The sequence below is a fragment of the Achroia grisella genome, unplaced genomic scaffold (assembly GCF_030625045.1).
Source record: "Achroia grisella isolate CSIRO2021 unplaced genomic scaffold, CSIRO_AGI_Agris_v1 utg26115, whole genome shotgun sequence".
NCBI classification, from domain to species: domain Eukaryota; kingdom Metazoa; phylum Arthropoda; class Insecta; order Lepidoptera; family Pyralidae; genus Achroia; species Achroia grisella.
This window is the reverse complement of record NW_026712751.1, coordinates 1-115,066: the sequence shown is the minus strand read 5'-3', so window position 1 is coordinate 115,066 and position 115,066 is coordinate 1. Positions and strand designations below refer to the sequence as shown.

At 39.8% G+C, this 115,066-nt stretch overlaps 1 protein-coding gene and 1 pseudogene across 1 annotated transcript; one reads left to right on the top strand and one right to left on the bottom strand.

Moving 5' to 3' along the window:
- The first annotated feature begins 22,479 nt into the window (after window positions 1-22,479).
- On the top strand, window positions 22,480-79,131 carry LOC131842875 (cell adhesion molecule Dscam2-like). The gene is made up of 37 exons (XM_059191441.1): window positions 22,480-22,558; window positions 24,589-24,778; window positions 29,339-29,469; window positions 31,754-31,912; window positions 35,481-35,621; window positions 39,175-39,292; window positions 39,998-40,220; window positions 42,808-43,015; window positions 58,174-58,327; window positions 59,708-59,859; window positions 60,057-60,147; window positions 61,174-61,349; window positions 61,579-61,724; window positions 61,808-61,943; window positions 62,022-62,141; window positions 62,220-62,429; window positions 62,765-62,909; window positions 62,986-63,134; window positions 63,228-63,417; window positions 63,487-63,632; window positions 63,712-63,782; window positions 64,225-64,480; window positions 64,867-65,010; window positions 65,411-65,578; window positions 65,975-66,104; window positions 66,190-66,386; window positions 67,290-67,457; window positions 68,101-68,289; window positions 68,708-68,914; window positions 69,132-69,301; window positions 69,702-69,810; window positions 70,488-70,655; window positions 71,183-71,314; window positions 71,707-71,904; window positions 78,339-78,437; window positions 78,635-78,703; window positions 78,803-79,131. The coding sequence occupies exons 1-37, from the start codon at window positions 22,480-22,482 to the stop codon at window positions 78,862-78,864; spliced, it is 5,601 nt and encodes a 1,866-aa protein (XP_059047424.1). The 3' UTR covers window positions 78,865-79,131.
- A 14,674-nt stretch (window positions 79,132-93,805) lies between these two features.
- On the bottom strand, window positions 93,806-98,118 carry LOC131842874 (odorant receptor 4-like; annotated as a pseudogene).
- Window positions 98,119-115,066: the final 16,948 nt, after the last annotated feature.

Below are 115,066 nucleotides of genomic sequence, written 5' to 3'. Positions count from 1 at the left end.
GTTATTTAATTGACAAAATAATTGTAGTAGAAGCATCGTCTTATTTGATAAATAAAATACATAAAATAAGTTAGATGTAAAATAGTACAAAATACTAAATAAAATCAATATTGTGTATTTAGCTCTCAACACCAGAAAAAGGATAGTTCGCTATAACTATCTATAGATATTACATGTGTGTCAAAATAAAGCCATTAAAAACTGTTAAATGCATATATGTAAACATGTTTACTAGCAGAAAAGACAATAGGGCGGCATCCTTTTGTGTTCGTCAAAAGAAGGCCGACAAACACACTATCTACAGATATTACACGTGTGTTAAAAACAAAACTATTAAGAACTGTTAAATATTTTTCTGTAAACATATTTACTAGCAAATAGGACAATAGAACGTCATCCTTTGTGTTTAACAAAAGAAAGCCGACATGCATACATAGGATGTTCCAATTTACTACGTTGTAAGAGATCATGATTTAAATAGATAAATAGAAAACGACTTCTAAGGAATTAATTGTATTGAAACATTAGTTCAGGTTTTGATAATAGAAAGGAATTTATTAGAATTTCATAAAAACACAGTATGTAAAATAATAGTATCAACAGAATGAGCGTTTATATATGAATACTAACGTTTATCTAATTATAATGATTTATTAAGTAAATTATAAATTACATTTTTATTTTTATTACAGACTTTAATATTAATTACATATTATATATGTGTTTGCAATTTATTATAAAGTTATATCAGCATTAAATTAATAAACAAGTAAATATATTATGTAAACTCGGTAAATGGTTATTTATAATTTATATAGGAAAAATATTTGAAAAACAAAATAAAATTTAGGATAAATAAAAGTGTTACAAAATAAATTTAAAAATCATCCTGTATAATTAGTGTGAACTGCATAAGAACGAAGTTCTCATGTTGAGTTATGTTTAGATATATATATATTTGGCAAAACCAAAATTGGTAGAATTGTGAGGAAGGACGAAGAAATCGGAACCAGAGGTAGTCGATGGCGAGCATCCGTAGGTGTAACAAGTGTATATTTAATTCTTTTACTATTCGTAAATAAGGAGATTTTAGTAAGTGATTTTAATACTTTTAATATCCGTTCTTGTCAACATATTGGTAAGTCATTTTAATTCTTTCACTTTATTTATTGTGCTCATAATATACTGTATGTCTGTCATCATTTGACTGTATTATTGGGATATTTTAGATAAACTGCCAAGATAATTAGGAAATGTACATGTGTTTATTTATTTTATGATTTGCGTGGAATTAATATGTTGACGAATACATTGATTTAGTTTAATTACTTATAATATAAAATTTAACGAGCATGGTTTATTTGTGTCTTTCTTATATTACGATAATAGTCTCAATTTGTATCTAAATCTGAGTTATATTGATTTATTTTCTTTAGTTAGGTTGAAAGGTTAGGAGTTTAATATTAAATGTGTATATTTACTCGTTAGATGCTAATGAATTTAATTGTGTCCTTTAACAGTTGTTGATAACTCTAATATTTTATATGAGAATTATATTAATAATAAATTTACTACGACTAAACTAAAAGTAAATTAAGGAAGTTATAATAAAACACTATTGTACTTATAATGATGCCTAATATTAGCTCAGTTACTTTTCAAAAATAAATATTTCATTCACTTATTTCAACTATTTATTACTTATTTCAAATATTTCATTATTCACACTAAATGTCTTGCTGTGTGGTGTTCCTTGTTTGGGATAGTAAATTACGTTTACTATTTCGAATATGTAGATATTGCATGGTTAATATTTAGTACATGTCTATATTACATTACACTGAAGATGTAGTGAGAGGAAGATCCTTGAGTCTTATATATATTTTTGCTGAAGCCTTTATTAGAAGGAGGCAAATGTTTGTATCGATGAATAAACTATTGAAGTAACATTTTCCAATAGTTTATGATGATCAAATGTGAACCGTAAATCTCTATGGAGACTTTAGCAAGTAAGTGAAGTTTATAATAAATAGGTTGTGGAAGTTTTTATCAGGAGGAGAGAGAGGCTCAGATCGATGAATCTATGATGAAGTCACATGTTCCATCATTTGAGGAGAAATGAGTCAAAGCTCGCAATGAAGGTTTTAGACCACGATCCCTGTGGAGATTTCTACAACCAGTAGGGACTTAACTTAGTTGATAACACTGTGGTTATCTAGGACACACACCCTAAGTTTTACCGTATGCATGTTGTATGGCTGGTGTATCAATATAGCGATATGTTGCTACTCTGGATATGCAGCATTGTGTGGGTAAAGTTTAGGACGCATTACATTTATTATATTACAACTTATTATACACTGCACAAATTAAATAGATAATTAATAGACGAATTAACCCATATAAAGATTATATACATTCCACAAAATATGTCGCTTGGGGGGGTTCTGGTTACTGAAGGCTTCACTGGAAGGAGGAAAATACTTGTATCGATGATTGAACTATTGAAGTGACATTTTCCAATAGTTTTTGATGATATATTATGATCCGTAAATCTCTATGGAGGCTTTAGTAAGGAAATATAATTTCTGTAATAGTTGTGTAAGTTTTTATCAGGAGGAGAGAGAGGCTCAGTTCGATGAATCTATGATGAAGTCACATGTTCCATCATTTGAGGAGAGATGAGTCAAAGCTCGCAATGAAGGTTTTAGACCACGATCCCTGTGGAGATTTCTACAACCAATAGGGACTTCTGTTTAGTTGATAACTGAGTGGTTATCTAGGACACACACCCTAAGTTTTACCGTATGCATGTTGTATGGCTGGTGTATCAATATAGAGATATGTTGCTACTCTGGATATGCAGCATTGTGTGGGTAAAGTTTAGGACGCATTACATTTATTATATTACAACTTATTACACACTGCACAAATTAAATAAGTAATTAATAGACGAATTAACTATTGAATATTGTTTATATGAACCAGCTGAAGCAGTAGCAATTCGGTTCAGTATAACTTCCTTATAAATATAGAGATGTCTTTTACATTCTATAAATAGTGGAACTATCAAATTAATACAGAATTATCATATTGAATTTATACGAATACAACTATTAAAATACATCACATTGAAATTAGTAATGTTAAGTGCACTTATCTTTTCTATTGAATATATTCTACATGAGTAATGATTAGGGTTGTAATAAATTACGTTAACTATTAGGTGAAGATATGGATATTAAACAGTTAAGTGAAAATATATGTAATTGTGAATATTGTAGGGATTGGGGGGTTTATTAGTTGGGAATGGGAGGTTACCAGAAGTAGTGAAGGTGAGTGTTAATGCATTCTAAAAGGTACCTTTAAACCTACACCCGTGTCACAAGTCTCGGGCGCTATTTGGGGTGCCTCCCTGAACCATCTGTGACCGGCATCAGGACCTTTGTTGTCATCATAATCAGGAGTAATGATATAACTTTTGAAATTGTGATGAACCTTGCTTAACCTAACCTTCATAAATAGCTGCACTGTCAGATTATATTATAGATTTATGACATTGAAATTATGCGAATTAAAATTCCATTATATTGGAATTATTAATATTACAGGTATTTAATCTTTCCGATCTAGCATATTCTATGTAATCGTATAATCTAGTAGTTAGGTAAGGTAGTGAATAATAGGTGTAGAAATCGTATTACAAATAGTATTTTAGGAATCTAGACCTTTATTTTATTATCAACTCTCATTGGTCTTACGATCTCTATTAACGAATATATTTATTATAATCCACATTGCTACTTAATTAAAATAATCAACTATTTACCTTATATTACAATTATTATTTATACCTTGTACTCTGTATAATAATTTGTATTATTTAGATTGTACTTAATTATGCAAATATTACTCCTTCATATACCAATCAAAGAATCTATAGTTACTACATACACAACGGGTCCACCGATACTAGACGATCACAATAATTTATTTATATGGCCAAATAATTAAAGATTAAGTGTTCCATCGTTATATGATCTATTATATTTAGCTTAGCGATTCCTCTGTTATTTAGAGAGGGTATCGTAGACGTCATTTTCATAGGTAAAGGGGGAACGTTACAACTTCAACCTATAGATTCTAACAACTCTCTCTATTATCTACACTAATATTATTAAGCTGATAAGTTTGTTTATTTGAACTCTCTAATCTCAGGAACTAGGGGAAAGGGGATTGTCAATAATGGGGACTCATGATCCCACCATTGCTAGCAATGTACCATGTTAGGTTGACCTCCTCGCAGTTCTCCCTGGAAACCATCATCAACTCCTAGTGAATTTGTCACGATGGGCTAACTGACCTGACTTCATGCTCATCTTATCATCCTCCACTGGTGCCAGCGTAAACCGTTAGCGCAGACGGGTGCACCATTCCATTAGCATCCATAAACAACATCTAGTGACAATTATGTAAACTAAATTTACAAAAAACTATTAAACACTTAATTTTGAAAAGTGTTACGTTTACAAACGTTAATATAATAGATATTGAAGTTAATAATAATAATAAGTCGCTTCAATTCACACAGCGCCATCTTGTCCTATGCTAAACAGAGCTTGTGTTATGGTAGTAGACAGCTGGTATAAATACTTACATATTTTCAATCATACTCATGAATTAAAGTATTTGTACTGTTAGACCGAGCTGTCAAATTCAAATTCAATTTAAAAATCATTTATTCATGTAGGACATTTTAGTCGCTTATGAACATTATTTTTTTAATATTGTAATTTTTCCCTACTACTGGCGAGAAACTCAATTGAATTACTTTTTTTTAAAGTCAGTTTATTTACAATTTATATAGGTGTCTATGTTTAACATTAAATAAAAATCCCGTGCATGAACAACTATTGCCATGCACGCTCACCATTCAAGTAATTGTTTAGTGAGTAGGCTTTGCTCAGTAAATATGATTTGACAGATATTTTGAATTTATTTAAGGGTAATTCCTTTGGTATCTTATCAAATTAACAAATGCTATCTTAAATGACTCAAACTTCATATATATATATCATTACTACATGTGCATACAACTTTGCTACGGAATATCACTGCAGGTATATTGAGTTTGGAGCTGGTTTTCAGTACTAGTTAACTACTTGCATCTAAGTTCGATGCATAGAACTACTAACTGGATTTGTGCGACAGTTAGTTTAAATTTGCGTTTAATCGTAATTGCCCGAGCGTTAGTAATTTTAACTAACTTTCAAAAAGATGATTCTCAATTCATTCAAAAGGAGACAATTCTCAATTCAACTGCATTTTTTTATATACCCTGAAGTCCCCAAGTATCGTTTAGAAAAAGTGAATAGGTCTTTTATAGGAATAGGTATAAAAATTTACAATAAGATACCAAAGGATATGTTGGAATTACCCTTAAATAAATTCAAAACATCAGTTAAATCATATTTACTGAGCAAAACCTAACTAAACGATTACTTGAATGACCAGCGTGCATGGTAATAGTTGTTCATGTTCGGGATTTTCATTTGATGTTAGACATATATATATATATATATATATATACTTAGATACAGGAAAATTACCCATGTATGAGGCAAAAGAAAAGTTAAATAGAGCGGAAAAGAAAGAGCTAAACAAGGAGAATCAGAAATTTAATTATGATTGCACATTGCGTAGAAAATGATCCCGTAATTTAGCTTTGAAATGAGATTTATTTTTAATAGATTTAATTTTTTCAAATTCAAAATATCTTTATTCATGTAGGTCTATTACAGACTCTTATGATATGTCAAATCTACCGTCAGTTCGGAATGATATCGAGATGAGAAGAACTGACAAGAAACTCAGCTCGTAATTTTTTCAAATAATAGTGGAACATGTTTATGATAAATACAGTTATTAAAATTCAAATTTGGGAGAATAGAGTGACCACCAGCATATGCTATCGCAAAGAACAAAAAATTTAATCAGTGTTCACAACCTGAACAGACCAGTCCCCACAAGCAGCACCCGTTCACGAGTATGACGTATGAGCCAGCCATCATTGTACTCAACCATATTTGAGGGAGCACATCGACCCGGCCCACCACGCCGCCACAAGTTTGAACTTTATAGCGAGCATGACTGTTTCAGGTTACTCCACTACGTCAATTATATTATTTACAGCATAGGCTGTACCGATCACAGTTTTCACCCATTACAATATTAAATTTACATTATTTAATTTACAATATGTCATTACAAAATTTATAATAAGTTTCTTTATTGTTATTACATTATCCATGTCAATGGGAAAAATTATATGCCTCATAACAAAAGTTAAAATTGTAATTAAGTCCACACATTGTAGTCATTTAAGTAGTCGTTTATTTTATAATAAGCTTTAGAGCAAAGTGTTTTTTTTACATGTATCTTAAATTTGGCTTCACTTAAATTTAAAACACTATCTGGCAATTTATTATAAAAACGTATACAATGTCCCATGAAAGATGTACTTACTTTTTTGAGACGATAACTAGGCATATTTAATTTATTTTTATTCCTTGTATTAAAAGCGTGTAAGTGACTATTTTTGGAAATAAATTTAAGTTTTTGCGTACATACATAATATTTTCATATATATATTGAGAGGGAACAGTAAGAATACCTGTTTCTTTAAAGCGTTCTCTAAGAGATTCGCGACACGGTAAATTATATATTGAACGAATTGCTCTTTTTTGTAATATAAAAATTGATTCTACATCAGCCGCTCTTCCCCACAATATAATACCATACGACATTATACTATGGAAGTAACTAAAATACACTAGTTTCGCTGTTGCAGTATCAGTCAATTGTCTAATTTTTCTGATAGCAAAAGCAGCCGAGCTTAGTCTTTTGGCTAGTGTGAATATATGTGGACCCCACTGCAATTTATTATCTATTACAATACCAAGAAACGAAGTCTCATTAACAAAGTCCAAAACATGATGATTCATACTAACAGTTGTCGTTACTTGTTTTACATTTGGTAAAGAGAATTTAACACATTTTGTTTTCATTGAATTAAGCGCTAGATTATTTGATGTAAACCAGTTTAGAACATCCTCAAGAGCAATATTTATATTATTAAAATCCTTTGTATTTCTTTTCACTTTGAAAATAAGTGATGTGTCATCAGCAAATAATACTATGTCAAGTATGTTTTGAAACTGGTATGGTAAGTCATTTATATAAACAAGAAAAAGAAATGGGCCAAGTATAGAACCCTGGGGTACACCCATTTTTATAAATGACCCCTTGGACTTGCTTCCTTTAATGTCTACCACTTGAATTCTATCGCGCAAATATGATCCAATGAGTTCTGAGGATTTTTCTCTAATTCCATAATGCTCTAGTTTGCGTAATAATATCCTATGGTCAACGCAATCAAACGCTTTAGAGAGATCACAGAAGACACCAATGGCATCCTGTGAATCTTCCCAGGCACCGAAAATACTTTGTATTAAGTTAATGCCTGCATCAGTAGTAGACCGTCCACTCGTAAATCCAAATTGCTGTTTATGAAATAAATCATGTGTATTAAAATGAGCTAACATTTGTGTAAGTAGTATCTTTTCAAAAATCTTACTAAATACTGGTAAAATTGAGATAGGTCTAAAATTTGATATATTGTCTTTGTCACCAGATTTAAATAGCGGTATTATTTTACTCACTTTCATTAGATCTGGAAAAATACCTTGATCAATACTCATATTAAATATTTCAGTTAAATGTGAAGCAACTTCACTTATTACAGTTTTCATGACTCTAACTGACATACCCCAGATATCCTCAGTTCCTTTTAGATTGAGAGCGTTGAACGTTTTTATCACACAGGAGCAACTGATATGATGAAAAGTAAAGTCATGAACGCAAGGATTTATGGTATTTTTTAATAATGTTTCAGCTAAACTAGGTGACGAGTTTAAATTTTCCGTAGCTTTGAGAGGTATTGTTGAAAAGAAATTATCAAAAGTTTGAGCAACTAGTTCATTATTATCAATAATAACGCCATTTTCTGCTTTTAACTCATATTCTGACTGGCGCGACTTAATGTTACCTGTTTCTGTATTTATTATATTCCAGGTAGTTTTTATTTTATTTTTAGAAAACTTAATTTTATTCTTTAAATAAAGTGCCTTGGCGGCCTTACATACTTTTTTGAATAACTTTGAATAATTTTTGACATATTCATAGAATATAGGATCACGCAAATATGATCTAATATCATATAATTGATACATATTTTCCCTACTTATATTGATACCTAATGTTGACCATTCAGCGTACTTAGAATTATTGACTTTAAGTTTCTTTACTGTAAAATTTTTATCAAAATGATTTTTTATTATATTGAAAAAACGATTATATGATATATTTGGATCAATATTATCAAATATCAAAAACGGTAAACTTCCATTTAATCTGTTTTTAAAATTCTGTAATTTAAATGCTGTTGTTGGTCTGTAGAACTTATACATAATCTCGTTTTTTTCATTACATGCGAATGTTACTATTTGTCCACAATGGTCTGACGGCAATCTATTTATAATCGATTTATTTAAAATACTAAAATTACAATATATATTATCAATACATGTTGCCGTAGTGGATGTAATCCTAGTAGGTTCAAAGAAAATATGATCCAGATCAAAACTTTTAAAAAGGTTTCTAATTTTATTACTTATAGGACTATCAACAAGAAGATCTATATTGAAATCCCCACATACCAAAATAAATTTGTTACTTTTGAATGCTAACTTCAGTACATCTTCCATGGTAGACTCAAATTTTTCATAGTCTGAGTTAGGAGGCCTATACACACATATAATTATGTGTTTCTCTAGTTCTACACATGATAATTCTATAATGCATTCATTTGAAAGGGCTACAATATCTTTACGTTCTTTCCCTTTAATGTTATTTTTTAATAAAATAATTGAACCACCTCTAATTGAAATTTGCCGAGTAAATGTACTCAATATTTCATAATTTGGTAACTGAAATACCATGTTGGACTGTTTCAACCAATGTTCTGTGAGGCATACAATGTCAATATTAAATTTACTTATAAATAATTCTATCTCTAATTCTTTGCCAAGAAAGCCTTGAATATTTTGATGTACTAAATTTAGTTGTGATGGCTTTCTCTTTGTCTGTAACTTAAGTTTAAAGATTCTTGCACAGAAACATTAGTAAAACTACTAAAAACTGTGCAGTCAGAATAAATACCCGTTATACTACTTACAACAGGATTGTGTATATTATAAGCTAACAAAGTAGCTATATGTCTTTTATCAAAATGTGACAAATACAAAGTATTTTTAGTCAATGTAAATTTTTTTACAAATTTATTTGTATCAAAACAATGAATGTTGTCATTATAACAGCTCATGTTATATATATGAGTGTTAAGTTTAAAGATATAATTATTTCTATTCTTTGATAATGATTTTGAGTATGGAAATGTACATATTACAAATTTTTTAATTCTCATATTTGAGACAGATTCAAATAAGTTAATCAAATCATTTTGAGTGATACCTAAACTATTTCCAATGAATAACACAATAGTTGTGTATTCAGTATAACTATTTTGATTTTTTAACATTCTATCAACTATATAATTAAATGGGGCATTCGGCATACAATTGTTTTGGATATGTTCACTCAAACAGTTATTCATGAGCGATCCTAGATTTATTCCTATACTATCTGAATATATTACAGTGTTATTCTTATATGTGTGGTGACTACTAACAACATTGGGTAGTATATTTGTTTGTTCTGGAGTGACAATGGATGTTGATGAAGGTGATGTGTAGTTGCCCGACATAGTGTTGCAGTCTGCATGTTGCTGTGACAGTTGTTCAGATGTTCCACTTTCACTTTTTGAGTTAAATTCAAGCAATTCCTTCATCACAACATTATGTTTTGATATTTGAAACTGAGCATGTGAGTACTTGTCACTAATAGCATCCAATGATGTTTCCAGTTCTTTTATATGCAATAATAACCTTGTAGTATTTGTATCAAACTGTAATTTATGGGTCCAGAACTGATTTTCATAATATTCTAATTGTTTTTCAAAATTAAATTCTTTTTCTTTTACTAATTTTGATAAGGCAGTTTGATTAAGTTTGAAAGATTTTCTTAATCTTTTAATTTGTCTGCTTATTTTTCTATAGTTCTTACTATTGTAATTAGTTAGAGGGTGCTTTACTCGCTTCTGTTGTACAAAAGGCTTCTGTGTGTCAGAGATGGAGTGGACAGGGTCAGGCTCATCACATACACTTTGTTCGATCAACTCGGCATATAATGTCATAGTCTTTTCTGCTTCTTGGTCTCCCATTTTTGTGGTCAATGTGTTAATTTTATTATATGCTTCTGACAATTCACATTCTAATTCATGGATGCGGTTGAGTGCACAGTCATGAGCATTCCGGCACTGGTCAAAGGAGTCGACAAGAAACTGCAGTTGATCCCGTTCTTTTTGTACATTTTGAAATTTACAGTCTAATTCAGCCAAGTTTTGCTTTAATATAGTATTTTTATGTACTATATTTGATATTTCTACCTCCCCCTCATCCCGTTCCTGAATTAATTTGTCACATAGTTCCTTCTTGTCTTTTAACTCCTGTAAAGCCTTCTTCAATTTCACATCCAAGTCCTTACTGCGAGTGACCATTTTTACTGGAAACATAGTAAAGATAAAACAGATGAGTATTGAAAATATACAATTTAGTAAGGCTGATTAGGGAGTTAATATATAAGATTACTTGACAATTTAATAATTTATAAAACAATTTTGTAGTTGTGTATTATTTTATATTTATGTATTAATTATTAATTAAGAAAATATACTAGAAATTGTCAGGGAGTACAGTAAAGACAAAATAAACGAATCGTTAGTACTATTATGTAGGTAGTTAGGAGTGTATTTTGTAAGTCGCAATTATTGTTAAATATTTCTAATATTACTTTAGGAATAAAATGAGTAAAAAATGGTAAATCTAGATACTTATTTTTCTATAAATAAAACAACATTCAAAGAATTTGTATATAACAAACGATCTATAGCATGTGATGAATTGATGACAATCTAATTATTTAGATTAGCAAGAAAGTATTTATATTAAGAGGTAGTTTATTGATTAAATAGATTACTCAATCAAAGGTAAACATATAAATAAAAACAATACTTCACCGGTTTATCCAAAGTTTATCCAAAGTTTTTCGAATTTTGCTGCCGTTGACCCCGTTTGACAAGATGTCGAACGGGCAAGAATTTCACAAATTAAATCTTGATGAAGTCTTTAACAAACACTGGTACTAATTAATTATCACTTATTATATTAAATTTTATTAAAATACACGATTATTTATTAGTAAAATTAAATTAAAATATCATATAATGTCAAGGAGCAGCGCATTCCAGTGTTTAATTGCCTGAATGGCGAAAGAAGAAGCAAGTAAAGGTATTTACCTCTCTCGTCGTTTCGACTAGGTTGCACTAGCTGACAAGACCCGGTTAATAATTTAAATTATGTATATTAAACACAAAAGCTTAAAAGTAACTTGAAGAAGCAAGGTCCTACAAGGACGAAGGTTACGAGAGGTGTTGTCCTCAGAAATTTAGATTTCAGATATTGAGGAGAATTTCGATCGTATAGTACAGAGTGAAGTACACGAGATACGTGTGATTCGTCGACTATAGTTGTAACTATCGACACGTCTAAATAAAGGTCACCTCGAGGACCACAAACGGACCAATTTGCGTCAACTAAATTCCACGTCGATGTTCAATCGGTAACAATTACCAAAGTTGTGTACTCCCTCTTTGTTTAAACTTCAGTGTTAGTTGTTGTTCCTTTCATCTAAATTTAATTCATCATAGAATTTTAACTTGTACACTAAGTTCCGACGTATATTATTATGCGAAGTTAAGTAATATTAGCAAATTTGTTACGAAGCTTTACTTGAAAATTTGTAATGTTGTATTGAAATTTTACAGTTGAAGTATTAGCTTCCGAAGACTTGTTAGAATTACGAAATATAGGTATTATATATTGATGGCCCAGGAGAATACAGTCAGTTCATTGTTTGCTTAGTTATAGAAATAATCTTTATTCAAATAAACTTAATATAAGCACTTTTGTATAGTCAAGTTTTTTTTATTCTACCGCTCATTCGGAATGCAGACTCATCACAAGAAGATTGAGCAAGAAACTTGTGTATTGCTCTTTTAAATAAATATTGATTTAATTATATTTACATTAACAAGAATTAGCCATACGACAATCAACATAGAAACCGCTACGCGCGTAATCTCTGTTCAATCAGATAGTAGTTACTTCTATAATCTAATATAATAATAATAATATTTATTACCAGAACAAAAGATTCATTTAAATCTATTTACACCTAAACTACTGAACTCACTAATATGTGGTGTGAAAGCAAGACATACAAACAGACAGGCAGATTTTCGCTTTTATAATATTAGTAAGGAATTAGTAACGATTAGGGAGTTCCGATAATTAAAAAAATTTATAAAAAAGGTACACACTTCTGAAAGTAATAACTCGTACAGTCTAAACGGACATCTGTATTAAGCAAAGAAATCTCTTTCAAAACCCATTAAACCTATTTTTAACTTACCGTAGCAAAGTTCTACGAGTTCGTAGTAATATGCTACGCCAGTACAATCTCGTAGCACATCTACAACTGCGCGTAGAAGATACGTAGACTGGTTTTTATAGGGTATATTTTCAAAAGCACGTCATTTACTGGTCATGTCTTTATTCATATATACATACTAGCTGTTCCCGCGTCTTCGTCCGCGTGGAATTTAACTTTTATTTTCTAAAATAAAAGTAGCCTAAAGAACTAAAAATTATTTTGTTCGTCTTAATTTATAACTATTCATTCCATTAGGTACTGATAGATTCAAAATAATAGATTTACATCTTGCATCATCCCTTATTTTATCTCCATGGGGGTTGAATTTATCAAAATCGTATTTAAGCGAATGTCTTCATCATAGTAGCTCTAATCTTTAATTTCAATTCAATCAGTTGAAAATCTAAGAAGATTTATACAAGCTTTCATCCCCTATTTTATTCCCTTGGGGGTAGAACTAATCAAAATCCTTTCTTAGCGGATGCCTACGTCATAACATCTTCGCATGCCAAATTTCAGCCCGATCCGTCCAGTGGTTTAGACTGTGCGTTGATAGATCACTATGTCAGTCAGTCACCTTTCAGTTATATATTATATACTAGAGGGTGCGTGTGTGCGCGGGCCTCAAGAGGCCCGCGAGGCGTTGTCGTTGATTTTTTTTGTGAAGACGGTTTTCTTTTCGAGTAGACTTGGTTGGCAAGTAGAGTTGTCTGTTTTGATACAATTAGGTGACTTCCTATTGTAACAGTGAATTTTTTTTTCACATGTACCATCCTGTGGTGAAACTTTGTATTTGGTCACAATACAAAACCTAACCTAACCTACCTTTCTGTATACTATATTAGTCTGGGGTCAAAGTTTTTAATGTAGAGATCATAATACGAAACCTAACCTAACCTATCTTTCTGTATGCCATTTCGACCTGTGGCTTTAATTTTTATTGCACTGGACACAATACAAAACCTCACATTACCTACCTTTCTGTATACTATATTAATTTGGGTTCACAGTTTCTAATGTAGAGATTTATTTATTTATTTATTTATTTTAGGTAATCAACAGCTTATACAATTTACAGATAATATATAGTATTACTTAGTTAGTAAAGCCAATAACAGATACCTCATGAATTTATCTTTAATATTAAAGTTATATTTAAATTGGTTATATAAAACAATAAAGTTACACACTTAAACATTTAAACAGATCATAATATATAGATAGATCATAATACGAAACCTAACCTAACCCCCGTTTCTGTGTACCTTATTGATCTGTGACCACAATTTCCATATTCTTCTGTCTATAGACCTAACTTCATCTTTCTTTTCAGTATACTAATAGTCTGAAGCAATAATTACTACTGAGTAGCAATACAAAATCTAACCTCTGTATATATATCTTTGACCATAATTTCTATTGTAAAGGAAATAAAGAAAAACAAAACCGTCGAGGTTGCGTGTGGGTCGTTTTAGCTGATTTTTTTATGGTGAAGGTTTTCTTTTCGATCTTGGTTGGCAGAAACATGTTTTGATATGAAACTATACCACAAAGGTCAATTCCTATTGTAAGAGTGAAAAAACGAAACCTAACTCACTGTTTGTATACCGTATTGACTTATGGCGCCACTTTGTATTGTAACAACAATATATTAGTCTGTGATCATAGTTTATAATGTAGAGAACAGAATATGAAATCTAACCTAATTCACTTCTGCATACCGTATTGATCTGTGGCTATAATTTCTATTATAATTGGCCATTATATTAATGCGTAACCGAATACGAAATACAAAATTCTACCGAACCCTACTTTCTATATACTATAGTAGTATGGGGTCGCTATTTCTAATGTAGAGGTCATAAAACTGAACCTAACCTAACCAACCTTTATACCTTATAGAATAGATCTGTGACCAAAATTTCTAGTGTAAAGGACATATAAAACATAACTGTATTTTTTACACGAACGATTATCATTTAGAATAGAAGCAGGAATGAATTCCAAGATAGTCTCCTTAGCTGGTAATAAACCGTGGATATCATACAATGAAAGAAATGTATGATATCCACGGTGGAGTTTTCCAAATAATTTTGATAAAAGCCTTAGGGTTATTATTTATCGTAGGTAAAGGACCTATGATAAATAATAACCACTCATCACTCTTTTAATTAAAATATCATAAATATTAAAATCGGTGAAAGTTTTTAGCGCTGGCAATACTGAGATTCAATACCATCCCATAAAAGCGGACTCACTGCATGGTTACCATGTACCAAAGTAAAAAAATCTTCCAAATTTTGTTCAAAGTCAACCTCGGCGGCCATCTTGGATTTTTCCATTTTGATACTTCTGACATATATATTACATGACGACAGATATATCTATCCTTAGTAAATATTACTTTCTACGAAAACCTATGCATGGTGTTGCCACCTAATTTTACAAAAAAATGCATAAAACTATTTAGATGAGATTTATTATAGATACCCGTCACTTTTATGTTTAAATGTCGAAAAAAAAATTCCCACATATTGGGTTTGCAAAATTACCCAAAAATCGGGGAAAATTTGTAGCCTATATAATACTTCACGTCTTTGCTCCATAGAAGTCAACTTGCTGTAAGGAATAAAATAGTACCCCAAAAATGAGTTTTAAAACGTCCCTAAACTTGTCATCGGGAATAAAGTACCCTAACTCGGCCGCCATCTTGAATGAGTCCTTTTTAAATAGTTTTAACATATACATCTTCAGGTGAGAAACATTTCGTCCATACATTGTACAGAGCCAAGGTAACTCCTTCTAGTAGTTCCTAAGTACTGTTTACAATGGAAATCGATGTATGGTGTTGCCAGCTCATTTTGACAAAAGCCACCTAAGACCCACCAAAAATTACCCCAGAATCGGGGTAAATTTTCATACCATTTTTCCTTTTTCATCCATATATTGTACAGAGACACGATCCTTCTAGTGGGTCCTTAGTAAATATTACTCTTTACGAAAATCGATGCATGGTGTTGCCAACTAATTTTACAAAAAATCGCATAAAACTATTAAGGTGAGATTTATTATAGATCCCCGTCACTCTTATGTTAGAATGTCGAAAAAAAAAGTTCCCACATTTTGGGTTTGCAAAATTACCCAAAAATCGGGGAAAATTTGTGAATAAATATGCCTAGATAATATTTCGAACCGAAATCTACCATGGCTCAATAAAGGTCGACTCGCTGCAGGGAAGCCAGGTACCCCAAAATATATTCCTAAATTTATCATCAGAGATAAAATAGTTAAACTCGGCCACCATCTTGGATTTTTCATTTTTGAATATTTTTAACTTATCCACTTTGGTGACAGAAACATTTTGTCCATACATTGTACAGAGCTAAGGTGACTCCTTCTAGTAGTTCCTTAGTACTGTTTACTATGAAAATTAGTTAATACTTCGCACCGAGAGTTTCCATTCCTCAATACAAGTCAATTCGTTGCAGGGATGATGCCACAAAACTGAATTTTAAAAAGTTCTTAAAATTGTCATCATAGATAAAGTATCCTAATTCGGCCGCCATCTTGGATTTTTCCATCCATATATTATACAGAGCCCAGGTTACATACACCTAGGAGTTCCTTAGTACGGTTTACTATGAAAATCGATGTATGGTGTTGCCAGGAGATTTTGACAAAAACCACCTAGGGCCCTTTGAGGGATAATTTTGGACCAATGCTCATCACTATTTTGTTCAAATTGACGAAAAAAATTCCACGTTTTTTTACTTTTCTTCGAAATTACCTCAAAATCGGGAAATTTTTTGGACCAGGTAATATTTCCCACCGAGAATTTCCATTGCTCTATAGAAGTCAACTCGCTGCAAGGTTCAGTGGTACCCCAAAATTGTCAACATAAATTAAGTACCCCAACTCGGCCGCCATCTTAGATTTTTACTTTTTAATACTTTTGACATATTCACCCTAGTGACAGAAACATTTCGTTCATACATTGTATAGAGCCTCGGTGACTCCTTCTAGTACTATTCTCTAAGAAAACTGATGTAAGGTGTTGCCAGATAATTCTGACAAAAACCACCTAAAATCAATAGGGGGATTGTTTTTGACAGATTTTCATCATTCTTTTGTTTGAAATATCCAAAAATTATTGTCCCACTTTTTAGGACTTATCTCAAAAATTACCCTAAAATTGGGGAAAATTTTTATACCAGGTAATACTTTGTGTTGAGACACATCCTCTCTCCATAGAAGTCGACTGGCTGTGGGGTTGGCAAGTGTCCTAAAACTACATTTAAAAATATCCCAAATTTTCTCCGAAAAGCAAAACTCCCCTATCTCTGCCGCCATTTTGGATTTTTACTTCTTAATACTTTTGACGTATTCACCCTAGTAGCAGAAACATTTCGTCTATACATTATGTAGAGCTTCGGTGACTTCTTCTTGTACTATTCCCTAAGAAAACTGATCTGAGGTGTTGCCAGATAATTCTGACAAAAACCACCAAAAACCCTTAAGGGGATGACTTTTGACAGATTTTCATCATTCTTTTGTTTGAAATGTCGAAAAAAAATTTTCCCACTTTTTAGGACCTGTCTCAAAAAATACCCCAAAATCAGGGAAAATTTTCATACCAGGTAATACTTTGTGTCAACAGACATCATCTCTCCATAGAAGTCGACTCACTGCGGGGTTGCCATGTGTCCTAAAACAACATTTAAAAATGTCCCAAATTTTATCCGAAAAGCAAAACTCCCTTATCGGTGCCGCCATCTTGGATTTCTAAAATTTCATAATTTTCCCTAGAGGCCGGATCCTTCGGCTATCCGACGCCGCACAGTGCGTTGAGCTAGCACACTCGTAGGTACCCTATCAATTTCAGTTTTTGAAGCTAGACCTCAATTTCAAAATTTGTCCCATGATGTATGGGTGTTGCCAGCAAATTCTGACAAAATTCCCCTAAAACCCTTCAGGGGACGATTTTTGGTAGACCAACAAAACTTTTTCATTTAAAATGTCGAAAAAAATTTTTCCCACTTTATGGGACTTTTCTCCAAATTTAACCCAAAATCGGGGAAAATTTTTAGCCCTGGCAAATCTTCTTACTGAGACTTACCCATGTCAGTAGGTGGCGTTTAGCTACGGGGTTGCCATGTGCAGCAAAAACACGATTGAAAATATCCCAAAATTTTTCCAAAAACTTAATCTCCCATAGCTTGGCCGCCATCTTGGATTTCTGAAATTTCATAATTTTCCCTAGAGGCCGGGTCTTTCAGCCTCCCAATGCCCTACAATAGGGATCGGTAGCATCCCCGCAAGTACCCTAGGAATTTCAGTTTTTGGAGAGACACCCCTATTTCTATTTTGGTCAAACCATGTATGGGTGTTGCCAGTAAATTTCAACAAAACCCACCTAAAACTCTTTAGGGGATGTTTTTCAATAGGCCTTGATGCCTCTTTTGTCAAAAATGTCGAAAAAAATTTTTCCCACTTTTTGGACCATTTCTCCCAAATTACCCCAAATTCGGGAATTCTTTTTAGCGCTGGCAATACTTTATACCGAGACCCATCATCGCCCCATAGAAGCCGACTCGCTGCGGGGTTGCCCTGTACCTAAAAAATGACTTTAAAAATAATCCGGATTTTTAGGACCAATTTCACACGCCCCCAACTCGGCGGCCATCTTGGATTTTCGACATTTCATAATTTTCCCTAGAGGCCGGGTCCTTCGACTTTCCTATGCCCCACTACCGGTGTCGCCAGCACCCCCGCAACTACCCTGGGAATTTCGGTTTTTGAAACCCTCGAAAAATTACAGTTTTCATTTTCATTTTTCACGCCGCCATCTTGGATTTTATTTTTTTATTTTAACCTGAAATGCAACCGTTTGCGGCCCGCTACGAACTACCGCTTGAACGAAATCGATCCGACGGAAATTGACAAAGTTCAGCCGCCATCTTGGTCCGCCATCTTGGATTTTCCCAACTTTCGGAATTTTCTCATGGTCACCCTAGCGAGAGGTACACTTCCCCCATACATCGTCACGACCCCCCGGCACTGCTTCTGGGAGAACAACTATGTCAATCAGTCAGTGACCGTAATGCAGCTTTATATATTATAGATTTAGATTTTATTCTTTATGTGTTTTTTTAACACATTTTCATTTATAAAACATATCCTAGAGGTTATCTAGTATCCTAGAGAAGACCTCATTAACTCTAAAATTCGTAACTGCGATTTGATGACATGAAAAAACTATGTATCAATTTGTATTCCTTATCTACTAGTAAATAGAGAAATAATTATGAATATGTGAAGTTCTATGTTAATAATATCAGAGAGATTATAAACTATATTTATTCTATGAAATGAAACTAAACTAAACGAAACGAAATGAAACGATACGAAACGAAACGAAACGAAACGAAACGAAACGATATGAAACGAAATGAAATGAATGATTCTGATGTATAAGCTATATTACTGTAAAGTTTCATAATAACGCGTTCAGTAGTTTTTGCGTGAAAGAGTAACAAACATCTATCCATACATACAAAACTTTGTGGTTTGTTATAATAATAAGATATTATACCCTCAACGCCATCATATCCCCGGATGTAATATTTAAAGAGATTATCAGCTGTCGATATTGTGGTAATCGTTAAGTACATTTTAATCCGGTGGCAGAGAGCGAGCCTACCGTCACCATATTATATAAACGCGAAAGTTTGTGAATAAGGACGTTTATTACTCTTTCACGCAAAAACTACTAAACGGATTTTGATGAAACTTTACATTTATAAAAGCTTATGCATCAGAATAACATATCGGATATATTCTTTAAAACCGCGGGCACGGCTATTATTATATAACATTACCTGTTACCTGCTACTTCAGCCGTTTACAGTGTAACTGTTTTGTTAAAATCTACGTTACTCCGTATAACATTAGCTATCTGCGAGTGAAAGTCCTATCAAAATTGGTCTTGTCGTATCAGTGATTGAAGAAGAGAAGACGTAGAGAGCGGCTCCACCCCTACACTATTGACATCCCAGCTGCTCGAACTAACCGTTTTGCATCATCTTTCCTTATCCGAGCAGCTAAGTAGTGGAACTCTCTACCAGCGTCTATTTTTCTATTTTTCCTGCCTCTTACAACATTGGGTCTTTTAAGTCAAGAGTGAATAGGTATTATTTGAGCTTGCGTGTAACAGCTTAGACCACATCATCACTTAACATCAGGTGAGATTGCGGTCAAACGCGCTCAAATTATGATATAAAAAAAAAAAAATCAAACAGACGGTAGAAAAAAAATATATCATAAAAAATTAACGTCCATAAGCGGCTAAAATGTTCTACATGAATAAATGATTTTTGAATTTGAATTTAGACAAAAAAATTTGATCGATTCACGTGACGTTTAGTGGCAGGTAGCTGATGTAATACCATAGAAGTAGCCATCAGCTACCTGCTTATTTTAGAAAAATTAAATTATATTCCACGCAGACGAAGTCGTGGGTACAGCTAGTATACATATAATTCACTTTCCGATTCTTTTGTTTACTTCAATATAACATAATGTGTTTGTTATAGCGTTGCCTAGTAAACAATAGAGACGGCTGTCGAATACATCTGTTGGTGTGCGACGCGACACCAGTATCACTTATCACGGCACCGGAGTACACTTCTAACACGTCATGTCACGTCAATCACGACCACTAAGCCATTAACGAAAGAGGAGCGTGACAATTGCAAAAAAATCACTAATAATAATCATCTCAGGACAATTCACACAGCGCTATCTAGACCCAAGTTAAGCTAGCTAAAGCTTGTGTTATGGGTACTAGATAACTGGTACAAATATTTAGATAATTTTTTTTTCGTAAATACATACATATTATACATAGAAAACACCCAGACCGGTACAAACAATCATACTCATGAATACAAATGTTTGTGCCGTGCGAGGAATCGAACCCGCGACCATTGGATATAAAGCAGTGTGCTAGACCGCTATACCACCGAGGTCATCAATCACTCGTAATAATGTTAATTGTTTAGTAAAACTCAATTGGAAGATGATATTTTAATAATGTGAGTATCACTTACGGCGTCCACTCAGCACCGGAGTACACCTCTAACACGTCATGTCACGTCAATCACGACCACTAAGCCATTATCGAAAGATGAGCGTGACAATTGTGGAAAAATATCACTCGTAGTATCGCTCCTTGAACCCAGTCAGGACACCAGGAGACTTATGCGCTTTTGGGAGGAGATTGGTTGACTACTTTAGTAGTCTGGCTCTACACGCACAACGGCCCAGATGAGAGGCTAATTGCGTAGAATGGAGTCCAGTCACATCACATCACATCTCATCATATCACATCACATCACATCACATCACATCACACACATCACATCATATCTCATCACTTAATATCACATCACATCACACAGCATCGCATCGCATAGCATCTCAACTCATCTCATCATATCACATCACATCAGATCACTTAATATCACATCACATCACATTATTATTATTAGTTTTGTAATTAAATTGTTTAGCAATACTCATCTATTCAAAAGAGCAACACACAAGTTTCTTGCTCATTCTTCTTGTCAATCTGCGTTCCGAATGAGTGATAGAATCAAAATATGACTATTCAAAAGTGCTTGTATTGAGTTTATTTGAATAAAGATTATTTCTATTTATTTTTTCTACTCAATTGGAAAATGTTATTTTAATAAAGTTACTTAAAAAGATCAGTTCAGAAGACATATAACAAGATATCTGCTAAACAATCTGTACATTTAAAAAATTCAAAATTTTATTGTAATAAAGTAAGTTATTGAAACAATAATCATGATAATCACGTCAAATATGCAACTGAACAAAGATTAGTCAATATTTCATCCGTCATACTCGTGAACGAGTGCTGTTTGTAGAGACTGCTCTGATCTGATCACTACGTCTGATTTACTCCTATTTAGTTTACGTACTTAATTAGTCAACAAGTTGTTTATGTATTCGTTCTTTTGGCTCTTATGAATTAGTGCCAGTTGGTTTTTTTTTTATAACACGGGGGACAAACGTGCATGCGGCCCACCTGATGGTAAGTAATTACCGCCGCCCACGCGCACCCGCAAATCCAGGGGAATTGCAAGTACGTTGTCGGCCTTTTAAAAAGGAATAAACTCTTCTCTTGAAGGTTTCAATATCGTATCGGGTCGGAAATACCACTACTGGAAGGTGATTCCACAATGTGGTTGCGCGAGGCAAAAAGTTTCTAGAAAACCACACTGTGGAGGACCGCCATTCGTCCTGATGATCAGGATGGTATTTTATTTTCTGGCGGGTGGTACTTTGTATTCACACATTTCGACTTAAAAATGTAAAATTGCAACTGTTATTTAAAAGAACAACATCCGTGTTGTTCTTCTCCGTGTTAAACTTCCGAGTTTAGCTCATCTTCTTGTAGTGAGGCAGCTTTCCGAATGTGTGATAAATTAAAAAAATAAGTAATGATTATTCAAAAGTGCTTCAATGAAAGTATATTTGAATAAAGAATTTTTCATTCTTTCTTAATTAGCTATTTATTAAAGATTTCGCGAGAACGTCGTCTGAATATAATAGAGCCGGCGTCGAGTAAATAATAAAATGGCCGAGGCGTAGCTTATTGAACGAACGAATTGTGTGTCACTTACAATAATTTATTTCTTTGTGCGCAGAGCGGTGAGAGGAGAGATGAGCGGCCGGGAGCGGGCGGCGCCGCGCGGCGCACTACTGCCGCTGTTGTTCGCCTGCCTGCTCGCCACCCAACCACGTCAGTACACAATCACAATACGTTTTCCAGAACCTCCCGAGTACCACCTCTCTATCTATTCTGCGACGAACCTTTTCCACCAATTTTTCTTCGAATTCGAGGCGTTCTCCGCCCGCGATCCAATTTCCGAAATTGCTTTTATACGACAAAGAAATCGGGACCGCACCTTCGGCTATTGTAAACTGACTGTAAACAACTTAATCTAATTACGTCGCACGGTCCCATCGGCCTGTCGCGAGCCTGTAATATTGTGAAGGCAGAGTTCGCGACTCGCAATAATTGAAATTTCGTGTACCAATTGACAACGGAGTGGGAGTGGGCCGGCCGGAACGTCGGCGGAGTTTAATTACGAAACAACTCGACGACTCGATAACTCTGTTTCTTTTAATGTCGCTCCCTGTAGAGTTCATTACGAAGGCGAAACAGAAACTAATTCTGTCAAACGAACAACGACAAACTTAACTGAATTACACGTTTGAGGACAATTGTCGAGAATTCTCGCCGTAACTTGGTAACGTAGGCCGGGCGCGGCAGAGGCGCCCGCCGCGCCGTCCGCCCCGCGCCGGCTGCCGACACTTTTTTTGGGTCAAACGGTTTAAACTCAACTTGCGTCGTTACAGTTTTAAGTGGCTTAAACTTACTCTTTGTTTGAAAAAGTATCCGTATAGTAACTTAGACCTGAGCCGGCGGACGATTGTGTGTGGCAAGAGAGAGAATTATTAAAACCGAAAAACTTGAGGCATTTTCTCTGCCGTGCTTTGTAACAAACAAAGGATAGAAATAAAATGTTTTAAAGGGCCACCCAGGAATATTGCTGCGAGACAAATTTATCAGTGAGATAAGATTCCACTTCGACATTTATCTCATGACACGCGCGAATCAAAGAGGAGGAATGAGATGGATGCTGTAGGTGTCCAAATAAGGTTATTTCAAATAATCGTACAAATACGACCATAATTAATTTAAATTATAAGTTTGTACAATTATAAGGTTCAATTTTCAAAGACACAATTTAACAATAAACAAAAGAGCATACTCTCGATTTTTATTTTTAGGCTGTTGATTAAATATTATTAAATTATACATTCAAAGTTTATAAAAATTTTACCCCTAATGGCTTAAAATAAAATTGGGGATGAAAGTGTGTATGCAAAACTTTTGAAGCTAGAACGATGAAACTTTTTTCTTTGCCTTTTTTGGGTTAGATTACTAAATATTTTTTTCTTTATTTGGTCAAGATCACTTTTCCACACGGACGCTCTGGCGGGCACAGCTAGTGAACATTAATTGTCGAAATTTTATACTCCTGCGTCCGTGCAAATTTCGTAGAAGGGTTATAAAGTTTTTGCTTCACGTTTTAATAACACTCGAATAAAAATATATGTTGATTCTCAGAAACAAAAAGAAAGCTCTGAATTTATGATAGGAAATGATGCGGAACCTTCTATTAATTAACTTATAATGCCTTCCTCTCAGCTGACATTGTACTTCTTCTTCTTCCGGCCTTATCCCATTTCATTTGGGGTCGGCTCTCCTAATCTTTCTTCTCCAGTGGTGTCTATTTCGGACTGTTGCTGGCTCTATGTTTCCGTTGTCCTTAAGGTCCTTACGACATCCATGTTAATCGGGGTCATCCACGCTTTTTCGGTCCTGAATTGAGGTCGAGAACTTTTCTCGTCAGGTGGTCTTCCGGTCTCCTCATGTCATGGCCATACCATCTAAGTCGTGCTTCCACTAGCTTATCCAGTATAGGTCTTATTCTGAATGTACCTCTGATATAGTGATTCGGCACTTTGTCCAAGAGGGTAACTGCGTCTGACCACCTGAGCATCCTCATCTCGGCGACATGAATGTATATCCGATTGAGCTTCATTTCAGCTGAATACATACATACACATACATACATACATTACAACTTAATAATAATCATTTATTTATTTTCCCAAATTATTTCATTCAATTATTATTATTTTATTGATTCCTACACTAGACTGGGCCTGTCAGTAACATTTGTTTGGTGAAATGTGTAGTGGTGGTGTGCGAGGTGAGCGGTGATCCTCCGCGGCTGGCGCCGTGGTTCACAGCGGAGCCTCCGCCGCTGGTGCAGTTCGCGGCGTCCAGGGGCGCTCGCGTGCGGTGCGCGGCGCGGGGCACGCCGCCACCGACCGTGCTGTGGCTGAGCGACGACGGCACCCCGCTCACCGACACCCCTGGACTCAGGTCAGTACCGTCACTAGGGTTGCCAACCATACTTTTTAATAACGATACAAATAAAGTATGCAAAAATACTCAAAAAAAATTCAAAATATCTTTCTTCATGTCTCTCTCTCTTCAGATCTATTACAGACTCTTATGATATGTCAAATCTACCGTCAGTTCGCAATGATTTCGAGATGAGAAGAACTGACAAGAAACTCAGCTCGTGTTTTTTTTAAATAAATATTGAGCAGTTATTCTGGCAGGGTTATTATTATTACTTACACTATTGTTGCATTTTCTCAGCTTTTGCTGGTTTTTTACCACACTTGCGTGCTGAAACAAAGCAAGTGCAGTGTGTGAGCGTGTGTGTGTGTGTGAGAGAGTGTGTGTGTGAGTGTACTTTTATTACTTTTTTTAATATCTTTTACATTTTGTATTCTTAAATTTCTGTTTTGTAGTTATTATTATTATTACTTACCTGTATATAAGAGTACGTTTTCACGTATCACTGAACAAGTGACGTTTCATAGAAATCAAAGAGGAATTTTCCAATAAGCAATAAAAAGTAAAAGGAAAATGATTTCATGAATACCGGCGGCGTATTGACAATCTGACGACATGATGCCGCCACCTCGTTCCCGGGAGGCAGTGCTACACTCGCTCGGCCACACCCCCTCATATCAGCAATATTACATTTGGCCTCGGTGGTCCAGCGGTTTAGCACACCGCCTTACTTCCGATGATCGCGGGTTCAATTCCTCGCATGGCACAAACATTTGTATTCACGAGTATGTATGTTTTCTATGCATTTACGAAATAAAATATCTATGTATTTGTATTTCAAAATTGACAATAAAAAATGGAACAATAGAAAAATTTATTTTAAATATATATGTAAAAAATGCAATAAAAGTCTATGAAGGTGCGTCGTGCACAACAGCTTTATGGAGAAGTATGAAAGTAAGTTGGTGAAGCTGTAATATAGTTATTCTTAACATTATTTTATTCTTACAACCTTTTACCGGTTCAATTTTCCTCACTCCCTCAAATCTAAAGTAGCGAAAACAATACAATATTGATTCTGATGGGAAAAGATAACCATTAAGCTCCGTCCTTACTCGCTACCTGCGGATATAAATGACAGGACGGTAACAAATGGTGGCCATCCATCCGATGGTCCCGCGAGGGTCTGCTGCGATATAAGTATAGCGCGATAAAAATTGCAGACATCCGCCTGCTCCAGAACAAACAATACTGATGAACCTCATTTTTAACGTTGTCATGGAAAAATTAATAATTAAGATAAGTGAGAGCGATCATCATTTGTCTGCGCTAATTGTGGTAGACGTCGCCGACAGTTCGTTCGCTTAAAAATGAAAGTTTGCTCAGAAACTGTCTCGCTCGTTTATGACTGGCGCGTACATCGTTTCTCTAATGTGTTAACTCACGATGATTCACATCTTAACTTGGCTTTTTTTTTTTTTGTGGATAATAATGAAATGCTGCTCCCGCCTGCGCTAACGGTTTACGCTGGCGGGACACCAGTAGAGGATGATATGATGAATATGAGGTCAGGTCAGTTAGCACATCGTGACAAATTCACTAGGAATTTATAACGATGATTTGCAGGAGGAACCGTGTGGAGGTCGACCTAACATGGTACATTGCTAGCAATGGGGTTACTAGTTCCCATTACTAACAATCCCCTTCCCCCTCTTAACTTGGCTGACGTGTGCAGGGAATGCTTTACACAATTCAAAAATGCGCGATTTTCCATTGTTTTTTTTTATAACGCAGGGGACAAACGAACATGCGGCTCACCTGATGGTAAGTGATTACCGCCGCCCATGAGCACCCGCAACACCAGGGGAATAGCAAGTACGTTGTCGGCCTTTTAAAAAGGAATAAGCTCTTTTCTTGAAGGTTTCAATATCGTATCGGTTCGGAAATACCATTGCTGGAAGGTGATTCCACAATGTGAGGCAAAAAGTTTCTAGAAAACCGCTGTAGAGGACCGCCATTCATCGATGATGATCAGGATGGTATTTTAGTTTCTGGGTGGTACGATGGTGAAACTCAGCAGCTGGTATTAATCCGAACAATTCCTCAGAACACTCCCCAAGTGATATATGCGGTAGCAAATGCACAGAGATGCAATATCTCGCCGCAGAGCCGATAGGTCGAGTCTGTCACATAGACGTTGATTACCAATGATTCTGGCTCGGTTCTGAATTTACATGCTCGTTCTTTTCTGCGTGAAAGCCTATTATAAATTGCTTATTTATCTTCACTAACTGTCGTAGGCGACAACCGAGCCAGAATTATTGGCAATCAACGTCTATGTGACAGACTCGACCCATCGGCTCGGCGGCGAGATATTGCATTGCATTTTTTACCGCATATATCACGGGGAGTGTTCTGAGGAATCGTTCGGATTAATACCAGCTGCTGAGTTTCACCATCGTACCACCCAGAAACTAAAATACTATCCTGATCATCTGGATGAATGGCGGTCTTCCACAGCTCGATTTTCTAGAAACTTTCTGCCACGCACAACCACATTGTGGAATCACCACTGTCGTAGGCGTCGCCGATGGTTCGTTCGCATAAAACCGAAAGTTTACTGAGACTGTCTCACTCATTTGTGAGTGTACCGTACATCGTTACACTAATGTGTTAACTCACGATGACTCGCATCTTAACTTGGCTGACGTGTGCAGGTAATGCCTTAAGTTGCTTCAATGTGAAATGTTACACAGTTATGAATGTTCATTAGTCATGATTATGCTAAGAAACGGGTAATATGTGTAGGATGACAACGATAATTCAGTTAACACATTGTGTTATACATATTAAATTAATATATAACTTGTATGTTTGTTCATGTTCACGTGCTGTCTGCGAATTTCAGGATATCGCCTTAAAATGATGCTACATTATAAAAGAACACTAGTTGCAAAACTTCCAATTTATTACCCGCGGTCTAGTCTGTTCTTTATTAAATATTTCAGTTTATATATAAAGTTCTTAATTTTTGTCATTTATTCATACTATTGGGATTGCTAAAATATACATTTTTTTTTTATTGGATTGTTTGGGCTATTGTCAGATGTGTAGTACCGGTAGCACTGCGACCTACATAGATCTATTGTGCTCGCCCTTTTCAGAGTTCGCTACCTAGACCCGTCAGGGACAAGAATTGAAGGATATTCTTAGGAGCGATCGTTTTTATCTCCTCGGGAAAGAGTGTAAACTTTCCAAAGGAGATATTTCGTTTATGCATGAGTGAGCTACAACCACATAGGATGTGAAGCGGCGTTTCCTCTTCAGTTTGGCAGAATCTGCAGATACTTGTCGTGCATAGGCCTAGTTTAGCCATATGCTTGTTTAATTTGCAGTGTCCTGTGGGGGGCCTAGTCATCATGCATAAAATATACATTAGTTTCTGTGTTAATAATAATGTAGTAGTCAAATTCAAATTCAAATTCAGAATATCTTTATTCATGTACTATAGATCTATTACAGACTCTTATGATATGTCAAATCTACCGTCAGTTCGGAATGATTTCGAGATGAGCTGACAAGAAACTCAGCTCGTATTCTTTTCAAATAAATTTTGAATAAAATAACTACTAAATTGAAATTGAGAAACCAAAAGGGCGGTAATTAAAGTCATGTTTTCGCTACCATATAGACATCCTACAACGCTGGTATACGAACAGGCTGATGTTTTGTCATTGCGTATAATGTCCATATAACAGTGTCTAAGACGATGTCATCATGTTACCGTCCCGGCAATGACATGTCCGGCAATGTCATGTGTGACAAACCAAATCGCATTATTAGAAATTTTAAATATCCAATCCCGTTTGTGAAAACAACATTTGCAAAGAAGCAATTTAATTATATAGCACCTCGGTTATACAATGCACTTGCTGGCAAGGGTAATGATAAATTAAAGGATAAATCTAATCATGATATAAAAAAGATTATTTTAAAATGGCTAGAACCGCTTGAGTATGAAAACTGTGAAACACTAGTGTCCCCGTATTAATATATAGAGAGAGGTATACTCTCCTTGTCTCTCTCTCACACACACACACACACACACACACATAGACACTCACACTGCAAGTAAATGATGATAAGCTTAAGTTAATACCTTATTTGATTGTCTTTTTATAATTTGTAATTCCAACCATTGTGAATTGTAAGAGGAGGGAACTGGTAGGTACCTAAAATAATAGTAATAATAATAAAATTTGTGGTAAAAACTAGCAAAAGCTGAGAAAATACGACAATAGTGTAAATAATATTTTTTCTTATACTACTATGGTGGCAAACAAGCATACGGCCCATCCGATGGTTCCGAAAATTGGGGTACATTTTGATTTTTACAAAATGTCCCGCAACTCGGTGTGCCTTTTGTCATAAGTCTCCACCAGCTCTCTCCACTGAACTCTGTCTTCCACAATCCTGTTCCAGAACAGTCCCAGAGACAGGTTGATGTCATCCTTCCAGCGTGTTCTTTGGCGACCCTAGTTTCCGATATAACAGTAATATATAAATATTATTCTGTAGGCGCATATACAGCAACGGTACCCTGGAGGTGTTGCCCGCGAGTGGGTCGGCCCCCGCGGCCGCCACGCTGCGGTGCCGCGCCGCCAACGCACACGGCGTCGCGCTCTCCAGGGACCTCACCCTACTACCTGGTATGTACAAATTCAAATTCAACATATTTACTTATGTAGGTCTATTACAGACTCTTATGATATGTCAAATCTACCGTCAGTTCGGAATGATACCAAGATGAGAAGAGCTGACAAGAAACTCAGCTCGTATTCTTTTCAAATAAATGTTGTACAGACACACAAACACTACATTCTTATTCTTCTATATCTTTGCTGGCCTCGGTGTTGGTAACCAACTTTTGTCTCGTCTGGGGTTCAGTTACGAGCACGTTGCAAACATTTGTACAACATGAGTTTGTTTGTCTGTACCTTACACATTTTTTTTATTGATAGGTTTACGAAACTGGATGTCTTACAGATAACATAATTTTACACAGATAAACAAATTATATAAGTAATACATCCTACTAGGTGTAAACACAACACGCATTGCATAATTTTTACACACATAAAATGAGAGTATACAATAATCTATACATATAAATAAAATTGGAGTGTCTGTTTGTAATATGGAAATAACCGTATTTACTACATGCATATGAATTTAAATACGGTACATACACCAAAATAACATTTTTTACAATTTTTGTCTGTCTGTCTGTCGGTCTGTTTGTTCCGGCTAATCTCTGAAATGGCTGGACCGATTTTGACGGGACTTTTTTGGGAGGTAGCTAATTTAATACGGAGTAATTTAGACTATTTTTATTTTAGAAGAATAATCTTAAATTCCACGCGGACGAAGTCGCGGGAACAGCTGGTAATAATAATAATAATTTGAGACGAGAGATGGGTAATTGTATTTTATTACAATTACCCACCTCTCGTCTCAAATTACAATCTAGTGAGCCCTTGGTATCATCTGTTAAAATATTCAACATTCAACCATCTCCCATCTTCTATAAGAACATTGAGTAAGGTTAACCTTTAAATATTTTATAAATAGGCTATGTACATATTTATAAAATATTTAAAGGAAATAATAAACAATATTAAATATTTTAATTTTAACATAACATATGTGTATAATTGTATATAAAAAGTAAATGTAACTGGCAGAATACAAACATGTGTGTTGCCAAAACATAATAAAAAAGAAAGTTGAAAAAATAATAAAATTAAAAAAATAAACAGAGACATTATCTCAACATTGCATTTTTATTTCATAAATATAATTAATATCTATCAACCATCCCTCAAATCCTCGATCAGGTTTAAACAATATGAATTTCATAATATAATAAGTATATGTGTGAATAATATTGAATTATATGTTGTAACTAGCTTTTGCCCGCGGCTTTGCTCGCGTTAATTTATCCCCTTAGGGGTGGAATTCATCAAAATCCTTTCTTAGGGGATACCTACGTCATAGTAGCTTTATGCATGCAAAGTCTCAGCCCGATCGGTTTAAAATTGACAAAGTTTCATACAAACTTCCACCCCCTATTTAATGTCCTTGGTGGTAGAATTAATCAAAATTCTTTCTTAGTGGATGCCTACGTCATAACATCTACTTGCATGCTACATTTCAGCCCGATCCGTCCAGTGGTTTGGGCTGTGCGTTGATAGATCAGTATGTCAGTCACCTTTGAGTTATATATATTTAGATTAGAAGAAATATTAATACTAAATGTTAATCATTTGTAATGATAATAATTTTAGAAGATTTTTAATATTTCAGAGATTAGCCAAGTAGTCTAAGTTACTCATTAGTACATCAGCTACCTGCCTAAAAAATCCCGTCATTTTGACGGGACGGTCTGACGGTCCATTTCAGAGATTAGCCGGAACAAACAGACAGGCAAACAAAAAATGTAAAAAAAAATATTTTGGTGTATGTACCGTATTTAAATTCATATGAATGTAGTAAAAAACGGTTATTTCAATATTACAAACAGACACTCCAATTTTATTTATATGTATAGATTATGATCATATTTTACTGTAAATATGGAATGCAATAAATCTTGAGTATTGGAACAAAGAATTACGCTACAGAAAGTATTATACATATGTACATACACATTAATCTGCCGATCGATCCCCCGTCCAATTCAAACGGGGATCGATATTACGACAGCCTGAGCCGAGGTTCGAACCCCTAGCGGTGCCCTCAGACTAAAGTCGTTTCAATCAGGCGGGAGTTGGCCTTCAGCCGCTCCATAAGTCCTTCCTTGGTTTGGAGTGCCATCTGCACTCGCCCCCTGTCGTCCGGTGAAGCTGTAAAGGCCAGCTGCGGCCAACAGCATTAGAGCAGTTCGAGAAAGTGAAGGTTTCATAACAATATAAGAAATAATGTTTTGGTAAGTGTCGGACGTGAACTGGGAGGCGGTGCTGGTGGCGGCGGCGGCGTGGGCGGGCGGCGTGGCCGCGCTCACGTGCCGCGCCGCAGACAGCTCGCCGCACGTCCGCCCCGCCGTATGGTACCGCGGCGACACAGTACTCGACGTACACGCACCCACTGCAGGTATGATCAATGATACATGTTCACGTGTAATCAGGAGCGCGGGAAAGACTACGCGCGCAACCGTGAAGTATTGCATTTTACAATTTCTTTGTTAACTTTTTCGCGCGTGTTTTATGCGTAATATATATGTCATGTTTCTTATTTATTTATTTATTTATTAAAAGAAAACCAAGGCTATTTAAGTAAACCTAATGGCTAACCAAGGCTATGTAAATAAAATCAATATAGACGTCATACTAATCCACTGACATACTTTCCTTAATAACAACAGACTAATCCTAAAAAAATACTTCACTACGTATAAAAGCAACAACACATAAATATCTCTCTGTTAAAGTTTTAACAGAGAATATGAAATATAATATTCTTTCTTCGATAATTACATTTTTTAATTCAATTATTTTATTTTCTAGAAATACTTTATGATTTATAAACTATCAATAATTCTATAAAAGTAAATTCTACAAGCCAGATGTCCACTATTTTATATAGAAAACAGAAATAATCTTTATTCAAATAAACTCATTACAAGCACTTTTGAATAGTCATATTTTGATTCTACCACTCATTCGGAACGCAGATTCATCACAAGAAGAATGAGCAAGAAACTTGTGTGTTGCTCTATTCAATAGTTGTTTTTCTTTATATACATAATTACAGAATAACAAGTAAGAAAGTTAGAGAAAGGGCTAAGTTGGTTTAAGTTACAACCCTTAATAAACTAACTTGTGTCTTTCTTATTGACAACAACCTGCCGGCCCACATGATCATTAACATTAGCGAAGACATAAACGGTATCACAGAAAAGGACCATAGAAATAGTAGTAAAAAGTATTTTATAGAAATAGAAATAATCAGTTATTATATAAACATGAAAGACTATTCTAGAGTGCTTATATTAAATAAGCACTTAAGAATAGGCTTACACGCAGAAAAGAATGAGTACGTAAATAAGACGGACCGCGCGCACCATCAGCTCGCGTTTTTTTAATTGTGCGCCCTTTAGCGCTTTTTCAAATAATTAATTATTATATATTATTATATATAAAAAAAAATCTATTCAAAAGTGCAACACACAAGTTTCTTGCTCATTCTTCTTGTGATGAATTTGCGTTCCGAATGAGTGGTAGAATCAAAATATGACTATTCAAAAGTGCTTGTAATGAGTTTATTTGAATAAAGATTATTTCTATTTCTGACGATACACAGTTTATGAGAACAGTATTAGAGTTAACGAAATTCAGGTAACTCGAGTTCAACATGATGCCTACGGCCACTTTTTACCATCGCACCGCTCGCTATCGTCAGGGAATTCATTTCCACACGCTGGAACCTAAGTGGTCTCGAACAGAGTGGTTTCAGAGGAGCTTCCTCCCGCATACACTTAGGTTGTGGAATGAACTTCCTGCCGAGGTTTTCTCACGAGACTACAGCATGGGGTTCTTCAAGAAGGGTATATTAAGGTTTCTTAAGGGTCGGTGTAGGTACCCGGTACCCCTGGTGTGTCAGGCGTCCATAGGCTACGGTAACCAATTACCATCAGATGGGCCGAATGCCTGTTTGCCACCATAGTAGTATAAAAAAAACGGTTTGACCGATTTTTATAAAGTTTTATATGCATATTCAGTAGGTCTGAGAATCTCGTAATAAATATAACTCGAGTTACCTGAATTTCCACTCGAGTTAACTCGAGTTATATTTATTAAGAGTTAACATATCTTTAGTTTCGATTACATTCAACTAGCGATACAAAAACATCTGCTACAGGCTACAACTGTGCGTACGCGGTCTAATTAAAGGCACGTCCCGAGCGGACAGCGGCGCGTTTTTACTTAAACCCATATTTATGTCGTGGACGAAGTAATATTAATTAAAGCAATATCTCATTTACACGGCGCGCGGCTGAGGGGCACGCAGGGGGCCGGCTGGGGGCCGGAAGGGGGCGAGGGGCAGCCGTATTTCACGCGGGACGCTGATGAATGGCCCGGATAAGAACTTGTTATGATCTCGCTTAAGACGTACTAAATTAGCTCGTATATATTTTATTGATTACGCCGTATGCCACTTATTATGATTAATTTATTAAAAAACAAAACAAAAATATCTTTATTCATGTAGTTCCATTACAGACTCTTATGATATGTCAAATCTACCGTCAGGTCGGAATGATATCGAGATGAGACGAACTGACAAGAAACTCAGCTCGTATTATTTTCAAAAGAGCTTGTGCATGATTACAACATTACAAATGTAGGTGATAAAGGAAACCAGAGAATTGTCGTAAGATATATGTATATTATAAAACTAGCTGTACCTGCGACTTCGTCCGCGTGAAATTTAACTTTGTTTGTCTAAAATAAAAGTAGCCTAAGTTACTCCTTATTACACCAGCTACCTGCCAATAAAAGTTCCGTCAAAATAGGTCTAGTCATTTCAGAAATTATCCGGAACAAACAGACTAATTCTGACGCTATTAAAAAATAGGGGTTGGTGATAGAAGGCTGAAAATTTAGGGTTGTATGTATTTTTTAAAGACATAATAAAAAATATTGCCCATAAAATAAAAAAATAATGTTAGGGGTAGACAACCCTTATCACTTAGGAGTATGAAAAATAGATAGATAGTATAGTTAGATAGATAGTAGCCGATTCTCAGACCTACTGAATATGCATATAAAACTTTATAAAAATCGGTCAAACCGTTTTTTTTATACTACTATGGTGGCAAACAGGCATTCGGCCCATCTGATGGTAATTGGTTACCGTAGCCTATGGACGCCTGACACACCAGGGGTACCGGGTACCTACACCGACCCTTAAGAAACCTTAATATACCCTTCTTGAAGAACCCCATGCTGTAGTCTCGTGAGAAAACCTCGGCAGGAAGTTCATTCCACAACCTAAGTGTATGCGGGAGGAAGCTCCTCTGAAACCACTCTGTTCGAGACCACTTAGGTTCCAGCGTGTGGAAATGAATTCCCTGACGATAGCGAGTGGTGCGATGGTAAAAGGTGGCCGTAGGCATCATATTGAACAATTCCTCAGAACACAGTCCGTTGCATAATCGGTAGAACAGACAAAGCAAAGCGAAGTCTCGCCTCAAACTAAGTGGCTCGATACCGCCAGAGAGATTGTGATCATCGACAATTCTCATAGCACGTCTCTGAACCAAGTCAAAAGGACCGAGCTGGTATCCAGGTGCTCCTGCCCAAAGACGAGAGCAGTACTCCATGTGCGGCCGAACTTGAGACTTAAATAAGAGGAGTCTCTGGTCCGCAGGGAAGTACCGCTTCGCTCTATTGAGCACACCGAGTTTTTTGGACGCCAGCTTGCCCTTTTCTTCGAGGTGAATACGGAACTCAACTGCGCTAGAGATGTCGATACCGAGAATCTTAATACACTTAGAGATGATAATGGACGTGTTCTGGAATTGCTGAGCTACAGCAAAAGGAGTTTGGGTATTAGAGGAGTATGGTAACTAACATTCTGATACGAGAATTTTATATATAAGATATAGAGCCACGCAGACGAATCTGATAAGTGCGATGTTTGTTTGTTTGTTCGTTAGAGTCTCGTTACGTGGTGGCCGGCGACACGCTGCTGGTCCGCGACGTGTCCGCGGCGGACGCAGGCCCCTACAGCTGCGTGGCGCGGCACGCCCTCACGGCGCTCACCAAGCGCTCCCGGCCCGTACACCTGGCAGTCGCACGTGAGTACTTCCCGACCACACTTTTACACACACACGACACCGTCCTCGCCGGCGAAGACGATGACCCCAAACATACACAACCGCGCAATCAACCGCGAGCCTGAGCGCACCTGGGTGCTCCCGGTCGCCCCTCCGATCGATCCCGTGTCCAATTCAAACGGGGCTCGAAATTACGACGGCCTGAGACAAGGTTCGAACCCCTAGCGGTGCCCTCAGATTAAAGTCGTATCCGTCAGGCTTGAGTTGGCCTTCAGCCGCTCCCTAAGTCCTTCCGCGGGCTTGGAGTGCCATCTGCACTCGCCCCCTATCGTCTAGTGAAGCTGTAACGACCAGCTGCGGCCAATAGCATTAGTGTAGTCCGAAAAAAAACACACTCTTTATCTTATATATTTATTGTTTCTACTGTTATATTCATAGATTTTAACCCAATACAATAGCGTAACAAATACATTTTTTATAATTACTTGTAGCTTATCTTAATAATATTATATCGCGAAAGTTACAAATATGGATAGATGTTTGTTACTCTTTCACGCAAAAACTACTGAACTGATTTTGATAAAACTTTACAGTAATAATAGTAATACATTAGAATAACATGTAGGCTATAAATTTCACGCGGGTGACATCGAATACATTGTGACAAAAAAACAGTCCTGTTTGTTCCGCTGTGTTCAATGTACGCAGTGCCTTTGTGAGCGGTGCTTTGCCGAGTGTCTTGTCTGAGATGAAGTACAGATGAAATTGAAAGTGTTGACTCAAGTCCTATAACAACTTATTTACTGTAACTATTTATTTTTGCTAAAATTTGTGTCTCTATGTCACGACAAATTTTCTTAAACAGATATATTTAATAGGACCCCGAAATACAATATTATATTTCGGAAGAAAGTTTGTGTAGTGGACATGTTGCATAGAATTTATTTAAATTATTTATATTTAACTCTTGCATTTCATTTATAACTTTGTACACAATTAAAATAAATTAAATACTACTTGTTGCTCGCAGTGGAAACTATTTAAAAGACGACTTCGCTTTTAAAATAGAAAATACATTGAAAATCTAGACGCTGGTGTTGCCTGCGCTATAATGTTCCTCCGGCGGCGCGCCCTCTCGACCAATTTAATTACGCTAAAGTTCATTTCCTTTAATGTCCTTATCGGGAATTGGCTGCACGTTAGCCGACCTCGGATACTTAGGAGGCATCCTCTATACCAGGGGTGGCCAACAGGTCGATCGCGACTGTTAGTCCAGTAGATCAAAAAATATAAATACGAAGACCAGACTACGCAATGTAATCGTAAAAAAGGTTGGCAATTTCCAACTACAAACCTGATTTTGTTAAACTAGTGGATGCTCAGACGCAATACTCACACTAAGAAATAAGTACCTGTGTAAGTTACTAAGAATAATTTTCACATTCATGTTTTCTCTCTTAATTAAATAAAAAAATACTACATGATTGTGTACTAAACTGTGTTTCATTTAAGATTTCAATAAGTATGTAATTGGTAGTTCGCACAGGGTTTCAATAGTAAACATGAGATCTTGGGTCTCATCAAGTTGGCCACTCCTGCTCTATACCTACTTTATAATATCAACCTTACTGCTTTATATAATTGTCTCACATCAAAAGTAGAGAGAAATATGACATTTCTGTCGGTAACTTGTTAAGTAGTTCTGAAGCCATGCGAAAATTTTTAAATTCATTTTTATCCATCACAACATAAGCTCGCCACGCGTGTCTCTAAGTTCTTTTTTTTACCCAATTTAGTACGGTGTTATAATAACAAAATAAACTCTATTATTTAAATATAAATTTTATTAAAGTGGATTCTGTAACAGACTATTTAATATTTATATTTAATTATCTTGTGACTATATATACGATTTGACGACCTCAGTGGTCTAGCGGTCTAGCACACCGCTTTACGTCCAATGGTCGCGGGTTCGATTCCTCGCACGGCAAAAACATTTGTATTCATGAATATGATTGTTTGTATCGGTCTGAGTGTTTTCTATATATAATATGTATGTATTTACGAAAATGTCTATGTAATTGTATCAGTTATCTAGTACCCGTAACACAAGCATTAGCTAGCTTAACTTAGGACTAGATGGCGCTGTGTGAATTGACCTGAGATTATTATTATTACACAAAATGTGTCTTATGTGCACTGTCCTCTTATTAATTGTTTAACCAGTTGTTGTGTATTCAATATTTTTTCTATTTGATTATTTAATTGAATTAGTGCTAATCAGTAGTTTATATTCACACACTTAAAATATAAAATTATTTAAAAGAGCAACACACAAGTTTCTTGCACGTTCTTCGTGTGATGATACAGCTTTCCGAATGAGCTAGATGAGATGAGATGAGAGATAGATTAAAAAAAATGTGATGACTATTCAAAAGTGCTTCAATGTAAGTTTATTTGAATAAATGATTTTCTATTCTATTCTATTCCTTGAAGGATAAAACAACCAGAACTTCACACTGTAGTCTTTAAAAGTAGGCCTGACCACATTACAGTCAAGTAATAGTTTCCATACAGTGTGAAGTTCTGGTTGTTCTGTCTTCAAAAGTAGGCCTGACCACAGTACAGTCAAGTAATAGTTTCCATACAGTGTGAAGTTCTGGTTGTTCTGTCTTCAAAAGTAGGCCTGACCACAGTACAGTCAAGTAATAGTTTCCATACAGTGTGAAGTTCTGGTTGTTCTGTCTTCAAAAGTAGGCCTGACCACAGTACAGTCAACTAATAGTTTCCATACAGTGTGAAGTTCTGGTTGTTCTGTCTTCAAAAGTAGGCCTGACCACAGTACAGTCAACTAATAGTTTCCATACAGTGTGAAGTTCTGGTTGTTCTGTCTTCAAAAGTAGGCCTGACCACAATACAGTCAACTAATAGTTTCCATACAGTGTGAAGTTCTGGTTGTTCTGTCTTCAAAAGTAGGCCTGACCACAGTACAGTCAACTAATAGTTTCCATACAGTGTGAAGTTCTGGTTGTTCTGTCTTCAAAAGTAGGCCTGACCACAGTACAGTCAACTAATAGTTTCCATACAGTGTGAAGTTCTGGTTGTTCTGTCTTCAAAAGTAGGCCTGACCACATTACAGTCAAGTAATAGTTTCCATACAGTGTGAAGTTCTGGTTGTTCTGTCTTCAAAAGTAGGCCTGACCACAGTACAGTCAAGTAATAGTTTCCATACAGTGTGAAGTTCTGGTTGTTCTGTCTTCAAAAGTAGGCCTGACCACAATACAGTCAAGTAATAGTTTCCATACAGTGTGAAGTTCTGGTTGTTCTGTCTTCAAAAGTAGGCTGACCACAATACAGTCAAGTAATAGTTTCCATACAGTGTGAAGTTCTGGTTGTTCTGTCTTCAAAAGTAGGCCTGACCACAGTACTAGTCAACTAATAGTTTCCATACAGTGTGAAGTTCTGGTTGTTCTGTCTTCAAAAGTAGGCCTGACCACAGTACAGTCAACTAATAGTTTCCAATCTACTTTTCAATAAAACTGGGAAGCAAATAATTTATGATTGTTAACGTCAGCGGGACCCTCTAATTCTGCACCTCGAGTGGTGGCGAGCGCCAACGAAGTGTCGGTGGCAGCCGGCGCTGACTTCTGTATACCCTGCGTCGCTTCTGAGTACCCTCCGCCTCATTACACGTAAGTTATAGTTTCTCAGTTTATGCCAATGTTTGTAAGAATAATATTTTTTTTTTCTCAAATTCAAATTCAAAAATCATTTATTCATGTAGGATATTTTAGCCGCTTATGAACGTAAGTTTTTACATTATAATTTTTTTCCCTACTGTCCAGTTCGGTTTATAGATCCAATTGAGAAGAACTGGCAAGTAACTCAATTGAATTACTTTTTTTTATAAAGTCTGTTTATTTACAATGCATAGGTATTTATATAGGTGTCTATGTCTAACATTTTGTCACAGTATATTATATATGTTTTTATATCTGCCTTCATATATGATTTATTTGTTCATTCTTATGATATTGCAGTTGTAACGTCAGTCCTATATGTGGAACTAATTGAACTGAATTGAGTTTAGTAAAGCACTAGTTTTTTTTTATTCGAATAGTATTGACTAATGCACTTGGCAGTAGTTAGTCTTTACAGTTTCATCGAACGAAAATGGGGCGAGTACAGAGCGTACTCCAAGCCCACGGAGATAAGTCATTGTGCAAGTTTGGAGTGCCATCTGCACTCGGCCGTTATCGTCCGGTGAAGCTGTAAAGGCCAGCTGCAGCCAACAGCATTAGAATAGTCTAAAAAAAAGGGGAAAATTAGTATGCAATAATATCCATTGAATTATTTGGTTTGATTGTTAGTGCTACATATACTGTTGTTTGGTGTAGGTGGTACCGCGAGATGAACGGCCGCCTGCAGCCGGTGGAGCCTTCGGGCGGGCGCTGGTGGTGGGCGGGCGGCGCGGCGCTGTGCTTCTCCCGAGCCTCCCCCGCCGCGGGCGGTGCATGGCTGTGCAAGGCCTACAACGTGTATGGGGACGCCACCAAGCAGATGAGGCTCCACGTAGATGGCGCAGACGACCTGGCTGTCACCGTCGCGCCCGCCGTCCTCGTACGTAACACATTATTGTTATTACCCTCAATATTTGACGGTCTTGATGGTCCAGAGGTTTGACACACCGCCTTAGTTTCGACGGTCGCGGGTTCGATTCCTCGCACGGCACAAACATTTATGTTCAGGAGTATGATTGTTTGTATCGGTCTGGGTGTTTTCTATGAAAAATATGTACCTATGTATTTGTGTCAGTTGCCTAGTACCCATAACACAAGTTTTAGTTAGCTTCACTTGGGTCTAGATGGCGTTGTGTGATTGTCCTGAGAAAAAAAATAATAATAATAATCCTAGGACAATTCACACAGTGCTATTACTTCATGTTGTGTAAATAATCATGTCAGATTATAGAATGTATGGGTAACATGAGAATCATAGAGATAACAAAGTTCCATGCATAATGTTTGTATGATCCGGTATAAAGTCGCTGGACGGCCGGGTCAGGCCCCACTTACAGCGGAGCTTGCGGTAAACTATTTCCTTGACTTAATTCGCTATTATCTTTAATGTGTAACCGCCGCTGGTGTTTAGTCGTTATTTCAGAGTTTTCTAAAAGAATATACGCCAACAACAGTTAAGTTTTTCTTTGTTTTTTTGTCACTTTATCGAGTTACAAGATACGTATTCAAAACTTTTTTTTGTATGTATATACATTATCTGATGCGATTTTTTTAATGTTTTATTTAGGTAATTAACAGCTTGTAGAATATAATCTCAATCCTAATAATATTATATATGCAACAGTTTGTAAGTATGGATGTTTGTTACTCTGTCACGCTACTAAAAATCTACTGGACGGATTTTGATGAAACTGTACAGTAATATAGCTTAGGCATCAAAATTACGTATGGGCTATATTTTTTATGGAAATTTAACGCGAGTGAAACCGCGGGCACAGCTAGTTTAATATATACGCATTCCCGCGCATCGTCAGCGTGGAATTTAACTTTATTTTTAAATAAAAGTAGACTAAGTTACTCCTTATTACATCAGCTACCTGCCAAGAAAAGTCCCGTTAAAATCGGTCCAACCATTTCAGAGATTAGCCGGAACAAACGTACAGACAGACAGCCAGAAATTGTAATAAATGTTATTTTGGTGTATGTACTGTATTTATATTCATATGCATGTAGTAAAAAATTTCAATATTACAAACAGACACTCCAATTTTATTTATATGTAGATATAACAAAACAACGTTAGCTAGTGACTTCATTATTATAGGGGGAGAGCATGATACTGTTTAATTATTCTTGTCGAATATCCACCCACTCTTAATTGATAGTTTTACGTATTGACTTGGACTTAACATGGACAAAGTAAAGTCCGGCCGCATAGAGTTTTCGTTTCTGACAGGTCGGGATCGAATGGCCGATATAACTTTGAACTGACGTGCAATTTACATCAAAACTTTAAACACCTTTTATTTGCCCTATTAATGTGTGATAACATTGAAATAAATTTTCAATTTATCATTATTACAACTTACAATAAACGTATTAATCTTAATTTTTGACGATCTCGGTGGTCTAACGGTCTAGTACACCGCTTTACGTTCGATTCCTCACACGGCACAAATATTTGTATTCATGAGTATAATTGTTTGTATCGGTCTGGGTGTTTTCTATGTATAATATGTATGTATAAAAAAAATATATCTATGTATTTGTATCACTTGTCTAGTACCCATAACACAGGCTCTAGCTAGCTTAACTTGGGTCTAGATGGCGCTGTGTAAATTGTCCTGAGATTATTATTATTATTAGGCTAAAATTATTAACTATTAACTACTGAACAGATATAAAAACAATAGTATTCAAAAGTCAAACCACATCAAACTGCGCTGTTTCAAAGTCATTTGGTCACATCACTACAAAACAAATAGTTGACATAACTTGTCAGAAACTTTGAGCGGCCGGACTGTGGTAACATTTACGTCATAAATACTAGCTTTTTTTTCTTCGGACTAGTTGACCGCAGCTGGCCTTTACAGCTTCACCGGACGATAGGGGGCGAGTAGAGATGGCACTCCAAACCAATGGAAGAACTTGTGGAGCGGCTGAAGGCCAAATCCCGCCTGACGGGTACAACTCCAGTCTGATGGCACCGCTAGGGGTTCGAACCTCGGCTGAGGCCGTCGTAATATCGATCCCCGTTTGAATTGCACGGAGGATCGATCGAAGGGACTCCCCCTTCTAACTAACTGCGTGTGTAGGTTTTTTAATAGATGATAATGGAATGGTGCAACCGTCTGCGATAACAGTATACACTGGCGGAGCACCAGTGGAGGATGATAGGATGGACATGAGGTCAGGTCAGTTAGCCCATCGACAATAGACAAATTCACGAGGAATCATGATGGTTTCTAGGAGGAACCCCGTGAAAATCAACCTGGCATAGTTCGTTGCTGGCAAAGGGGTCAGACACATGAGGTCAGGTCAGTTAACCCATCGTGACAAATCACGAGGAATTTATCATGGTTTCCAGGGAGAATCGCTTGGAGGTCAACCTGATATGGTACATTGCTACCAATGGGGTCTACAGACCACGTTACTAACAATTTCCCTTCTCTCCTGTGTTCCTGTAGGTGGCTGACACGGGCAGCACGGCCCGCCTCAACTGCAGCGCGAGCGACCCTTCAGGGAGCATCACGTGGCTGCACGACGGCGTGGCGGCCGGCAGCGGGCCCGAGTTGGTGCTGCGGGCCGTCACTCGCTCGCACCGCGGACTCTACCAGTGCTTCGCAAGAAGAGGGTCGTATGCGGTACACGCTTCTGCTGAGCTGCGGCTGGGAGGTAAGTGGCACATCTACAAGCACTATAGTGACTGGTGTCGAAGGTAACCTAATAAAAGGTTGGTAATTTATTTTTATTTGTATACTAGCTACTCGCCCCGGCTTCGCCTGGATGTACATGTATTGTACATATAAACCTTCCTCTTGAATCATTCTATCTATTAAAAAACCGCTTCAAAATCCGTTACGTAGTTTTAAAGATTTAAGCACATATAGGGACGGACAGACAGCGACAGCGACTTAGTTTTATAATATGTAGTGATGTCACTCCACTGTCTACCATCTTAAACATTTTGCCAGTTATAAATAGTTTAATTACATATTTCTACAATATGGTAGTTCCCACGTCAGTTTTAAGCAAGCCAAATGTTAAAATAAGTCAATAACTGCTTTCACTATGACGTTAACAATTAATTATTCCACATATTGGATAACAATCCTATATATACACGCGACTTCGTCTGCGTGGAATTTAACTTTATTTCTCTAAAATAAAAGTAGCCTAAGTTACTCTTTATTACATCAGCTACTTGCCAAAAAAAGTCCCGTCAAAATAGGTCCAGCCATTTCAGAGATTAGCCGGTACAGACAGACAGACACAAAAATTGTTAAAAATATTATATTGGCGTATGTATCATATTTATATTCTGTAGTAAAAAACGGTTATTTCAATATTACAAACAGACGCTCCATTTTATTTATATGTATAGATCACCAATATTAATATCTATATAATAATATTATTACTATAATTGCCGTGTGTACTCGTATTAATATGAAAAACAGCGTTGATGTACACTGCACTAGATCCACGTCAATTAAGTGACCACAAAGAGCCAGCCATCCACCACCGGGCACAGTACCGAGCCAGCACCGGTCTACTGCGGGGAAGCTGTTTTATTTCATCAACATTACATCTCATAAAATTTTGAATTGAATTTTGAATACCATATAGGTATTCTGATGTATTTATTACATTTAAATTCAAATTCAAAATATCTTTATTCATGTAGGTCTAATACAGAATCTTATGATATGTCAATTTGCATATATATTCATAAATTATACAAAGCTAAAAGATTCGTCAATTATCAATAATATAAAATATCCTTGGACATTTCAAACAGCGCCATCTAGTCCTAAGTTACGCAGAGTTTGTGTTACAGTTATAGATACGAGCGTGCATGGCAATAGTTGTTCATGCACGGGATTTTCATTTAATGTTAGACATAGACACCTATATAAATATACATACATTGTAAATAAACTGGCTTTAAAAAAAAGTTTCTTGCCAGTTCTTCTCAATCTATATACCGAACTGGACGGTAGGTAAAAAAATAAAATTATAATGTAAAAAAAATTAAGAGTTCATAAACGGTTAAAATGTCCTACATGAATAAATGATTTTTTAATTTGATTTTTTTTTTTAATTCGTATACTATAAACATAGAAAACACCCAAACCGATACAAATTTTATATGCAAATCGTGTTCAATTTAGTAAAGTTACTTCATGTAATATATATCGCTTATGAACTGCTGTGAATGCAACTTTTCATAATTTATTATCAGTGTGCATGCAGTTCGCGACGTGCACTGCAACCGGAGCAGACGGCGCGGCATGTAATACATTACGCTTATAGACTATACATTTACAAGCAGACATTCTTGTAACCAGTTAATGTATAGTGCGCTAATGGAAATTACCACGTAATCCGATGGTCATAATTTTTATCACAATGTCCATAATTAGTGTGGACAGCATCTGTTCTATATTCCTTACTACCACCCAAAACCTTTTACGCACTCATCTGACAATCGACAATTCAATAAAGCGCTAAGAAAATACATCGATGTCACTTGTTGTCATAAAAATCGAATATGAAAAGTGATTTCGCGGCCAAATAGGGTACGAACAGAACGGGAGACAGTGGGCTGAGACGGGGGCGGCGAGGGATGGCACGGGGGGTTGAACGAGAGGGGGTGCGGTGGTGTCGCAATCAATCTCAATGTAGTGTCGTGATCTAGAGTCGGAATCAATCAGCGAAAGGCATTTGTTGAAACGTCTTGCTTTGCCTGTGTTCGAGTACTGCGACGAGGCGAGGCGAGCCGCGCCGGGAACTCCCTGGAGCATGCGAAAATAATTAGAGTCCCATCCAATTGGGTATCGTCTGCCTTTTATACGATACGTCTAAAATTAAAGCGTTCAGTTCAATACTTAATATGGAGTAAATAAATAATGATCTCTTATGAAAATGTATTGATGTTCTTTGTGTACCGTACAGTTGAAATATTACATTTTTTTTGACAACGCCGAACAGACAGCATTCAGAAATCTCGTGATGGTGCTGCAGTAGAAGGGAAAATAGCTCCAGGGATCATAGGTGTTGATGCTATTAGGGTTGGTGTCGACACGGCCGCAGTCCCGGACAGACTGAAGTGTGCCACAGCCTCAGAACACCATCAATTAATAGTGTATAAGGGAAAAGAAAAAAACCTACACTACACACATATTTAAAATAATATTTTCGTGGAGAAGGTGAAAGGTAGAAAAAGAAAGACAGAATAAATAAAAGATTCTAAAAGTAAACGAAAAAGGGCATGGACTTAATGGTCTATGGAAAGTAAGAGCGTAATAATAATGTAATGTAATGTAATGTAAAGTTAGCCTCACATTTGGTCCGTTGTGCGTGTAGAGCCAGACTACTAACGCAGCCAGCCAAGCTCCTCCCAGAAGCGCAGAAGACTCCTGGTGTCTTCACAGGCTTCACGGAGCGACCTCACCGTTCCGAGGATTTGTGTTCGTTGTGTGGCCACTGCAAGCACTCCAGGATTACATGAGCGGCCGTTTCTTCGGCTTCATAGCAGCCCCGACAAAGGGGACTGTCTGTAGCACCTAATGTGTACAGATGTTTGTTTAAGAGACAGTGGCCCGTTATTGTCCCTATCATTATTTTAAAGTTATGCCTATTTAGGTTTAATAGACGTTTTGTGAGTCGTAGGTTTGTTATTGGAATTGCAACCTTCGATTGTTTACAATCAGGGGTTTGGGGAGCGTAATAATAATAAAAAAAATATTACATTTCAAATTCATTGGAATCCATAGAGTACATTGTAAAATTGTTGTATCATTCTAGTTGTCAGTGGAGTAGTATGGATGTATTCAATTTATGCACATATTACTGAACAGCACAATGGCATCCCGCCTCGCTCTGCACTTGGGCACAAAGGCGGGATGCCTTACATGCAACTCGCGGAACTTTATATACAGCCGAGTTTGTATTTATTATGTATATTTATTCAAACATATAATTGGCAAAGTTGTAACGTTTGAGAAATATGTTCTTGTAGAGAATAAGGATTTCGCCATGAAACGAAAATAGCTCACGATTACCACACCGGCCAAGGGTTTTGGTATATACATTTATATCTAGTATTACTTATCACTAAATGAATCTTCAAATAATATCACTACATAGTATAAAACAAAGTCGCTGTCGCTGTCTGTCCGTCCCTATGTATGCTTAAATCTTTAAAACTACACAACGGATATATTTTACTTTATTACTATCTACTCGCCCCGGCTTCGCACGTGTATACATATATTATATATATATATAAACCTTCCTCTTGAATCACTCTATCAATTAAAAACAAACAGCTTCAAAATTCTTTGCGTAGTTTTAAAGATTTAAGTATACATAGGGACAGACAGCGACAGCGACAGCGACTTTTTATACTATGTAATGATAATGATTACAACCAAAAAAATCTGTCGATAATCGACTACTTGCTGAAACGAATGGAAGTTGACACCTGTGTGGTCCACCCTATTAAATCCACTCTCTGACCGCATCCGCCGCGCCGCTGCCACGCGCCCCGGTGCGAGGGACTCTGAATCAATTCTAAACACTAAAAAACTCATTCATTCATTCATTCAACTCGTTCATTAACTACAAGTTTTTTTATAATAATAATAATAATAATAATAACCTCGGCCGACTGTGCTTCTGCCGGGGATAAGTTGCCATCTCCTCTCCTTAAGAGAGGAGACGAGAATTTTTCTTAAGTTTAAAAAATAATATTAAAATCAGCAATTCACACAGCGCCATCTAGTCCCAAGTTTAGCAATCTAAAGCTTGTGTTACGGGTACTAGATAACTGATACAAGTACATAGATTTTTTTTTCGTAAATACATACATACATACATAGAAAACACTATTGGCGAAGATTATTAACTGGCATAGAACAATTTGATATGACAAGTAACATGTAAAATTACAGCGTTAATCTTCCTAAATAAATAAATAAATAAAAACACCCAGACCGATATAAACAATCATACACATGAATACAAATGTTTGTGTCGTGCAAGGAATCGAACCCACGATCATCGGACGTAAAGCGGTGTGCTAGACCGCTAGACCACCGAGGTCGTCGACAGTTTCATCTTGTTATCAAAACAAGATGAAACTGTTGCATCTATTGGCCACTGAACCCCAAGTAGCGCCCGTGACTTGTGACACGGGTGTAGATTTAGAGAGCCTTTTTAGAATGCATTAACACTCACCTTCACTACTTGTGGTATCTCCCCAGTCCCAACTAATAAACCCCCCAATGCTCACAATATTCACAATTACATTTATCTTATTTGTTTGATAATAAACACTCCAAACTCCTGCTACGTCCATCCATCAATCTACTTGTCAACGTCACAAAGATTATTTTTGGCTCCGGCCTCTGCCGTTCCGTTTCAGGTTACTCTGAATGCCTTAAATAAAGAAACATGTTTGACTTTACCATTCTTAATTAATGGTGTCTCAGACCATAGTTACTACGCTGCCAGATGTCCCGTATTTCCCGGGACGTCCCGTATTTTAGGGTCAGTTTAAAATGTCCCGGCGGGACTGACTCTGTCTCGATTCGAACCGCGCTCTTATTAAATCGATCTACGCTAGACAAAAATACTCACGCACGCAACTTTCGCACCCCTAATTTAATAAAAAGCTAGTTGATGATTACGATTATAATTGTATTGATTTTTATAAATATTTTAAAAATAATAAAAATATGTTAAATCAGACTAGCTCCTCAGAAAATATATACATAAATACAGAATGTCACTATATAATTTTGTTTTGTATTTGTCACGGGTAAAAAACTAAACTCCCGTATTTTTTGTCTTTTTTAGCATTGCCCTCTTACAAGCTGAAGAAAAATCTGGCAACACTAGTTAACACTATTTATATGAAAGCGAACCGCTTCAGCGAACTTATGCCAATGCATTCTCGCATCAGCACGCAAACAACAATATTTATAACTAACTAAAACGTCTACTTGAGTGCCTTGAGAGATGGTCCCCATTTATGCGAGGCAACCGACTGGAATCAAATCGACCACGTGTTACTAATTCGGTGGCACCTCCCAGCATCACACGGTTATTATTATCTCAAGTAATTTAACGCGACCCAAATTTAAGGAACAGTTGCAATACAGTTTGATCTGCTTTTGCCATTGTTACGGATCCCCCGTTCAATTCAAACGGGGATCGATATTACGGCCTGAGCCCAGGTTCGAACCCCTAGCGGTGCCCTCAGACTAAAGTCGTATCCGTCAGGCGCGAGTTGACCTTCAGCCTCTTTATAAGTCCTTCCTTGGTTTGGAGTGCCATCTGCACTCGCCCGCTATCGTCTAGTGAAGCTGTAAAGGCCAACTGTAGTCACAGCAGCAAAAGGATGTTGAGAGCGTGGACTGTGGGTTGCTGGTGGTGATGGACCAAACTTATTATATTTAAATCTAATAATAATTTTATTGATTGAATTAAACAAAATCGTGGAAACCAGAAAGACAAAGAATCCAACGGAGACACCCTCTGTCACTTATGCATTGCTATTACCATAGAGTCAAATATAAAATAATTATTTGATGCTAGCAACAACCAACTTCAATATTAGATATCGTATTTGAATAAATAGGAAGGATAAAACGAATGAATTAGGTATTATTACCACAGTTATGTTAATAATTTCTAACATTTACCGGATATATATGTATTAAATATTTCGACCTCAAACATTTGTATTCAAGAGTATGATTATTTGTATCGTTCTGGGTGTTTTGTATGTATAATATGTATGTATTTATGAAAAATCTATGTATTTGTATCAGTTATCTAGTATCCCTAACACAAGCTTTAGCTAGCTTAACTTGGATCTAGATGGCGCTGTGTGAATTATCTTGAGATTATTATTATTTCAATACTTAATCGTTTTATTAGATTTTCATTGCTACTTTTTTATTATTTATCACTGTAACTGAAAAACTGTGAACATTTACAAAGTATTCTTCTAGCTTCATGTGCGAGTGTTTATGCAAAAAAGCAATTTATTACATCAACCAGATGACAAAGGGAATATATTTTGTATGCAAATGTTGTTTATTTAGTACTCTGTCTTGAATATTCTCAATAACGTTTAACACAGCGATGTGACTGAATTTAATAAAGGAAATATTGCATAAATGGATAAAACGTATTGAGAAAAAAAACGGGCGGGAAAATGTTGAAGTGGTCTTATTATAAGTTCTCGGAGATGAGAAATGAACATTCATTTCTAAGAATATATTGAGCAAAGTATAAACAATGTTTACGAACAAAAGTGATTGTTACATTGATACAGGTTTTAGATTTTGATAAAACGAATCTTCTAGATAATTGTAACTTACAGACGATTGACTTCGTGGACAATAATGAGACTGAGAAAGTTTAGAGTCACTTACCATAAGACTGCAATGTTTTTTTACTCTATAAAAGTTTCTCACACAATTTAATTTAATTTATAATACTGGTCTACTCAGATCACTTCGACTGATTCACTCTTATACAGTTCTCAACCAGTTGGTTGTATACTTAATATTTTTTCTATTTGAGTTTTTAATTGAATTAGTGCTAATTGGTAGTTTGTATTCACAAACTTAAACTTAAAAATGTAAAGTAATAATAAAATTATTTAAAAGAGCAACACACAAGTTTTTTGCTCGTTCTTCTTGTGATGAGACAGCATTCCGAATGAGCGGTAGATTAAAAGAAATGTGATGACTATTCAAAAGTGCTTCAATGTAAGTTTATTTGATATATAAATGAAATAGAAATAGAAATAATCTTTATTCAAATAAACTCATTACAAGCACTTTTGAATAGTCATATTTTTGATTGGTGAATCATGACTGAACGATTTTCTATTCTATTCTATTCTATATATGTATACAATTAACGAGTTATTTAATATTTCTTCTCTTCTATAAAAATATCGACTGCAAATAAGACAGCATTAATAAGATATCAATACGAGAGATACGCGGAATATCAAATAAGTATATGAATATTATACATTTTATTTGTATGTTTATTATTTTAATGTTTATGATAATGCACTGTTTGGTAGTCTGTGTTCACATGAAATCATAAATATATATTCAAATTCAAATTCAAAAATCATTTATTCATTTAGGACATTTTAGCCGCTTATGAACGTCAAAAAGAAATGTAAAATGTAAGTAAAATATGTAAAAAATGTAAAATTTCATAAAATGTGTTTAAGTGACCAATATGCATTCTTTTTGGTTGAATCTCCGTATGGATGTAGAATTCAAACAAAACTATTCTTCTAAAATGCTTAAAATTATTTTATTGAACATACTTTTATTGTAATCTATTCCCAAACAGAAGATAAGGAAAATAATATATCGTTAAAATTAGGAGAATATTTAATAATGACGTCACGTACCAAAAAACATATCGAATTGAAAATTCTCACACTTTTATTCATTGGACTCCATAAAATATAGTTGAGCTTAGTGATGGCTGGCTCACTCGTTATACTCGTGAACGGTGGCAGCTTGTAGGGTCTGGTCTGTTCTGATATCTATTCAAATTCAAAATATCTTTATACATGTAGGTCTATCACAGATTCTTGTGATATGTCAAATCTACCGTCAGTTCGGAATGATATCGAGATGAGAAGAACTGACAAGAAACTCAGCTCGTATTCTTTTCAATTCTTTTCCGGCCCACCTTCAAGACTATTGAACACAATCTACTACTAATTGCAAAAAGTTGCTATTTAAATGGCCACATGTGTTTTAGATTTATTTTCGATGTACTCTTATGTATTCATCACTTTTTCAAATCTAACAGATGTCTCAAGTTTATATATATAACTAACTGTTCCCGCGACTTCGTCCGCGGAGGAACTTAACTTTATTTTTTCTAAAATAAAATATTTTTTCAAAATAAAAATAGCCTAAGTTACTCCTTATTACATTACCTGCTATTTCAGATATTAGCCGGAACAAACAGACCGACAGACAGACAGACAAAAATTGTCTAAAGTGTTATTTCGGTGTATGTACCGTATTTATATTCATATGCATGTAGTAAAAAACGGTTCATTCAATATTACAAACGGACATTCCAATTTTATTTATATAGATTTTATTATATAGATACATGGACATCCGTGCGAAGCCGGAGCGTGTAGCTAGTAAGAAATCAGACTATTTAAAAGTGCTTACATTAAGTTTATTTGAATAAAGATTATCTCTATTTCTGAGACTCAGTGTTCCTCACGCACGTATTTTGTAAGAGATACAAATACTATGTGGATACAATACAAATAAATCCGTCGGCTGCGTACGTGCCGGGATGCTGTAACCAATCGATCCAATCTCAATTCACCATGTCGAAGCCCATGTACGCCATGTTTCTATTATAATGTTGTGTGAACGTATTCAATCATAAATCAATTCCTACAATACATACGTGGTTAATAATAGCATCAAGTAATGTTGGAGCTTCAGCAGATCCAATAATACAAATGTTGATATGATAAATAGTTTAATTGCTGATTCTTTACAAGATTATAAAATAAGGTGTAACTTTGCCGCCGTACTATGCACAAGTGGCGGTCGGCTCCGTTCGGGTATTGTCGGTGTCCTCCGGACGGACCCCGCTGGTCGCGCTGCTGGTTGATCAGAGTGCCGTGTAATGAATAATATAATATATTCTAAAGTAATGTATTATATAATATATTCTAAACTGATTATTACCCGCGGCTTTGTTTGCTTTTTCTATATAAAATATAACCTATGTACCTCGTGATACAATAAATTCAATCTAGTCTATTACAGACTCTTATGATATGTCAAATCTACCGTCAGTCCGGAATGATTTCGAGATGAGAAGAACTGACAAGAAACTCAGCTCGTATTTTTTTTTAATGTTGTACATATTTACAATAATACAGATACATTTAAATTGAAATTTGGGAGAATAGAGTGACCACCAGCATATGATATCACAAAGAACAAAAAATTTAATCAGTGTTCGCAACTGGAACAGACCAGTCCCCACAAACAGCACCCGTTCATATCTTACGTACGTTCATATTAAGCTTCGTTAAGATCTGTTCAACCGTTTTGTAGTAAAAGTTAGCAAACATACAGACACTTTTGTATTAATAATGGTAGTCTATAGGAATATTAGTTCTAAAGTTATTTATAATAGTTATTTGAAGTATATATAGATATACTTACAAATAACTATTGTGAATCACTGTTTGCAGTCCGTCCGTCCTAAGGCTAGACTGTGCCCTGTCCCCACACACTGTCCCCACAAAACTTCTATTCATGTACTATCGAGATGGCCACACATATTTCTCGAAACTCCGGACACGAGCCGGTCCAACAGACGTGGTGACATAAACGTGGTATAAAGTTTTCAATGAAAAGGACCAAGTAGCACCCACAGCGGAGTGCATTCTACATAGGCTTTGTAATCTATACATATAAATAAAATTGGAGTGTCTGTTTGTAATATTGAAATAGACGTTTTGTACTACATGCATATCGACACCAGCAATTTATACAAAGCTAACTCGAATTTTCAGTAACTTCGTTATTTTTATATATTTCTTAATATTTTTTTATTGTATATAAAAAACACAATTTTAAGCTGTTTATCATAAAAAAACGAATTTACTGAAAATTCGAGTTAGCTTAGAGCAAGAGCCCACGACTGCCAGACATACGTCATTTTAGTAAACGTGAAAGTTCTTGTATGTGTGTCCCCAACACAGGTAAGAACGATCCCCAAATATGAAACCTGGATCGTGGTTCCTTTGGCAGGTACCAGCCAGGTAACAAAGGTGTAAAAAAATTCATATCAAATTCGTTATTTTAAGAAACTCCATATTTTCATATGTTGTTCGTAGCATTATTATAACTTGCGCTGGTCATTGCTAGACACGTAGTGTGGTTCCAACCCCCCGCCGGACCCCCCTAAACTATACTTTTTAGAAATAAACTTACGTCATTTTAATAAAGCTGAACTTTATATATGTTATTGAGAGAACTATTAAACTGAGTTTCCTAAATTGCCAGACAGTTTTCTTGGTTCCTTATCCTACCAGACTCATTGAAACCGTATATTGGGTAACAACGGTGTATACAATTTCATATCAAATTCGTTATTTTAAGATGCTCCATTTTTTCACATATTGCTCGTAACAGTATTATAACTTGCTCTGCTTGTTGTCGAACTAAGAAAACTGTCTGGCAATATAGGAAACTCAGTTTGAGAGAACTCTCAATAATATATATAAATTTCAGCTTTATTAAAATGACGTAAGTTTATTTATAAAATAGTACAGTTTAGGGGGGTCCGGCGGGGGGTTGGAACCACACTAAGTGTCTGGCAATGAGCAGCGCAAGTTATAATAATGCTACGAACAACATATGAAAATATGGAGTTTCTTAAAATAACGAATTTGATATGATTTTTTTTACACCTTTGTTACCTGGTACCTGCCAAAGGAACCACGATCCAGGTTTCATATTTGGGGATCGTTCTTACCTGTGTTGGGGACACACATACAAGAACTTTCACGTTTATTAAAATGACATATGTCTGGCAGTCGTGGGCTCTTGGGCTATTAGTATAAATGACTGGTGCCGATATGTATATAAATACGGTACATACACCAAAATAACATTTTTTACAATTTTTGTCTGTCTGTTTGTTCCGGCTCTGAAATGGCTGGACCGATTTTGACGGGACTTTTTTTGGCAGGTAGCTGATGAAATAAGGAGTTACTTAGGCTACTTTTATTTCAGAAAAATAAAGATAAATTCCACGCGGACGAAGTCGCGGGAACAGCTAATACACAATAAGATTAAATCATTCAGAGTGATAATCGGACTGAACTGTAGGGATCTGCAGAATCCAGCTAGTCTTTAAAGTCCTTATATGTGACATGGCTGCTAACAAACTAGCAAAACTGACGCACACTGACAAAACGGTTTCCTCGCTTTATGAATGAATCCATTTATAAACTTAATTGTTGTATTAAACTCACAGTGCTTAGTTCCCGATTCCTTAACTTAGAGGTCTATAATAACAGTTTCGTCTGTAAGGCCGGGGTCTCTGCCCATAATAGATAGAAAATCTACTATTACTTTGAGGAAGGGGTTTGTTAGTAATGTGGGCTCATGACCCCATACTAGCAATGTACCATGTCAGGTTGACATCCACGCGGTTTCCCCTGGAAACCATCGTGATAAATTCCTGGTGAATTGATCACGATCCTCCACTGGTGCCCCGCCAACGTAAACCGTTAGCGCAAGCAGGGGCACCATTCCATTATCATACATAAAAAAATCTACTATAACTAAGATCACCCTGACCAGGCGCTTTCATATAAGTGTTGTCTACAACGACAATTGTCTGACATTTCAAAGGTTTATTGTCGGACCTTAAATATTAAAGAGAGTTAATTATGTACGAATTTATAAAGATTGTCTAAAAATTAGAGGAAAATATTTTCGTGTAAGGATATCCTTACCAATATTATAAATGCAAAAGTAACTTTGTCTGTCTGTCTCGCTTTCACGCCAAAACTACTGAACGGATTGAAATGAAATTTGGTACACAGATAGTCTAGATCCTGAGAAAGGGCATAGGCTACTCTTTAATGCAAAAAAAGGGTTGTAAGGGATTGAAAAGCGTGATGAATGATTGTATGAAAGTATCGATATTTTTAAAGCTAGAAACTAAATTTTAGGCTGGTGATTAAATATAAATAAATATGACATTCAAAGTTTATAAAAATGTTACCCTTAAGGGGGTAAAATAAGATATATGTATTTTAATGAAAAATATATTTATTTTATTCTTATATTTGAACTGGTTAATTCTCGTTTAATATGGCTGCTCTGCGAGTTGATTTGATGACGTAACAATATATTGTTACCTTTATAATCTAAGTAAACTATAAGCTGAAGCAATAGTTATAATAATAATAATAATCTCAAAACAGTTCACACTAGCGCCAAGTTAAGCTAGCTAAAACTTGTGTTATACTAGATAACTGATATATAGATAAATATATAGATTTTTTTTTTCTAAATACCTACATATTATACATAGAAAACACCCAGACCGACACAAACAATCATACTCATAAATGTATCGTGCGAGGAATCGAACCCGCGACCATCGGAAGTAAAGCAGTGTATTAAACCACTACAGCACCTAGCACGAGAATAATAGTTAATATCACGAAAAATAAGAATTATACTCTTTTAAGAAGCACAATTTATTAGTGTAAGAAAAGTCAAAAAGCAACCCTATAGCGTGGCTATACCTGTATAATTTTCTGTTTATAAGAGAAGATACTCATGGTCATCAATCACGATTCTTCCCAATCATTGACCCTATATTGTTTAATGTTGAAAATTTCAATACAACGACCTCGCTTATGAATGGTAGGACTCCCATTACATTGTGTGCGGCAATATATCACGGCCTCGATGGTCGCCATCGGGTCGCTGGTCGGCCGTGATATACCGCACCTCACTCGTCACTGTCACCCGCCATCCCCGCCACCCCCGCCAACACTCGCCCGACACCATCACCTCCCATACATCAACATCACTACTCCACATCACTCGTCAACTCGCCATTTTTACTGTAACGGGATATATGAGTAATGCTCATTAAAACTTACTTGGCTTCAGTTTCGACCGTGAGAGTTTTAATGCTATTCGCTGCACAAAAGCGATAAACGGCGCCTCAAGAAGCACTGCGAACATCACGTTATCACGTGATGCCCGTGATATTGCTCGTGCGTTTTATTACCACGACTTAGGATATAGATGTATGTACTTTTTTCGACTTCCACGAGTACCTCTCACAACATTCCAGAGAACTAAGATGTCTACCTCTTAACCTGTAATTTCATCTCCTACATATTATTTACACATTATGTTTATTATTGTACGGAGGACAAGCGTCGGAGAGCAGTAAATACTTTACATCTTACATTACATTAAATAATACGTTTTTAGTAACAAATTGTTAAGAACTAGCTGTACCCGTGGATTCGTTCGCGTGGAATTAAAATTTATTTTTTCTAAAATATAAGTAGCTTATGTTACTCCTTATTACATCAGCTACCTGCCAAAAAAAGTTCCGTCAAAATCGATCCAGCCGTTTCAGAGATTAGCCGGAACAAACAGACAGACACAAAAATAGTAAAAAATTGCTATTTTGGTGTATGTACCGTATTTATATTTATATGCATGTAGTAAAAAAACGGTTATATCAATATTACAAACAGACACTCCAATTATTTATATGTATACATTACGAGATTTAGACTTCTTGCATATATATTTTGAATTGGGATGGCCTCCAGCAAGGTGGACCGACGATCTGGTCAAGATCGCTAGAAGGCATTGGATGCGAGCAGCGCAGGACCGATCGTCGTGGAGATCTTTGGGGGAGGCCTTTGTTCAGCAGTGGACACTGGACGTCTTCCGCGCTGAGATGATGATATATTTTGACTAGGGTTCATGATTTCTCGAGCTTTTCAATTTCTCGGGTCTCGAGAATTCTCGAGGTTAATTTCTCGGGTCTTCTCGGGTTGTCGAGAAATGCACATTTACGTACGTTTTCTCATATTATTTGGTTCCAATAACGTAAAAAAACTCAGTGGTTTAATTTGAGAGGAAAACCAATGCATTTGTTAAATATTTTATATAAAATTTAACTATAAAATTAATTATAAAACTTTTATTGAGTATATTTAAAAACATTATACATATTATGAATAAGCAAGATTTTATTTAAATACTGAAATATATTAGGTTCTTAAATATGAAATTAGCGTTTTGTCGCACTGGCCACTTTGATCTTAAATATCTCCTCTTTGGTTAGGAATTCCAATTTCAAATTTATACGGCTATTCACTCATGTATTTGTTTTTCGAAAACCGTAGTACATATGCTTGGTTTTTTCTTTGGGTCACTCAGCTTACAAAATGGAAAACTTAAAATATCGCGTCATTTACAAGTACGAGTACGAGTTCCGCCATGGCACTAGTGCTGTAGAAACAGCTCGAAGGATTAATGATGTGTATGGCGGTGGTGTCGCAAAAGAAAACACAATGCATTTTTGGTTCCAACGTTTTCGTTCTGGAAATTTCGACCTGCAAAACAATCCCCGTGGGCGGCCGGAGTCCAAGGTTGGTAATGAAGAATTGAAGGCTATTGTGATAGCAGATCCATCGCGAACCACGTCCGAGTTAGTTGCAGGGTGCGGTGTTAGTGACAAAACTGTATTAATCCACTTGTAGAAAATTGGGAAAAGTGAAAAAGCTTGAAAGGTGGGTCCCTCATGAATTGAGTGGACAATTCGCGTTTCGATCGACAAACGCGCGTAGACTGCTGCGTTACATTAGTCAACCGGCATAATAATAAAGGGATTTTAAATCTGTTCAAAATCTACCTTGTATCATCGTAAGCACAGATTATTATATTAGAGCCCGTTAGTTCGTGTTCCCGCGGCTTTCCCTGCCCCTCCCTTAACTAGTAACAGACGGACTGTACGGCGGCCTTGACGACAAACGGCAATTTAATTTCTATAAAGATACTTGATTTCTCGAGTTCTCGACTTTTCTCGAGCTTGATTTCCCGGGAACAAAACCCAACGATTTCCCGGGAATTCTCGACCCGAGAATTCCCGGGAATGAACTCTAATTTTGACATATATTAAAAATGTTGTCTGTTCAATTACTTGAATACTTTCGAATCTTTGTACCGTAGACTCCGCGCCGGAGCTGCACTACACGTTCATCGAGCAGGCGCTGCGGGCGGGCGGCGGCGTGTCGCTGCGGTGCGCGGCCGCCGGCTCGCCCGCGCCGCGCCTCGCCTGGCTGCTCGACTCGCAGCCGCTGGACCAGTACCGGGCCCAGCACAGGTACAACTCTTATTCATATTATTCATATCATCATCAGCTTGTGTCCACCACTATCCACTCTTGGATATAGGCCTTTCCCAAAGACTACTACCATGTGCGCTCTTCCACCTTCCGCATCCATCCACTCCCGGCCACCTTCGTAATGTCGTCGGGCCATCTTGCAGGAGGGCGCCCGACTCTCCGTCGACACACACGCGGCCTCCACTCCATAACCTTTCTTCCCCATCTATCATCGCTGACTCTGCTGATATGCCGTCCCACTGCCACTTCAGCTGAAATACTTTGAGAGCGTATATTCATACATTCCTCTTCATTTCGACGGCCTCGGTGGTTATGCGATACAGTTACCTGGATACATCAATATAATAGTTGCATTTAATAATGTCTAGTAAGACAAATCCAATATTGTGTACTAAGCACTGCCGTGTCTAAACTGTGTCACCCCACCTTACATCTTCCTATTGTCTTTTAGCATATAAGATAATTTATTTATTTATGTATAATATTTCAGGCTACTAATGGCCCATATTATACATATGAATAATATAATTAATAGAAAATAAAATATAAATTGTCTGCGTGATCACGGCACTGATTATGGTAATCTGCCACGGTAGCGCCGATAGACCACATCCTTCGGCCAGTAGTCCTCCTTTATGAAGGTGGACAGCATGTTGGTGGGAACTCAGGCCACAAACTCCTTGAAACTAGCGTTATGACTCGATTCCAGCTGCCTCACCCTCAGAGTCAGGTTACTCCTGGTCCGTACGTAGTCAACAATGTCCTGCTCTCTGTACATATTGTCAATCTATTATTATCGATACATACAAATAAAATTGGAGCCTCTGTTTGTAATATTGAAATAATCGTTTTTTACTACATGCATATGAATATAAATACGGTACATTCACCAAAATATCAATTTTTACAATTTTTGTCTGTCGGTCTGTTTGTGCCGGCTAATCTCTGAAATGGCTGGACCGATTTTGACGGGACTTTTTTTGGCAATTGGCAATTGGCAACAGGAAGTAACTTAGGCTACTTTTATTTTAGAAAAATTATATTAAATTCCACGCGGACAAAGTCGCGGGAACAGCTAGTCTATAATATACATCGTCTCAACCGTCAACATCGTATTATTACCCCGCAACAGTGGTCTACCAGTATAGCACTTTCGTTTCTAAAACAATTGTTTTTTTTATTTACATCAGTCTAGTACCCATAACACGAGCTCTGTCTAACTTGGGACCAGATGGCGCTGTGTCAATTGTGCTAAGATGTTATTTGTTCCTTGTTCGTTGTCAATATATACGTGAGAACAATTTAGAAATAAACAGGTAAGGGTACACATTCGCGTGAACTTTATTAATAATTAATTAGGTACTTCATCAATGAAGAGATATCAGTTAACGGTGATGTGGTGTCGACCCTGAACATCAGCTCGGTGTCCCCGGAGGACGGCGGCCGGTACACGTGCCGGGCTCAAAACCAATTAGGACAAGCCGAACACTCCGCCAGACTCAATATTTACGGTGAGACAAAACATCTAAGTTTAAAATAAATTTAACATTTCACTCTTCAGTTCTCGTCGTACTCAATTTGTCTATTGCAGTTTAGGTTTAAAATTTGAATGAGTGAATAATTAATATTGATTCATTCAATAATTACTCGGTAACTATGCTGAGTTAAGACTTAAAACCCATCGGAACATAATCTTTCGTTCCCACAGGGCCGCCTTCAATTCGTGCGCTGGGTCCTATCCGGGTGGTGGCGGGCGCCAACGCCACGATCTTCTGCCCGTATGCCGGATATCCGATCAGGTCCATAGAGGTGCATTTGATAGGATGATTCCTCTTACACAATACACACATACACACACACATGTACATTTGATTTTGGTTTGAAGCCGTCGCATCCGACACTAACAGTTTAGTAACACCGTCTAATCATTGCAAGAACTGATAATTTATGACATATATAACTTTACCTATTTTACTACGCTTAACGCTAAGTCCTCTAAACCTTAACAATGTTATTTTCGTGCACTTGTTTACTTGAAAATACTGTTACTTCTAAAATCTACACTTAATACTTTATGAGTTACGAATACGTGTGGCTTTGCAGTGACGCTTTCGCCAGCACGGTTGGTCACCGTAGCGGGCACGAACATAGTTTAACCAACACGCGCGGGTGGCCCGCGCAGACGGCAATTCGGCCCCGCTTTTCAGCCGGGATCGGGCGAGGATTCATTGTGTTCAGTGAACGTTGTACAGTCTCACCGGTCGAATGTGCACATGCGTGCTGTCGTCGCCAAAATTTATGGAAATTACATCAATACGGTTCGATTGATTTAGGAAGTTCGCTATCAATCGTTGTTATGGGATCCATCGGACGGATCAAAAACAAGGTGCGCGACGTAAACTTGATCTTTTTAAATTATGTTCTATCTTGCAGAGTAATTCATCAAATGTTGTTATAGACAGAGGAATGTGTTTTAAAAAACTTGTCATTGTGTCCTCTTAAATCGGAAAACGATGTGGAGAACGCGCTTCTCAGCAATCTAGTGGCATTGAAAAAATGTACTTGTATACGTCGTCGTCGTCGTTGCCTTTTTTCCATATGTAATACAGTATAATAAATACGAGAAGACTCAGACATCACGACTGAACAAAGCGGCAAAACGACGACAGCAAACCGCGTGACTCTAAACTCATTTGAACGGGTCATCCGCGCGGACGGTAAGCATTACTGTAAAACCACCCTTGTTTGTACTCGTATATACAAGAGGTCTCGTAACGAACACACGAACATGAAACTGTGAGTAACGTGCGGCCGCCGGTGTGCAGCTCCGTGTGGTGGCGGCGCGGCGCGGGGCGCGCGGTGGGCGGCGCGGGGCGCGTGTCGGCGCGCGGCGCGGAGCTGCGGCTGGCGCCCGCGCTGGCCGCCGACGCGGGACGGTACGCCTGCGAGGTGGCCGCGCCCGCCGCCGCCGCCCGCGCCGACCTCGAGATACAAGTCCGAAGTGAGTACACCCACTGGCGCTCCACACCCGCCTCCCGTCGCACTACCCATCCGGACCCCACAGATCACGTCATCTCCTTCATACCGAAATTATTCATTCAACTATTTGTGTAATTTACTGACTTCGAACCCGTTCCGTGTTAATTTAATACCCACTTTCTGAGAGCACTTCATCCAATTGGCCTGTTGCAATGTTCGGTTAAATCACCACATTTGTCTGTTGCTCCTAGATCCACCAAAAATTTCGCCCTTCATGTTTTCTTCCGAATTGACCGAAGGCAGCTCTGTGCAAGTTCTTTGCGGGGTCTCGTCCGGTGACAAACCCATGTACTTCTCTTGGCTTAAGGACGGCGCACCTCTGTCGTCTAATTTGCAGGTACCTAATCAGCGTGCTCTTGTACAATGTTATATGATTATATTTAAATTAAAAAATACTGACAGTATCTATTGTCTTTGCAGATAGAAGAAAAGAGTTTAAATGAATTTTCCCTTCTAATGTTCTCCGACCTGACGGCCCGCCACAGTGGCGACTACACCTGCCGGGTGACGAACCACGCCGCCACTGTCAACTACACCGCCACACTCAGCGTCAAAGGTAAGTCAGCTCTCCATCGTACTAGTAGAGTTCAAATTCATAGGCTAATGATTGCTCACTAAATACTTTTTCCTTTAGTGACACCGGCATGGACGACAGAACCTATGGATGCTGCTATATTACTTGGCGCTCCGTTATCACTGCAATGTGCCGCCAAAGGTTATCCGGTACCTAAGATCAAGTGGTACAGACGCATAGGTAACTTATTTATTCTTAGTCACCGTTTGTATTAATTCTTATGACTACTATACAAATAAGAACGTTTTTCTTCAATAGGCGATAGTGTATCCCTGAACAATGACAATGAAGATCACTGGGAGATAATCGGAGGTTCAGACTGGGGCGACGGGGTCATCGAAGTGCGCACTCGAAACGGTACGCTGGGAGCACCAGCCGCCTCCCGGCTACATCAGGGACAGTACCGCTGCGTCGCCGACAATGGTGTGGGACCTCCTCTCATCAAACATATCAATTTAACTATCCATGGTGAGACTAAATATGTGTGGAAATATAATATATTGTTTAACAATTGTACCAAAATCTACATATCATTTTAAACAACCCTTGAAGTTATAATCCTCCAAATAACAATACATATGTTATGTTCTATTTTTCCTCCAATTGCCTAACGTCGTAACAGTAGGCTAATAGCTTCAGCCTTTGATGAGGAAGAACATAAGTTCATTGTTAGAGATATGTTCTTTATTTGGTAGTCTGTCACATTATATGTAATCTTTATCTGTGGTAAATAACGCATGTTTGAGAATTAAAATACTTTTGGATAGTTTAACTAAAATGTATATTATTTTCATATTATTTAGAGCCGGCACACTTCGAAGAGTCCAGCGGCAACATGTCGTGTGTGCGCGGACACAGCGTATCTCTGACATGCCATGCCCTCGGTGACGCGCCCCTCACTGTCCACTGGACTCATCAGGGCACTAGGATTGATCTCAACTCCTACAGGTCGGAACCAGTTAGAAGTAGTGTTTGAAATGAAATAACGTAATAGCCCCGTAGTAAATCTATATTACACGTTCAGATGGTCAGTATCCGAGGTCCGTACAGTGGATGGATTGCGGTCGAGCCTGCAGTTCCGTGCGGCCGAGAGCACCGACGCGGGCGAGTACCGCTGCCACGCGCACAATCAGTATGGCAGGAGCGAGCTGCTTTTGTTCCTACACGTAGAAGGTAGTTTTATTTTCTTAATATTATTTGAATACACACTTACCTGTCTTAAACATAAAATTATTAACTGAAGTGTATTCGCTTTACGGTATATAGAACCCCCAGAAGCGCCGCGTTCACTTCACCTGGGAGGAGTTGGGTCGCGCTGGGTGCGGGTCACGTGGCGTGCGCCATCAACACGGGGATTAAGTTACAGTGCTTCATTTACAGCGCTGCAAGCATTGCCCACCCAAGACGCTAAACACATAACCACCAACTTAACACTTGACTCTGTCGCAGATGAAAGGTATATTTTTCTTAATCAGATACTGAACTACTCAATTACGAATTACTTTAATTCAAATATTTCTCACAGAGCCGATACCGATGGTCATCCTATATTGAGTGCGCGCTTAGAATCCCTACATCCGTCGGTTGCATACTCGCTGCGTCTCACTGCTACTAATCACATTGGTCAATCTCCTCAATCAGAACCACTACTCTTCACCACTTTGGAGGAAGGTAATTATAACAACTTTCTTAAGCAACATGAATATATACCTAGTACAAGAAAAAATAAATGTTAACAATTTTTATTCAGCACCGTCGGCATCACCACAGAACGTACAAGTAAGGTCAGCTGGAGTAGGAGAATTACATATCACTTGGTCGGTAAGTAACAATTACCATATAGACACTATAGGACCTGGTTTCATTACCATTGAATAAAACTTCTGTTGACGAATTACGTTTTGAACAGGTAGAAGCAGCATTTAACCCTATTTTTTCTCTTAAGCTATTTTTCCTCCAGTTTTTTAGGGTAGTGACAGTAGGTTAATAAAGATTGTTTGTTCTGTGATCAGGGAGAAGTCGTTTCCTATAAAGAGATCATTGTTATAGATAGACTTGGAAGGTGTAGTCTTTATAGATCTCGTTTAATTACTGGATTCAGTAATCATAATCAACATCAAGTTACAGCAGCTCTCAACGTATTCATAATCATGTTTTTTTAATTTTTTTGACCTGCATTTTAAATTCCTCTTATTTATTACACTAAAATAATCGGCTATGGTGACTGCTGTTCTGCTACATAAATTTACATGGTATTAATTAGGCCCCTCCACAAGACAGTTGGAATGGTGAACTGCTAGGCTACGTAGTATCTTGGCGGGAGCTGAGCCGGGTGGACGAGGAGGGTAATGATGAGGAGCGGCGCGCCGGCAGCAGCACCGCGCCCGGCTGGACCACCGCCGACACCACCATCAGCGGGCTGCGCTCGTTCTCGCGGTACGCGCTGACGCTGCGCGCCTACAACCGCGCCGGGGCCGGGCCCCCCACGCCCACCATGTACGCCACCACCGCCGACGGAGGTCTGTCACATTATTATCTTCTTAATCTTTATGTTCATGGTTTCGTCGTCTTATTCAGGGTTTTGTTCAATTGAGTTTATTTAGATACTAGCTGTACCCGCGACTTCGTCCGCGTGGAATTTAACTTCATTTTTCTAAAATAAAAGTAGCCTAAGTTACTCCTTACTACATCAGCTACGCACTATTAAAAGTCCCATCAGAATCGGTCCAGCCATTTCAGAGATTAGCCGAAACAAACAGGCAGACAAAAATTGTAAAAATGTTGTTTTGGTGTATGTACCGTATTTGTAAATTCATATGCATGTAGTAAAAAACGGTTATTTAAATATTACAAACAGACACTCCAATTTTATTTAAACGTATAGATGTGTATTGTCGTTCAATAGTGCCCGAGGTCGCCCCGACTGCTGTCGTCTGCGAGGGGCTCTCGTCGCGCTCGTTGCGAGTTCGCTGGTCACCCCCGCAGCCGGCGCACGCTCACGTACTGCGCGGTTACGACGTACAGTATGCAACGTTACACTTCTCACCACGTCAGTTCTGACTGTTTCTTATAGTTTGCGCAGATAAATAACTCCAGTCTATGGGATATAAATAAGTATGTAATTCAAGTGAATTTCTTGCCAGTTCTTCTCAATTGAATCCATATACTGAACCATCCAGGTAGGGAAAAAATTGTAATATAAAAAAAAATTACATTCATAAGCGGCTAAAATGTCCTACATTAATAATATTTTTTTAATTTGAATTTGAATAAATGGTTCATTTGTTTTATCATAATTTTGGTATGGTTGCGTGCGGGAAAATGCAATTATTATTCAAATTGAAAGGATAAAACCAATAAGTAGATTGATTGAGTGCTTTATCTGCGTAGGTTCATATAAATACTATACAAAAGAAAACATTCAAACAAAATAATATTACGGCTGCCAGTGTGGAGCGGCGCCATGGAATCACAAACGGCTCGTACCGGTGCGAACACCGAAGCTACACTGCAGGGGCTGCGGGCGGCCACCAACTACTCGGTGTGGGTGCGGGCCCGCACCGACCGCGGCCTCGGACCGCCCTCCGCGCCCATCTACTGCTCCACCAGGGAGGACGGTAGGATTAGTGCATAATGACAACCTGTTAATTGATCAAACGTAGCGATTACGTTAACGATTGATCCTCGCCGGCATATCCGACGACGACAACATCTAAACACACTATACGTTCCGCTCGATCACACTTTCACACACATACGACACCGTCCTTCGGCTAATTCAAACGGGGATGGAAATTTCCCTGAGCCGAGGTTCGAACCCCTAGCGGTGCCCTTGAACTGAAGTCGTATCCGTCAGGCGGTAGTTGGCCTTCAGCCGCTCCATAAGTCCTTCCGCGGGTTTGGAGTGCTATCAGCACTCGCTTCCTGTCATCCGGTGAAGCTGTAAAGGCCAGCTGCGACCAAGCATTAGAGTTGTCCGTTGCTTATTCTGAAGAAATCTCTTATACCTTTAGTTCCTGGAGCGGTGGAAGCAGTACGCGCGCTTGCGTCTAGTTCGGACACAGTTCGCGTATCGTGGCTGGCTCCCAGTCAGCGCGCCGGTCGCCTGACACACTACACGCTGTATACCAGAGAACTGGGCAAGTAGGTATTATTGTAGACAAATTTTATTTGAATTTGATAAAATGTAAATCGTTACCGTAGAATAAAATCAACTCGTTTTATAAAGAGTCGGCGGCGAGTGGTCGCAGAGAGTCGAAGCGAATGTCGACTCGAAATCGGACGAAGAAATCGAAGAAGAGGAGGTGTGGCGGGAGGTGGTGGGTCTGCGGGAGCGCACGGTGTACGAGTTCTGGGTGCGCGCCGCCACCGCGGCCGGCGCCGGGCCCCCCACGCGGCCCGTCACCGCCGCGCCCGCGCGCGCAGGTGACACGCCCACACCGCGTACCCCAACCTGCCATCTACTTGCACTTCTAAAATTCGGCTTTATGTTTAATAGTGTGATGATAGGAGCGATGGTGAAAGTAAACACACACAGTAGGACTGGAAGTTGTATATTAACTTGTTACATCTTAATTTACTCTACCTTAGACTATACCACTGCGTGACTTACGTGTCTTTAGATAAAGTGACTTATCTATCGTACAACGGGCATAATCTATTATCCTACGTTCTGATTTGCAATTATTATATCACACCACCCCTGAAAAAGTAGGATGTCTATTGTGAGGGAGTCCAGCACTAAGGATTAATTGAACTCGACAATTTATACATAAAACAAATAATTCTTAAAAATTTTTCGTCTTATTCTTATAGATTAATATATTTTTTATTATTATTTATTATTTTTACATTTACTTCATAATCTTGTAATACACTATATGGTCCTTTAAATAGTTCACTATATTTATTTCTAACCTCATTTTTATTAACACTAAATCGTTTCGTTTGTAGTTTATTTGGTTGGAAGTCCTACCATACGTCTCTTTTCTTAATACGAGTATCTTAGACTTAATTAAGTTATTTCTTGCCTCCATTTGAGAGATTTATAATCTATATTTTAGTTCTAATGTGTGAGACCTACAATGTGAGTCACTGGCAGTGTTTATATTCGTTTATCCATATTTAAAACATAAGAGTTCTTGTTATACAATTGTTTTATTATTACTTTTGTCACTGCGCTCTGCTATAATAAACGTCTCTACAAGCATCTCTCTATTTTCATTAATTTTTACATAATGAATAATCGTCATGTACATATAAAGGTTCAACATTACATATGTAAGTTGAAGTGGTGTGTAGTACGTTAGTGAGAGCGGTGGTGTGCAGGCTCCGCGCGCATCTCGTCGCTGGGCCGCGTGGTGCACGTGTCGCGCGGCGCGCGCGTGCGGCTGCGGTGCGCGGCGGTGGGCGCGCCGCCGCTGCGCTGGCGCTGGTCGCCCGCACCGCCGCCGCACGCGCACACGGTCACAGACGACGGCGACCTCGTCATACACAGTCAGTACACATTATTATATAATTGACGAAAATCCCTCATCACGACCTGCCTGCCTCGGGGCAGGGACCGGCTGACATTAACTATTTAGATGTGAAGATTCCCGACAGTAAAGAGCATATGCATGGTGAAGATTATTGCGCGTGTACTAAGAAGAAGAAGAAAAGAATAAGAAAAACATTTATTTACAACCATTATTGATATAATATAAAAAAAAATATTCAGTTTAATTGAAGTCACGTGATTACCATTATTGAGCCATAAATAGCTTTTATTGAATAAAAAATAGTTAAAATAAATTATTTTTCATCTTTTCATTTCATTAAAATGTTTTTCTTATTCTTTTCTTCTTCTTCTTATTACACGCGCAATAATCTTCACCATGCATATACTATAATGCGTGGTGACATATAACTCAACTGTTAGATATTCTTTTCTGAATTAGATTGAAAAATGACAACATATTATATAGAAAATTTAATTTCAATCGTAAACCATATAACCAATGTTTATAACTATAAGTCACCATGTATACACGAGTTACATGATCTCATTCCTAACGAAATGATATCGTCACTAGTATTATAAGTAACGCGTATCACCGGTGAACGCGACCGTGGTGATAGTGAGTGTTGTGGTGGGCAGAGGTGGAGGTGCAGACTGCGGGCAACTACACGTGCTCGGTGCGTAACAGCGGCGGCGCGGACGCGGCGGTGTACACGTTGGCGGTGCGGCGGCCGCCCGCCGCGCCCGCGCCGCGCCTCGTGCGCGCCGACCGCCGCGCGCTGCACCTCGCCTGGGACGCGCCGCCCGACGGCGGGGCCGCGCTCCTCGGTAATATCACCTTTTTATTTTATCACAGAAGAATCTTTATAGAGACCGCGAGGGCTTAGGGGCCGATGGAGATCGCCGGATTCTTACCGGATAAAAACCTGAAGGCTATTCCTCCTCGAACGTATCACCGTGGGAACACTTTCGCGGTCTACAAGACCACCGGTATAGTTCCCATCAATGGGACTTTCCATCTAGACATGAGAAGAATAGCTTCTGCACGCCATCTCCAAACCTTAATACGTCCTTGATAACCCACGTCAATCAGACTCAGTCGTCCATACGGTCCCCTTTCCCCTCTCGCTAACGTTAATTTACATCGCGGCTGCGGCCTTGACCTTCGATAATTAGCCTGGCATGCTAATTTCTTTTTTTTTATTTTCGCAATACGTCATCGTGTGATATCGGTTTCGGCGAGCAGGCTACACGGTGTGGTGGTCCCGCGAGGGGGGCGAGGGGAGCGAGGGGCGCTCGGAGCCGCGGTCGGCGCGCGTGCCGGCGGGGGACACGGCGCACGCGCTGGCCGGGCTGGCGTGCGGCGCGCTCTACCGCGTCACGCTGCGCGCGCACAACGCCGTCGGAGCCTCGCCGCACTCGCGGCCGCTCCTCGCGCGCACCCGCGGCGACAGTCAGTGTTACCACATCTTATCATTGTATTCTTTATATTATTTGCTATAACAAATGTTGATGATTGATAATATTTAACATTGATTGCAATTGGAGCATATTAAACTACTACGCATACGAAATTCATTCGTCGAGGCAAATCGTCATATAGGACTGTGACAGTTTGCCGCGGTACGCCACCGTGGTGGACGCACGTAAGAGATCTGTGATGTGCGTAGAGGCGAAGGCGCCGCCGGGCAAGGAGTTCGTGTGGGCGAACAGCACGGCGCTGCGGCTGAACCTGCTGGCGTGGGGCGGGCGCTGCCCGGTGGCGGCGTGGACGCTGGCGCTGCGGCCCGCGGCCGGCGGCGGCTGGACCGCCCTGCACACCAACGGGGAGACCGCTGAGGTACGACCCCACATGTATACATTTGGTCCCACTAGTGTCGGTCAGGTCAGGTCGGAGAGGATGGCACGTGGAACGGCACCAGGAAGCAGAGAAGACATTCGGGCGTATCCGGAAGAAGATAGAGTGCTGCCCGGCACCGAAGTCACAACTGCTGTTGCTGTGGTATCTGCTGCCCCAGAAAGGAGAGAAAATGCACTAGGAACAAGGAATGTAGATTAAATAATTTGTAGGGAGTCAAGAGAGATAGGGGCTCGGGTGTTCCTCCCGCGTTTCGACCAATATAACTGCGAGGTTGGAATGGCCATGGGTTGGAGGGTCATTAGTGTTAATTAATTTTGTGTTATACTATAATACACCTACTTTTTGTACTGTTTTGCTAAGGAAGTAATATTGTCATCAGAGCGGTGACCTGCAACCAGGCACCTGGTATGAAATCCGCGTGGTGGCGCGCGCACCCGCCGGCGACACGCACGCACGCTACAAGGCTGCCACACACACGCGCAACGGAGGTCAGTTGGACTCGTAGTACTCATTACCAATAATTTATTTTTAGTACGTTATTTCTATACTTTGGTTTAGTTTATCAATTATATTTTTATACCTGCTCGTAATTGTGTATAAAAATGTAATGAACTTGCTATGTTTTTTTCTTCCGGAATAATTGGCAATTAGAGTTTTTCTACGCAATACTAACTACAGTAAATACACCAAAGTACAATACAATAAACTATACCACTTTATGTATATTGTGCCGTTAGGAATCTTAACGAAATTACTATTTATAGTTAATCAGTGTACGCAATATAATCGATTCCACTGCACTAATATCAATATCGCAGTATTTGAAGCTACTCATTGTCTACAACCTTTGACGTTGATATATTTACCTTGGATATTATGATCTACGACACGGATGTTCTCTTTAAAGAAATACCTAGTCAATATAACTGTCTATATATACATACACATGCAATAGTCCGTAGCGTCGCCTCCTCTCGATCGCCAGTCCAATTCAAACGCAGTTCGAATCCCTAGCGGTGTCCTCGGACAACTACTACAACTTTAGTCCGAGGGCACAGCTAAGGGTACGACTCGGCTCGAGCCGTCGTAATTTCGATCTCCCTTTGAATTGAATTGAATTTGAAAAAAGTGGTGCGTATAGTATGATGTGTGGGGACGCGTACAGAGCGCGTGGGGGAGCCGACGGAGCTGCCGCTGGAGGCGCGCGGGGCGGCGGGCGGCGGGGGCGCGGCGCGCGGCGCGGAGGCGGCGGCCACGTGGCGCGCGCCGCTGACGCCGCTGCTGCTGGCCGCCGCGCTCGCCGCCGCACTCACCGCGCTCACCGCGCTCGCAGGTCAGCCGCACCACGCGCACATTCATTGCAGATATATGCACCGGACTACTGAATTCAGAGTCTCAGAATACACTACCCTGAACCATGAACCTAGGACACTCTATGTAATCGATTAAACTACACTCGCGAGAAACGGTATGGAATCACTTACTTGGAATTGATTCCGCGCGATCTTGAGTACTTAATAAGTAGTTAAGAATAATAAAAATGGTACCATCGGATAGGTTAAACTGTTAAGTTTAAATTGATACCAAATTCATTTAAATCACACCAGTATCTAAGGAGCTATCTCGGATTGAGTGAGGGAGTTAGGAAATCATAAAGATAATGGACAATAATTAATTAATAAAAACTTTATTTGAACATAGCTTAAATATATGAGTACTGAGTACATGTACTGTTTCGGCGTCGACTAGAAAGTATTATGTTGTGACGTAAAACATCTCGAACAGGATAATCTGCGTGATCAATTAAAAACTATATGAGCGAGTAAGTGTGGTAATATTAAACCAGCGCGGTGTCCGCAGGTGTGGTGCTGGCGCGGCGGCGGCGCGCGGCGCTGTGTGAGCGGCGCGAGTGCTCCCCGCGGCGGCCGCACCCGCAGCTCTACTCCACGGAGCCCGGCAACAGGAACGGGAAGACTCTCACGCCGCCGCACTGTACGCACTCGCACACCTACACTCACTCTTACATAATACACACGAATTTATATATTCCCTTTTAATCATATTTGTGCTGCAAAAGATCTCTTTAACTTACTGATCATGTTCCAATTTGTGCAAAGTCGTCTGTGGGAGATTTCTCTGTTTCATCAATTTCAGCAGCTACTAGCTGTCACTGCATTATATGTGATTCGATTCAATGATAAGACAGAAAAATTACAGGGCATGATATTTTAGTCCTTCGGAAGAATGACGCATGAGTGACGTAGTACCAAGTAGTCACGTATTTACATCAAAAAAATTGTGTCTTTAATTGGTAACACAAGATCTTATGATTAAGAAAACAAATGTGAATAGGAAATAGGTCAATAAATGTGAATCGCGTACAGCGGACGACATGCACGAGATCAGCCCGTACGCGACGTTCAGTATGACGGGGGGTGGCGGCGCGGAGGTGTCCGGCGGTGCGGGGGGCGCGGGGGGCGCGGGCGGCGGGTGCGCGCTGCACCTGCGCACGTTCGCGCGCGCGGAGTCATTGGACCTGGCCGCGCCGCCGCCGAGACCCAACCTCCTCACGCACTCACAAGGTCAGTACCTACATCCTCTCTTTACATAACTCGATTAGAACCCGGCGTTCACAGAACAATTTTGCACGACGACGACAGCGATCAGGTATGTCATAGGCACAATAGAAAAGACTACCAAACACCAACAGAAAAATCGCAATTGCGGCGAACCGTTTTTGAACAGGCGGTTGCGCTGGTAGTCTTGTAGAGTGACCTCGGAGAGAGCTTATTTGCTACCTAAAATGCTTACATTAAAGTGAATCCTTATAATTTGAAAAATCCTACATACTCCTCAGAAAGTTCACATTGTTCCTTCACGCGCGATGACTTATGTGAATAGTATACTATTGCTAGTCTTATAAATATTTAAAACCATCAAGTATAACATTTAATATTCATTATTTTATAATACACTGGCCACTCGCTCACGGGTTTGCATGTATTATATATATAAACCTTCCTCTAGAATCACTCTATCTATTAAAAAAACCACTTCAAAATCCGTCGCGTAGTTTTAAAGATTTAAGCATACATAGGGACAGACAGCGTCAGCGGCTTTGTTTTATACTATGTAATGATTAGGTCGATATAACATATTATTTATCGGAATACTTAGTAACAACTACAACCAGAACGTCCAAACTATACCAATATGATGAATAAAGGATTTCTGAAAACTCCCTGTGGGAGCACTCAAGATATTAATTTATACGCGAGAGAAACTTTGTAGTCATAGTAACCTTCATAATTCTCTGTATACAACACCTCAAACATTAAAACATCAGCAAGCAGGTGGTAGACGCTGTGCTGTTCTAATACAACAGCCTACGGTCAGCCAAGACGTCAATGTACACAGAATCAATTCAATTCAATTCTGAATCGGACACCACGTGACACCTACGAGGCTACCAGCACGCTACACTACCACCCACAGTGCACCATCATAACAATCACATCACGACCTTATAACTGATCACATAGTTATTTTACTTCTTTAGCACAAATTTATTCGAGTAAAGTTTTAATGGAAGGCATTGGATGCGAGCAGCGCAGGACCGATCGTCGTGGAGATCTTTGGGGGAGGCCTTTGTTCAGCAGTGGACGTCTTTCGGACTAAGATGATGAAAGTTTTAATGTGATATATTATCAAATTCAAATTCAAAAATCATTTATTCATGTAGGACATTTTAGCCGCTTATGAACGTAATTTTTTTTATATTTTAATTTTTTCCCTACCGTCCAGTTCAGTATGTAGATCCAATTGAGAAGTACTGGCAAGAAACTCAATTGAATTACTTAATGTAATGTGAGTATGAAAGGAAACATTTAATTTTTATTTTAATATAACATAGCTATATTAATACAAATTCAATTAAAGTATATCTCTTTAGAAAAAATAACAATTACTCAGAGACATTGGGACACAACGTTGCGACGTAAATAAAAAAGGTCGCCATATATTTTTAAGACTTTTGTTGGAAGAAGAATAGAGTTTTTTATGGGCCAAGACACCGCGCGGGGTCCACAAACAAAATAAACTTCATGTCCACATTCAAGGAACCGTAGTTAAATGTGATATAGGTACATTATATTCAGTATTACCTGTGCGAGCGAATTGATGCACTCACTACATATGTACTCCAATATTAATATATACATATAAATAAAATTGGAGTGTCTGTTTGTAATAATTAAATAACCGTTTTTTACTACATGCATATGAATATAATTACGGTATATACATCAAAATAACATTTTTTACAATTTTTGTCTGTCTGTTTGTTCCGGCTAATCTCTGAAATGGACTCTGGACCGATTTTGATGGGACTTTTTTTGGCAGGTACCTGATGTAATAAGGAGTAACTTAGGTTACTTTTATTTAGAAAAATAAAGTAAAATTCCACGCGGACGAAGTCGCGGGACCAGCTAGTTAAGAGTATAGGGCTAAAGTAAATTGTTGCAATGGTTCATTGACAAGGAAGCCGGTAATAGTCACTTTATAGAGTTGGGATGATATTTGCAATTCGTCTATTGGCCATTATTACAATGCGAATAATTCTGAGCTATAATTATTATTCCACGAGAAGAACATAGTTAATGAATGAGGTAAGAAGTAGCATAAGACAATGAGGCATGCTCCACTTCATCGCCCCCAGTAACAAGTACACCGCGCACTCAGACAAACAAACACTCATCACGATTTCATCGTTCGCTGAGATTGCAATTTCCGCTGGAGCCCTGAATTTATAATAGCGAGAGGAATCAGACGCGGGCGGCCCCGAGACGCCTGCACTCGCGTACTGCTGCCACCCTCTACAGATTATGTTCAATTTTCTTCTCAATTACAGATTATATTACTAACTAGCTGTACTCGCGACTTCGGCCGCGTGGAATTTAACTTTATATTTCTAAAATAAAAGTAGCCTAAGTTACTCCTTATTACATCAGCTACCCCGCTAATAAAAGTCCCGTCAAAATCGGTCTAGCCACATCAGAGATTAGCTTGAACGAACAGACAGACAAAAATTGTAATAAAAAATATTTTGGTATATGTGCCGTATTTATATTCATATGCAAAATATGCATGTAGTAAAAACGGTTATTTCAAAATTACAAACAGACGCTACAAATTTATTTATATGTATAGATGATGAAATGTTTAATGCTATATAGAATAAGTTAATTTCATTGTTGTAGTACTTTGCTGTAATATTGTATTTGTTTATTATAATTGTGAAACAATACTCGTGTTACAGCTACGTCTGCGTAATTAGTTGGGACCAAAAAATAATCCTTACATATATTAGTCCAACAAACTAAAGGTAAAGGTATATAATAGAGAGGTACTAAAAACGCTCGATAACATGGAAAAAGAGTAACGACTGTAGAGGGACCGTTGTCGTATTTTCAGTTTGGTGTACGAGCGCATTAAGTTTATAGTTAATGGATAAGACTTTGCAGAAAATGAATAGCGTGGAAGCGAGCCGCCCGCGCCCGCTCGTAAGGCGCTGGCCCAAATAGTAATATGGGTCGAGTTTACATAAATCCGCTTGGAAATTGCGAACTTGCCAATGAAGGCTACAATGGAGCGGATTGTCTATTGTTGTAACCGTTGCCGCCTGACAATATCATGTTCAATATGATACCTAAATCGATTTCGTAGTGAATAGTCCATAAAGAGGTATTACCCTCCAAAGACGCCGATTGAAGTGAAATCCTAGTGCAAGCGGAGTTTAGGCTCATTTACGATCCTTAGGCTCAGTGGTACACGTGGCTGGCATTTTTTTACATATTTTTTGCTAAGCGTCATAACCTAGTATTTAGTTCGTTTCTGGCCGCAAACAAAATACGTTTTGTGAATAAATTTGTAGTACTAATTGCCTGTCTTGTGATGCAAAGACCAATAACAAATCAATCTTATAAACTCGTACTCCTGCTACTTACTACTAATACTTCGTCATCATCAGTCTCGCGGAGCCTTTCACCAAATCAATATATGTGTAATCCTTGTTATAGTATTTATGTAGTATAAGTAGTTTAATAAAAATTCATCAGATTATTTACAGTTTATTCATACTTTATATATTTTGATGAAGAGCTCGATGTTTAATATTTATGTAATTTTTTTAGTAATAAGTATAGTATAAGTAAACACAACAGAATATCAGCGCTGCTTCTTTTATTAATTCGTGTTTTTTCTGTATCTCATGTATGTTATGTGTCTGTAATTGTGAATAAAGAATTTATCTATTTATCTATCTATCTACAACTTTGGATTTATATATCAGCGATGTGTGGCCACTGACTACTACATCAATAGTTGACAGTGTCTCTTACCATGCGATACTACTGCTGTAAAAATCTTTATTGACTGCCTGTTTTGTTTCAAAAATGATAAATAGTAAATGTACCAAATATCCAAATTAACAACATACAGGCAGTGACAATAAATCGCTCATTTTGTTTCACTTGCTCTAATTATATTACAACCAGCAACCAGCAACCAGCTATACCTGTGACTTCTATGCCGCTTTCAGCATTTTGCAACATTACTTTATTTTAATAAAAGAATTTATCTAAAATAAAAGTAGCCAAAGTTAGGAGTGATTTACTTACTTAACTTACGTAATAGACAGACAAAAATTAAAAACAAAAATTTTTGGTATATGTACCGTATTTATATTCATATTCATGTAGTAAAAAACTGTTATTTCAAACAGACACTCGATTTTTATTTATATGTATAGATGACAATCTCATTTAGTTTCAGTGATATTTCTTTTTAAAATCAAATAACAAAATAGGAACAGCATATAATCGAGTTCTAATAAAAACAAACGCGTAATTCTTTAAATATTCTAAAGTACCGCTGCCAAATCTCTTCGTTTTTTTGGCCGCGGATCTCGGAGTCTATTGACAATCAAACAAACAATAGCTTGGGACTTATAGTGCCGCCTCGCGCTGTGTGGCCTGAAAATAACTTTTATAAACATCAAAGGACACCTCATTATCATGCGGAGATAATGATATAAAATGTTATTACTACGATTCATTGTGGCGGCAGGCGGCGGGATATTAAAAGTGACATTATGATAATAATAGTTCATTCAGGGTTTTATCTCCGGTTTCATGGAGCAATCCGGTTTGCAATTTCCGCCGCTTTGCTGTGTTCATGATGAATTGAACAGCGCGGCCAGCGCGACGTCGCGCGCCCTCCCAACATCCAATATCAGAACGAACACTCATTTGATTTCAAAACCCTTTTTGATAATAGTTTTTTTTATTTTCTAGTGGGAAATCTCAGTGACTGAATGTGAATTTGAAAATATGCAACTTCCTAAAGATGTTTTTTTGCTCATTCACGCTGGTCAGATGGCTGGACCGATTCATATTTGGTACATTATTTATGAATGAAATGCTGTTTAAATAACGTAAATTAAATATGGTAATGGCAGAAAACTGTGATTGTTACAGCCTATGCTGTAAATAATATAAATGACGTAGTGGATTAACTTGAAACAGTCATGCTCGCTATAAAGTTCAAACTTGTGGCGGCGTGGTGGGCCGGGTCGACTTGCTCCCTCAATATGGATTGCAATGATGGCTGGCTTATTCGTCATACTCGTGTACGGGTGCTACTTGTGGGGACTGGTCTGTTCCAGTTACGAGCATTGATTAGACTATTTACTTTTGCAATAACATATGCTGGTGCTCACTCTATTCTCCCAAATTTAAATTAAAAAATGAATCTGTATTATTGTAAACATGTACAACATTTATTTGAAAATAATACAAGCTTAGTTTCTTGTCAGTTTTTCTCATCTCGAAATCATTCCATACTGACGGTATTTGACATATCACAAGAGTCTGCACCGACCTGTTCCGAGTAAGAGACCTGTAAGAGACTGTACCGAATAGAAACAGACTTCATTAGAGTTAGTAAGTAAATAAAATTGCCCTCCATGTGTAATGTTTAATAAAGTTACAGTGTTAGATTGTAATTAAATATTGAAGTCTGCTCACTGGTAGTACACTGGTAAGTGCCAGCAGTGGCCCGCGTCGCCCGCGCCTCGCTCCTCCCGTGGTGCGTGGTGCGGTGGTACATTTGAGCTAAGCTCTCCCCCGAGGCGGCTTCGCGCGGCCGCCTGTTTACTGGCTGACGGTATATTTGTGTGATAGAGCGGCCTATCAGCCTGTTTAATATGCTTTTCAGTTTATAGCCGCCCGCGTTAATTGTATCTTGTGGCCGGAGTAACAGACGAGCGTACACGAGATAAAGCCTCTCAAAACCCGCAAATAACGAGGCAAGACTCTGTGCCTACTCTATACGTAGTACGTACCCTGCATAGATGTTTTTATGTATTTATGAGTCTGGAAACGAGAATTATTTGGAGATTAGAATACACCGGAAACATTATACCCTTTTCAAACAGATTCATGGCATACAGACAGATGGACAGACCGGATCGGTAGTCTGTATTTTGGTTTTATTTCTTACCAGATTTTTCCCGCGACTTCGATCCAGTTATATGGAATATACATATTTATGGATTAACAAAGAGTAAGCAAGTAAGCAAACAACTACCACGTGTATGCCTAGTTATACGAAAACAATTATGTCCGAGTTGGCAAACAAGCATACGGCCCATCTGATGGTAAACGGTTACCGTAGCCTATGGACGCCTAAAACACCAGGAGTGTCTCGTGCGCGTTGCCGACCCTTAAGAAACCTTAATATACCCTTCTTGAAAAACCCCATACTGCAGTCTCGTGAAAAAACCTCGGCAGGTAGTTCATTCCACAATGTAAGTGTATGCGGGAGGAAGCTCCCCTGAAACCGCACTGTCCGAGACTACTTAGGATCCAGCGTGTGGGGATGAATTCCCAAATAGCCAATTTGAGTGCATGTACGATATTATATCAGTTTTCTTTTTTATTATATAACGTGTGTGCAGAGTACGGGCGGTGCCGCGACAGCGACTCTGAGTCGAGCGGGTCCCCGTGCGCCGCGTGCGCCGCCGAGCTGTACCGGCTGCCCGCCGCGCACCTCTCCGGTTAGTTGGGAAACTAACAATAACATCTATTACTTACCTACTTACATAGTTTTAGAGGAGGAAAATTAATGGTTGATTGAATTTATTTACTTATTAGGTCACCAAAAAGGTTTAGAGCAACAAAATTAGACTATGTATAACATATTGTAATGTACTTAATATACTTAGCGTAACTTTAATTATCGGCAACTACTTAGATACGTTGCCCGCGGTGGAGTCGAGCGCGGACGACACGTCGTACAGCGCCGGCAGCCGCGCGCGCCACCCGGCCTCCCGCGCCGACCGCGCCGACCGCGCCGACCGCGCCGACCGCGCCGACCGCGCCGACCGCGACCGGGCCCCGCGGGGTGCGCGGGGCGCGCGGGGCGCGGCGCGGGGCCGCCGCCGCAGGGACCACTCGCGGCACTCGGCGCCCACCGTCAGGTGACACCCTGCACACACCACACCATCCGCATCACCACCCGCATCGACACTCACTCCTACTCCACTTCGTATGGGGCACTCCTCACATGTCACACTTTTACATTTCACTGTACAAATATAGTAGGTGCCGCAACTGAAGTTATCACATGGTCGGTTGCAACTTTTGACGGTATCCCTAACTTACCTATACGCTGTGTTGTTTTGGGTTTATTTAAAAGAGCAACACACAAGTTTCTTGTTCATTCTTCTTGTGTGAACCTGGATTCAGAATGTGCGGTAGAATAAAAAGAAAAGTGACTATTCAAAAGTGCTTTATTTAAATAAAAATTATTTATGTTTCTATTTCTTTCTATTAGCATTTCTGAATACGTACTTTAATATATATAGTAGTGGATACATAAGTTACATCCTAGCGGTGTTATATTATATATGTACATGGAAGATGTGGAAGTTTCCCTCGAATAAAGTAACAACAGTTTTCACGAGCCTTCACTGAAGGTTTAATTTGAGGCCAATACAAACAGTGGCACGGGGCCGGACCCTCGTCGTCCCGACTTCTCAGTACTTAAGGGCCGCTTGATTGGCCACGTACGTGACCCGCAACCGAACGCGCACTCAAACTTCTCCAGCGGCCCCTCGCTCACATCACACTCCAACATAACTATATTTTTATATACAAATAGAACTTTAATTGTAATCATATTGTGTCTATTGTGTTATGCATATTACCATACATAATACCTGGCAGCGTTTCAGGAGTCCTTCATATTACTTAATTGGTAAATTACGATTGTTAAATTTTAGATGTAACTAAGAAAGAAATCCTAATGATTATTTACGCACTGATGTCAACTATATAATAAATTTGTTTCTTTTCGATAAAGCCACCGTTTCTAAGAGGACGAAGTGGTGGCCGGCAGCGTTCATTTCGGTAATATATTAGCGTGGCCCGACCGTAGACCCCGACTACCACACTCCAAGCATGGCTTCAGCGCTTCTAACCGCAGTGCCGGCTCCAGACCGAGACGTGAGAGCGCGCAGCGTCGCCACTAGTGCATGGGCATCTATTGTGCATGAGGGATCATGTCCCGAGCGGTAGTCTAAGCGAGTGGTATCTTTCCATTTACTAAATTTGTCCGCTCCACTTTGAATCTGAAAATCTTGAAATCGTAAACGGTATGTCATACCGGCTCCGCATGCTCGCCGACGTGAATGCCAGTAAGTAGGTCTGCATCGTGCATGCGAGGAGGTGTCGCCGGCCCGTCGTTGTGTTGAGCGGAGTGTTTCGGTTGCAGGTACTGCCCGCCGGCGGAGGCGGCGCTGCAGGCCGCCCGCGAGCCGCTGTGAGGCGCGGGCCGGCCTCCTCACGACTCACGTGTACATACCGTGTTGTAACTTTGTAAGCGATCCCGATGTTGCCCCATTTGACTGAACTAATCTTATATATTAAATATTTGAGTTTTCATCTGATGTTTTATTCAGTCCGGACGGTCGCGCTACAGGGAATATACCGCCGTCGTAAAATCTAAGGCCCGGCGCGGTTCACGATTCTCGCCATTAAATCGCGTAATAAACCCATTTTTCATAAATAAATCACCCTCAGGATTCGAGAAAACATGCCAAATGAATAATAGCTTTCGTTCATTTAAATTTAATATTCGGCTGCGACTTCAATGTTGTGTTGTAACACGTGAATATATGTTTCTTGTACGTTATACATATATAATATACTGTTGAGGATGAGATGAGGATCCTACATAAAGAAAAATCATTAATTGGTGGTGTACTTGACAGTAGTATTGTTAATAATGCGCATTGTACCGAGAGTACACGAGACCTTTGTATCGTCCCTAATTAGGCCAATGTGATACCATTATAATAAATCTATCTATACAATCACTACGAAATTTGATCATTTCGTGTTCTCATTGTTCAGATTGCTATTAATGTAGCTTGAAAAGAGCAATCGATAAAGACACATTCAATAACAGGCGTCGTCTGAATTCACATGAATGGTCCACGGACGTACTCGCTCGTTGCCACTCCTCCGCCTTTACCTTCGTATCCTGTAATATCACTGCCATATATCACTATTTCACAGATATTGGAACATTTAGTGTGTAATATTTTTGTAATGTATGTTAGCCGTATTTATGTAGTTATGTGTATATATATATATTTATTCATGTATATTCCAAAAATAATATATTATTGTTTGCACCGCCAACAACAGAGCACTTCTGGTAGAAAATGCTAAGTGTTAAGTCCCTATGTACTTTTTACCTATGTATGACATGCTTATAATATTTGTAAGATTTATGATTACGGATGTAGGTGGGGTGAGTGAAACTTATACAAACATGTGGTCCCGACTGCAGCGCGCTCCAGTCTGCCATACAAATTAGTGCGAGTTGGGTAATTCGTGGGCCTTTTTCCCTGTTGCCGCAGTTGCTTAACTTTCCAAATTAATTCCGAGATCGTCGATCGCTGTACGCATGATTTGGTGGATTTGCTTCGACTCGATTCTCATTATTATAAGTAGTTACTTATCCAGATAGAGACTTACGCGTAAATCGTACATACTATGCTATTGGTTTCTATTGCCAAGCAGATATTCTTGTGAGGCTGTGTTTATTTCTTATGAGGTGAACGTAAGGCGATTCTTTCTCTAAAACATAACCTTCAAAACTAAAAAACACATTTTCACAGACTATATAATATCACAGAATACAGATCACAGACTAATTACATTTTTGTTTTATAAGGTTACTAGAGGAGCTTACTAGCTTTCAGTTTCTTTAGTTTAGTGGACCATTAGGTTATTTGTTATAGCTGTGTTTTCTATGTGTATTATATACCTATATGTATTTACAAAAAACATTAGTATTTCTATCAGTTGTCTACTATACATAACACAAGTTCTGCTTAGCTTGAAGCTAGATGGCGCTGAGTGAATTAACCTAGGTTATTATTACTATCTATAAAATAAGACATCTAGAATCACATACAGATATATTTTTTTTAAAGCATAAAGGACAAACGACCTTGCAGCTTATCTGATGGTTTTTATCGCCGCCCATGAGCACCCAGGGAAGGGAGCAACACTAGGGGTAATTACACTACAATTGTAATGTGTGTTGTCGACCTTCAATAAAGGAATTTGAATTCGACGTAGTTGTTAGCGAGCAGACCGCTGTCTGCCAGGGCGATACTAATTAAATTATATATAAATGTGTTTTCATCAAAGTGAAGACAGAATGTCAATATAATGAAACAGAAGTACACGTATACACAATACGAATATGAACACTGCTATACTAGCTACTCGCCCGGCTTCGCACGGGTGTATATGTATTAGAGTATAGAAATAGAGAATGTATACATATACCTTCCTTTTGAATCACTCTATCTATTAAAAAAACCGCTTTAAAATCCGTTGCGTAGTTTTAAAGATTTAAGCATACATAGAGACGGAAAGACAGCGACTTTATCTTATACTATGTAATTAATTGACTACTAACACTGATACTATATACTGACAGTTATATATATATATATAACTCAAAGGTGACTGACATAGTGATCTATCAACGCACAGCCACTGAAATTTGGCATGCAGGTAGATGTTATGACGTAGGCATCCGCTAAGAAAGAATTTTGAAAAATTCTACCCCTAAGGGGATAAATTATCGCAAGCGAAGCCGCGGGCAAAAGCTAGTTTATTTATATATTCATAGTACTAACTAAATATATCAAGTGTTTATGATGCAAATTATAGTGAATGTTAAATAGATGGAAATTTAGGTAAATACTTGTCAGAGTCGGCCCCGACATCGGCGGCGCGGCGCGGCGGGTGCGGCGCGGCGCGGCGCGGCGCCTACGAAGCAACTACGCAGAGTTTGTTGGCGTCCCTTGTTATTATCAAGCATTCTGTTGAATATCTATTGAATAATAAACCGTGAATTAAGAAATGGAAAGTATACTCACTGTACTCACACAGATATATAGGACATATATATGTAGGATCGTGACCACGTTAATAACTGGCACCTGTTTCGTACAGGTTCACTTATTAGTTATTGATTCCCTATCAAGACGAGAGATCGCTACAGCACTAACACTATTTTTTTTATAAACAACCCTGTTTGGCCTATTGTCAGATGTTTGTAGCACTGCGACCTACATAGATCTATTGTGCTCGCCCTGTTTCAGAGTTCGCTACCTAGACCCGTCAGGGACAAGAATTGAAGGATATTCTTAAGAGCGATGGTTTTTATCTCCTCGGGAAAGAGAGTAAACTTTCCAAAGGAGATATTTCGTTTATACATGAGTGGGCTACAACCACATAGAATGTGTAGTGGCGTTTCCTCTTCAGTTTAAATTAACTAATAGAATTAATTAACTAATAATTAACACCAACATTAGTTATAATTAATGAAAATAATAGAAATACTTGTAGAGACGATTATTATAGCAGAGCGCAGTGACAGAAGTGATATAAAACAAAATGTACATATATACAGAACATCATATTTTAAATATGGATAAAAGAATATATAAAAACTGCCAGTGACTCTCATTGTAGGTCTAACAAATATTATATAGGTACGACTACTGGTGTACCACCAGGCACCTGTGCTGTAGATACGAGTATAAATGTATGTAAATTATTATTATTAACAGTTGCTCTCGAAACGACACAGTGAATGATGAGTAGTGCAAATATAGCTGACTATACCTCGGTGGTCTAACGGTCTAGCACACCGCTTTACGACCGATGGTCGCGGGTTCGATTCTATTTGTATTCATATATGATTGTTTGTATCGGTCTGGGTGTTTTCTATGTATAATATGTATTTATTTACAAAAAATATATATATCTATATATATGTATCAGTTATCTAGTACCCATAACACAAGCTTTAGCTAACTTAACTTGGGTCTAGATGGCGCTGTGTGAATATCCTGAGATTATTATTATTATTAATTACCTAAATTAAATATGTATTTAATATTACATAACAAGTCTAGTCTTAATCAGACATTTAGCGTCCCGATCAGGTAAATCGGGACGCTTCCCCTGAAGATCGGGACGTCCCGCGCAATCCGAACACCTGGTAACACACACACAGTGACTGCTGACCTGAATGGTGGCGCTAAAGTAAACTTTAAATCTGAAATTATCCGGCGTGAATACTGTTGTAATGATAGCACGGCTCCACTTTTATACGACTCTTAGTTTCTAACCGTTGTTGTAGTGAGTTCAGCAAATGTTATTTAAATAGGCTCTTCGCGCTTCACCGCCCCTATGTTTGTCTGTATCCCTGAAATATTTTGTACGAGTTTTAAAATAGCAGCGAATGTATTTCGGGAGCGAAACTTTATCAATCGGGACCCGAACGTGAGGACCATCGTCCGCGCCGCCCGCGCCGCCGCCGCCCGCGCCCGAGACATCCCTAATTTTTTTGTGCATAATTAAATCGGCAAGGGTTGCACGGTGTCATTCATTTTTAAATTTGTAAAAGCATTTCAATGGAGCGTGTTCCAGATACGTCGCCGATGAAGTGGGGTGTCAGTGTTCACTGCGCTTAGATGTCTCTTTGTAGCTACGAGTGTATCACCACCGCAGGGACCACTCCGCACACAACACACAATACCACCAAGTGTTATAGTGTATATATTATAAATATAATCTCAGGACAATTCACACAGCGCCATCTAGACCCAAGTTAATCTATGGCTATGTTATGGGCAGTAGACAACTGATACAAATACATTTTTTTTTAAATACATAAATATTATACATGGAAAACACATAGACCGATACAAACAATCATACTCATGAATACAACTGTTTCGCATTGAACCCGCGACCATCGGAAGTAAGACGGTGTGTTAAACCGCTAGAGCACCGAGGCCATCATTAAACATATTTTCTAATATGTTCTTATGCAGTTTAATTTACGTATGTACATATATTTCTCATAAAGAATTGAATTATTTACATGATAATTTCCAAACCAAAATTATATTTTGTTTTCTGCTATTCACTACTATAAATTTACATATATACATATACATACTCTCCTCTGATATATTAGTATCTCTCATGTACCCGCATTTAATTAAAACACATTAATGTTATTGTGTTGTAGTGACAGTGTACTGCTCGTTGTATAGTTATATTACTCTGCCGTTCGCCGTTATTATGAGCAACAAACATTTCGAGACTCATTCTATTTGAACCCTGCCAGCTGCAACTCATTTCGGCGATCTTGTATTGCTATATCTTGGCATCGGATAATAAACAGTATTTCATTCCATCAGCTGTTTATATACACTCGTAAAAAAGTAACAAACATCCTAATCTTAATATTCTTTAACATTATATAGTTTTAATATTTGTATAAATATAAATATGTCGTCGGTGGTGCCCTCATTCTGTAGTCGGCACGTGGTGCGCTCTCCTGAGTTGATCCTGACCACTCTCATTAGGTCTGGTCGCGGGTTCTTGTGACCGGACACGACGCTACACCGTGTGACACTATGTGACACTATGTGACAGCGGCCGACAGCAGCGCGTCACACCGCCGTCAAGCGCCGTCACGGTGTGACGCCCGACGAGGGTCCCACTCGGGCCCGTCTAATTAAATCACCCGAGTCACGCCTCGCCGAGTTGACATTCTTCGTTTAAATGGGTCTGTCTACTGGCTAATGGCTGTCTTTATATGTTATTAAACTATTGTATCAAAGCTTCAATGTGCAGTTTACGTAATGCTCCAAGTCTACCATCAGTTCGGAATGATTTCGCGATGAGAAGATCTGCACAAGAAACTCAGCTCGTATTGTTTTGAAATAAATGTTGTTACAATAATACAAATTCATTTCTAAATTCAAATTTGGGAGAATACAGTGATCACCAGCATATGCTATTGTTAAATCAAATTAACCAACAACCAGGCTATTCGTCTTTGGAACTCCTTGCACTTTCTATAAGATCTACTCAAAACCATTCCATTTTCAAAAACTAGTCAAATCTCACTTTGTTTCTAATTAAAAATCTTTCTTTAAAGTTTTGTTTCGCCATACATGTATTTTTTTACATATTTTATTTATGTATGTGTATATTATTTATATATATATACCTTTAGTATTTGTATGTGTATGTATTTTAGTATTCATAATATTTAGCTCTCTTTTTATAGTGCTGGAATGGCAAGGTGTAAGTGGATTCACGGATGTCGCTACATGATAACGTCATCCGTATACTTAGTGCTGTTGTTGTATACAGGGGACAGTAACCACTTACCGTCAGGTGGGCCGTTAGCTTGCTGGCCACTACCATCACATAAACAAGTGTATGTAATGTTTTATTTACTCAAAACTATACAACATGCGATCGACAATGCAGCTCACTAATATTTTCATTAACCTACCCATTATTAAAGTTACAGTTAAGTTATGTTTGGTCAAATGAAATAATCAATCATATTGTATAGAGCAAGTAAATTACCATTACCACCAGACGGCGCTGTCCACGCTCCTTACTCACTGGAGTCAGCTTTTAGATATTTTAGTATTTCTATTTTTATATGAAAGAGAGAAATAAAGGTTAACCCAGAAGTACAGCATCGTAGTGGTTGTACCGAGGCGACTCATCGCTTATTCGATTTTTTTTATTTTTATTTAAAACAGAAAAATATCAGTACCAATTCACTGAAGAAACAGATGACATTGACAGGAGTGTACTTCTATAAAACTGTGTTGCGAATACAGACGCCCTCCACCGAGTTTATATAATTCTAAAAAATACTAAAAATCGATACTTCGTAAATATCTCAATTGTTAACATATGAACTGTTTGCCATTCCAGTCAGAGTACATGTGTGGATATGTAATATGTAGTGTAGTATACGTAGGTACTACCACGAGAGGTGCGGTGTGGTGCGGTGTGGTGATTGAGTCAGAACACTGTGTAGTAGGGGCCGGTACCGGTGACGGCCGGCGAGTTACAAGTTACGACGGATTGCCGCAGTACTCCCTCACTGATCCTTCTTTATGTATTGGTCCCTCACCGCCCGCCGTCATTACCACACCTCGATACTTACATCTCTGTTGTCGTCGGTGATAATCAACTTACCTGTTGTCCTTAGCTAATCGTCTCATGGTACATATTCCCAAACCATATCATTTTATTTCCCTTATATACTATTTATTGTCGCGTACCAAGCAATAACAAAACGCAATACAAAGGGGGCGTTCTGATTGGAGCGCACACCCATCCAATTTAAATACGCAACGTAACGTACAGACTCAAAATATCAACCGATCGATCTAACGTACTTTTGTTCACTCCACCAAATTTGTAATCAATAGTATATTTACTATTAAATTCAAGACTATAAGCAATTCTATCATTTTCTACAACCCGTAATCTGCTGAAGCCAACTATGTCACGTACCAACTATATATTATTTATATATCGAATATAATGTAACTTCATCTAAAGTTCATCTAAATTGACATTTCTGATTTAAAGTAAGGGCCGATCCCGATTGGCTCTTATTTAAATGTGGTAATAATGTTGATAACTAAATAAAATAATTGTTTATTATACTACAGTAGTATACTCGGCCACGCGTTGCTGTGGCTAACAGTTTCATTATATATAAAAATAATTTGCAATAAAATAATATTGCGACTATAAAATGAGATGTAAGCTATCCTATCTTTCAAGTTGGATCAAATTGCACACAATGTGCAAATAAAATTTGCAATCAGTTCAGTAGTTTAGGAGTCCATCGCGGACAAACAACGAGACACGTAATTTTTATATATAAAGATTGAAAATAAGAACAAGATTATATGATATACTTTTTTAAAAGTATCCTAGTGTATAAGAGGTACGTGTGAAACTATTAGACTGGATGTGTTAAACGTATTCCATTTATATTCTCCTTTATAATCAGTTTGGACTTTGACTTCACTTTGGAAGTTAATAGTAGCGCGGGGCGGAGGGCGGCGCGGCGCCTCGCCCAACGCGATGTCTGCAGCGGATGACCGCAGCCCGGATACGACCAGACACCACTTATTTTATAACTTGTTCTAGTCACGAGTGTTGTAGAATACTCTTCTTTCCTTTTGTCCAGTATAATTTTATAATTGGGAGATATTTGAGACTCCCCGCTGTCCGCTGTCCGCCGTCCGCCGTCCGCCGTCCGCCGTCCGCCGTCCGCCGTCCGCTGTCCGCTGCCGCCGCGCGGGCCGCGCCCCGCCCGCTACTCAGCGAGGGCCCTACAATCTAATTCAGTTTTAAACTCGGCTGAGTGTAGAGTAATTCCGCTAAATTGAGTTTGGACCAACAAAGAACTCCCGCGAGCCGTTTATTTGCTATTGAGTTATCTCCCGCGCTCGTTTACTGTTTCTCGCTGTTCGTTTGATTGGGCTCATTGTTTTTTGTTGCATAATGTGAATACAAACAAAGGATTACATTACTAGACGCTTTCTACAAAATTGACAGTTTGCATTTATGACATAAGATAAATGTTTATAATATAGGACTAGTGCTATTCATAGATATGTGATCATAAAAATACATAATGTACACAATATTTTTGTTAAATAACTCGTTGAAAATATTACAATTAGTCATTGTAACAATAATTAAAATAAACGTGATTAAGTAGAATTATATAGATATATGTCATAAGAAAAATGTCATAAGAGTCGAGTAAAACACTCACACCAATCCAAACAATCATACTCATGAAACCAAATGGCTGCAGCTGCCCAGGAATCCGTGATCACCGGAAGTCAGATAATACGCTGAGGCTGAAGCCGATGGTAAAATTTCCTCTAGAGACTACAGCATGAGGCTTTTGAAGAGGGTACGTTAAGGTTTCTTAAAGATCGACAACACGCACTTGACACCCTGATGTTTCAGGCGTGTATAGGCTGCGGTCATCAGATGACAGTATACTTGAATGCCTTCGACGTGGTAAAAACAAATTAAACTAGTCGAAATTGTATTTAATAATGGACAATAAATAGGTGGGAGAATAAGAATGAAAGAAAGAAGCTAACAAACAGAAGTGTGTACAACTGTACATGTCATAGTTACGTAACTCGACCCCGGCCCGGCCCGGCCCGGCCCCGGCCCCGGCCCCGGCCCCGGCCCCGGCGCCGGCAGCCAGCAGTCAGCTCCGAACAAATCACCCTTCAACATTTAATTAAAAGGGCAATGAAATTTGAACTCCACTCAAACATTGTTTATTAGAAAATGGCAAATACTTTGGAGAGGACGAGGCGGCGCGGCGCGGCGCGTCTTAATGAAAGCGACCCACTACAACGCGATCAAATAATATAATACACTGCTCCTCTATATCTACTAGCTACTATTACTAGCTGTTACTACTACTACTACTATATTACTGAAATATAACATTGTGAAACTGACGTCTGTTTGGGTACGCGTCACATGTGTGGAATTAATAGTTGAGTGCCATACAAACGGCCGCTCACTAATTCAAATCAAAATATCTTTATTCATGTAGGACCATTACAGACTCTAATGATATGTTAAATCTACCGGCAGTTCGGAATGATATCGAGATGTTGTACATGTTTACAATAATACAGATTCATTTTTTAAATTTTAATTTGGGAAAATAGAGTGACCACCAGCATATGTTATTACAAAAGTAAATAGTCTAATCAGTGTTCGCAACTCGAACAGACCAGTCCCCACAAACAGCACAAAAAATATCACAGATGTCATATACTGGCCACCGGTCGCTAGTGTGAATATTTATAATATGAAATATATCTATTGACGTGTGTCAATCATTTTCCATTCTAATAAATTCACTTCTGTAAATACAGGTATTTTATAACAGACAAGTTAACATTACATCTAATACGGTGGATTCAATTGATTCCAATAATATTTCGACTATAATACAAATGACTACCAAATATACAGAATTGTAGGCAAATGCATTCGTTATTTTAAGAAAATATTACTGCTCTATTAATTTCATTACAAAGTTTGAACACACTGAGTTAAATTTTCAAACGTAAATAAAACAACTTAACGTAGTACCCTCATATGTATATGTATATGTATATATGTATATGTATGTATTGTACAACAATCCGTAACAAATTATTGGTATGTCCGATTACGTTGCCAGCCTACATAACAAACTCTAATAATAAGTCACGACGAGGGTGAAAATTATTTTATACGCTACGTGCTCGGCCACACCGCATTCCAAATGTTTTGTAACATTTCACAAGTCATTTACAAGTGCGGGTCAGCACGTGTGCCCGCTTCCTGTCCGGCCCGGTCCGGTCCGGTGCGGTCCGGTCCGGTCCGGTCCGGTCCGGTCCGGTCCGATACTGGCGCGGTCAACTACATTCCACGCGACCCTCATCACTCCACGCAAATCTAATTGACCATTACCGCACACCGCACACGGCACACGGCCGCGCCACCTGCACCTACTCTGGTCACACGTGTACCGCCCTTGTACTACACTATTAGATCTGCTTGTATTTCAACGTGTTCAGAGCCAACGCACGCCGCCACACGTTGACGTCAAGGTGGGGTTACGTTACGAATATGAATGGGACCAATCTCTTATAGATCTTTATAAACTAGTGCCCACTTTAATACTTACTAATATTATAAATGCGAAAGTAACTCTATCTGTCTGTCTGTTTGTCTGTCTCGCTATCAGGACAAAATTAAAGAACCGTTTTAAATGACATTTGGTAGACAAATAGTCTGACCCTGAGAAAGGACATAGGTTACTTTTTAATACAAAAAAGGGTTCATGAGAGGTTGTATGAAGGTATCGTTATTTTTTAAGTAGAACGATAAAACTTTTTTGGGTTATAACCTAACTAAATATATTTTATTTGGTTAAGGTCACTATTTCACGCGGACGAAGTCGCGGGTACAGCTAGTATATTATAAGTCTGATGTAAAGATAGAGAGAAAAATGTATTTTGTGTATTAGTCGGCTCGGACCGCACTGTGTAAGTAGCGCATCGCAGAGAGTGCGGTGGTACTACAATCGGGAGTGGAGTGGCGAGGTATGCCAGTCCAATTAGCGATCGAGAGGCAGCTCATCGCGTGCTCGCTTTGAGCACACAAAGCACCTCCCAGCGGATGCAGCGCCGCGGCCGACAAGAATCTCTGCAGCGGCCTAATAAGATGCTCCTCGACTCGAGTCTACTATTGACATCATATCTACTGTAATGATCTCACAGGCCTATCTCCTATACTTTTTTTTAATACAGAGTACCATTTTGAGGGGAAGGGGGTTGTTAGTAATACCCATTGCTAGCCAGCCATAATGTACCGTGTCAGGTCGACCTCCACGCAGTTCCCCCTGGAAACCATCGTGATAAATTTTTGATGTCACGATGCGCTCACTGACCTGACCTCATGCTCATCTTATCATCCTCCACTGGTGTCCTGCCAGCGTAAACCGTTAGCGCAAGCGGGTGTATCATTCCATTATCATCCATTAAAAAAACCAGAGTACCACATAGTATAAACAAGTAACAATACCGTTCCACTGCTTCTAGGATCCGGTGTCGTTTGTTGAGGATATTTCTCAAATATCAAAACAGAAAGGCTTTAGTTAATAAAAATCGAATTGTTGTAGGGTGTTGCTTCAAATTTTTGTATTGTATTGTACCTGCACAGACTTTGTTTCCCAGACATCTGCTTGTTTGGATTGTTGTAATATTAGTTCTCTGGGCGTTTTGTGTAATTGGAAGTACTTACCAGCAACACTCGTAATATAAATATGACAGTAACTAAATAATATTATACAGTTATGTATTTGATAATTAGATTTATTATGTCTTCAAAATAGACCCTAAATTAATCTATACTAATATTATAAAGCTGGAGAGTTTGTTTGTTTGTTTGAACGCGCTAATCTCAGGAACTACTAGTTCGAAATGAAAAATTCTATTTGTGTTGGATAGTCCAATTGTCCAAGAAGGCTTTAAGCTATATAACATTACGCTACGACCAATAGGAGCGGAGCTGCAATGAAAAATATTGCAAAAGGTGGGAAAATAAAATGCAGACGAAATTGCGCGGGTCAGCTAGTACCTATATGAAAGATTTAAAACATAAATAAAAACAATGAATATATAAATGGATGTAACGTGAGGCGGCGCGGCGCGGCGCGGCGTCAGCAGGGCTCCGGTCGGTCGTGTGGTGCTCCACGTGGAGCTCCGCGCGCTGCCCTCCGAACGTTTCCCGGCGAAATTGAATGAAATGCAAATGAATGAAAATGATATTCGTAATAAATTCAAATGAAGGCGGCTCGCTTTAAATTCAATTTTTGTTAGCAGCTCCCGTCACTAGCGGCCGCGCGCGGGCGGCGGACTACCTCTCCGCTTTTACTCTCGCTGTAGTTTTGATTTATTACTACATTTAACATTGTCATTTAATTCACAGTCAGATAGATATACGCACAATAATATATACTTATAGCCATTCTGTAGTAAATAATTTTAAACATTTATTTATTAGTCGGGATATTCTGTGTAGTGGTTCCCAAACTTCTTTGTGTAATTTTTCCGTTTTGGGTAGACCCCCCCATTATTACCGGATATTATTTTTTTGTAAATTTCTAACTGTAGTAAAGTATAGTGTTAAACACATAAAGTAACAACAACAAGATGACCGCTGTCGTAGACCCCTGTTCTAGTGTAAGTGAAACTAACGGTCGCGGTAATCACAATTAAATTATGTACTCATTACAACCAATACACCTTAGGTACCTATAATCCTGTCCGCCTTTCCTGATTAAAGCACAGCATTTTCGTTCGTGTTAATTAGTTATATCAAACACATTACGAAATATATTTCAAAACATCAAACACATGTGGATGAAACCTGATTTAAAAATTGTTTGCGGAAAACTGTCCGTCAGGATTAATGCCTTACACTAGAGTCGCCAACCGTCCTGTTTTCCCAGGACATGTCCTAGTATTTGAAGTGTCCTAAGAAATCCTGAATAGTTATTTGGCAGCGTCCTGGGTTTTTAAATTCGCCTCTTAATTACAGATTGTCAACAGTATAATTGTATCAAATACTTTTTATTATAAACCTGATTATATTAATTACTTGAATGTTACTACATATTAATTGTAACACTATTACTGCGTTCTGTTTTTAAACTGGATAGTCCTGGTATTTTTAACTATATATCTTGTTTTTTTTTTTTAATTTGTACATGGCAACCCTACCGTACCCTATACAAGCGTTTGTTGTGTGCCTGTGTGCGTATATCTCATTGATCAAGTAGGAATATAAAACCTTCTTGGACATGTAACTATATTTTACTTTTTATTCACATAATGATTTGAAAATTATTAATTACATAAGTATTAAGAATTCATTTTGTAAATCTATACATATAATAAAATTAAATAACCCAATTAGTACTTGCATATGAATATAAATATACATAAACCAAAATAATTACATACATTATAAATACAATTTTTGTCTGTCTGTTTGTTCCAGTTAATCCCTGAAATGGCTGAACCGATTTTGACGGGACTTTATTTGGCAGGTAGCTAATGTAATAAGGAGTAACTCAGGTTAATTTTATTTTAGAAAAATATAGTCAAATTTCACATATAAATATACATAAAACACTAGTGAACAAGGAAGTGGTGTTATTTCTTAGGTCCATTATTGACACATATATTATTATTACTGTACATGTACAAGTGTTACATCAACCAACCAATACATTGTTCCTTCTTATCAACATCACAAATAAAAAGTGTTTCAAATATATACACACACGTACATTTATTGAATGTTACAATCAGCGTCACACAGTGGACAACTCACTACAGAGAGTGAGTTGTATGTTACAATACTTTAAATATGTATGTATTTAGTATTCAACATATAGGTACTTACGTCATATACATATAACTACTACACATTACACATTACACTACATATTGTCCATTGTGGCCGTTCACTTCGTCTGCCGTAGGACAGCATAAAACGTATATGATGACTTTATGATCTGGAAATTTAATATTACCACATTTATTGCGTACTAGCCACCCACCCCGGCTTCGCCCGGGTCTACATGTATTATACTTATAAACCTTCGTCTTATATCACTAGCTACTAGCGAAGCCGCAGATGGATTTATTTTTACAGGGATGACTTTAATACAAGAAAAACGTTGTTGTAAAACCGGATAACGGGAGAGGAGACATGAGAGTGGGTCCCATTTAGAAATGTACCACGTGAGGCCGACCTCTTGAAAACCATCGTGTTTAATTCCTGAGGAAATTATTATGAATAGTAATTGAAATATATTTTCGAGTAGCCCGTTATTACGGCTTTGAATACTAATCCTGGCATTTACAGTGTACTGCCAGTGATTCAGTGCTTCATGTTTGTTTGGTAAATAGTTTGAAATATCCCAGTTTTAGGTATCGAGTTATGTCACAGAAGGGTTCAGTGCCCTGTTGGACGGTTTTAACTCCTAACTTTGCCAGTTGGGCGACATTTTCATTAACTTCAATGTTAGAGTGTTCGGTTACCCACCGCAATATGGTTATAGTATATTAGTATGACGTTTTTATTAGTATATAAACAACGAGTAGTATCACCGTGAGGAACGTGTCCAGTGAGAGCGGTATGATGTGCCCGGCGACGGGCCGCAGCGGCCGCTTGGCGCGCTCCATCATCAGCAGCAGCGAGCGCTGGAACCGCACCGGGCTGCCCAGCCACTCCATCGCGTACATCGACTCCATCATGCCGTCGCTCTACGCACATCATCATCACACCAGTTAGGACGACAATGGACCCAGCAAATTATCTCTAGTGATCGGCCACACATATGTTTCTACCTCATATAAGTCAGTGAGAAAGTTTTTCGAGAGATTTTACCTCTTAAGTTTGGAAATATCTTTGGTTCTGATCGAATCGACATAGTCATTCAAAATAATGTGTTAACATATAGTATGTATTGTAATAACATACGTATAAAGTTTCAACCTTGAACTTCTTGTAATATTTTTACCAGATTATGTCTCAATTTATAGTTGTAATACCCTAAAAGTGGATGTCACGTCGTACCTGCTTCCTAGTACCAGAGTCACTAATACGATGCTTGGTAATTATTGAAAGTGACGCTAAATAGTGTACGCTGCGTATTTAATAGTAGACGCAGGACTCTAAAGACATGAATTCAATGATGACCCGACATGAGTAGTAACTTATGTATATCACGTCAGACGCCGACACACTCATTAAGTTTACCTTCCCTCACCTTAGCATTTTGAATTGACCTTCTCCTAATTTTCTTACGTCCATTAAAATTTCCATCCACAAAATAGTACGTTACTATCTGCAACAGTTTTGGTGACGAGCATTATTAAGTGGATCAATCTCAATCGAGGTTCTCATTATAATATTATAAATTCAATTTAACCTCTACTTTCACTTCGTTTCCGTAGTAGCAGTAGAGCAGTAACTCGGTGAGGATGCACACCAGGAACAGTATCATCGACGCGAACTCGACGCTCAGCACGTTCAACTGGAAACAAAACAACACCAAGGTTAATCTGTAAGCATCGTTTATGAATAAGAAAGCAGAATCCGCGAAAATTGTACATTGTCGTCCAGTGAAACTCGATTGCGGCCGCAGCGCCACACCGACCTGAGCGCGAAGTAGGGAACACAGGTACTAGTGATTTTTTGGCGTATAGTGCAGCTGAAGGGCGTTCTGTAAGCGTTTTAACAACGTATTTCACTGATCGTTTCACTCAAGGGATTCGAGTTAAGTTGCTGCTCTGGTGCGTGTGTGCACTGCCCGTGGCCACACAGTATTATATATTATGTAAACCGTATTTTCATCCATGGTCATTAGAGTCAGCGAATACTTACGCTCACTATTTTGTAGGCAGCCATACACAAAATCCACCCCCCGATACCGAACTGTACGAGTATAGCCGTACCGAAAATATCTTGTAGTATCTTATTTGTACTAAAACAAAAATAACATACACTTTATAGTGGCCACAGCAGAAAATATGTTTATATTAGGTTGGTATAATAATATTTGGTTGTTTTGAACTAGCCACCTCACCTGGTTACTTTCTTGTAATGCGTTATACACTTTATAAATAGGTGCCAAAGGGCCGCCTCATATTGGACATGTTCATGCTCTTTGACCATGTCCCGCGCCCTTCTAGGTAAAGTCTCGATGTTCATTCTACGAATAAATATTGTTACTTGTGTTAATTAAAAGACATAACATTTTATGAAACAATGAAGTAACATTACGACTCATGACTGTACGTATGTACACGCTCACTAGTTTCGATCTCTATAAATTAACTAAAGATCAACTCATTGTCAAACCTAACCAATACAGGCCAGGCTCCCCGCCTGCAGTTGTACGATGAGACATCGCATCGTGTATGAGTATACTCATCAGGTGATGAAGAATTTCGAATAAACCATAGACGGGTATGGTACATATGTATATAAATTCTGCTGACTAAGTATAAAATAAATGAACAAAAGAATAAAAGAAAAAAGAAAATAAACGACCTACAGAATAAAAAGCAATAGATGTAGATTTACCGCAATATTTTGAGTTGCGTTTGACACTGATACAGCACTGTGGCTATGAACGCGTCCATGGTGGTGTTCGCTATGGCCGACAACGTGGTCGCGTAGTACGCGATGAGCACCGACCCGAACCTGCAACGTACCACGACCACACACCCGACTGACTACACGCAACTCAACTGCCTGCACAGCATCACAACACCCAACACCTAAGTCTATTGCCTACACGCACTAGTAATGTATACACCTAATTGTATAGATGTGGATACTAAACAGACGCGCATACTCTGCATCTATATGTATGTAAACGTACATATAGGAACTTATTTTTTAAAATATGATTCTGCCTTGATTGTCAAAATTCAAAATTCAGAATTCAAAAAATCGTGCAGGACATTTTACCCGCTGATGAACGTCTAACTTTTTATAATATTATTTTTCCATAGTGTCAGTTTAGTATATAGATCCAATTGAGAAGGTCAAAGACAAGAAACTCAATTGAGTTACTTATTTTTTTAAAAGCCAGTTTATTTACAATGTGTATTTATATAGGTGTCTATATCTAACATTAAATGAAAATCCCGTGCATGAACAACTATTGCCATGCACGCTCGTCATTCAAGTAATCGTTTAGTGAGTAATAGGCTTTGCTCAATAAATATGATTTAAGAGATGTTTTGAATTTATTTAATTCCAGTATATCCTTTGGTATCGTATTGTAAATTTTTATACCTATTCCCATAAAAGACTTGGGGACAGCAAAGTTGTCTTTAAAGCTAGTATTAATATTATGAATATTACTGTTTCTATAGCACTTTTCGTCGGTGACACCCTAATAAAACAATAAAATACGAATGTTACGTGAAACGATGACGTTGGTTAGCGGGAGTGTTGTAGTCGACGCCGGTCCAAATAGGGAACTCGACGGGGCGGCCGCGGGCGTAGTCCATGATCGGGTACACCATCCACAGGACGCAGGTGAGGATGGCCGTGCTGGTGTAGGCGCGCAGCAGACGCGCCGCGCGCACCCGAGTGTCGCGCAGCAGGCGCGCCTGACACTCCGACACCTCGTTGTACAGGGGATCTGGAATACCACACACCATCCACCACACGCCGCATCACGACAACAATGAACAGCATGAGCCAACCGACGACGTACAGACACATACCATCGAGTCCGTCGATCATGTCGTCGATGCGTTTCGCGTCCAGCTGGAATACAATTTGTTTCCCCATGGCTGCCGTCTGACACAGAAACAGGAACATCACTTGCGCCAACTTGTCCATATCAGACTTTTCCTGTCGGTAGATATATTTGACACTATGTAAGTAATGAACAAATAACGAAAATGAAATCACGACTAACTTCGTCGTATAAAATACATGGATGCGGAGTATTAGTAATGAAAAATTAATATTGTTATCTTTGCACGTACCTGATACGCATAAATAAATTGCAGTATTAAATACGTGGAGGTGGCGGCCAGCGAGAAACAGCAGTATCCGACGTGCACGCGCCGCAGCCGCGCCCTAGGGGACAGCCGACAAAAGCCGCAGACGCGCAGGTACCGCAGGTGCAGCGCCACGCTGCTACCGGCCAGGGACCTCGCGGCATATCATTATCAGTTATTACAACACCCAAAAACCAAAAAATCTGTTCCCATTTGGACATTGAAGAGAATAACTCATCAACCGATCTCCTTGGTTCTCATTTTGCGTCTAACTCGACACTGGATCAGTCACCGCCGGTCATCTCGCGGTGTGAGACTTTTATGCCTGACGTAAAATTTACCCAAAATCTGGTACGTAGGTCTCTTTTCTCTCTAGACGAGTATAAGTCGAGTGAGCCTGACGGTGTTCCTGCTATTGTGCTTAGGACGTGTGCACCTGAGTTGGGTCCGGTACTAACGCGGCTTTTCCGATACTACTACTCTACTGGTATAGTCCCAAAACTTTGGAAGACGGCTTTGGTTCATCCGATTCCCAGGAAGAAATAACTATAGGCCCATACCCATCACCTCCTTATACTCAAAGATCAAGGAGTCGTCCCCACAGTGCGGTTTTCTAGAAACTTTTTGCCATGCACGGCCACATTGTGGAATCACCTTCCAGCAATGGTATTTCCGAACCGATACAATATTGAAACCTTCAAGAAATGAGCTCTTTTTAATAGGCCGAGAACGTACTTGCAATTCCCCTGGTATTGCGGGTGCTCAGGGACGGCGGTAATCACTTACCATCACGTGAGCCGCATGCTCGTTTGTCCCCTGTGTTATAAAAAAACAAACACGCATTACATGTTTTCATTTACTTTACTTGTCCATCTGTTTTTTGAACACCTCTACATTCGTTCGTACACTACATACTTATTACTTTTCCACAACCGTTTCTTTTTCAAGCGATTTTACAAGAAAGTTTTTTTTTAATACTGTAATTTATGGTTCAACCTATTTGGATTTCATTTGAATTGTCAAGTTTTGCTCTTTTAGTGTTTTCCAATTTACCTTTGAAATTAGTTTTTTTTTTTTTAATTGGAGCTCATTAGTTTACTGCAAGTAAACAAGCATAACAGGGCAGCATATCTGAATGTCTCAGTAGATATATTATATACCTTAAATATAGCAAACAAATACAATACATACAACACGGATGTTATATTAAGATCTATACAAGTTGTTACATTTGGACATAAGTATTGGTTAGTCTATTTGATTACTAGATAGTAGCGAACATGGCTGTGCTGTACTGGCTGTCTCGTCTGTACTGTACAGCGACTGATGACTCGTTGGAACGTTCCATTATTTATTAAGATGCGTAAATCAAGTCTTTGATTTACGCATCTTAATAAATAATGGAATCAGTAAAGTAAAATTTGTTCAGAATGCAATAATGTTGTTTGATTTAAAAGTATACAGATATTTATACTACATACTCGTATGTATGTATGTACTCGTAACTATATAAAATGAAGTAATTACATAATTGAGCTGTGCGCACCGTCCTCACAAGCAATCGAGTGGTTGTGAAATGGCTGGACCATTGAAAGTGTACCGGTATTACGTTCCTCCTTCCCATAAACACTAATAATTAAAACTGTACCAAAACGGTCGTGAAACAATTAACCCTTCAATCGCCGCTCGATATCAACCGCAATACATACACGTCAATCAATCAATCAGCGGTACCATCATATCGGTTGCCATTCCGTAGCACTGAGCTGTAATGTTGGTGGCGGTGGATACGCTATATAAATTCAGCAATATAATAATAACCCCGGACCATTTACACAACGCCATCTAGTTCAAAGGTAAGCTTGTGTTCTGGATACTAGATTTGTAATATAAATACTTCGATATATATTTTTTTTTTTTTTGTGAATGCATACATTGAAAACACCCAGACCAATACAAATAATCATATTGTAATAAATAATTTGGAATAGACATACCTATTTTTTTTTTTACTCTACCACTTGAGAAACGGATTAATTATAAGAAGTATGAGCAAACATCGTGCTTGTTGCTTTTTTAAATAAATGTTGTGCAGCATTACAATCTGGACAGACAACCTCCACTGGTGCTGGTAATATTTGCAAGAACAATCATCTAAATCCATTCACAATTTTAAAAGACATCTCCAATTTTCTTTTTTTTTTTTTTTATTTATTTATTATTTTTTTTTCTACAAATACAATCCATTGAGATTCTCATCTCTCTCTTTTTTTTATCACTCTATTATAAATGATGAATGAATGCAGCACATATGTAATTAAGTAATACCACGGTCTGCTTCACTTACATCAATGAGTACTTCAAACTTGTCAGGATATAAAAGGTTCGTAATAGGTTGGAGTGGTGTGTCAATGTCGCAACAGACATGTGAAGGGTTTAATTGTAGGTGTAATACATTGTATGAGTGCGGTGGTCGGGTCATTCATTATTCAGCCGCCGCCCGCCCTATTAAATTGATTTAATTGTAGGATTTTACTAATTATACGTTATACTCGTCTTAATAACTGTTACGCTGCAAGTGATAATGAGTTTGTGCTATAACGTATACATTTGTAATTTTTTTTTTTTTTTAACTGATTGTGTAGTATGTTATTGGTATGGAATGCAGTGGCACTAAATACCAACGGCCCCATTACAGACGTCACGTGGTGATGTCATTTTACTTGCTGAAAACTTAGCGCGTATTGGCATGGCGTTACGTGGCACGTTACGTGGCACGAGAGGCCGTTGCTGTATTGCTGGTAACAGCACGCGACCCTGCGCCAGTCATGGCACACCTAGAGATTTTCGGCGGTTCGCTCGGCCAGAGTACATTGTGTTCTGTGCTACACGAAGTGAACACGCTGCGGGCCCCTCCTAGGCCGGGCACAGAATCGAAACATTTGCATATCCTTGTCACGTTCGTTACAGCGTTGAATAAAAATCATTTAGAATCTCCTGATAAAAAAAAATCGTTCTCTCACACCTCAAACAAGAGGTTTGAGTGGTACACTCATAAAAAATGATTATTTTATGTTTATTTTTAATTATGTACACGGTAAATTAAGTTTAATTATATGTACATTTTATTTGCTCTTTTTTTTTTTTTTTCGTTTGTATTTGTTTATATTGTTTTTTTTTTTATATTGCACTGAATAATCATTTAAAAATGAATTTAAGATCATGACAATAGATGAACAGTCTCAACAGGTCAAAGAGCCAGGTATACATAAATATTAATATAAGTTATTTAAACACAAACTATTCCACTTCTGTGAATTGTTCTGTTGTCAATAAGATTACTTTACCTACTCCCCAACACAAGATTGATTCGTGTAACATGAACATGAACATGAACATGAACATGAACATTGCTAGTGACGTGATATTGTATATTGTCTGACACCACGTTCAACGTACCAGGTCCTATCTCATTATTAGTTATGACCAGGCAGATGCGTATTACAGAATACATCTTTCGGTTATATTGTTTCGGGAGAAGTTCACAGCAAATCTGTGAGCAATTATACTCATTCTATGCATATACTCGCAAATCAATCAGTAGATAATAGTTCAGAAAAACTTTCGAATGTAGATGATATTTCCATTACCAATGTTATAGCAACAACAAAACTCAAATTCATTTACTGAAAAAGTACATGAACACAATATATGTATAATGTAATGGTGTTATTTTAAATAATAAGTTTCAAATGTATCGGGATGTCAAATTTGTAAGTGAACTTGAAGTACTTGTATATGATTTGTTTACAAGAATTATACAATTATTATACACATATTGAATTTATTATTACAATTTACGTTTTCCTAATGATATATATACTGTATTGTAAAAATGAATATATAAAATTTACTGATAATGATTTAGATTCACGATATGCCATATTTTGTGATTTAGCCAATGTGTCCGTAACTTTACTTAATCTATTGCCATATTATACTATTATAAGGAAGAATATAAAAAAAATATATATATTAAATTGTTATTTACTTTTAGTGTTATTTAGTGATTCGCAAATTTCTTCATGTAGGATGAAAACAAATAATGTTACAAGTTTGAGTGTATTTGTGTATAATAAACAAGATGATTTTTAACTCGTTCCAATACTTGTCATTCTATTGTTATTAAATAGATTACTTCAAAATATTTGTTGTGTGTCCTGTGATCCTCACATATTGAGAGATACTAGCCTCCGGTGGTACAGACCATCACTAGTAATTCCTTATCAATTCCAATATGTGTTTTATTCTTATTAAACTGCAATATATTATCGGATATATTTATACATTCTATAATAGTTTAAAGAAATAAATTACTGAGCTAGCAATAGATTTGAACTAATGTTCAAAACTGTTTTGTTAAGACATGCTACAAATACTAATGTATTTGTAGCATGTCTTAACAAAACAGTTATTAATTTCTATAGTGTATAGACTATATTTTAATTAAACGATATTACTGTGATTTATATATAAGTTTTTTTTTTTTTTTTTATTATAAAATACTACATTATGTTGTGTTGTTTCTCAACAAATGTTTGTTTGGGACCTTTATGTACGAGACATAAAAACTCTTTTGTTTTGTCAAAATTTTAAATGTTGAACGCGCTTCGCATTCATATGCTTTAAGAATAAAGAAAAAAAAATATTATTAGAGATGTAAAATTCGTTCATGGCGTTTCATTTATGTCCACAAATATTGTACTCTGATTTATACACTATAAAAAAAAAAAAACTATATAAGTGGTTGAAGTCTAACTAAGTGTCGACTAGGAAATATATTACTTTTATTGTAATATATTCTACAATTAAGTGCTTTTAAATCGTTACATAGAAGGAAACTATATAATTTAAAAGTATTAAAACTATTCAAGTACAAGTTATTAAAAAGTTACATTAAAAAGCTACATTCCAAGTTTTAGTTCGATCCTTTACAGGCGTAAACACAAAATTAAAGGATTTCACACTAGAAGAATTTGTATTACAGTAGACCCGCGGTAATCCGGCCCCTGTCTAATCCGGCCCCCCTTGTAATCCGACATTGTCTATTATTTGTTATCGAATATTACTTTGACAACATATACATACATACATACATTTATAACATAGAATCTTATCACTGGATCTGTAATTTGTCGGATTACAAGATACTCTTTTGTAAAAATTCCGGACTATAAGCAGAGGCAGCACCCTTAAGCATCACTCTATAATCCGACAAATACGGTGTTCCGACACTGCCCTGCAAAACGTTAGTCGGATTACAAGGTACTCATTTGTAAATAAAAAAAAAAAATCGGACTATAAGGGGTCTTAGGCAGTACTCTATAATCCGACAAATTCGATAGCCCGACACTGCCCTGCAAAATGATTGTCGGACTACCGGGTGTCCACTGTTTATTAATTGGAGCAGAGGACTTCAAAACAACACTATAATTACAATCTACTCTTGTGCATAAGAAATACGCTTAAAGAAATAGACCACACAAATGTAATAATTTGTTTACAAATTATAACATTTAGATTTACAACCTTTAAATGTATCTAGACATATATATATTTCTAATATGTTTAATTGGAGAATTGAAATTAAATTAAATTAAATTTCTAGAGGAAAGCTAATGTACAACCTATGGAAGTATCGCCATGCTCACGCCAGATGGTGAGCAAAGCAAAAGAAATATACAAATCACCGCGGTACCGCTATTGTGCAATAGATGGCGAGCAAGGTAAATGTAAATGGCGATGAAGTTTCGTTTTCGTCATTAGACATAATCACCAGAACTACAAACAAGACCTGCGGTTTAGGTTTAGGTTTAGGTTTAGGTTTAGGTTTAGGTTTAGGTTTAGGTTTAGGTTTAGGTTTAGGTTTAGGTTTAGGTTTAGGTTAGGTTTAGGTTTAGGTTTAGGTTTAGGTTTAGGTTTAGGTTTAGGTTTAGGTTTAGGTTTAGGTTTAGGTTTAGGTTTAGGTTTAGGTTTAGGTTTAGGTTAGGTTAGGTTAGGTTAGGTTAGGTTAGGTTAGGTTAGGTTAGGTAGGTTAGGTTAGGTTTGGTTAGGTTAGGTTAGGTTAGGTTTGGTTAGGTTAGGTTAGGTTAGGTTAGGTTAGGTTAGGTTAGGTTAGGTTAGGTTAGGTTAGGTTAGGTTAGGTTAGGTTAGGTTAGGTTAGGTTAGGTTAGGTTAGGTTAGGTTAGGTTAGGTTAGGGTAGGTTAGGTTAGGTTAGGTTAGGTTAGGTTAGGTTAGGTTAGGTTAGGTTAGGTTAGGTTAGGTTAGGTTAGGTTAGGTTAGGTTAGGTTAGGTTAGGTTAGGTTAGGTTAGGTTAGGTTAGGTTAGGTTAGGTTGGGGCGTGGGTCGGGCAACCTCCTAGTATGGGCCTGCCATTGGGAGGCTTCCCCATCCTCGTGGATACGTCCGCGGGGAACGGTGGCCGAGCAATGGTTTGGTTCTGGTACGCCCCGGGCGGGATAGTAGTCGTTCCTTCGGGATACGGCTACTATGTCGGCCAGTAGCCCGGCAGGTTGGGCGTGTTCGCGGTTTCCCATGCCTCGACAAAGTCGAGGCTGCCGGAGCCGGCGAACCCCCCCAACTTTCTCTTCGTTTTTATTTTTGGTTCGTTTCTTCTTCTGTTTTTGGTTTGTTTTGTCTTCTTTTTATTTGTTTTAATTTATTTTGGTTTTTAGTTCGTTTTGGTTGTTATCTGTCTTTTTCTGTCTTTTGTCTTTGCTGTCTTTTTGGTTGTTCTTATTTTTTCTTTCTTCGTCGTTGGTGGCAGGAGGTCGGGACCACACCCGTAAAAAGGAAAATAACATCATGGCTGAACGCAATAGTACATTACCCCAGGGAGGTACCGGTCGCTCTGCGGCCGGAGAATCCTCCCCCACCGCACCGGATTCGCCGGGGGTGGGCCGTCCCACGTACTCTGGGGGGGACACGGGCAGCGATGAGGAGAGGTATCAGAAGGAGCTGATACGGAAGTACGGGGCCGTTAGTTACCTGGAGGCCCTCGAACTGCACGTAGCGGACATGGACTCGGAATGCACAGGGTCCTCAATGTCATTCCGGTCCGATGACAACCTTGGGGAGGCGAGAGGGAGTACCTCGCCCCCCAAGAAACATCGAAAGAGGAGGATCGCAGAGAGAGGTCAGGAGGAGCTGGACTCCGATGACGATGAAGCCGACCACGTGCAGCTGTCATCTGCTGCACGGAGGAGCAGGGCCAGGGGCCCTCCAACGGCCAAGAGGGGAGCGCGAACGGCCAAGTCTGCGGCGCGATCGGAGACAGGGGTTTCGGCCTCTGGACCCGAATCGTCCAGGTCCGTCTCGCGCGTCCGAAGAGACTCGGAGGAGAATGCCACATTGGGCGCCGACGAGCTGGGCGCCAAGGTGGAAAATAGTGCCCTTCAGGTCCTTGCTGCAGTCAGAAAGTCCAGCAACCTGAAGGGCACTATAGTCGGAGAGATCAACCGCGCCATCCACACCATCCGATCGGCGTCGGGTGCCCTGAGGCAAAGGTCGTCAAACCCGGAGGAGGAAGAGGCGAGGTCCGCAGGCAGGAGGTCCGCAAACTCCGTGAGGAGTTGGACGAGGTCCGGGAGATGAAGGCTGCGATGCTGAAGGAGTCTGTCGAGGAGAGGAAGAAGTTCCGACAGCTCCAGATGGCGTCGCAGTCTTCCGCCGCGCTGGCCGAAGAACTGGCCGCGTTGAAGGCGGAGCGCGCGGAGTGGGAGCGGCAGGCGCGCGACAGCGTTCGACAGTTGAAGGAGCTCAAGGACTCGAACGCTCTCGACCGCGCCGCCCTTCATAAAGCGCTGCGGCAATTGGATGAGGCCAAAACCGCTGCCGAGCTGCCTCCAGTGGTCATCTCGGGGACCACGGCGGAAGCGCCGCAAGGTGCCACGCCCCGGACCCTGACGGAGGACGCCGAAGACCGGATTATCCGGCGAGTAGGCGAAATAATGAACACCCGCTTCGCCGAGATGGAGGAGAGGATCTCGGCGAAGAGAACGCGGCCACAAAAGGCCGCCAAGAGTACGCCTACTGCCGGATCATCCGGTGCAGCGGCCGATAGGGTCCCGCAGGTCGGGGAGCCCAGCGAGGGAGGAGTCCCGCAACCGTCGACCTCAGCAAACAAGGAGGGATGGTCGACGGTTGTACGGCGCGGCAAGCGCAAAGGCGCTGGCGCAGGCCAGGCGGCTCCCGCCAATGCGCGCCCAGCGAAGGGGCCACGTGGTGGCCAAACAGCGGCACCGCAGCGGAACGCACCCGCTCGGAAGAAGAAGGCGAAAGCACGCCCTCCTCGGTCATCGGCGGTGGTTCTCACCATGAGGCCGGGAGCCGAGGAGAGAGGCGTCACCTACAGGTCGGTGCTCACCGAAGCGAAGGCCAAGATTTCCTTGGCCCAGCTCGGTATCACCGACCTGAGGTTCAGAGTAGGGAGAACCGGGTCCCGTATCCTGGAAATCCCCGGAACGCACACAGGCGAGGCGGCAGACGCGTTGGCCGCCAAAATCGAGGAGGTCCTGCCCGAGGACGTCCGGGTCTCCAGGCCAGTTAAGTCGGCCGAACTGCGGATCGGAGATCTGGACGACTCGGTGATGGTGGCCGACGTGGTCGTAGCCGTGATGCGTGAGGGGGGTTGCCCGGAGTCCTCGGTGAAAACCGGGGAAATCCGGCGCAACACCCAGGGTACGGGATCTGTGTGGGTGCGGTGCCCTGTGGCCGCCGCAAAGAAGTTGGCCGAGGCCGGCCGGCTCAGGATCGGGTGGGTGATGGCGCGGGTGCAGTCGTTGGATCCGCGTCCTCAGCGGTGCTATCGCTGCCTGCTTACAGGCCACGTGGGAGTGCGATGCACCGCTGCGGAAGACAGCAGCGGAATTTGCTTCCGCTGCAGCGAGCCCGGACATAAGGCCGCACGCTGCGCCGCGCCATCACCGAAGTGTCGGTACTGTGCCGCGGCGGGTCGCAAGTCCGACCATAGAGTGGGCGTCACAAATTTGTGTCGCCCGCCAAAGGCCCGAGCCGCGGCACGGGCCACAGGTGGGGGGGGGGGGGAGTCGATGGACACTTGAGTAAAATCAGGTGTGCATCGACTCCAAAATTGACCCTAGGGTGGAGGATTGTTAGGGCAATCCGAAGCTCGCCGGGGAGGTTTTAGGGTCTGGAGGTGGCGTGCAGAGACTGTTCCCTGCACGCCTAGATGGAGGTCCCTTCGATGGGAACCATGCCGGTGGTCTTGGTGAATGCTTTGCGTATCCCATGGCCACGGCGATTATGTCGAGGAGGAACAGTCGTCAGGTTTTTAGCAGGTAGGAGTCCGGCAGTATCCATTCTTCCCTAAGGGAATGGTTCTCCATGATGGATTTTCCTGACGTGAAAAAAAAAAAAAAAAAAAAAAAAAAAAAAAAAAAAAAAAAAAAGGTTAGGTTAGGTTAGGTTAGGTTAGGTTAGGTTAGGTTAGGTTAGGTTAGGTTGGGGCGTGGGTCGGGCAACCTCCTAGTATGGGCCTGCCATTGGGAGGCTTCCCCATCCTCGTGGATACGTCCGCGGGGAACGGTGGCCGAGCAATGGTTTGGTTCTGGTACGCCCCGGGCGGGATAGTAGTCGTTCCTTCGGGATACGGCTACTATGTCGGCCAGTAGCCCGGCAGGTTGGGCGGGTTGCGGATTCCTATGCCTCGACTAAAGTCGAGGATCCCGGAGTCAGGAACCCGCCCAACTTCTTGTTTTAATCTTCGTTTTGTTTGTTTCTTCTTCTTTGTTTTGTTTGGGTTTTCACTTCTTTTTGTTTTGTTTTAATTTATTTGGGTTTTAGTTAGTCTTTGGTTTTTGTCTGTCTTTTTTCTGTCTTTTGTCTGTCCTATCTTTTTGGTTTTCTTTTCTGTTTCTTTTCGTCGTTGTTGGCGGGAGATCGGGACCACACCCGTAAAAAGGAAAAATCATGAAATGGCTGAACGAAAAAAGAATATACCCCAGGGAGGTACCGGTCGCTCCGCGGCCGGAGAATCCTCCTCCACCGCACCAGATCAGCTGGGGGTGGACTGTCCCGCGTCTTCTGGGGGGGACACGCTCAGTCGCAGGAGGGAGTGGGAAGAGCAGGTGAAGGCGATATGTCAGACCGTGGCGGACATATCGGACTACGAGGTTCACGTGGCCAACATGGACTCCGAGTTTACGGGGTCCTCGTTGTCACTGGGATCGGAGGAGCAGTGCTTGAGGGTGAGCCCCTCACCCAAAAGGTACCGCAGAAAGAGGCGCGTCGTCGAGAGGCCGCAAGATCTGGACTCCGACGACGACGTCGATCTGGTGGAGGTGTCCACTAGGACAGAACGGGCCATGAGCCCGTCACAGAGAGGGAAAGGGGCGAGAACCGCCCGAATGGAGACAGAGGGCTCGGCGTCTGACGCCGGCCCCTCCAGATCCGTCTCCGTTCCGGCGACTGCCGCCCGTGGAACATTCGGCGGAGAGGTGCGGTATGCCGAGGACATGGGCGCCGAAGAGCTAGGCGCATCGATTGAGGAGAGTGCCCTTCAGGTTCTTTCCGCGGTGAGGGTGTCCGGTAACCTGAAGGGCACTATCGTCAAGGCGATAAAGGACTCCATCGCCAGTATTCGGTCGGCGTCGGAGGTCCTAAAGGGAAGAACGGTCGATTCCGAAGTCGCGACTCTCAGCAGGGAGAATGAGCGACTGAGGAACGACCTTGCGCACGCGAAGGAGATGTCCGCGGGAGCACTGGACGAAGCGTTGGCCGACAAGAAGGAGATTCTTGCCCTTCGCAAAGCGGCACGCTCCTCCACCAACCTGGCCGAGGAGGTAGCTCAGCTCAAAGCTGAGAATGAGGTCCTGAAGCGGGAGGCGCAGGAGAGCAGGCGGCTTCTAGAGGAGCTAAAGAAGGCCAATGCTCTCGATCGTGCCACCCTGCGGAAGGTCCAGGTTGAGCTGGAGGAGGCGAGGAATGCCATTGAGCTCCCCGCCGTGACCATCACGGGAACAACAGCGGAAGCCCCGGAAGGTGCCGCACCCCGGACCCCATCGGAAGACGCCGAAGACCGGATGATCCGGCGAGTAGGCGAGATGATGGACGCCCGCTTCGCCGAGATGGAGGAGCGGATCTCGGCGAAGCGTCAGCGGCCACCAAAGGCTGCTAAGAGTGCGCCTGCTCCCGGATCGTCCGGGCCGGCGACCGATGGGGTCCCACAGACCGGGAAGCCCAGCCGGGGAGGAGACCCGCAGCCGTCGACCTCAGCCAACCAGGAGGGATGGTCGACGGTGGTACGGCGCGGGAAGCGCAAGGGCGCTGGCGCAAGCCAGACGGCTCCCGCCAATGCGCGTCCGCCGAAGGGGCCACGCGGCGGCCACACAGAGGCACCCCCGCAGCGGAAGGCATCCGCGCGGAAGAAGGTGAAAGCACGCCCCCCTCGGTCATCGGCCGTGGTGTTAACCATGAGGCCGGGAGCCGAGGAGAGGGGCGTCACCTACAGGTCGGTGCTCACCGAAGCGAAGGCCAAGATTTCCTTGGCCCAGCTCGGTATCACCGACCTGAGGTTCAAAGTAGGGAGAACCGGGTCCCGTATCCTGGAGATCCCCGGAACGCACACAGGCGAGGCGGCAGACGCGTTGGCCGCCAAAATCGAGGAGGTCCTGCCCGAGGACACCGTCCGGGTCTCCAGGCCAGTGAAGTCGGCCGAGCTGCGCATTGGAGATCTGGACGACTCGGTAATGGTGGCCGACGTGGTCGTAGCCGTGATGCGTGAGGGGGTTGCCTGGAATCCTCGGTGAAAACCGGGGAGATCCGGCGCAACACCCAGGGAACGGGATCCGTGTGGGTGCGGTGCCCTGTGGCCGCCGCAAAGAAGTTGGCCGAGGCCGGCCGGCTTAAGATAGGGTGGGTGATGGCGCGGGTGCAGTCGCTGGACCCGCGTCCCCAGCGGTGCTATCGCTGCCTCCTTACGGGACACGTGGGAGTGCGATGCACCGCTACGGAGGACAGCAGCGGAATATGTTTCCGCTGCAGCGAGCCCGGCCATAAGGCCGCGCGCTGCGCCGCGCCATCGCCGAAGTGTCGGTATTGTGCCGCGGCGGGTCGGAAATCCGACCATAGAGTGGGCGTCACAAATTTGTGTCGCCCGCCTAAGGCCCGAGCCGCGGCACGGGCCACACGCGGGGGGGGAGTCGATGGACACTTGAGTAAAATCAGGTGTGCATCGACTCCAAAATTGACCCTAGGGTGGAGGATTGTTAGGGCAATCCGAAGCTCACCGGGGAGGCATTAGGGTCTGGAGGTGGCGTGCAGAGACTGTTCCCTGCACGCCTAGATGGAGGTCCCTTCGATGGGAACCATGCCGGTGGTCTTGGTGAATGCTTATGCGTATCCCATGGCCACGGCGATTATGTCGAGGAGGAACAGTCGTCAGGTTTTTAGCAGGTAGGAGTCCGGCAGTATCCATTCTTCCCTAAGGGAATGGTTCTCCATGATGGATTTTCCTGACGTGAAAAAAAAAAAAAAAAAAAAAAGGTTAGGTTAGGTTAGGTTAGGTTAGGTTAGGTTAGGTTAGGTTAGGTTAGGTTAGGTTAGGGTAGGTTAGGTTGGGGCGGGGGTCGGGCAACCACCTAGTATGGGCCTGCCATTGGGAGGCTTCCCCATCCTCGTGGATACGTCCGCGGGGAACGGTGGCCGAGCAATGGTTTGGTTCTGGTACGCCCCGGGCGGGATAGTAGTCGTTCCTTCGGGATACGGCTACTATGTCGGCCAGTAGCCCGGCAGGTTGGGCGGGTTTAGGATTCCTATGCCTCGACAAAGTCGAGGATCCCGGAGTCAGGAACCCGCCCAACTTCTCTCTTCGTTTTGTTTTTGGTTTTGTTTCTTCTTCTTTTGTTTTGGTTGTTTCTTCTTTTTTTTATTTGGGTTTTAATTTGTTTTGGTTTAGTTTGTTTTGGTTGTTTTCTATTTGTTTCTATCTTTTGTCTTTCTGTCTTTTCTTTTGTTTGTTTCTTCGTTTTTCTGTTTCTCGTCGAAGTCCGGGACCACACCCGTAAAAAGGACAATTATGACCATGGCTGATCGGAAAAAGAAGTTACCCCAGGGAGGTACCGGTCGTTCAACGATCGGAGAATCCTCCTCCACCGCACCGGATTTGCCGGGGGTGGACTGTCCCACGTATTCTGGGGGGGACACGACCAGCGCCGAGGAGTTGAGGAGGGTGATGATGAGAAGGGTCGAGATCCTGGATGAGCTGGAGGTTCTCGACGCACTTGATAGGGAGTCGCAGATGGACTCTGAGCGGACAGGATCATCGCTGTCAGTAAGATCTGGGGACAGCCTTGGGTTGGCTCGAGGAAGGACCTCGCCACCCAAGAAACACCGCAAGAGGAGGATCATCGAGAAGCGTCGGGAGTTGGACTCCGACGATGATGAGGTGGACTCTGACGATGAGGTTGATTCGACGGGGTCCAGGTCGAACCGGGCCAGGGGCCAGCAATCGGCCAAGAGAGGAGCGCGACAGCCAAGCTGCGTTGTCCCGCGATGGAGACTGAGGCTTCGGCGTCTGAAGCCCGGAATCCGTCCCGGTCCTGTGGCGCCCTGCCGAAGTCCCGAGGAAGAGGCTGATGCTCCGACGAACTCGGAGACAAGGTGGAGGACGGTGCCCGTCAGGTACTAGCCGCCGTAAAAAAGTCCGGCAACCTGAAGGGCACAATAATCAGAGACATCAAAGTGGCTGTTGGCGTCATCCGCTCGGCGTCCAGAACCCTGAAGCTGAGGTCCGGCTCCTCTGAGGAGGACGCATTAAGGAGGGAAGTCCGCAAGCTTCGCGCCGAGCTGGATGACGTGAAGGAAATGAAGTCGGCCATGTTGAAGGAGTCCGTCGAGGAGCGGAAGAAATACCGACAGCTCCAAATGGCTTCACAGTCTTCCGCCGCGCTGGCCGACGAACTGGCAGCGCTGAAGGCGGAGAGAGAGGGGTGGGAGAGGCAAACGCGGGAGAGCGTTCAGAAAATAGAGGAGCTCAAGAAGCAGAACGCTCTCGACCGCGCCGCCTGCAAAAGCCCTGCAAAAAGTTGGAGGAGGCCAAAGACCGCGGCCGAGTTCCCGCCGGTCGATCACGGGGACCACGGCGGAAGCGCCGGAAGGTGCCCGCCCCGGACACCAAACGAGGACGCCGAAGACCGGATTATCCGGCGAGTAGGCGAATTGATGGATCGCCGCTTCGCCGAGATGGAAGAGCGGATCTCGGCGAAGCGCAAGCGGCCGCCAAAAATGCAAAGAGTATGCCTACTGCCGGATCATCCGGTGCAGCGGCTGACCCCCCCGGGGTCCCGCAGACCGGGGAGCCCAGCGGGGGAGGAGACCCGCAACCGTCGACATCAGCCAACCGGGAGGGATGGTCGACGGTGGTTCGGCGCGGGAAGCGCAAGGGCGCTGGCGCAAGCCAGACAGCTCCTGCCAACGTGCGCCCGGTGAAGGGGCCAAGCGGCGGCCAAACGCAGGAACCGCAGCGGAAGAAGAAGCCCGCGCGGAAGGTGAAGGCGCGCCCCCCTCGGTCATCGGCTGTGGTTCTGACCATAAGACCGGGAGCCGAGGAGAGGGGCGTCACCTATAGGTCGGTGCTCACCGATGCGAAGGCCAATATCTCATTGGCCCAGCTCGGTATCACCGACCTTAGGTACAGGGTAGGAAGAACTGGGGCCCGTATCCTGGAGATTCCGGCAAAGACACAGGCGACAAGGCGGACGCGTTGGCCGCCAAGATCGAGGAGGTCCTGCCCGAGGACGTCCGGGTCTCGAGACCAGTCAAAACGGCCGAGCTCAGGCTCGTCGACCTGGACGACTCGGTGATGGTGGCCGACGTGGTCGGAGCCGTGATGCGTGAGGGGGGTTGCCCGGAGTCCTCGGTGAAAACCGGGGAAATCCGGCGCAACACCCAGGGTACGGGATCTGTGTGGGTGCGGTGCCCTGTGGCCGCCGCAAGAAGTTGGCCGAGGCCGGTCGGCTCAAGATCGGTTGGGTGATGGCGCGGGTGCAACGTTGGACCCAAGGCCCTCAGCGGTGCTATCGCTGCCTGCTCACGGGTCACGTGGGAGTGCGATGCACCGCTGCGGAAGACAGCAGCGGAATTTGCTTCCGCTGCAGCGAGCCCGGCCACAAGGCCGCACGCTGCGCCGCGCCATCACCGAAGTGTCGGTACTGTGCCGCGGCGGGTCGCAAGTCCGACCATAGAGTGGGCGTCACAAATTTGTGTCGCCCGCCGAAGGCCCGAGCCGCGGCACGGGCCACAGGTGGGGGGAGTCGATGGACACTTGAGTAAAATCAGGTGTGCATCGACTCCAAAATTGACCCTAGGGTGGAGGATTGTTAGGGCAATCCGAAGCTCACCGGGGAGGCATTAGGGTCTGGAGGTGGCGTGCAGAGACTGTTCCCTGCACGCCTAGATGGAGGTCCCTTCGATGGGAACCATGCCGGTGGTCTTGGTGAATGCTTTGCGTATCCCATGGCCACGGCGATTATGTCGAGGAGGAACAGTCGTCAGGTTTTTAGCAGGTAGGAGTCCGGCAGTATCCATTCTTCCCTAAGGGAATGGTTCTCCATGATGGATTTTCCTGACGTGAAAAAAAAAAAAAAAAAAAAGGTTAGGTTAGGTTGGTTGTTAGGTTGTTAGTTAGGTTAGGTTAGGTTAGGTTAGGTTAGGTTAGGTTAGGTTTGGTTAGGTTAGGTTAGGTTAGGTTAGGTTAGGTTAGGTTAGGTTAGGTTAGGTTAGGTTAGGTTAGGTTAGGTTAGGTTAGGTTAGGTTAGGTTAGGTTAGGTTAGGTTAGGTTAGGTTAGGTTAGGTTGGTTAGGTTAGGTTAGGGTTAGGTTAGGCTAGGTTAGGTTAGGTTAGGTTAGGTTAGGTTAGGTTAGGTTAGGTTAGGTTAGGTTAGGTTAGGTTGTTAGGTTAGGTTAGGTTGGGTTAGGTTAGGTTAGGTTAGGTTAGGTTAGGTTAGGTTAGGTTAGGTTAGGTTAGGTTAGGTTAGGTTAGGTTAGGTTAGGTTAGGTTAGGTTAGGTTAGGTTTGGTTAGGTTAGGTTAGGTTAGGTTAGGTTAGGTTAGGTTAGGTTAGGTTAGGTTAGGTTAGGCTAGGTTAGGTTAGGTTAGGTTGGGTTAGGTTAGGTTAGGTTAGGTTAGGTTAGGTTAGGTTAGGTTAGGTTAGGTTAGGTTAGGTTAGGTTAGGTTAGGTTAGGTTAGGTTAGGTTAGGTTAGGTTAGGTTAGGTTAGGTTAGGTTAGGTTAGGTTAGGTTAGGTTAGGTTAGGTTAGGTTAGGTTAGGTTAGGTTAGGTTAGGTTAGGTTAGGTTAGGTTAGGTTAGGTTAGGTTAGGTTAGGTTAGGTTAGGTTAGGTTAGGTTAGGTTAGGTTAGGTTAGGTTAGGTTAGGTTAGGTTAGGTTAGGTTAGGTTAGGTTAGGTTAGGTTAGGTTAGGTTAGGTTAGGTTAGGTTAGGTTAGGTTAGGTTAGGTTAGGTTAGGTTAGGTTAGGTTAGGTTAGGTTAGGTTAGGTTAGGTTAGGTTAGGTTAGGTTAGGGTAGGTTAGGTTGTTAGGTTAGGTTAGGTTAGGTTAGGTTAGGTTAGGTTAGGTTAGGTTAGGTTAGGTTAGGTTAGGTTAGGTTAGGTTAGGTTAGGTTAGGTTAGGTTAGGTTAGGTTAGGTTAGGTTAGGTTAGGTTAGGTTAGGTTAGGTTAGGTTAGGTTAGGTTAGGTTAGGTTAGGTTAGGTTAGGTTAGGTTAGGTTAGGTTAGGTTAGGTTAGGTTAGGTTAGGTTAGGTTAGGTTAGGTTAGGTTAGGTTAGGTTAGGTTAGGTTAGGTTAGGTTAGGTTAGGTTAGGTTAGGTTAGGTTAGGTTAGGTTAGGTTAGGTTAGGTTAGGTTAGGTTAGGTTAGGTTAGGTTAGGTTAGGTTAGGTTAGGTTAGGTTAGGTTAGGTTAGGTTAGGTTAGGTTAGGTTAGGTTAGGTTAGGTTAGGTTAGGTTAGGTTAGGTTAGGTTAGGTTAGGTTAGGTTAGGTTAGGTTAGGTTAGGTTAGGTTAGGTTAGGTTAGGTTAG

What these genes read in the sequence shown, in the direction of transcription:
- LOC131842875 (XM_059191441.1), top strand. Translation starts at nt 22,480, where the DNA reads ATGAGCGGCCGGGAGCGGGCGGCGCCGCGCGGCGCACTACTGCCGCTG. An exon ending in CCGTCGCGCCCGCCGTCCTC is followed by an intron (nt 40,221 to 42,807) that starts GTACGTAACACA and finishes GTGTTCCTGTAG; the next exon opens with GTGGCTGACACGGGCAGCAC. An exon ending in CGCCAGACTCAATATTTACG is followed by an intron (nt 59,860 to 60,056) that starts GTGAGACAAAAC and finishes TCGTTCCCACAG; the next exon opens with GGCCGCCTTCAATTCGTGCG.